Source organism: Bos indicus x Bos taurus, chromosome 23 (genome assembly GCF_003369695.1).
Source record: "Bos indicus x Bos taurus breed Angus x Brahman F1 hybrid chromosome 23, Bos_hybrid_MaternalHap_v2.0, whole genome shotgun sequence".
NCBI classification, from domain to species: Eukaryota; Metazoa; Chordata; class Mammalia; order Artiodactyla; family Bovidae; genus Bos; species Bos indicus x Bos taurus.
The window spans coordinates 10,801,275-10,918,712 of NC_040098.1; the positions used below are offsets into that span (position 1 = coordinate 10,801,275).

Consider the following 117,438-nt stretch of genomic DNA (forward strand, 5'->3'; position numbering starts at 1 on the left):
AAACAGCAATGACTTGCTACTATGTATAAAATAGATAACCAAGGAGGACCTACTGTATAACACAAGGAACTCTACTCAATGCTCTGTGGTGACCTCAATAGGAAGGAAATCCAAAAAAGAGGGGATATATATATATACACACACATACATATAGCTGATTCACTTTGCTGCATAGTAGAAACTAACACAAATTGTAAAGCAATTATTCTCCAATAAAAATTTAAAAACAAAAAAAGCAGTAGTGACTGCCTAATTTTATTTTATATGTGGACCATATCTGCCTAACTGTTTCCCTATGAGTAGACAATAAGATCATTTCCAAGTCCAAACCATCTGTGGTCTGTAGGACACAACTTCATGGCTGCAAAAGCAAAATCCTGTTCTAATGATGGCTTCAGCAAGCTGGATGCTTTGTCTCTCACCTGGTGGTTGGGGGGAGGCTGGCTGAGGCTCTGCTGGGAGAGGTCATGCATGCCCCCACTTCCTTCCACCTTCTTGCTCAGTCATCTGCTGCTCTGTTTCCTTCCATTTTTCCCCTTAATTTTTTACAACACAGCACACATAGCAACATCATATTGATATAGCACCTTGGCATAAGAGTAGAAGGGTCTCGGGGCCCTAAAGAGGCTCTCCTGAGGGCAGAAGGCATCCATATCTCTAGACACACTAGTTGGGAAGCTCTGCCTCAGATTGTTTCTTTCCTTCTATAGTCAGAGATAGTGCACCACCTTACCTGCTGGGTCCACCTTCCAGTTAGATGAAAGGGGGTAGAGGGGCAGCAGGCAGCTCACCCTTCCTAAAAGGGCAGCAGGAATTACTTTCACTTACACCCCACTAGGCAAAAGTTGGTGAGCCACTAGTCAGATGGTAAAGAATCTGCCTGCAGTGTGGCAGACCTGGGTTCAATCTCTGGGTGAGGAAGATGCCCTGGAGAAGGAAATGGCAATCCACTCCAGTATTCTTGCCTGGAAAATTCCATGGCCAGAGGAGCCTGGCTGACTACCGTCCATGGAGTCACAAAGAGTCAGACAAGACTGAGAGACTAACATGTTCACTTTCAGGCAAAAGTTAGTCACGTGGCTGCAGCTAGCTGCAAGGGAGGCTGGGAAATGTAGTTTTCATCTGGACATCCATGTGCCCAGCTAAAGCTTGGGGAGTTCTGTTATTAAAGGACAAAAGGACAAAATGTGGGAGCAATTTGCTGTCACAAAACCCTTTATTATTTTTTTAATAAGCCAGGAGAGCTTGGCTCCCAGGACCCAGAGCTAATGACTGTTGCTGCTGCTACTGCTGCTGCCAAGTCGCTTCAGTCGTGTCCGACTCTGTGCAACCCCATAGATGGCAGCCCACCAGGCTCCCCCATCCCTGGGATTCTCCAGGCAAGAACACTGGAGTAGGTTGCCATTTCCTTCTCCAATGCATGAAAGTGAAAAGTGAAAGTGAAGTCACTCAGTCGTGTCCGACTCTAGTGACCTCATGGACTGCAGCCTACCAGACTCCTCTGTCCATGGGATTTTCCAGGCAAAAGTACTGGAGTGGGGTGCCATTTCCTTCTCCAATGCATGAAAGTGAAAAGTGAAAGGGAAGTCGCTCAGTTGTGTCCGCCTCCTAGCGACCCCATGGACTGCAGCCCACCAGGCTCCTCCGTCCATGGGATTTGCCAGGCAAGAGTACTAGAGTGGGGTGCCATTGCCTTAGGCAGCTCTAATCAGGTTGTTTTGTTCTTGATTTGTAGTTCTTCATATATTTTGGATAGTCACGCCTTATTGGACATATCATTTGCAAATATCTTCTCCCATTTTCAGTACGTTGTCTTTTCATTTTTTTCCTGAAGATTTCCTTTGCTGTGCATAAGTAAGTTTTTATCTGCTATAGTCCCATTTGTTTATTTTTGCTTTTGTTTCCCTTGCCTGAAGAGTCACAACTATTAATAGAAAGATACTGCAAAGACCAGTGCAAACACTTGTCTATGTTTTCTTCTAGAATTTTATGATTTCAGGTAGGGAGACTTCTTTGGGGGAGGGGCATGCTGCATGGCTTGCAGGATCTTAGTTCCCTGATCAGGAAAGGAACTCATGCCCCTTACAGGGGAGACATGGAGCCCTAACTGATAGATGGCTAGGGAAGTCCCAAGGAAGACTCCATTTTTGATTGGGCAATGATATCTTCTGAGCCTTCACACCCCTTTTGCCCCACATCTAGGCCAGCCAATAATAGCCCCCCTCCCTCCCTTGGTGCTGGTGGGAGAAGCAAACTACACAAACCCCAGCCTGCTTGGGAGAACCGTCACCCTGGCCCCATCTCCTAGCTGCAGTAAAAGTCAAAGCCGCCCACCCCTTCATCCTTACCACTCAGACCCCCTTGCGCCTGCCCTGCTGTCTCTGGAAAGGTCCATTATTTGAGTAGTAAACCTTTTCATACTGTTTTGATATATGTGACATCATCCATTCCAACATCCAAACCAGTTCTGGGTGGGGGTTGATTTCGTCCTCCAAGAGGCACCCAGAAAACGTGGATTGCTCAATTGATTTTCAGAAACTATGACTTCAGTTTCTCCAGTTCTCGTTCCCTGCCATGGCTGGGTGACCAAGGGAAGCTCTGTGGCTGGGAGAGGCCTGAATGGCTCAGTCACCACATGGTGGATGGTGGCCCTGGAGAATGTCCTGATTCACAGCCGACTTTGCACAAGCAAGACACCCACTTGTGTTGTGTTAAGCCTCTGTGCCTCCTGGGTGGTCTGTTTCCGCAGCGTTTCCTTTCCTGCCATGATTATTGTATGTTAGAGCTGACTTTGCACAAGCAAGACACCCACTTGTGTTGTGTTAAGCCTCTGTGCCTCCTGGGTGGTCTGTTTCCGCAGTGTTTCCTTTCCTGCCATGATTACTGTATGTTAGAATGTCTTGCCCCTCTACCCACAGCATTACCACCTGTTTCCATTCTCAAGACTCAGGCACTTTGTTCTGATTATCTGCCGCCAGACCCACTCCCAGTTTGTGTGTTCTGAGCTTGTAATCCTCGTGCTCACCGAGAAGGCCCACAGAAATGTGTTCAGGTGACCGCACTTTCACAGGAGGGGGAGTTACTGAAATTCTCATTGAAGGTCTCCGGAGGTAGGGAGTGGAAAGGTAAAAACCAGAGTCTAATCTTCTGTTGTTTGATAGCTTGGTGACTTTGGGAGGTTTGGCGACTTCTCTGGGCCTTAGTCACCTCATCTGTGAAACAAATATTCACAATGCTATTTGTTAACAGTAATATACAATCAGATAGGATGAGAGAGTCTTTTGAGATCGTTCTGAGACCTTCTAACTGTATAGATAATGACAACAGCCTCTATTGATTGGGTGCCTACTCATAGTAAAATACCTGTTATTTAAGCATTGCGTCACTCCTATGATATACTGTTATTATGTCCTATTTTGCAGATGGGGAAACTAGGTTCAAAGAGGTTTAGAAGTCCGCCAAAAGCACACAGCCAGTAGATAGCAGAGCTATCTGAATCCAGATCTATCTTGCTGGTGCCAGAGCCCAAGCACATGGACTGGCTACTCTGCCAGCAGCAAGACAAGCACAGTGGACGGTCCAGGAAGCAGCTTGGGGAACATCTGCTTCATCCCCATTGCTTGGTCCTCTGTCCCTTTGGTCTGGGAGCTGGCACTGTTGGCCTCTCCCTCTCAAGCCCAGGACTGGGCATTCATACCTCATTACCTACCCACCAGGCCTCAGTCACGTGGAAGATGCAGGGTTTTTAGCTGGAACATAGAGGCGGCTGCTCCTGGTCCTCCACTTCCTCCTCTCCTTTTTCTTCCTCCTCACTGGGGAGGAAATCAAAAGTTTGGGAGGGAACCTAGAGGGTACACTATCTACCACTATCCTAAGACTCTGTTTGGGAAGGGTGGGTGGACCCAGAGGCTTCTGTGGGTGAAAGCCGGAAGTTGGGGGGCAGCAGGGAGTGCTGGGTGTTTGGGGGGACAAAGAAAGCTCATCTGGATCATGGGAGCCCTGCTGGGGCACCGCTGATGGTCTTGCAGAGGTGAACGCAACAGAGCACTCCTTTCCAAGGAGTGCTATCGCTCACGTCTGGTAAGAGTCATAGACGTTCGTCTCCCCTCACGTTTTATTGAGCACTTAGTACATATAAAGGATTTTGCTAGGTGCTAGCGATAGGTCTGTGAACAAGACACAAAAATCCTTGCCCTGGGAGAGCTGACGTTCTACTGTAGGGGGTAAATAAGTAAAATATTAATATATGCCAGGTGATCAACATCTGAGGACAAAAAAAAAAAAAATAAGAAAGGGGCTTCAGGAGTTGTGGTGTGAGGAGAGGGTATTCAGGGAAGACATTACTAACAATGCGAAATTTAAGCAAAGATCTAAAGGGAGTGAATGAGGATTAGTCAGTCAGTCGTGTCCTACTCTCTACGACTCCATCAACTGCAGCCTGCCAGGCTCCTTTCTCCGTGGGATTCTCCAGGCAAGAATACTGAAGTGGGTCGCCATTTCCTTCTCCAGGGGAATCTTCCCAACCCAGGGATCAAACCCACACTGCAGGCAAATTCTTTACCATCTGAACCACCAGGCCTTTCCTAAAGGGAGCCAGGCAGGCAGGAGAAGGAGTTGCCCAGGTGGAGGAACAGCCAGGGCAAAAGTCTAGGGAGGGACCTTGCCTGGCATATTCAGAAACAGCAAAGAGGAGTGAGAGAGAATGGAAATGTTAGAAGAGGTTAGAGAGGTCAAAGGAACATTACAGTATTCTTTATTCAGCAGTTCTGCTCTCAGCACCTACTGTGTGTGAGAAATAGAACTGTGATCATGAGTGCAAAAATCACTGCCTTCCTGGAGTTGAGGGGGATAGAAAAATTTAAAAACAGGATAAAGAAGATAAATTCAGAGTCATATACGATGTGAACACGGCAAACCCAGGTGATGGGCCTGCTCCAGCTGGGTGTCCGAGAGGGCTGCAGCCTGGGGCAGGAGAGGGAAGCAGCCAGACAGGGCTCCCGGGGCGGGACACGCGGAGCAGGGCAGGCAGTTGTTGGTTTTGTTTCAGCTGGAGCCCCAGGGCCTGCACACAGTAGGCGCTCAGTATTTGCTCCTTGAAAGACTACTGACATTGTCGGACAGAGGGCTGATGGATGGCAGTGATAATGTCATAAGCCCCAGCCCTGGGGACCGTTGACGTGTGAGCGTGTGCACGTCTGGGGGGTGCAGATGACAATTCTGTGGGGCAGGCAGGTGGGTCTGGCCCACTCTCCTGTGCACCAGGGGAGAAGCTACCTATCTGGGGGACACTGTGGGCAAATCTTCCAAAACTGCTTAGTCCCCTCTAGGCACAAGTCAGGTCCCACGGACACCTTGTGTCCCCCGAACCCCAGCCACACAGACGCCCCTGGGGCCTGAGAGACTGCCCAGCCTGGCAGGTGGAGGGGGCGGTGTGGGAGAAGGAGGCAGGCCAGGCTGTCTCCCCGCAGGACACGGGGGAGATTTGCTTCCAGAAGAAGGGGTGCAAGAGTGGGTGCTGCCCCCGGTCTGCTGAGAACTGCGAGTTGTACTGCACCGTAAGGGGGTCCAAGGGCAGGACGTGTACCCAGGGGTGGGTGTCGGGGCCTCGGGGGAGCTGAGGGGGAGAGACCCACAGAAGGCGGAACTGGAGCGCACCCAGGGGCCAGGGGAAGGAGGGAGGGGTAGGTGGGCGGAAACAACTGGGGAATTCTCTGCTGGGGGAGACTTCGGACAGACCCAAGGTGGGTTCCTCCCCCCAGGGGCGTGGAATCCTGGATGGTGGGGCAGGGATGGGGTCCGGCGATGCTTCTTTTTCTAACATGGGTTCCCGTTCTCCGGGGGTCTTCTCAGCAGACCCTGAAGAAGCACGGTCAATGGCACAGTTTAGGTCTGGCCCTAATCCTGGGTCTTCCTCTGCCTTAACCACCCTCATCCCAAGCCCCAGGAGTTCTGCTGTGGCTTCCTGGGAGGAAGTGGACTGAGAGAGGAACTGAGTGTGCTGGAGAGGGGAGCTGATTGACCCATGAGAGGATTTAAGGAGAGGAGATGGGGCCCCCTCTCAGTGTTCATCCACTTAGGACTGGTAGGTGGGATAACAGGGGAAAGCCAATGCCAGGGGCGGAGTGAGGAGGGCACTGTGCAACCCTAGAGGTCAGCCTGGAGGAGGTGACCAGAGGCACAGACTCAGAGCAGCTGGGCGAGAAGGTCCTTTATGCCCAGGCTCCTCTGCTGTGCACAAGTCGAGGGCCCCCGAGCTGGGTTGTGCTGAAGGTGGGGGCTGCCCCCAGAGCAGCCCTCAAGGCTGAGGTCAAAGTGCCGCCTTTCCCTGGCATTCCTCGGCCTGGATAACAGGTATCCCTGCCAGCTGGACCTGACTTGTATATTTCCAAAGAATCAGAAATAGTTTAAAATCATCTATAGCCATTGTAAGAAAATTGAAAAAAAGAAGCCAGCTGAGAAAGCTTTCTTTTAATGATCGCTCTTCGTTGCCTCCTCCCACTTCTCCACCTACTCCTGTGCCACCCAGACTGTGTGTTCCTTTGCCCAGTTCCCAGAGCCTCCCCCAAGGGGGAGGGGCTAGGAGGGAGAGATGATGCACTATCACTGAGATAAAAAGCTTGCAATGTTGCTGGCAGCCATTGCCCCCCTTCCTTGCAAAACCCCAGAATTGTTTGGGCAGGCCACATTCCCAGCCCTGGAGCAGGATTGTAATTAGCCTAAGCCAGTTGTGGCAATCCCATTCTCTTTGCCCAATACTTGCTTTTCCAGCCTCCCTTGCAACTAGCGGTGGTCAGGTGACCCAGCTGTAGCTGTGCAGATATGGAGACGTCAGCCTAGAAATATTAGGGGAAGATAAGGAGGTACCCCGGGAGAGGCACTCTGTCCTTGCCCCCATCCCCAACCCAGCCTCTGTCCCCAGGCTTTCTAACTTAGCAGATGGTGAGAGGATCTGATGTTAGGAGCCCCTGTGAAGGCATTGGCTGAGAGGAGCTGGCACCCAAACACATGCCAACACTTTCATCTCCAGACTTCTTCATGCCTGAGAAATATATGCCCCTTTTGTTTGTGCCATAATTACTTGGGTTTTCCTTATTCACAGCTGAATCCAGACTTATCACATAAACCTAATGGTTACTCTTGAGGATTCATTATCCCAGAACTACAGAATCCCGGGGCGGGCAGAGCACCTGTTTCATTCAGCTCACCCTCCCCCATTTATGTGAATCTCCTCTCCAGCATCGCCACCGAGGGTCACTGAACTTCCACTTGCACATCTGAGTGCCCAGCATCCCAAGACTCTCTAAGGAAGCCCAGGTTTGATGGCTCCAGTGGGTATAAGGTTTTTATATTAAGTCAAAACTAAATTCCTTTTGAAAGTGAAAGTGATAGTCGCTCAGTTGTTCTTTGCGACCCCATGGACTGTGGCCCACCAGGCTCCTCTGTCCATGGGATTCTCCAGGCAAGAACACTGGAGTAGGTTGCCATTCCCTTCTTCAGGGGATCTTCCTGACCAAGGGATCAAACCCCAGTCTCCTGCATTTGCAGGCAGATTCTTTGCTGTCTGAGCCACCAGGGAAGCCCTTTCCTTTTAATTCCACCCATTTGTCTTAGTGTGAGTAACTGGGAAAGAACAGGAAATTGTATAAAGGGTTGGGGGTGGAGTTGGGTGGATTTAGTGCCAACTTTTTCTAATTACATAACATTGAGCAAGTTACTTAACAACTCTGAACCTTAGTTTCTTTTATCTATAAAGGGGAGACAATGAGTTCTCCTTCCCAAGGCTGTTGTGAGAATTTGCTGGCCACAGAGTAAGGCTGCAGCGATTGTTCGTGATCTCTTTAACACAGACTGTGTCAGCTAGCTGTCATCTCTGAGTTTGGCCCAGGAAAGGGGTGAGAGACCAGGAGAAGGGACTGGTAAGTTTTGATGCAGGGCAAAGAATATGGGCCATTATAACTCCCCACCAGAGATGTGTGTGTGTGCATGTGTGTGTGTGTGTGTGTGCATGCGTGTCTGCCTGCCTGCCTGAGAACTTGGGGAGCAAGGAGGGCCTCCCAGGGAGCTGCAATGCTCCTTAGAAACGGAGAGGTTCCTAGCCTGACTGGTCTTGTTTCACAACCTTGTCTCCAGCCTGTCAGCCTTGTTCTGTCTGGCCCCCTGGACCTGTTCCTCCTTTTCAGATGACTCCTGCCTGATGTGCAAGAAGCTTGATGTAACAGCAAGGAAGACGCTGACTCAGCAAGAGTATCCAGGTGACTGGGGAAGGTTTGCAAGAGGGGCTTTAATTGCCAAGAACCCAGTTAGAAGGCAGAGATGCTGGTCGAGGCGGTGGCCAGCCAGGAGCGGGTCCTGGTGGAGGAGTGTCCTGGGGTGTGCCGGCCCTGGGTGAGCTTGCTTACTCTGTGGCACGTCCGAGATCAAGGCAGACGCCAAAGTTGGTGTTGGTGATGGAGCCCACGATGGTTTTGTCGACGTTGCAGGTCAGGCCCCGCTCACAGGGACACTTGTAGTAAATCCCATAGAGCGTCTGCAGAGACAGGGTGGTCACAGACTGTGCGGGCCAGCTGCCCCAGATGGCGCTTCTCCTTCGTGCCTCCTCGGGGGGGTGCGGGGGGTGCTGTGGGCCTGGAGGACCTGGGTTCTGCTGTCCACTGTGTGGCTCTTACTAACTTGGTCTCTCTGAGGAGCGTCTGTTTACCCACCCATGAAATAGGATGGGTAACACCTCGCTGCCCCGCCCACATCACCGGTCGGTTGTGAGGCTCGAGAGCGGATGGGATGGGAAAGGGCTTTGAAGTGTGCTGCCCTCCCTTCACCTCCAGCATTCGGTGTCCAGACTGACCCTCTTCCCTGAGCCCACCCCCAAGCCTCGAGGGCCCTCCCCACGCTGAGCTGTACCTCCCCAGCTGTCTCTGCCACCCCCCAACACCCTGCCCGCCGGCACTCACAAAGGCGGAGCACTCGCTGTTCTCGCTGGCCTTGGGTGCGCAGCGGGCCAGGCTCAGGCCGTCTTCCCGGTGGCAGCACTTGCTGGTGCACTGGGCGCTGTTCAGGCAGAGCTCACCCTCATCCTGCCAGGGGGCAGCCAGTCAGCCCGGCCTCCTCCCTTTGGTCCCCTGTCCATGCAGACCCCCAACTCACCACCCGCTACTGACGACAGGGCCTCACACCATGGTGGGCTGGTATGAAGAAATCCAACCCCCGGGGCTGGAGGCCTCTGCCCACCCCGACCCCTTGACCCACCCGCATGAGACACAAGCAGTGTGGCATTGTGAAAGTAGCCCTGGGTGGGGACAGGACACCCAACTCCTCGGACTGGCTGTGCTACCAGCTCCTTGGGTGACCCTGGGCCAGTCTCTGTCCCCTTCTATGCCTCAGTGTTCCCATCTGGAATGGTCACCTGTGGCCCCCCAAAGGGGGTCTCCAAACCTCCCTGGGTCCCCCAGTCCTTCAAGGAGCCTGTGAAAGTTGAGAACCATCTCCTGGGAAACTCCTCCCTCCACAGACTCTTACAGGTAATCGCAGGGCCATCCCGGCCCCTCTGAACCCACGCCTGGCCCTGAGTTAAGAACCTGCAAACTGGGTTCCTAATCCAAAGGGCTCTTGCAGTGCCCTCTTGTGGAAAGGCCATGTGGACAGTGGGGAGAGCCTGGCTCTGGAGCGGGCCAGTTGGTCGCCAGTCCCTGATCAAGGCTTTCCAGCTGTGCGACCTCAGGCAGGAGACTTAACCTTCCTCTAAGTCAGCTTTCCATGTGAAGACGGGATTGATTATGATAGTACCTATCTCACATGGCTCGTGTGTGTGTGTGTGTGTGTGTCCACGCGCATGTGTGCATATGCACACGCGGTGTCACTTCCGTCGTGTTTGACTCTTTGCAACCCCTCTGGACTGTAGCCCACCAGGCTCCTGTGTCCCTGGGATTCTCCAGGCAAGGATACTGGAGTGGGTTGCCATGCCCTCCTCCAGGGGATCTTCCCGACCCAGGGATCGAACCTGCGTCTCATACATCTGCACTGGCAGGTGGGTTCTTAACCACCAGCATCACCTCGGAAGCCCCATGTGGTTCTTACAAGGACTAAATAAGTAAGCAATCCTGAGGCATTTAGAGATGGACTGGTCAGTGTAGGTCAGAAGCCAGAATCACTGGGGAAGCTTTTTAAACTACTGGATCTTCTGAGTCAGGGTTTCCGGGACGAGAGCCCAACACTCTGGATTTTTCTTTTTTCTTGCCTTGTTTCACGGCTTGTGGGATCTTAGGTCCCCAACCAGAGATTGAACCTGTGCCCCCGGGAGTGAAAGTGTGGAGTCCTAACCACTGGACCTCCAGGGAGCTCCGCTCTGGATTTTTATCAAGTTCCCTCAACCGGGTTGAACCATGCTCTGAGCATGCTCCACACGTGATCGGCCTTCTCTGGGGCCCTGGGGAAGGGGCAAGGGAGACAGGAGGTGGGCAGTCAAGGAAGAGATGTTTTACCTCCCAGCTCTTGGGCAGCTGATCCACCAGGGTTCAAAAAGCCAAGCTTAAAAAATATCCCACATGGGGGCCCAGATGCCTCCTGCCTGGAAGACCCTCTTACCAGGTTGATTATGATTCCCCGGGGGTCGGGAACCGCATAGGCTACTGCGAGGGTGACGAGCAGAAGGACAAGGACCTTCTCCATAATGAGCAGGCACAGCTGGTGTAGGTCGCAGCCGGCAGGTCAGGTCAGGTGGCAAAAGACGGAGCCAGAGCGGGTGGTGGGGCTATAAAAGAGGCCTTGTGCACATGTGACCCACCTTCCCAGTCCCACAGGGCCTGCCATGGGCAGAGGCCCAGCTGTGGCCAGCCTGCTGGGGTGGGGTCCTGATAAGCTACTGGGTGCCACCTGGCACCCGTACCTTTTGTGTGTGTGTGTGTGTGTGTGTGTGTGTTGGGGGTTGTGTGACATGGTGGCCTGGCTAAGAGAGGGGACTCAGGAGCACCTTTGCCTGTAGGAGGTATTAGCTGGGCAAGTTACCAGTTCTGTTTCAGTCTCCTTACCTGTCAACTGATAAGAGTTGTGAGCATTAACACGAAATTATGTTATGTTATGTTATACACAAAATACCTATAGCCTGGAACAGGGCTTTGCATATGAGCAGTACATGTTAGCTGCAGTACCTGCTCACTGCTGTTATTCACCTCTGGTGCCTTGAGCTCCCTGGCAGGGCTGGGACTTGGGTGAGGCAACAGAGACACCTAGAGTGTGAGCACCTCCTTTAACTTTCCCTCCTAGACCCCTCTCTTGCCTCACCCGAGTCTGGGTCCTGCTTTTGACCCCACCCAAACCCAGGTATGTGGCAGTATCAGGCTCAGGGGAGGAGGGGTCCCAGGCCCCCTTGGGCTTTTCCGGCAGGCCCAGGCGCCTGGGGCTGACCGGCTCTGTGGTCGCTGGCAGGTGGGTACCGCCTTGCTCTGGGCGTCCTGCTCTGGGTGTCCCGCCCTCCCAACCTCCCCCCGGGGGACGCCTGTAGGAGTGATTCTGGGACTCTCAGGAGGTCCTTCTCCAACAACTCTCTCCCGCTTCCTTTCCACTTCACTTAATATCTGCAGCCAGCATCAAAGACTCGCCCCTTTCGATAAAGCTTCCACTGTCTCCTCACCCTGTCCCCTACCCAAGGCCACGTGTGTGCCTGAGCAGTTGTTAGTCCTGGCTGAGGATGAAAAGGTCCCTTTGGCCTCTGCTGGCCCAGGGTGAAGGCTGGGAAGGGCACAGCTGCCTGAGTGTGCTCAGGTGTGGGATGGAGCGGCTTTCCCTGGAGGGCTGGCCATTGTAGCAGAGCACCCCTTCCCCACCCCAGGAAGTGGAAGACGGCCAACTTGGGGAGGTTCCCAGACTGGGTTGCCTTTATCCAGACAGACCTGACTTCAAAACTTACCATAATTAGCTGCACGCACTTGGACAGGTTATTTAAATTTGTAATCTCCATGAACCTGTTTTCTTATCGAGGCAAAGAGGTCAGTGGCTCTTAGGAAGGTCAGGATTGAATAAGACAGTGTATGTGAAACCCCACGGAAGTGCCTGACACATGGGGGGTGTTCAGGCAACATAGCGACCCTTCACCCTTATAGCACTGAGGGTGGCCTAGAGAAGAGCAGCTGAAGAAACCAACAAGGACGTCCTCAAAATGAGAGAAGCCCACCCAATTCCAGACACCTGGAAATGCCATTGATGAAAGAAACAGTCTTCTCTCATTTTTTTTTATGGGGCTCAGTGTTTTCAACCACTTTTCCCCATGAGCTTGTCCTGGCCCTTCCACCACACTGTTCCTTCTCCCAAGTCAAGATGAGGAGGCTGGGGAAGGAACTGGAACCCAAGAGCTCTTTCTATCAAAATGCATCAGTCCTAGTATAGCCAGCAGGTCATGGCCACCTTTCCAGAGGTGAAAGAATGCAGATTTTTCCATTCCAAACAAAGAATATAGCAAAAAGAACTTTGATAATGTTTGTGCTTCCAAAATACAAGCAAGAAGTAGTTAAGGACTTTTTTGTATCCAAACCTCATATGGTCTAACCACCCCTTCCCCAATCTAAAGAGTGTTTTGCTTTGGCTTTTTCCCCCTCAAAAAAGAATCGATTTCTGATTCCCACGTGCGATCATAGGCATTTCTCTCACATACATAATGCTGAATGAGGGACTTCCCTGGTGGTCCAGTGGGTAAGACTCTGCACTCCCAATGCAGGGGGCCCGTGTTCGATCCCTGCTCAGGGAACTAGATGCCACATCCCACAGCTAAAAGATTCCACATGCTGCAACTAAGACCCAGCACAGCCAAATAAATAAAACAGTTTAAAAAAAGAAACCCATATGAATATTGAATGAGAAAACCCGTGGACTAAAGAACACAGACGGTTTGATTCCATCTACATGAGATGGCTGTCTCACAGGAACCTCAGAAAGCAGGAGAGCCTTCTCTGAAAGGCAGGGGAAGTTCTGCTGATCAGGCTAAACAAAAGGTGTCTGCTAGTCCCGAAGAGCCTGGCCCCAGGCCTTTTCTGAAGGGGGGAACATACAGCCTCCACTCTGGAGAAGCTCCCAGCCCAATGGTGGAGATACAGGTCATGCCTTGTTGAACTTTCAATCTGATGGCGAGGACTGATCACAAAACTGAAGAAATTTAAGAGGAAACACAGGTTAACAGCACAATATGCTTAAGGCAGGGTTCTTTTTAATAGTGAAAAATGGGAAACTGTTGAAATACCCCCAAGAAGGGGGATAATTAAACAATTACATAAAGATTAAAGATCACGTTTTTGAAAAACTAGTAATGTGAGAAAACACTGATGGTGAAATGCTAAGTGAAAATAATTGGATACTAAATGTAAACTGGAGAAGGAAACGGCAACCCACTCCAGTATTCTTGTCTGGAAAATCCCATGAACAGAGGAACCTCACAGGCTATATAGTTCATGGGGTCGCAAAAAGTTGAACACGACTGAGCACAAATGTATATACATTATTATACAACTGTATAAAGCAATATGTCCAGAAGGAGGGGAATACACCAAAATGTTAACAGAGATAATAATAATAATAAACATTTTTGAGCATTTTTATATGTGAGGCCCTGGGTTAAACATTTTCCATATGTTATTTTACCTAACCCATATGTAATAGATACTATTATCATACTCATCTTATAGATGAATAAACTGAGGCTTAGGAAGCTAAACCCTCAGTTAACAAGTTCAAGTTCTGTTCAGTCACTCAGTTGTGTCTCTTTGCGACCCCATGGACTGCAGAATGCCAGGCTTCCTTGTCCATCACCAACTCCTGGAGTTCACTCAAACTCATGTCCATTGAGTTGGTGATCCATTGAGTTGGTGATGCCATCTAGCCATCTCATCCTCTGTTGTCCCCTTCTCCTCCAGCCTTCAATCTTTCCCAGCATCAGGGTCTTTGCCAATGAGTCAGCTCTTTGCATCATGCAGCTAAAGTATTGGAGTTTCAGCTTCAGCATCACTCCTTCCAATGAATATTCAGGCCTGATATCCTTTAGGACTGACTGGTTTGATTTCCTTACAGTCCAAGGGACTGTCAAGAATCTTTTCCAGTACCACAGTTCAAAAGCATCAATTCTTCACCACTCAGCTTTCTTTGTAGTCAAACTCTCATATCCATACATGACTACTGGAAAAACCATAGCATTGACTAGACGGACCTTTGTCAGCAAAGTAATGTCTTTGCTTTCTAATATGCTGTCTAGGTTGGTCATTGCTTTTCTTCCAAGGAGCAAGTGTCTTTTAATTTCATGGCTGCAATTACTATGTGCAGTGATCTTGGAGCCCAAAAAAATAAAGTCTGTCACTGTTTCCATTGTTTCCCCATCTATTTGCATTGAAGTGATGGGTCTGATACCATGATCTTCGTTTTCTGAATGTTGAGTTTTAAGCCTGATGTTTCGCTCTCCTCTTTCACCTGCATCAAAGAGCCTCTTCAGTTCTTCTTTGATTTCTGCCATAAGGGTGGTATCATCTGCATATCTGAGGTTATTGCTATTTCTCCCAGCAATCTTGATTCCAGCTTGTGCTTCATGCAGCCTGGCATTTCACTTGATGTACTCTGCGTATAAGTTAAATAAGCAGGGTGACAATATACAGCCTTGATGTACTCCTTTCCCAATTTGGAACCAGTCTGTTGTTCCATGTCCAGTTCTAACTGATGCTCCTCACCTGCATATAGGTTTCTCAGGAGGCAGGTAAGGTGGTCTGGTATTCCCATCTCTTGAAGAATTTCCCACAGTTTGTTGTGATCCACATAGTCAAAGGCTTTGGTGTAGTTAATAAAGCAGAAATAGATGTTTTTCTGGAACTTTCTTGCTTTTTTGACGACCAGTGGATGTTGGCAATTTGGTCTCTGGTTCCTCTGCCTTTTCTAAATCCAGCTTGTACATCTGAAAGTTCACATACTGTTGAAGCCTGGCTTGGAGAATTTTGAGAATTACTTTACTGGCATATGAGATGAGTACAATTGTGTGGTAGTTTGAACATTCTTTGGCATTGCCTTTCTTTGGGATTAGAATGAAATTAGATTAGAAATTAGAACAATTAGAATGGAATTAGAACAATTAGAATGAAAATTGACCTTTTCCAGTCCTCTGGTCATTGCTGAGTTTTCCAAATTTGTTGGCATATTGAGTGCAACACTTTCACAGCATCATCTTTCAGGATTTGAAATAGCTCAACTGGAATTCCATCACCTCCAAAGCTGATGGAATTCCATCAGCTTTGTTCATAGTGATGCTTCCTAAGGCCCACTTGACTTTGCATTCCAGGATGTCTGTCTCTAGGTGAGTGATCACATCATGGTGGTTATCTGGGTCATGAAGAAGTATAGTTCTTTTGTGTATTCTTGTCATCTCTTCTTAATATCTTCTGCTTTTGTTAGGTCCATACCATTTCTGTCCTTTATTGTGCCCATCTTTGCATGAAATGCTCCCTTGGTATCTCTGATTTTCTTGAAGAGATCTCTAGTTCTTTCCCATTCTATTGTTTTCCTCTATTTCTTTGCATTGATCACTGAGAAAGGCTTTCCTATCTCTCCTTGCTACTCTTTGGAACTTTGCATTCAAACAGGTATATCTTTTGGAGAAGGAAATGGCAACCCACTCCAGCGTTCTTGCCTGGAGAATCCCAGGGACAGGGGAGCCTGGTGGGCTGCCGTCTATGGGGTTGCACAGAGTCGGACACACTGAAGTGACTTAGCAGCAGCAGGTATATCTTTCCTTTTCTCCTTTGCCTTTAGCTTCTTTTCTTTTCTCAGCTATTTGTAAGGCCTCCTTAGACAACCATTTTGTCTTTTTGCATTTCTTTTTCATGGGTATGGTCTTGATCACTGCCTCCTGTACAATGTCACGAACTTCTGTCCATAGTTCTTCGGGCACTCTATCAGGTCTAATCCCTTGAATCTATTTGTCACTTCCATTTGAATCTATTTGTATAATTGTAAGGGATTTGATGTAGGTCATACCTGAATGGTCTAGTGGTTTTCCCTACTCTCTTCAATTTAAGTCTGAATTTTGAAATAAGGAGTTCATGATCTGAGCCATAGTCAGCTCCTGGTTTTGTTTTTGCTGAGTATATAGAGCTTCTCCATTTTGGCTGCAAAGAATATAATCAATCTGATTTCAAAATTGACCATCTAACTTGAGTCAGCTAACAAGTGCTGACTCAAATTCAGATCTATCTAAAGCTGAAGTGAATGTTGTGAAATGATTTTGTTTTTCCTTAGCTCCCATTTTGGGTTATGAGTGATTTTTATTCTTTTATGTAACTTTCTTGAATTTTCCTATGTATGTATATTAATCATGAATTTGCCTATACATTTAGGAAAAATACAGGTATTTTGAAAAAGAGGAGGGGAAAGGAATAAGCAAGGGTGTGGAGGAGGAGGGATGGACTGGGAATTTGGAGTTACTAGAGGCAAACTATTTCTACAGAATGGATAAACAAGAAGGTCCTACCGTACAGAACAGGAAACTACATTCAATATCCTGGGATAGGGACTTCCCTGCTGGTCCAGTGGCTAAGACTTCCATTCTCTGAACGCAGGGGCCTGGGTTGGATCCCCGCTCCCGCATGCCAAAACAAAGAGTTTGAATGGTGCAACTAAAGATTCTGTGTGCCACACCGAAAAGATCCCACGTGTCTCAACTAAGACCCAGTACAGCCAAATAAGTAAATTAAAAAAAAAAAAATATATATATATATATATACAGACATATATACAGATATATATACAGATATAAACCATAATGGAAAAGACTATAAAAAAGAATGTACATATGTACCTTGAGTGACAGCAGAAATTAACACAACATTGTAAATCAACTATACTTATAAAAGTAAATAAAAAAAGAAATATGCAACAAAAACATACACAAGAAGTGAAAGACATTGTGTTGAACAAAAAGCATATGTTAAAGTCTGAGAAGGCTCGTAAGGACCGTTCTTTGTGTAGTGGGTTCTATTATCACACTATCAGTCTGCATTTCAAATATATATTTACATATATGTAAATACCTCACTGTCCTTGAGAGCAGGGGCCCCGTCCTTTTTAGTATATGGTTCTTGCCTCCAACACAGGGCTCAGTACGCAGAAGGCTCTTAGTAATTGTGCCCTGAATGATATAGGGAGGAGAAACCAGTGACCCGGAAGACTTTGCCGGCCTCCGAGGGATTGGAGGTTCCAGGAGGACATATAGGGAACCAGGGAAGTATGCGCTGGGCTGGGGACTGCGCTCCAGAAGTGGTTTGGCGGCAGGACACCGAGCGAGAGGAAGGTGACAACCACAGCCCCGCCCTTTCGGTCCTTGTCAGCCCGGCTCCGGAGGGTGAAGAGAGTTCCCAGGCGCCGGCTTGTAGAGTGGGTGGGGCGGCCGCTCGGCAAGCGCCTCTGCCGCGGGGCCCGAGGCGCTGGCCACGGTGCTGAAGCTGCGCGCGCGGTGGAGGGAGCGGGGCGGAGCCGGGACGAGCGAAGGGGGCGGAGTTCCCTGGGGCTCTCCGCTGGAAGGGGGCGGGGCAGGGCGACGCCCGCAGGCCCGGGACCCCGGCGGGTTTAAAGGGAGGCAGGAGACCCGAGGCAGGCCGGCTCGAGCAGAGCGGACACAGCCCCTGGACAAGCTTCCCCAGGAGAAGCCAAGGTCATCCTCCCTGACCTCAGCCTCCTCCCCACACCCGGCTGAGGGGGTGACCCACTTCTGGGCTTCCATCCATTCGCAAAGCCACTTCCAGCCCCCAAGTCCCCACCCCAGGACCCAGCGCCCTCACGATGGTGAAGTTGCTGCCTGCCCAGGAGGCAGCCAAGATCTACCACACCAACTACGTGCGTAACTCGAGGGCCGTGGGCGTGATGTGGGGCACGCTCACCATCTGCTTCTCTGTGCTGGTCATGGCGCTCTTCATCCAGCCCTACTGGATCGGTGACAGCGTCAACACGCCCCAGGCGGGCTACTTTGGCCTTTTCTCCTACTGCGTGGGCAACGTGCTGTCTTCTGAGCTTATCTGCAAGGGTGGCCCGCTGGACTTCTCCTCTATCCCTTCTAGAGCTTTCAAGACTGCTATGTTCTTTGTGGCCTTGGCCATGTTCCTCATCATTGGCTCCATCATCTGCTTCAGCCTGTTCTTCGTCTGTAACACGGCCACCGTCTACAAGATCTGTGCGTGGATGCAGCTGGCTGCGGGTGAGCAGGGATAGTGGGAGGGCAGGGAGCCCCTCGCCCCGCCCCAAGGCCACAGGAGCAGGTGCAGCATCCCACCTTCCCTGGAGTTGCTGAGTCTCCAACTCAGCTGTTGTGCTGTATAGCCCAGCCATGCTGTGTGCTCTTCAGATGCTTCTGAAGAGTAACAAGTCTCAGGATGGCTGAGATCAAAACAACTTTAAATATCAAATGGTTCAACTCTCTCATCTTATAGATCAGGAACTGAGGTCCAGAGTGGGGAAGTGACTTGCCCAGGAGCAAATCACTCATGGTAGAGTGAAGGTCTTTGTACCCTAATTCTAGGATTCCATCCTTGATACAGCAAGTGTAAGCACTTGAGGCAGTGAATGGAGGTGATATTTTGTGGTGGGGGAGGGAAGTAGGGTCTTTTAGAACTATGTGAGATGGGCGGCTACTTGTGGTGCTCAGACGCAAGGCCTTATCTGCCCCTCTTTTCCTGCTTCTGGCTACAGACAGGCATCTGGGTCCTGGGGGTCAGCTGGTCCTGCTATCCTCTAGAGCCTAGGAAGGGATGCCTACCGAAGACTTTGTCCTGCAGCCCTTGGTCCCTCCTCAATCCAAGCACCACACACAGACTGTCCATGTGAGGGAGATGTCCAGGAGCCTTGTTGGGGACTGCAGACTAGAGTGAAATCATCTTGACATCATTGATTAGAATGAGAAGCAGCGTTATCCTTAGCAGGGGGAATGGAACAGGGAACTGAATCCCAGACAACCAAACCATAAACTCAGGACAGTCAGAGCTGGAGGGGGCTCTAGAGAGCTAGAGCGTCCTCCCCCCAACTATAAATGAGGGATCTGGGGCTGAGAGAAGACAAGACTTAGCCAAGACTGTAATAGATCACCTGGAAACCAAGGAAATAGAATTATGGCAGTGAGTCCCAAGAACTAGATGAGGAGCCTCATCATGACCCAGTGAGGTGGGTTTTCCTCCCATCTGATAGATGAGGCTCCTAGCGGGTAACTTGTATTTTAGCACACAGGTCGTGAGAGACAGAACCTTCAAACTCTGAATCTTGTACTCAGGCTACTGACCTGGTTCCACAGCTGCCTTCCCAATCCCCCTGCCACCTCCCTTTCTCTGTAGTCTCTCTAAACGGTGAGGGAGAGGCTGGGGCACAGATGAGGCAAGTCTTGATGGGCTTGAGTGGGCAGTGGGGAGAGAGAAGGGAGGATTTAGCAGTTTTGTGACAAAGAGGAGCAGAATGGACCCTGGCATGCTTGCCAGCTGGTCCTCCAGAACAATGGGATGCTGGAAACACCACCCTCCCTCCCTCATTCTCTGCACTGTCCCATTCCCCCAACCTCCTGCAACAGGTGCCATTTGCTGAACTGGCAGTGCTGGGAGAGCCTGGGTGGGAGAGGGATCACCAGGCCATTTGAGTCAGATCCTTTTCTGGGTCATGGAGCTGAAGACACTGATAGCAGAGGTGGCCGGGTGCCATCCCATGAAACATTTATGTTGGGGGAGAACAAAGATGGTGCTGTGTTCCATTCTTTGGTGCTGGGGAAAGGAGGGGGGCGGCAAAGGGAGAGATGAGGAGGAGGTGTGTCCCACAGCCAGTCATTGACAGCTTCCTCCATCAGAGGAGCCCTAAACCAGTTAGCTTAATTTGGACAAGATTAAGGACCAGAGAAGGGCACAGGAGAAGGGAAAGAGGACTGATGAGTGGGGCAGTGAGGAGCTGCCGCTTAAAGTTAAATGAGCTTCTGGATGCCAGGTGCAGGCCGAGGGTGATCCCAGCTCCTAAAAACATAAGTAGAGCACGTTACACATCTCTCTGAGTTCTGGTAACTTCATCTGTTGAAGACGGCAGAAATACAGGGCTCTTGCAGGAATGGGATGTTATAATGCATCTTGCACAAGGCCTGACATGTGGTAGGTGCTCGGTAAACGTGAAAAACCCAAAACAGCTTTTTCAGTCAGGGATGGATGGGATGATGCCACAGTAACAATTCCCAAATCTTCGTGGGTTAGGACAAAGGTTTATTTCTTGATCACGGTACACACTTGTTGAGGATCAGTGAAGGGTTTTGCTCTCACTGTTCTCTTCCAGAGCCCAGTCTGATGGAGCATCAGCTGTCATCTGGCTGTGATCATTGCAAAGAGAAAGAGAGCTCTGGAAAGTCTCCAACAGCAGTTGAATGCTCTGGCCTGGAAAAGCACACAGCATCTCTGCTCACTTATTGGCTGAAGGAATCTTTATGACCCAGCCTAACTTCAAGGGGGACTTCCTAGGTTGCTCAGTAGTTAAGAATCTGCTTACCAATGCAGGAGATGCAGGAGACACGAGTGTGATTCCTGGGTCAGGAATATCCTCTGGAGCAGGAAAAATGGCAACCTGCACCAGTATTCTTGCCTGGAAAATTCCTTGGACGGAGGAGCCTGGTAGGCTATACTCCATGGGGTCACCAAGAGTTGGATTGAGCAACTGAGAATGCACGCATGCATGCACACGACTTCAAGGGAGGGAGGCAAGGAAGTATAATCCTGTTATGTACCTTGAATATTCGTGAACAGCTCTGATGACAGAGACATCCATTGAGGGTGCTTCCATCTGACTTTAGTGCCAATAATAGTAGCAACAACTAACATTAACTGGCCATTTAGCATATACCAGACACTGCTGCTGCTGCTGCTGCTGCTGCTGCTAAGTTGCTTCAGTCATGTCCGACTCTGTGCAACCCCATAGACGGCAGCCCACCAGGCTCCCCCGTCCCTGGGATTCTCCAAGAACACTGGAGTGGGTTGCCATTTCCTTCTCCAATGCGTGAAAGTGAAACGTGAAAATGAAGTCACTCGGTCATGACCAGACACTGCAGTAAACACTTAATCACATTTAATCCTCATAACCCTGCTCTGAGTCAGGTATTATTATTCTTATTTTTCCAGCAAGAGACTGGAAGTCAGAAATGGTAAGTAAACTTGCTTGAGCATACCACGCTGGCCTCTGCTTAGAGCCCTGAGACACCACAGTGGGGTGGATCTCCCTACTAGGTGGGTGGGTGGGGCGCTCATACAGAACTGTGGCGCCCATAGAAACAACCTGTTTCCAAGCCAGAGACCCTGGACTCTTTTCTGAAACCGCTATAGGGAGGTGCTATAGGAGAAGAGGGCCACGCCAGGTACCAGAGGACTCATCACACACCAAGTGGGGGAGGCCACAGGTTTTACCAAAGGATTCAGGGAGGGTAGCCCCTAGGGTAACCACCCTAAGTATCTTCCTGTTTGTCACTGAGTCTGAAATGTCACTGCTAAATACATTCAGCTCTTTGGAGAGATGTTTGTCTGGAAGTCTGGGGCAATCAACTTTGAAGCCAAGAAAGTCGGGAGTTGTGGGTGCAGGTCTTGGCTTTGCCATAGCTGAAGGACTGGGTAACTCACTTGGTTTCTCTGGGACCTCAGTTTTCTAGTCTGTAAAATGGGATATTAACACATGGCCTACTTCACAAAACTGTTGTAAGGATTGACAGAAAAATGGTATATGAAGTATTTTGTGATCTGTAAGAGAAGTCTGTATTAATAAATCAGCTCCTCCTAGAAAAAAAACAAAGGAGGCGTTCATTTAGGTGGGAAGGTGGGATTTGGTACATTGATCTTTATACTTTGTTGTGCTTTTGTTTGATCTGCTGACCTTCCTTGCAAGAACAAGCTGAGCCCCAGACGGTGACTTGGTGTCCTGTGAGGTGCTTCTCCATGAGGCTCCTGGGTAGGGCACAGCTTTGGGGCTGAAGAGCCTCGGGTCCTGTGAAAGGAGGGCCAGGGTTGGGACTGCGGCACAGATAAGGGGAGGTGCCCCGTGTCTGCCTAATGGTGGGCCCGGAGGTTGCCCCAGTCACCTCCCAGGAATATGTACCTTCCTGGGTGGCTAAGGTGGGGTGGAAGTTTGGTGGGGAAAATGGAGGAAGGTGGGGAAGAAGAAACGTTTGGCTGTCAATACTGAATCAATGAAAGCAGTGTGGCATACGAGCTGCCACTCGGGAAATGCCAACTGTGTGTCAGGCGCTCTTCTGAGCACTTCTCCAGTATTAGCTGATTTGAGCCTCACTGCAATCCAGACAGGCAGATACTATTATCCTCATTTCACAGATGAAAAAACCAAGGCACAAAAGCTTATGTACCTAGCTTGAAGTCACACAGCCAGTTAGCAAAGAGCTGGGCTTGAGATCCAGGCAGTTTACCCTAGTGTTCCCCAGCTTTTCCTGTTGAGAGAGTCACCCAGAAGAGTGCTTTTAAAGAAGGGATTCCTGAGCCCAACCCTGACCTAGGAATCAACATTTTAAACACATTCAGGGAGGTGTGGACAACTGTCCTGTGCTGTAGTGGGTAAAGGTGTGGAGATCCTATTTGCTTAGATGGAAGGTTCATGAAGGAAGCAGCCAGAGATGGGGCTGGAAAACTTCCTGTACTCAATCTAAAATATCTGAGTTGTAGGAGACATAATTATTTGATGTGGTGTAAAAGGAAAAAAAGCTTCTAATCAAGTTATAGCTTAAAGTTTTGTTATTACACTTATTCCAGAGATGCTGAGGTCTGAACAAAAGTACATCTTAGGAGTGATGAGTTCTCTGGGCTGGAATTGGATTTTGGGAGGACTTTGAAGCCGGTGCCTCATCAAGTTCAAAGTGAGGGGCATAGCTGAGGGCCTGGCAGGGCTACCTGGTGCCCTGGCAGAACCTTCCGGGCTGAGAAGTCCTGCTCTGAGCCTTCACCCCTGACCAGTGGCTCCCGGGGCACATGGCTTTAGCTCTTGGAGCCTCAGTTTTCTCCTCTTTGTTCTGCAAGAAGAGTGGCAGCAGCTTGCTTCTTGTGCCTCTCAAGGCTGTTAACACAGGAAGGGAGGTGGCACGGTGACAGCAGTGCACAGTGGGAGGGAGCAGACCGAGCTTCCCCAGCCTGACGCCATCTGCACCTCCCCTGCCCCTTCAGCCACAGGCCTGATGATCGGCTGCCTGGTCTACCCAGACGGCTGGGACTCAAGTGAGGTACGGCGCATGTGTGGAGAGCAGACAGGCAAATACACGCTGGGTCACTGCACCATCCGCTGGGCCTTCATGCTTGCCATCCTCAGCATTGGAGACGCTCTCATCCTCTCCTTCTTGGCCTTTGTGCTGGGCTACCGCCAGGACAAGCTGCTCCCTGATGACTATAAGGCTGATGGAAAAGGTAATTCTCTCCAGCCCAGGGAGCTGAGGCTTCCTCTCTGCCAGTTGCCTGAGGTGTGTCCCCTGGCCAAGGGTGGGGACACCAAGACCAATCAAACACAGCTCTTGTTCCAGAACCCAAGGGTCAGTGGAGGGTTGCAGGCTGGCACGTAGTGAGGCAGGGACAGACCTACGTGGCAGAGGCTGCCTGTGATAGAAGGGTGTCCTCGTCCCCCTGCACTCTCAGGGTCTCCGGGGAGAGAGCCCTGGTCCAGCCTGGGGAGCTAGGTGTGGCCTTCCCGTGGAAGGCAGCACTGAGGCTGTGTCTTGCAATAACAGGGGAGTCTGCTGGTGGAGAGAGGAGCAATGGGGAGCAGAGGGATGAGTTGCTCTGGAAGGAGGAGAGGCAGGTGAGGGCGCAGATGTGATGGCTCCTGGACTCCAGGTGATGGGAGCCTAGCTCCCTCAGATTAGAGTCACCTTGGGATTCTCCATATATCCATTTTCTGATCTGAGCTTCATTTCCCCTCATTAGGGGGTAGGAGGCAGATTTTTCTTCATTTGTAAAAAATACCTACTTTACAAGATAGAACTCAGGAACAAGATAAGGCTGTCTGCTCTTCTACTGAAGATTGTACCAGAGATTATAGCCAGGGAAACTGGACAAGAAAAAGAAATGAAATCTAGTTTGGAGAGGAAGTAAAACCATCTCTGTTAGCAGATGACATGATTTTGTATATGGAAAATCCTAAATAATCCACTAAAAAACTATTAAAGCTAATAATACACAACTTCAGCAAGGTTGCAGAATATAAGAACAATATACAAAAATATACTCTGTTTGTATACACTAACAATGAACAATGTGAAAATGACATTAAAAAACAATTTCATTTATGATAGCAACAAAAAGAACACTTAGGAATAAATTTAATAAAAAAGTAAAACTTGTATGTGCAAATCAAAAAAACATGTTTAAAGGCCTAAATAAATGGGAATATCCATGTTCATGGATCAGAGGACTTAATGTTGTTGAGATGGCAATACTCTACAAACTGGTCTACAGACTTACTGCAGTTTTTATCAGAATCCCAGCTGGCTTGATTTTAGGATCAGCTTGTCATTTGGAAATGTGAGACACCCAGAAGAGCCAAAATAATCTTGAAGAAAAACAGAGTTGGAGGGCACACATGCCCTGATTTCAAAACTTACTGGAAAGTTACAATGGCCATGTCAGTGTGGTGCTGGCATAGGGTAGACAGTGGAATGAAACAGAGAGTCCAGAAATAAAATCAAGCATCTACGACTGATCGATTTTCAAGGTGGGTGCCAAGAACATTTAATGGGGAAAAGAATACTCTTCTCAATAAATGATGCTGGGATAACCAGATATTTATATGCAAAAGAATAAAGTTGGGCCACCTACCACACATCATATACAGAAATTAACTCAAAATGGATCAAAGACCTAAATGTAAGACATAAAATTATAAAACTCCTAGAGAAGACCTTGGATTAGGCAATGATTTCTTATATTTGACATCTAATGCACAAGTACCAAAAGGAAAAATAAATAAGTAAACTGGATTTCCTCAAAATTGAAAACTCTGTGCTTCAAAGGATACCATAATGAAAGTGACAAGGCAACCCATGGATAGGGAGAAAATATTTGTAAGTCATAATCATAATTCTAGTATCCAGAATATATTAAGAACCCTTGTAACTCAACAATAACAATAAAAATAATCCAATTTTTTAAATAGGCAAAGGATTTGAATAGACTTTTCATTGAATAAGATATACAAATGGCTAAAAAGCATATGAAAAAATAGTTAACATCATTAACCATTAGGAAAATGCAAGTCAAAACAACAATGAGATATCACTTTATACCCATTAGGATGTCTGCCACAGAAAAGGTGAAAATATCGAGTACTGATGAGCATGTGAGGAAGTTGGAATCCTCACACACTGCTAGAGAAAATGTAGAATGGTGTGGTTGCTGTGGAGAGCAGAATGACAGCTCTTCAAATGATTAAGCAGAGTTGCCATGTGACACAGCAATTCCACTCCTAGGCAAATAGTCAAGGAAATTGAAAACATATGTGCCCCCCAAACCTTGTGTGCAAATGTTCATAGTAGTTTTCAGAGTCATGTATCTACTGAGGACTGAATGACAAAATGTGTGTATCCATACACGGAGTTATTCTTCAGCCGTAAAAGGAAATGAAGCACTGGTGACTGCTGCAATGTGGAAGAAAACACTGCTAAGTGAGAGAAGCCAGATGAAAAAAGACTAGATATTGTATGATCCGATTTATATAAAATGTTCGAAATAGGCAAATCAAAAAGAGACAGAAAGCAAATTTTAGTAATTCCCTGGGGCTGGGAAGAGAGGGGAATTGGGAGTTATCATTAAAAGTCACAGGATTTTTTTGGGGGGTGATGAAAATTTCTAGAATCAGAGGTGATAGTTGCATCATGTGGTGAATACACCAAAACCCACCGTTTTGTACCTTTAAATGAGTAAATTTTATGTTAGTAAATCATATCTCAATAAAAAAAATAAAAGGGCTTCCCTGGTGGCCTAGTGGTTAAGAAGCCACCTGCCAATGGAGAAGACACGGGTTCGATCCCTGATCCAGGAAGATCCCACATGCTGTGGAGCAACTAACTCAGCCCCTGCGCCACAGTTACTGAGCCCACACTCTAAGGCCCGAGAGCCGCCACTACTGAAGCCCGTGCGCCTACAGCCCATGCTCTGAAACCACCTCTGTGAGAGGCCCGCATCCTGTAGGGAAGAGTAGCCCCCACTCACCACAACCAGAGAAAGCCCATGTGCAGTTAGGAAGACACAACACAGCCAAAAATAAAATAGATCTTAAAAAAAAATTGTGCTCAGGATAGTGTGTACAAAGCACCAGCAGTGCCTGCATATTGTAGGTGAAGGCTAAATGTTAGTTCTCCCCACGTTCTGTCTTTCTAGTACCTCCACTCGTTATCTCATCCATCTGCGCCGCCATCTCCCCCAACACCTTCTGGCCCAGAGGTCCAGCGAGGGAGGAAGTCTACATTTGGACCTCAAGTCCAGTAGGGGAGACGATCACGCAGGATGGAAGCACAAGCTGATAAACATTATGAACAAAAAGGGCAAGCTTTCCTGATAGTGAATAAAAGAGGCAATAGTGTGCAGGCAATGAGCCTGGAAACAAGGCTGGATTGTAAACACATCCTGTTTGTTCTCTTTCCTTGCAGAGGAAGTCTGAAGCAGCTGGAGCATTGGTGAGTAATTGCACTGGAGGGTGGTCTGTGTGTCTTTGCAAGTGCTATAGCCTCGCAGAATGACTCATGAGGCTGGGCTGTAGGACCTAGGGAAAGAGGGGCAGGGGGATGAGTGTGGAGTGTTGGGTGGGAGGGGGCATGGGCTAGCTGGCAAAGGAGACCGTCACTGAGGGGCAAACAAGAATCCTCTAGTTTTACTTGTGTCTTGAGAAGCAGGAAAAACAAAGGGAGAGAAGAAATAATTTAAAACAGGCAGGTGGTTTCATAAACTCTTCTTTTTGTGGAGCCTGGCCAATAAGAACAGACTGTTTTTAGAAGTCATTATTGTAATTTGGACCCTTATTTTCAGAAGATTTATAAGAGACATGGTGGAAAACCTAATGAAACATAAAATAAAAGACATAGAAAGGAAAACAAATATTACAGAAATCTGGGCTAAAAGCATTAGTGTACTAGGTATTAAATTTAGTTCCCTGCTTCCTGATAGCTGAAGCAAAAAGCAAAACATGACTTAATCAATTTTAATATCTGGTTGAAAAGGAAACATAACATGTTAATTCCCTTATTGTCTTTTAGGTTTCTAAGATGTGAATTAACGAGAACATGAAGGAACACCTTTTAAAAACAAAGAAAGGGGAGGGGAAGGAAGGAGGGAGAGAGGAAGGAAGGGAAGGAACAGCCCACAGTGGCATCATATTCCTGACAGCTGTCACTTACTGAGGACTCAGAGCTGCTCAGGCACTGTGTGTGGGTAGGACAGATATCTCCAGTTTAACTATTTTAATTTTTTCCAATAACTTTCCAATCCCCGACCACATAAACATACTTATCTGAAAAACAGTAAATCAGTACTGACCCCCACCCCCACAAATTTACCAGATGATGTAACCTGCAACGGGGACAGGGGCTCCGGCTGCAGCAGACCTGCGAGGCGTGGTGTGTGGCAGAAGTCCTCTTGGAGGAGGTCACCGTTAGCCCCACAATAGAGCCGCCGCAGACGACCCACAAACTGGAGCACAATTATACCAGAGAAGTTCTTGCACCGTTGCAGACGTTCTAGGGCCTACTACAGATTTCCAAACCTGGGGATCAAGCAAAGGGAGAACCCCCAGGGAATCTGACTTTGAAGACCAATGGGATTTGATTATAGAACTTCCCCGAACTGCGGAAACAGACTCTTGGAGGACACACCACCACCTTGTGTGCATCAGGACCCAGGAAAAAGGAGCAGTGACCCCAGAAGAGAGTGAGCCAGACTTGCCTGTGAGTGTCCGGGAGTCTCTGGCAGAGGCGTGAGTCTACAGTAGCCTGCTGCAGGGTCAGGGGCACTGAATACAACAGTCCTGGGAGCCGTGGTATGCTGACATAAGTCCTTTTGAGGGAGGTCACCATTACTGCCATTATCCCTACCATAGTTTGACCTCAGGCCAAACTATAGGGAGGGAACACAGCCCCACCCATCAGCAGAAAATTGGATTAAAGACTTACTGAGCAGGGCATTGCCCATCAGGGTAAGACCCAGTTTTCCCCACAACCAGTCCCTTGCATCAGAAAGTCTCCATGAGCCTGTAGTCATTCCTCAAGGGTGGAAAGAATGAAAACCACAATCACAGGAAACTAACCAGATTGATCACATGGATCACAGCCTCATCTAACTCAATGAAACCATGAGCCATTACATGTAGGGCCACCCAAGACAGACAGGTCATGGTGGAGAGTTCTGACAAAACGTGGTCACTGAAGAAGGGAATGGCAAACCACTTCAGTCTTCTTGCCTTGAGAACCCCATGAACAGTATAAAAAGGCAAAAAGATATGACACTGAAAGATGAACTCCCCAGGTTGGTAGTGCCCAATATGCTACTGGAGAAGAGCAGAGAAATAGCTCCAGAAGGAATCAAGAGGCTGAGCCAAAAGGGAAACAATGCCCCATTGTGGATGTCTCTGGTGGTGAAAGTCAAGTCTGATGCTGTAAAGAACATTGCATAGGAACCTGGAATGTTAGGTCCCTGAATCAAGGTAAATTGGAAGTGGTCAAACAGGAGATGGCAAGAGTGAACATCAACATTTTAGGAATCAGTGAATAAAATGGACCGGAATGGGCGAATTTAATTCAGATAACCATTATATCTACTCCTGTGGGCAAAAATCCCTTAGAAGAAATGGAGTAGCCCTCATAGTCAACATAGTCAAGACCATCCCCAAGAAAAAGAAATGCAAAAGGGTTATCTGAGGAGGCCTTACAAATAGCTGAGAAAAGAAGATAAGTGACACGTAAAGGAGAAAAGGAAAGATATGTCCATCTCAACACAGAGTTCCAGAGAATAGCAAGGAGAGACGAGAAAGCCTTCCTCAGTGAACAACGCAAAGAAACAGAGGAAAACAAGAGAACGGGAAAGACTAGAGATCTCTTCAAGAAAATTAGAGATACCAAGGGAACATTTCATGCAAAGATGGACACAATAAAAGACAGAAATGGTATGGATCTAGCAGAAGCAGAAGATATTAAAAAGAGGTGGCAAGGATACACAAGATCTATACAAAAATACACAAGAACTATATCAAAAAAGATCTTAATGACCCAGGTAACCATGATGGTGTGATCACTCACCTAGAGACAGGCATCTTGGAGTGTGAAGTCAAGTGGGCCTTAGGAAGCATCACTATGAACAAAGCTAGTGGAGGTGATGGAATTCCAGCTGAGCTATTTCAAATCCTAAAAGATGAAGCTGTGAAAGTGTTGCAGCAGTGGCCACAAGACTGGAAAAGGTCAATTTTCATTCCAATCCCAAGGAAGGGCAATGCCAAAGAATGTTCAAACTACTACACAATGCACTCATTTCACATGCTAGCAAAGCAATGCTCAAAATTCCCCAAGCTTGGTTTCAACAGTATGTGAACTGTGAACTTCCAGATGTTCAAGCTGGATTTAGAAAAGGCAGAGGAACCAGAGATCAAATTGCCAACATCCGTTGGATCACAGAAAAATGAAGAGAATTCCAGAAAAACATCCACTTCTGCTTCTTTGACTATGCTAAAGCCTTTGACTGTGTGGATCACAACAAACTGTGGAAAAGTCTTAAAGAGATGGGAATACCAGACCACCTTACCTGCCTCCTGAGAAACCTGTATGCAGGTCAAGAAGCAACAGTTAGTACTGTACATGAAACAACAGACTAGTTCAAAATTGGGAAAGGAGCATGTCAAAGTTGTGTACTGTCACCCTACTTTTAAAACTTATACACACAGAGTACCTCATGGGAAGTGCTGGGCTGGATGAAGCACAAGCTGGAATCAAGATTGCCAGGAGAAACATCAATAACCTCAGATATGCAGATGACACCACCCTCATGGCAGAAAGCGAAGAGGAACTAAAGGTGAAAGAGAGGAGTGATAAGGCTGGCTTAAAACTCAACATTCAAAAAACTGAGATCACAGCATCTGGTCCCATCACTTCAAGGCAAATAGGTGGGGAAACAATGGGAACAGTGAGAGGGTCTATTTTCTTGGGCTCCAGAATCACTGCAGACAGGACTGCAGCCATGAAATTAAAAGACTTGCTCTTTGGAAGAAAAGCTACGACAAACCTAGACAGACTATTAAAAAGCAGACATTACTTTGCCGACAAAGGTCCATGTAGTCAAAGCTATGGTTTTTCCAGTAGTCATATATGGATGTGAGAGTTGGACCATAAAGGAGGCTGAGTGCCAAAGAATTGATGCTTTTGAACTGTGGTGTTGGAGAAGACTCCTGAGAGTCCCTTGGACAGCAAAGAAATAAAATCAGTCCATCCTAAAGGAAATCAACCCTGAATATTCATTGAAAGGACTGATGCTGAACTTGAAGCTCCAATACTTTGGCCACGTGATGTGAAGAGCTGACTCATTGGAAAAGACCCTGGTACTGGGAAAAATCGTGGGCAGCAGGAGAAGGGGACGACAGAGGATGAGATGGTTGGATGGCATCACCGACTCAATGGACATGAGTTTGAGCAAGCTCTAGCAGATTGTGAAGGACAGGGAAGCCTGGCATGCTTGCAGTCCATGGGGTCTCAAAGAGTCAGACACGACTGAACAACTGAACAACAAATTTTAATATGCATAAATTACCTCAGGAACCTTGTTAAAATTCAGACTAATTTAGCTGAAGTTCAGAAATCCAAGCACTGTGTTTCTAAGCAGCCCCCCAGTGATAAGCTGCTGGTTAGGGGTTACACTTTGAGTAGCAAACTGTTAAGAGTATAAATATTTTCTCATGTCTTTGCAATGTTCCTTATCAATTTTTTTAAAAGCCCAGAACTCCACAGCACTGTTGTACCATTTCACTGCTAAACCAGACCTTAGTTAGCTATTTAGGACTGCTATCACAGAAAACTTTTTTGCTTCTGTTGATAAATTCTGGGGTGGCATTACTGAATCAAAGCTAAACTAGCTGTCTTTTTTCTTGCCCTATTTATTTTTTTACATCTTAAAAGACATTTATGAATTTTAACTTGAGGGACACTGATATTATATACTAATGAGGAAGTTTGCTGTCTGGAGTAGAACTGAATTAAAATGTGAGTATTGCGTTTTTATTTGCTTAACAATGTCAAAGTCTATAATCTTGCTTTTTTTTTTTTTTAATATGACAGATCATCTATTTCCCTGACAATGGAAAAATGAGCAAATCAAATTCTTCAGAAAACTTGTTCCATGCTTCCCTGTGTCTGCTAGTCTAGGCCTGAAGTCCTGAAGCCTTTCATTATAGGGTTAGAAACTGACAAGATTTTCAAGACCACTTACTACATTCGGAAAACTCCAGTGAGGCAGAAATGCAGTGACCACATCCAAGACGTTCAGAGTAATGGTTTAACTCTCCTGACTAGGAACCCACCTTCTCTTCCTATCCCTTTACCCCAGCAAGTCGCTTTACCATCTCGAGGCCTCTCTGTAAAATGACAGCAGAATGACTGTGTCTAGGGTGAGTCCCCGACAGTCTAATTCACTGAGGATACTTGTTTCAAAGCACCCAGAAACTGCCATCCAGCTCTTAGAGGGCAATTAAAAAGAGGTGGCTGTCACCATGCTGGACCGTTTCAGGTTGAGGTTTAGGGAGTCCTTTGCTTTTTTCCTCAGGTTTTTTTTTTTCAATTGATGCACAGAGGAAATGACTAGAGGGGTTACGGGAACCTGAATCCATCAGGAAGTCTCATAAAGACTGGGTAACTTTAGGATGTAAAAACTTTCAAGACTAAATTGACTTTTTCCCTTTGGGAACCAAAAATCTTATTTTTTCAGTGCCTATACTGACCCAAAGAGAATGGGCTAACAGTTTCAGAAAGTTACTAGTAGCCAAGTAATTTGTTACAGTATAGATGACCCTCTCGTTAAAAAAAAGAAAACAAACTTTAGGTTTGGTAGTTAATTGGTGAATCTTACCAGTCCCCAGAGGGGAACAGAATTTAGGTAATACCTCATTGTAGCAGATGCCAAGACAAAGACAGGCTCTTTAGGCTGTTCCCTGTCCTCAGGATGGTATGTTAAAGCAGGGTTCTGCTGATTATCTGCAGCGAGTGATCCAGGAAGAACAAGTGTTTTTTCTGACCTTGGTACATTTCCTCAGTAACGTATGCGTGCTGTTCTCTCACAGGTAAAGGGGGTAAATGCTGAACAAAACTGTAATGGATCTTGATCAACCAGCAGTAACAAGGAAAACAGGCTTCTTATTCTGGGCTGCAGGGTGTGCTTTTTAACCAATGTACTCGGACACCTGCCCAGTCAGTACAGTTTCTCCTCTAGCTGATAGGCTAAGTATGAGTATCTCAGCATCGTCCCAGTTGTTGATGATGGGAACCATTGGGATGGGACTTATGAGTGATCACATTCATGTTTTCTTGTGCTGATAAAATTATTTCATTGTCAGGCATCTACTTTATGCAAGCTTTTTTTTTTTTTTTGGCCACACAGCCTGTGGGATCTTAGTTCCCCAACCAGGGATCAAACCCTGGCCCACAGCAATGAAAGCAATCTTAACCACTGGACCACCCACGAGTGACAGAATTTGGCCAATTCTGCAGTTTAGTGATGTTTTTAGCTAGGTTTGTTATTTCTTGTAACTTTTTATAAAAGGTAAAAGAAAAATTTCTAAGGCTTCCTTGTCTTTAAAAGATTTCTCACTAGAATGGCAACTATGAAGGTACAGAGAAGCTTCTGGGGGGCTTCAGGTACATCTGCCAAAAGCCTTCACCTTGCCCTCAAAAACAGTTGAGTTTCACCAGAGGAGGACTGGATGTTTACCAACCTGGAGAAGATCTGCAAATCTGAGTCACATGAGTCAGCATTTCACCTTTTGCTTTATCTTCAAGAAAACTCAGAATTCAACCTCTCCAATAAAGTGATGATTTTCGTTGACAGTAACGCATCATCAGCCTTTCTCAAGTGGTCTGATCTTTAAATTCAGATTTCATCTTTGAAAGTATATAGAAAAATCAATAAAACTAGCACTCCTCTAACCAAGCTTACTATACTCCTTCCTCTGCCTTTGGCTGGGACCCAGGAATGGTTGTGATCACCAAGCTTGAACAGTGACTAGCACTGAGCAGGTCAACAGAGGAAGGCCTTATGATTTATATCTGGAATGTGAACAAGAACGGTGTCCTTCCTAGATGCTTTCACTATCTTACATCTCTCTATTAGCTACCTGTTGCTGAATAACAAATTAGCCCAGGACTCAGTGGCTTAAAACATTTTAGTTTCTGCAGGTTGAAAGTTGCTGTTGTGTCCAACTCTGCACTCTCCAGGCCAGAATACCGGCGTGGGTAGCCTTTCTCTTCTCCAGGGGATCTTCCCAACCCAGGGGTCGAACCCAGATCTACCCGCATTGCAGGTGGATTCTTTACCAGTTGAGTCACCAGGCAAGCCCAAGAATATTAGAGTGGGTAACCTATCTTTTCTCCAGGGGATCTTCCGGACCCAGCAATCAAACTGGGATCTCCTGCAGTGCAGGTGGATTCTTTTAACTGAGCTATCAGGGAAGCCCTTCGTCAGGTTAAGAATTGGCAAGGATTAGCCAAGTGACTTTGCACCAAGGTTTCTCACAGGGTTGCAACTAAGGTGTTGGATCTGCTTCCAAGCTCAGGGGTGTAGGACTCAGCTTCTACAGGTAGTTGGGCCAAGGGCCCAAGTTCCTTGCTAGCTGAAGGCCTCTCCAAAGGCTTATTCACCTGGCAACTTGCTTCCCCAGAGCAAGGGTTCCTACACAGAGAGCACAGACAGAAGCCACCACCCCTTTGTAACCAAAAAGTGACACCTTGTTACTTTTGAACAGTCACAAAGTCCAGCCCACGTTAAAGGTGAGGGAATTGTGTAAGTGCTTGAATACCAGGTAAGAATCATTGGGGTCCTTTAAAAAGTCCTCTAATTTCCAACACTGACCATACTTTCCTCTGTATTTAATAAATCCAAAGCAACCAGTGAAATGTCTTAAGGGCACAGCTCAAATTGCAGGCAGCTGATACTTTCATAACATGGTCCAGTTCTGCCAAATGGGAAGCAAGGCTTGTTATTGTTACAGTATTAAAATGGGCAATAACTAGATGTGAATTAAGGACAAAAGATTATGATAAAAGAGTGAACTTGGTAGGATATAAACCCAGATAATCTATGTATGGAAAACCCTCAAGTCAGTAACAGAAGTAGGTACTAATGTAAACTTGCTTAGTTAAAGCTTCTAAACACACGATCTCAATTTTTCTGGTTTTTTAAACTGAGATGTTTCTGATATCCTAAGGAGGTGGTGTGGGTTAATATCTGTGCAACGACTTAAAGGATAAATACATATCATCTAAGTAGTTTTTGAATTTCACCTCTGGAACAGCTTAATGGTTTCCCTGTGTATACTCAGGGTTGTAACTCAACTCAGTTTGATGGTTCCTTTGAGATAGCTTAACACAAGACCTAGAGGGACTGCCTAGAATTGTCAGTCTGATGAACATGCTGGCTTGAAGAATTCCAATTTAATTTTTGGTTGTTTTTTAAACAGGTTACATTCTGGTCAATACTACAATACGAACACACTGTGTATTATACCTTAAAGCACAGTTCAATTAAAACAAAATAATTAAGCAGTTTACATAGAGTTCAGGGCTAGAGAAGGGCTTTATGAATAAACATTGTCACAAAAATGAAAGGCAACTTAAAAAAACTGGAAAATGTGACAGAAACATGGCAAAAATGTTACCAAATCATCAAACAGGGAAGCATGCCAAAAGAAAAGTTGGGTAACGTAGGCAAATGACCAAAAAAAGGCCAATAAAACCTATGAAACAAGATTCTGACCATACTAGTCATTAAATTAAATTAATTAAATTAAATTAAATCAAATTAAAACAAGATACTCCCCTTTTGGGGCAATCAAACTGGCTATTAGGAACAAAATGAGAGAGATTACAACAGGCTCATTCAAACACTGTTGGTCACCACAAACCAGTCCAACTGTTCTCCACTTAAGTTAGGCAACATTTACTAAATGCCTTTAAAATGTGCTTACTCTCTGCCCCAGCCAATCCCATTTCTAAGAATTTATACTGAGGGGTGAACGAGACAAATACATGAAAGACTGTGTATTCCAGTGCCTTGAGGTTCACAAAATTTTGATATTTTGCACTTTGTGATATTTAGAGAAAAAAAAAAAAAAGACAACCCACAAATATTCAGGAAAAATGGTGCTGAGTTATAGGAATAACAATTTTCTTAGAATTTTCCAAAATGTACTTTGTTAATCCCACTTCACCTCCTTAAAGATAGAAACAAAGCTACCAACCACACAAAATGATATGTGTTTAAATTATACAGTTTCACGGTATATTAAGTCCAAAAAGCAACTCAACCAATCCATTCCTCCATTCTGAAGCTAGGTCAGATTAACTTGGGCAACAAACAGAAATCTTCTGGAAACATGTAGGTTATTAAATAATTTTATTGTACTGCATTTACAAAGAAAACAGACAATGCACCCAGTAGAAAGAATAAAAATGTGTTTGGGGTTTTATTTTTTACTGAGAGCAAATAGAAATCCTTTAGTGAGATCCTGGCAATTTGACAGTAAGTTCAATAAAGGTACATGGGAAAACTTGGAAGATCAAATTCTGCAGCTGCCTCTTTCTACGGCTTTGAATTCATCTGGCTCTTTAAGAGATGGGGGGAAAGCCCTTATTTGGTGGGAAAACATTTCCAAAATGAAGTTACAGGTTCTCTCATTACATTTCTCTTCATGTTAGTTGTTAAAACAGGGCCTTCTATTTGTGTATGTTTTGCTTAGTTCACTTTAATGTCATCACCAGAATTCCTATCATTCCACAATTGTGATTTTACAGTGTAGGAAAGAATTCAGTTCTAGTCTGGTATTGCTTTACATGTATATATCGCTGAAAACCAAAAGTGGATTAGAACTGCTGAAGGATTTTCCCTGCCGTTGTTTGATACAATCTATTTTCTTTATTCTTGATAGGTGCATAGACAGCCTCATTTAAAATTCTTTCTACAGGAACATGTCTGATTTCAGGATTACCATCAAGGATCCGATGAAACGGCTGGCCAGTTATTCAGGGTAATATGTTTGTGAGTTAAATGGATTGCATAATTGCACCACTTTTTCCTTTGCCTTTGTTGGTAAATGACAGAATCTAGATTCCAATTTTCTGTACAGAAAGTTGGCCACCCAGCAGTCTCATCGCTGCTTTGTTAGCGGAGCCTCAAGTTGCACCTCCTTGGCGTTCTGTAAATCAGTCCCGTAGCCACTTCTGGAGAATGCTGAATCCCCAAGGCCCACTTGGTCCGTGCAGAACAAGCAGCTGTGACCCCAATCCTGCCCCTTTTGCTTTTCAATATGACCCGAGGAATATATGTAATGTCTAGGGCAAGTCTAGGAGAGGCTCATCCTAAAATAAGATTCACAAATTCCTTTTCCCATTAAAAAAAAAAAAGCCTCAAGTACATTTCAATCATCTCAAAATTTAAAACTTACATTATACAAGGAAATAGCAGCAGAGAATGGCTAATCTTAAACCAATTGAGAAAGAAAAGTAATAAAAACAAACACAACCCTCAAAATAAACAACAATGAAAAAAGTACCATCCCACCCCCTCCCCTTGGTTCTTGTATCCTGGGATTTCGTTTAAGACCTGAAGCCTCTGAGAAAATGAGAAGGGCAAAGCCATAAGGGGAAACTGCTTCATGGCTGAATTCTGGACGAGGTAAAGCAAAGGCCCTAAATAAAAATTGGGGACTGTTTGTAAAAAAAAAAAACAAACCCAAGAACTCTAGGATAGTTTCTTCTTAGATGGGAAAATCTCTGAAACTTAGTTCTCTTTCCCAGAGTCATCCTCAATTCTTTAATTATAGGGCAATAAACTCAAGTGCAATGAGTAAAGTGCCAGCCAGGGATTAAAAAACAAAAAATAAACAGCCAATCAAAGTAATTCTGCTATTAGGGTACAGAAAAGACACAGGAAAGGACTGTTTGCAGAACATATGTGGTTCTGAAGAAATTACTAGTCAATGGTTCCAGTTCTGTTTCCATCAAAAATCAGACTGAAGATTCGAGGACCTTAGGGTTATTAAAGGATGAAAGGAATTTGACAGTGCTTTGAACAGTGATAAATGTTACCTAAATTTGGTGTTTATACAGCTCATTTAAAAACACAGTAGCTTAAAAGTCGCAGAAAAAAACATGAAGAAAAGAGAACAACAGAAACAATCCAGGAAGATGATGCAGCCTGGATACAGCAAGTTTAATGTCTCTGCTGTACATAGAAGTAACACCCTTTCCCCTTCTCATCCTCATGCTGGCAACAGGATATGCACTAGAATATTTGACTCTTAGAGTCAGTGAATAAAAGGATGAGCTCATACATCTTCATAGCTCTTTTTAAAAGGATGCTTATAATTTAAAGGATGTCCTGATGGAAAGACAAGGGTACAGGGTGTGAGGCTGTTTCACATTTTAGTCCATTAGTCTTTGGCAGAGCCCAATCAAGGCCAAATTCACCTAGGATGCCCAATGGCTGTGGGAGGATCTCCACAGGGTCAAGTAAGCAAACCCAAATGAACATGTTGGATTAAATAAAAGACACAAACACCCTAGAAACCCTTGAAGGCAGAGCTTCACCCTGAAAAGGGAAGGGGGAAATGCTTGGAGGGGAGGGGTGGAGGGCCAGCCCGTGATCTCTGCTGCAGTGCTGGACTGGGCTTAAGAGTTGAGCCAAGGGTGCCGGAGACAATCGGCGGCAGTGGCCCTCTTCTCGGGGATCAGCTCCAACATGGGCAGTAAGAAATCTGTGAAGCCGGCTGCCTCTTCCTGAGGCCACTCATACTTCTCCACTAGAACCTCAAAAAGGCCCCAGGGTTTCAGCTTCGTGATGTGTTTCAGGTCACCTACGGTAAAGACAGTACAAAGCAACTGACCAACATTGCTAAGTGACATTGTTCTGCGGAAATCCAGGAACTAATCCAGGCAGTCTATCAAGAAATCAAACTGCCACCAGAATCTAATCCTTCTCTATTCATAAAGCACCTCTCTTATCTAATGCCTTCCTTGGAAAGAAGTGTCTCCATTTTTCACGAGGCCTAAAAATTTAAAACAATATTTTGATCCACCATTCTAGGATTTTTCGTCCTGAGCAAGTTGGGTAGGCCTGTCAGGAACGAGGTATTCACTAAACTGAAAATTAAAAGCCGATATACTCAGCATGGTCTTATGGTATTCAGAGGCAATTTATTACCACATACGAAGAATAATTTGCTTGTACTCGATTTTTGGCTCAATAATCTAGTAAATGTTGCTTCAAAATAAGGCAGTAATTAAAAAATAATGAGCTAAAAACCACGTCCAACATGTCTAAAAATAAAACTAAAAAAACACAAATTTTCAGATACAGCTGAATCACACTGTACCATTTTGGAACATCAATCTCCTTTTGCCTCCTCGAAACAATTTTTTTTTTTTAAAGACAGTCAATTATCAGTGACTTGTTAAGGTTAATGCTGCTTTAAATTTTTTTTTCTTATATAACACTTATTTGAAGTCTCTTCTGTGGGCAGTGAGTGCCTGATTACCTACTTGGTACATGCATGCCATTAACCTGACTTTGCACAAAAGGAAGAACTCTCAGGAAGCACTTCACCATCTTCTTGCCCCAAATAGAAACATTAAGAAATGCTTGCTTGCTCTCAAGTGCTGACAAAAAAAGATTTTTCTTAGCACAAGTATAGAGATTTTGAGGAAAAAGGGAACCATGACAAAAAGGGAAAAAAGGTTGGACAGTTTTCTAGCCCCTTGTAGGATCAGGTTTTCACATTTCAGTATTTGGAATGCTTAAGAAATACATATTTAAATATGTCAACATAATATTATCCAGTAAAAAATTTAAGGTGAATTTTATCTTTGTTTTCCTTACTAATAAATGATAACATAAACTTATGAAATTCAAAGTATAAAAATTAATTTTACTTGTCTTTTGATAGAACTGCCTCAGCAAAATCTGCCCATTTTTCAGAAGTGCTATAGTAGGAATAATCAACGAACTATGTGCCCACTACTAATTTAATATGAAGTAATCCCCATTTAGAAATCAGGAGACTGAGTTTGGGTCAAAGATCGTATCAGTAGTACAGCAGTTGGAATCTGAACCCAGATGGTCTGGCTCCAGTCTCTGCTAAGTCACAGCTCTGCATTCAAGGAAGAAGCATCCTTCTTGAGGTGTTGAGGACACTGTACCCAGCAGTACTTACCTCTTCATTGTCAAACACTTTTGTCCCCTCAATGTCTGGGAACAAACACACTTCTTTTACCTTTTTTGGTGAAAAATTCCTTGGAATATTTTCCTGCCACAATGAGCTTGCGAGGCACCTTCCCCAGAAGTTCTATGATCAATGCAATGTGATCTGTATGTTTCAAACATTTCAAGAGGGGGGAAAAAGACATACATAATAGGAATAACGAACATAATTCTAAACACTGGCAGAAAGAGTAGCATGCACACCTCTTTGTAAAGCATTTCAGCTTGCTTTCTGTCCTAAATGAGAAGAGGACTCTATCCAACTAATGGAGAATCCAGAAAACCATTACAAATCAGATAACCACTCCAGTGGGACTTGAGTGGTAACTAAAAACCATCTTGGTGTGAATGCTCTGCTTCCTGAAGCTGCATCCCTGGGACCTAGATGAAAACTCATGTTAACAATACTACCTCTGCGATTGAAGAAGTCCTGTGAATATTTCCCACTGAGGGCAAAGCGTCTTGGAATTCTGCCTATCAGCTCTATAATGTGCGCAATGTGGTCTAAAATAGAAGGGTAAGAAGAACAGGATCAAGGACAAGCTGTAAAAGAGGTTTTTCTATGAATAGCTTTTTCAAAAACTAGCTACTTAAAAGGAACTACAAATAAAACCCAGCATACTCAAGGGAAGACTGGGAAGGCCAAGAATTATTTCAGGTGATTGATCACCTGTAGTTGGCAAGTCCCATTCTAAAGTTTGGAGGCTTATCTATTTTATTTCTATTTTGTCTATATGTTTAGGTTCAGGTGGGTTTTACAAGTAAGGTAAAAAGTGTACCAATATGCTTCAGACATTCTAGGATAGATACTGATAACAGATATTTATAACAGTGTTCAATAGGGCTCTGTGGGAAATAATATCACTTTATTTAAGAATGTTCATGACAAAGCACTCACATATGATTAAGTTTTCACAATCACCTTGTAGAACAGGCCAAAAATTAAATACCCCATTTTAAAGGTGAGAAAATAAAACCTCAAGGTGAATGGACTACTTGAGTTACACAGCTAATAAGAGCTAGAGCTCAGATAACAGCCCCTATCTCATCATGTCTTGTCCAGAGGGTTTTTTGTAATTTAATAAATCATAGTTTTAAAGAAAAAATTAGCAACAACATTTAAAGCACAGCTATTATACTTGACCACATTTGGCTCTAAAGTGTTTAAGTCATGCAGTGCCTTGTAACTGTCCCAGCAGGACTATGGACTGTGAGCGCTGCTAGGAGACGTGCAGTTCGTCTCCAGGTGAGCTTGGACTAGCCTGCATCCACACCTACAGACAGCCCTACTACCTTTCCCTGCAGGTGGCAGAAAGGAAATACGAAGAGATTTAAAAAGCAATGGCTCCTAGCCACAAAACAGTTTTAAAAATGACTTTAATTCTGCAGTTATAGAATCAAGGTCAAAAGGAATCACTGAAACCTTCTAATAATGTATCTCAGAGGGGAATAATATGCTAGGGACATTCACATATCTGGGAATTTGGGAAGGTTTCAGGTGCTTCCTATTTTTCATGTAAAGGACTCACTGGTGTCATTTAAAAGCAGCTTTTTATTCATGAACTCACTATAACCTTTGGGCGGTCTGACTGAATTTATGATCTGGTAACAAGTATTTCACTGATACGAAATTTTTGCCAATTTTAGGCAGGATCTGCAAATAAGTATCTTTTTATACATTAATTATAAATGAGACTATAATTTGTCTTACTGTAAACTTCCAAGTAAAATACTGGTTCTTTTATTATTTTTCTTATGCTAAGGAATTATTTTCCCCTTGAAATCGTAACATTACTTTTAGTTGCAGCAACCTACCTCTCGTTTATCAATTAATCATAGGATTAATATACCTGACAGGCAAAATTATTAAGTATTATTCTAAGGTTTAGGGCTGTGGAATGTCTCTAATAGCAGAAGACATGCTACTTAGGCCCCAGTCCTACCATGACTCCTAACCCTATGCCTACACTAGCGAGGGCTAAGCGTTTACTTTTTCCTGCTCCTATAGTACTGAGGTTTTATCTCAGGACTATTAGTATTGACTGGAATGGAAGGGAGTAAGTTATGATCTAAATATCTAGGGTAACTGGTTCTCTCGCGTCTCTTGAGACTTTCATTTACATTTCACTTTTCAGGTTTGATAGCATAATACCCCATATAATATAATTCTAGCCACTATATGAGTTTTGTACCACAGACTATTTATAGGGAATCTAGGGAAAGAAAAAAAATTAATTACCCTTACAAAACAGATATAGTAGGGCTTTCTTTTTTTTGCTGTGCTGTGCAGTGCAACATGTGGGATCTTAATACCTTGACCAGGGATTGAACCTGGGCCCCCTGCATTGGGAGCATGAAATCTTAACCACTGGACTACCAGGGAAGTCCCTAGTAGTGCATTTCTAAAACAGTGTTAAGTCTATGCCCCCAAACTTATAATCCAGAAAAGAAGCAAGCAGATAATAGGGAAAATCAAGTGTGTACAGAGGTAGTAATTATAGTATATTCTTAAAAGGGGCTTATGTATTGAAATTATGTCCAAATTGTACCCATTAAAATAGGTATATGGCTATGGAGATTAGTTAGCAGAGCATTTTCCAAACAATACTTAGTAGGAGGTTTTACTAACACTGCCTACTGACACCCCAGTTTGAGAAAAGAGCACTGTCAGTTCCATACAGCACAGAACCTGTTTTCTTAAAGGATCAAGGAAAGCACAGAAAGTAAAAGACCTATTTTCCACCCTGGGTGGGTACAGTGGCAGTACTCTCTCAAAGTAATCCCCAGTGATTCTGAAAACAAAAGCGCCAAAATCATATAATAAAGAAGGTAAAACATTCCTTTAATAAAGTTCTTAAATTCATGCTATCATCTAGTTACTTGAACGCCACCATGATTAAAAAAAAATAATCACACATTTAATTGTCTGGTTTCACAGCCTCTCAGATAGAGCAACTGACAGCTTAGGCTTTTCCTACTGGTATTGTAAAATATAAACCTGTAATATTTTCTTTTAAAATGGAATTCTAAATGTTAGTATCATTTAAAAAGAAAAAATATATAGCTTTCATTTTCAGAAAGGAAAAAAAAAAGAACGCTAAATGCTGTATAATTTATATAGACAAAGAGGATATATTCTCTGCATTCAAGGAGTGTATGTATGTTGAAATTGACTTCCGGATAAAGTTGGAAGCATAACTAGGCAACAAATCGATGAACAGGTAGATCCAAACTGGGTAAAGAATGAATCACTGATTTACTAATATACAGGAAGGAAGACAACTAGATGCTTTAGAAGAAATCTGGCAAATACAAGTTTCAGTTCAACCAACTGTGGCCTTTTCTCTAATCTTTACATAGAATTCTTTAGTATCTATCATAAAATATCTACTATATCTAATACTTAATATAAAATATATTTCTTTTCTGGGATTTATATATACTTAGCACACTAAGAAGACTAAGGCTCTTTAGTACTAACAGATGACAGCCACCACGCACAGACAGCCTCAGGTGAGAGGACCTACCTTCATCTCGAGTGTACTCCTCCCCCGAATGAGGTTCAAATAAATAGTCGCCTGTGGCCAGTTCAAAGGCCTAAGAAAAAGAGGAAAAGCTTATGAAAGCCTTAAAAAAAAAAAGACCTCTGGGAAGTTTACTGCTATTTGGCTCAATTTTAGTAATTTTTTTTCTTGGAAAAACCTGCAAATGATCATTTAAAACATTGTCTAAAATTATTCTTAAAGAACTTTCCTTTCACACCTGCACCTTAATAAAATGGAGCAAGAAAACTGCAAAAGCTCAGTTAATATCAATATATGGATTATTCCAAGCCCCCTGCGTCCCAATCTCTTAATCATTAATTCAACTCTCTTAAGTTTCTCTTTTTGCTCAGAGAGGGACATATCTAAGGTGATTCTAAGTTATTAAATTATTCATGAGGTGAGTATTTTTTAATAAATTCACACATCTAGAAATTAAGATTTTGTACTTAAAACCAAAAAAATTCAGAAATTTTTCTACTTAGGACTCTTTAGAGTTTGGTAGAAAGCACTTTTAAAGTAAGTTTTGCTTTGGAAAGCACTTCTTAAACTGTCCCAGATAGAGAGTTCCCAATTCCTTGGTCTATAGAGAATCAGAAAAAGATGAAGTATAAACGGAGTCAGAAGCCACTAATACTGATCAGCAGGTATGCATTCAACAATCAGAAAAAGAGAGGCATGTCTCCTATAACAAGAAAATTTGTAAACAGTTTAAGAGGGTCTGAAAAAGCGATTTCCTTAGGAGTAAGTGTCAGTACAGAGGACAGCATCAGAGTGATGGGGCTGTATTAATTTTTCAATGATTAACAAGAGAGCAAGTAATTTAACAGCAGTTTTAAAAAGGACCTTATTGATATAAAAAGTACAGTTATCAGTCAAGTGCTAGTAACCACGGGTTAATTTTGACTGACTCAATGGTGCCAAGTATCCCAGACAATCTCAGGAATGTGGGGTGAATTTAGTTGGGGCACATTCTCAATTTAGATCCAGGTCTAGGTCTTGGTGGTCTGCCATTGTCACAAAAGCAGAGTCTTTCTCAAAAATGTATCACCTGGGCTGTACTACTGCCCAGAACAAGACCACAAAACCAGAAGTTTCAGGATTGTCTCTAAAATGTCAGCAATGCTGTGTGGCTCCTTGCTCAGCATAGCTTGTTTTACATGCTAGCAGTTCGTTACTGAACTACACTGATAAAGCAGATACTTGTTACACCCTCAAAGCAGAACAGAAACAAACGGATTCTTGTTCATCAAAATTTGTCAATCTCTCCTAAAACCAGTACTTTAATTTTTCCTCATGTTGAGATTCAGTGAAAATATTACAAGTTAAAAAAGAAGATAGTTTTCTAAAAATTTAAAATACTCTAGGCACGTTCCTGGAAGTCCAGTGGTTAAGTCTCTACTCTTCCAATGCAGGAGGCATAGGTTCAATTCCTGGTTGGGGAACTAAAGTTCCTTCCACATGCCATGTGGTGTGGCAAAACAAAAACAGATCAAAAACACTAAAACTTTCCACCTAGATACTTAAAGTTCTCTAAAAGAACTTTATTTTTGGAACATAAGGTAGCTGCTTATTAGTTACAATTTTATAATTAACAGTACAAAAAACCCAACCCAAACCAAAAGATCACAACAGAACTAAAAACCCCTAGAAACTTGCTTACAAAACACCTAGTTGAACATCTTTCCTTTACAGATGAGCAACCTGACCAGAACGGAAAGGCCAAGTCCATCCCAGATCCAGGGCTCTGGTGCTACACTCCTGTCCTTGTCTCATGCTGACCAAAGGGCCTATTCTATGCCAGTCAGGGTCATGCTAACAGCCACAGGCAAAACCAGTTACTAAATCCAGTGTGCTGATACCTCCAGATAATGGAATATTATTCAGTGCTAAAAAGGAATGAACTATCAAGTCATGAAAAGACACGGAGGAACCATAAATGAGTATTACAAAGTTAAAAAAAAAGCTAACAAATCATGCTGTTTAATTTCAACTGTATGATATTCTGGAAAGATAAAACTGTGGACACAGTATCTATTCTTTATTCATTCTTAATGCTCTTCACAGAACATTCCCTTCTTATAATTGCTTCTAACTTTGTAGTATCAATCACTAAAGTGGTAGGCAATCTCACAACTTGCCTTTTTACTTCTCAGAAAGGGTCCCAATCTTTCTATCAATTGATTGCACAGGATGAAGGAGGATCCATGTCTCCAGGACACTTATGATATTCTAAGATTTATTTTTATTCTCTGAGTATGGTGATATTTAAAGCAATATTTCTATGTCTATTAGCAAATGAGAGAAATCTGGGGTAATAAATGGGGCTCAAGTTTTCATGATACTGTCTCAAGTCAGTTAAGTACCTTCCCTTACTCAACAAAATTCCTGTATGTGAGCTGGTCCAAAGAGGGGCCTACGTTAACCAACCCCTCCTTTCATCTTTTTTGCCTTACTTCTTAAGCCTGACATTGTCAGTACTATTTTCAACAGCAAGCAGGACTTACTGCCCTCAACTAAACTATTAAAAACCACATCATAGTAAATCAAAGGCCACCTACACACTAGCTATATTTTGTATGGGGGCATCTGTATCAGTTATTTCCTCTACCACATCAAATCCCTCAATACAAAGCTTTAAAGTACGGCAAGAAAGAAGTTTTTTTCCCAATGTTTTTCATCTTGTGCACCAATACCAAACCACCTTCATTTCGGGTAGCCCCCTGCTTAAAAGACCACTGATGTGTCAAAACAAAATAACAGCTGAAATTATAGTTTGTTTCTGGTTTAGTTCAGTCATTTGATGGTCCACAAATATTTATTAAGTATTATTGTATACTAATGAATTTGTTTGATCTTGTTCTTGTTTCCTGGGAGGGCGCCTCTAAACTCTTGGGATTTCCAAGTCATAAAAGTGACTCTTATTCATGGTGGGCCCCTTAGGACCGCTCTTCAGTTTATACTAATAAGGTGACTCATAGTGGGTCCCTAGACACAGTTTCAAGAGCAGGGATGAACATGCCCCCAGTGTGGGTAAGACCAATTGTACAATCAGGAAGTTGAGGTGTTGAACTGAATGTTGTCATGCCTGACCTCCTAATCTCGCGGAAGGATAAGGAGGCTAGAGACTGTAATGAAATCTCAATAAAAACTCTGGGCACTCAAAGCTTGGGTGAACTTCCCTGGTTGGTGATACACATTGATTTGTCAGGAAAGTCAGGTATGCTAAGGACACAGAAGTTTCTTCATCTCTGGTACCCTCTCAGGCCTCAATATATGCATGTTTTCATTTGGGTGGTCCTGATTTATATCCTTTATATCAGAACTGTAATATTTTAGCTCTTTCTTGAGTTCTGTGAATGATTCTAGCAAATTACTAAATCTGAAAGGATAGTGGAAATCCCCAATTTGTAGCCAGATGGTCAGGAGTGTAGGTGGCCTGTGGACCCCCGAGCTTGCAGCTGGTGTCTGAAGTGAGAATAGTCTTGTGGAAAACTATGCCTTTAATCTGTGAAGTCTGTGATGACTCTGGGTAGTGAGCATTAGAAATGCACTGTAAGCACCCCCTCAAAAAGTCTCAGGCCCTGAACCAGACACTTAGCTATACATAATAATAGACATGGCTCCTGCCCGTACGGCACTTACAACAAGTAGGAGAGAAAAAAGTAAAACACACAATCACAAATCAGAATACCTCCATTTCAGGAAACAATTTAATATGCTCCAACATGAAGCTATTTGTGGGAAGTCATTTAATAGCAACTAAATCTGATCACTTGAGTAGTTGCTTGACAAGGAGAAAGCAGCAACTTAAGAATCCATGGATGACTGAGCTTCATGTCTGAAGAACTGCTGAATGTATAGAACTGTATGCTGCTAAGTCACGTCAGTCATGTCTGACTCTGTGCGACCCCATAGACAGCAGCCCACTAGGCTCCTCTGTCCCTGGGATTCTCCAGGCAAGAACACTTGAGTGGGTTGCCATTTCCTTCTCCAATAGAACTGTATAGAATGAATCAATTTCCAGGGTTTTTCCTATCTGATAATAGAGCTGAAAGGGCAAGGGGTACCTGTAACCTGCAAAAGCAATACCACTTCTGAGCAGTTGTTTTTAACACCCACCCCCAGCCCCATCTGTAATAAGAAACATTTGGTTCCTTCACCTAACAGGAATTGGGCAGGAACTGAAAGGAATGCCAGATGTTTATACCTAAGGTTTTGAATTCAGACCTCTCCAGACATGGGATTTAGAGTGCCAGTAGTAAGTCAGAAAAAAATTTCTTTACTATTTTTTTAAATTGCTGGTCTACTGAAATTAGCAAATTACCACATAACAAGTTAAAGTCAACAGGAAAAACATTACCATGCATGCTGTGCTCCAAATGTCAGCAGGGGTATTATAGCCAGATCCTATCAAAACTTCCAAGGAGCGATACTGCCTTGTTTGAATATCTTCGGTGAAATGTTTGTGCTGAGTAAATGAAGGAAACAGTATTTTAAAATTCATTTATTCTAAAAAGTAACAAGTCATAATTGCTTAATAACGGAGATTAAGATAAATTCACCAAAGTTTTCCCTAAACCAAAGTTCTCGTGTGGCTCATTTCTTAAGTATCATTTTTATGCTATTGGCTTTAAATAGCACTTTTCTTTACATGCCATCTGCTCTAAATTATTTCTGCAAACATGAGCCTGAACTTACATATGGATAACACAGGTTAGGCAATAACAAATTGTTTTTTAAGAAATGGAAAACTATCACCCCAAACAAAAGTTGTTTGTTTGTCTAAAATACTTTGCATTTCAACATATAAATGTTCCCAATTTAGGTTCCATTCAAACTTTTCCTTGCTGTGTTCTCATCATGAGAAAATAAAAGATGTAGGTTTCAAGTTTTAAGAGCCTTACAAACACCACCCAAAGACTTCTTGCCTTCAGTCTCGTTTTGCTACCTCACCCCTCCAAAAATACAAAACATTTATCTTGGGGACCATGTTAACCACTATGGAGATGCAATGATCAAAACAACCAGTTTCTTTAACACATGTATGGGGAAAAGGGAAAACATCTAAAAATAAAGAAAACAGCAATTTGTGAAGCGCAGAATTTAGGCAGAGTAAGCTTCAGGCAGAAAACCAACACTGAGAGGAGCTCCAAAGGGAACAAGTTTGACCAGAAGTACTTCAGGTAGAGGGGACATCACAAAGGCATGGAAAGACATTTGCAAAAGCCAAACACAGCTAACTGCTAGGTTGAAGAGTTCAGATTTCATCTGGCGACAAAAGAACACCACAGCATGTTAGGAAACAGGAGAGCGTCCTGTAAGAATACTGACAGGACCTCTGAGAACACCATTCCGGTAATCTTCTTTTGGTTTATGGCCAGATTTAGGCTTAGTAATGAACATCTGAACAATGGCTGTGAAAACAGGAGAGAGAAGAGTTAAAACCAAGGACATTCACAGGAAGAATAAGCACAATTTAAAAATTCAATGGCTAGAAGTGGGAGACAGGAAGAAGAGTCAAAAGGAACTCTGTGGTAGAAGTTGTCAACAAAAAATGGGTGGAAAGCCTTAGAGAGGGATGTGGTTTTACAGGAAAACAATGGGTTCAGATACTGAGTTTGAAGTGGAAATGTACTACAGGTGATACACTTAGAAAAACGGACATGCTGTTTTCAAGGGAGCTGTCTCTACTCATGGTGCCTTACTACTGCCTTACAAAGACTCTGTAAAGGATAAATGAGGCCAAGAGTCATCAAAATAAGTTGAACTGGAAACACACACATCCACTTATTCCTGAAACTCCACTTCTGTAGAGAATCCAGTGTTCAATTTTTAAAGAATAAACTTGACAGGGACTTCCCTGTAGGTTGCAGTTAAGACATGTGCTCCCAATGCACGGGGCCTGGTCAGGGAACTAGATCCCACATGCTGCAACTAAGACTCGGCACATTCAAATAAATAAATACATTTTAAAAAACAAATAAAGAATAAACTGACAAAGACCGAGAATGGCAAAGAAGTCACAGCAATACAGTTTAGGAGCTGGAAAGCAGAGAGATCATTATTAAATGTCTTAATGGATCCAAGGAAGCTGAATAATAAGCCACTAGTGAAAGCTGAGAAGCACAGTGATAAACACCACAGTATTCCTCCTCCCAAGGATTTCGAGGTATCAGGTTATTTCTGGAAGTAGGCGGGTAAGTGGGATTGAACAAATGAACACTGCTTTAGAACACCTTTTAAAGAAACAGAGCTCAGAACACAGGCATGATGCAGTGTAACAGCCCTTGCCTGACCCAACACAGAGGTTTTGTCTGAAGCAGGTAAAACAGCTCCTGGAGGATGCTCGGCATGGTTGAGGGGAGAGTACTATTCTGAATACAGGGCAATTAAGTGACTATATGTAATTGTATGCTGAACCCCCAGTTTTCTAGCTTAACTCAGTTTTCAAAACACTAGCAGTCAGGCATTTACTCTCTGGTTAAGAGATTTGAGGAAGACTTAAATTTTCTGTGGGAAACACGACCAATCTAAGACCTTGACATCTGAGGATGAAACGAAACAGCTCAGACAGATCATTTTATAGTGAGTAATTCAACAAGATCCACCAGGCACAAAGCTTCTAAACAGCTTTCTGGCACTCCATTCAAATGGTCAGTCAGTCTTTTGTTTAATGACCCTAAACAAAGAAAGCAAGGAAGACACCATATAAAGAAGAAAATGGAAAAATAGTATCCTCTCAGAGATAATCATGGAACCAAGGAACTCTTAAAAAGTAAGAATATAATAAGAGAAATAAGAAAATATAAGGCTTAAAAGCACAAGCTGAGAAATCTCCTGGAAAAGGAAGTGTTAGAAAATAGAAGAGATATGTAAGAAAATTAGAGAACCTGAATAAAATCTAACATTTGAATAATGAGGTACCAGAGCTAGAAAAGAAGAGAATCAAAGAAAAAAAAAATAAAAAAATCAAGAAACAAAACCAAAGAACCAGCGTTTCAATACTGACAGCAACACACTGGGTTCTTAGCTAATGGATGAAAATAGATGGCATGAGGCACATGGCTGTTAAATGATCCCACAGACTTCCTCAGGGGAAAAGATTTCATACAAAGGTCCAAAAATCAGAATGACTCTAGACTTTCAGCAGCAATGACAAGAAACTAGAAAAACATGAAGCAATGACAAACATTCTGAGGGAAAATGATTTTCATCCTAGAATTTTACATGCGGTCAACTGAGTATAAAAACAGAATGAAGACATTATTAGCTATGCAAGGATGCTCACTCCTTTAGGAAGCCACTAAAAGCTGTATATATTTCAAACAAAAACCATGATGGAGTAAACCAGGAAAGAAGATCAGAGAGACACAAAATGTATATATAGAGAGAATTAACAATAATCTCAAGGATGACTATGAAAGGAAATCTCAAATGGCAGTGACGCAGCAGATGAACCAAAGAGATGAACACAGATTAGAAGACAAGTTCCAGGATAGAGCTCTTTAGGAAGAAAAAGTTGACCAATACCCAAGGTATCCATGTGTATTAAAGTGTATGTATTCAAAGCAATGGGTCAAAGTATGGGGTGGAATTAAATGATAAAAGTTAAAAACAACAACAACAAAACGCGTAAATAAATGAAGCAACAGTGTTAGGCAAAAAGAGAAAAGGAATCATAACACAATATATACTTAGTTTAGCTGAAGATAGCATCAGAGTCCTAATAATAGAAACATGAAATTATTTAGCCCAAAGTCATATTAAATTGACAAGATAGGGGATAGATATAATGGCAGGTAAGTCCTATTGGAAAGGAAGAAATAGCTAAAACTGAAAAGAATTGGAAGCAACATACCTAAGTTATTTATTAACAATAATGAAGGTAAATACCATTATGCAGGGAGTGAAAAACTGGCAAAGGAAGGGCACAGATTTTTGAACTAAAATCTATGTAAGTGACCCTAAGCTATATATGTATGTGCGTAAGTGATGAGCGAAAAGTATAATATTTTAAAAAACCAAGCTCTTTGAAAATAATATAAAATTCCATTAGAGAATGCCAGATGCTGCTGTGCTTAAGAGACCGGCAAGATGTGGGGTCCGACCAGGACCTGGCAGGACAGGCGCCACGTGCAGTCACCACCGTGCTAGTGCCCAGGTCAAGCCTGCGCCCACACAGTCACTTTAGCATAGAGACTCATTAAAGAAAAGAAATGTATGCGAGAACTAAAGAAAATAGATTAATTCTGTGTAGAAAAATGACAGGAAAGACAACCCAAATAAGGCAAAGTATGCCAAATGCACAAGACAGGCGTGACGGAAGGCGTTCCAAACACAAAGGCAAAGGAACTTGAAATGACGTAAGCAGAAAACTGACAGACGTTTGACGTTTATACCACATGATTTTTGTTAGAGTCAATGTTTTCCTCTATAATTGCATTAAATACTTAATAAGCAGCTCCTATGTACCAGGTACTGTTCTAAGCACTATAGATACAGCAATGAATGAAAAAAAATCTCTGCTGTGATGGGACATACATGATAGCAAAAGGGATATTAAACAAATATGTAGAATCAGATTGGGTTAAGTGCCGTGGAGAAAGAAAACTTAGGGGAGAGGGTGAGAGGAAAAAAAAGGAAATACGTGAGTGAATATAAAAGGTGTGTGGGTGTAAAGACTAGTGGTTTATGTTAGGCAGGTGTTCAGGCAAAGATCCCCCTGGTAAGATGCCATCTGAACAGGAACTTGAAGAAAATCTACTCTTTTTGAAACTAAGTTTTTTGCTTCATGTGGTGGTATGTGGGCCACAGTAAGGATCTTCTATTCATTCTAAAGGAAGCCACCACAAAGTTTTGAGAATATCTGACATGCATTTAAAAGGATCACTCTGATAGTTGTGTTGAGAACAGTAAGAGGAAAGGACAACGAAGAGAAGTGAGGAGCCACTGTAGTCATGCAGGTAAAAATATGGTGGCCTGGTGAGATAATTCCAATTACCTAAAAAGCTTTTCCATATTCCTATCAGTTAGTGCTAAGTACTGACTTGATGTTTACTAAAATGTTACCACAATATTCTGGAATCAATACTGAAATTGAGATCCTACTTGGTTATGAACCATTAGATATAGAATGTCATGTGGAATAGGGAATGTGAAATATAAAAATGAACAGGATCTATTAAAGTGGATTTCACCTCAATAGTCTCCAGCATCCCTGTTTATAAAGCATATGGCTCTTTGAATAGTACTGTTTATTGTGCAACTCTTTGTAGATTTTTAAAAAGATATTCATTAAAAATAACACAAAAGCACTAACTTGGTAAACAACAGTATTAATAAGATACTATATATCAAAACCCCCCTTTAAAAAAAGCACTCAACTTCTGACTTAGCAATGTCATGTCTGGGCATGTTCTAGGTCAACTACAGAAGACTCATGAGCAAAGACTGTTCATCACAAAGAACTGTCAAGAATACGTGAAGGTTGTAGTATATTAGCAAGTATCACATAAAACTGAATTTGATATAAATTTGTGGTTGACAAAGGCTCCAAAATACATTAAATGAATTAAAAGGTTACAATTAATAAGTTGGTTAGATGCTGATTTAAAAAACAGAAGGGAAAGTCTGAACGTGGGCATTTGGACTATGAATGTCAATGAGGATACAGATAAAACCAGCCAAGAGTGGATATCACTGAATGTCGGTGACAGGTACCTTGTGCAGGGGCAGGAGGGGACTGTTTCAGCATACCATTCTCTCTACTCATGCAAAGGTTAAGAGAAAGTTAAAATGGTCACTGGCAATCTAGGTTGAGAACTGCAGATGTTTTCTTCTTTTCGCACGACGAAGTCCAAATTCTTATTTATCCCCAGTCTCTTCAAAACACTGAGACAAGCTTAACTTACCACCCAACAGGCATTTCCAAGATCAGCGATCTTCACTTGGAGCTTTTCTGCATTTTTTGGCTCAAGGGGGTTAACAAGAAAATTTCCAGCAGTGGATTTTCCTATAGACAACAGGTATCATCAATAAGACTGTTCAATGAACAGAGAAATATCCAAAGGTTAACAAAACTCTGTGAGGTAACACACCCAGGCCCCCAACTGGCCACCTATTAATACATTTTCTAAGACTGAAAACAAGTAAAAGCAACACCTCAAGTTTCCAGAAATAAAACCTCTGCCTTCAAAGCGACAAGTAAAAACGCTGTGTGTTCACTATATGACCAATAAAGATCAAACTGAACTACACATCTATACACTGAAGGTAACTCGGATACCTGCTGTAAAGCTGTATTTATGACAACAAAGGTATACTTTTATTTTAGAAACTCATGAAAAATTTTTTTCTATGTGGTAATTAAAAAAAAATTGTATAGTTGATTTACAACATATTAGTTTCAGTATACAACACAGCAACTCAGCATTTTTATAGATTACATTCCATTTAAAGTCACCACAAATAATGCTGTATTTCCCTGGACTGTAAAATATATCCCTTAGCCTGTCTATTTTATTATACATAGTAGCTTGTTCTTCTCAGTCCCCACCTCCATCTTTCCTTCCCCTTCTCTCTCTTCTCATTTGTATGTATACCTGCAAGTCAATTTCTGTTTTGCTCATTTATTTTTTGGGTTCCACATGTAAGTGATAACATACATTATTTGTCTTTGTCTGATGTATTAGAAATTCATGAATATCTTATGGAGGAAAGGAGTAATGGGAAACTACCTTTGTTGTCTAGTGGTCCATTATGTTCTTGCTCTTGTTCATCTTCACAGGGTATCTCTGCCCGAATGCTTTCTTGAAGTTGGCTGATGTCCTGTTCACTGAATGATTGGTCTACGTTTGATGAAGACTGGCACATCATGGTATCGGACACCTCAGAGGTTACAGGTGTACAAGAGTCTGTTTCTTGAGATGTGCTGCTGTCTCCATTTTGGGAACTTAGTAAACTAGGTTCCTGCTTCAAATTTTGGATATCACAGTCATTAGCATTACGTAGATCCTCTTTAAGCCTCAATGTTTCTTTATTACTGTTCTCAGTAAAATTAATGATTTCAATTACTCCATTGCAATTAATTTCTGCTGCACCACCCTCTATACCACGTCCTGTAAGTGTCTGATCCTGGTGAATGGTACTTGACTCTTCTAAGGAACAAACAGACAAAAAGGATGCACATGTATGCGTATGCATGAAAGCAAAAAAAAAAAATCTCTCCATAAGATTAGAACATTTTCCAGAACTTATACAGAGTGACATAAAAACATGATTGCACATCGAAAGCCTACTCATGGAAGGACAAAGATCTTCTAATTCTTACCCAATTGCTAAAAAAGGTCTATGTTGCATTTCCTGAGAAAACTTAGAAATTACATTTGAATATTACCTCCCTAACATTTATGACAAGTTCTATATTCTTACTGTGTAAGGACACCCCCAGAGATGCTGTGTACGCATGAAACCACTACATTATATAACAATGATAAATTAAAGTTTGCTATAAAGTAATTTGTGATGCTCTATTTATACCAAGTTTTTCTTGGGTCATTTTATTAGGTGGGTTCTCTTTCAAAGGTCTTTCAACAGGCCTCTCTGATTCTTCTTGCTGGTTTGGTCTTTTTTGCCCGGGGCCCGACTCTTTCTCCATTTCCTCAATCTCCTGCATTCGCTTCTCTAGTAATTCTGCCTGGCGCTTCTGCTTCTTCTTCAATTTCTTCTTCTTATTCTTTGACATTTTGTCAGCCTGGGCGGAGATTACAAACAGATAAAGCCTTCAGGTGGCTAATCCATTACCCCTAGTTGGAGATAACTATTAATTTTAATTACTTCCTGATTAAATTCCACTATTTCCCTAACACAACACTTAAGTTTTTCATTAACCAAAAAAATGCAGATACTCTTATGAAACCAAATTAAAACAAAATACACAACAAATCTTGGTCCTCAGAACAGTCTGTGGGGCTGGTTCACACTCAAACATGCTCAAATTTATGGAGGCCTCACCAGTACAAACTTGCTGAAGACACACAGGAATTTACTGGAGAAAATTACAGAAGCGCAGGAACATTTTTTCTTTGTTTTCTAAACTCTAAATAAACTGTGATCCATAAGAGAAGAACCCCTGCCCATTGCCCATAGATCAGAATTAAATGTAGAAACACCTTATACTTACTGGTTTAGGTTGGGGTGCGGTACTGACTGAAAAGAAAAGAAAACCAAGTCAGAATCTTGGCATTCAGCAGGCAATATAAACTAAGACACCCTATCAGAATGAAGTCTTTTTTGTACAGTGTGTTAAGCAACTGTGAGAAACAACATTAAAAAAAATAATAACATTTAAAGAACAATGCATAGAAAAGGTGACCCATTAAAATAAATTTAAATAAACTCTTCTCCAAATAGCATCAGTACATGCAAAGAACCAAGTGCCCGTTTCTGATTTATACTATTGTTTAGTCACTGTCGTGTTTGACTCTTTTGTGACCCCATGGACTGCAGCCCACCAGGCTCCTGTCTATGGGATTTCCCAGGCAAAAATATTGGGGTGGGTTGCCATTTCCTTCTCTGGTGGATCTTCCCGACCCAGAGAATGAACCTGCCTCTCCTTCACTGGCAAGCGGATTCTTCACCACTGATCCACAGGATCAGTGTGAATCCCAATTCACACTATTAATGTTGCTAAAATCCCCTTCCCATGTAGCGCTTAGAATGGAATATGATAGGCAACAACCATCTCATCTCTTACCTAAGGCTAGTTCCTCTTGGCACTTGTCAGTTTTAAAAGGAAAGTGGTATCAACAGTTACGGTAATTTATTACATAGTATGTTATAGATATTAATTTAGTTTAGCTGGAAGGTAGACTCTTCAGTCCTCCTTAAAAAAAAATTTTTTTTTAATTGTGGTAAAATAAACTCATAAATATGGAAAACTCAGCAGTGGCCACAGGAGTGGAAAAGGTCAGTTTTCATTCCAATCCCAAAGAAAGGCAATGCCAAAGAATGCTCAAACTACCACACAATTGCACTCATCTCACATGCTAGTAAAGTAATGATCAAGATTCTCCAAGCCAGGCTTTAGCAATACGTGAACTGCGAACTTCCAGATGTTCAAGCTGGTTTTAGAAAAGGCAGAGGAACCAGAGATCAAATTGCCAACATCCAATGGATCATGGAAAAAGCAAGAGAGTTCCAGAAAAATATCTATTTCTGCTTTATTAACTATGCCAAAGCCTTTGACTGTGTGGATCACAATAAACTGTGGAAAATTTTGAAAGAGATGGGAATACCAGACCATCTGACCTGCCTCTTGAGAAACCTATATGCAGGTCAGGAAGCAACAGTTAGAACTGGACATGGAACAACAGACTGGTTCCGAACAGGAAAAGGAGTACGTCAAGGCTATATATTGTCACCCTGCTTATTTAACTTCTATGCAGAGTACATCATGAGAAACGCTGGGCTGGAAGAAGCACAAACTGGAATCAAGATTGCAGGGAGAAATATCAATAACCTCAGATATGCAGATGACACCACCCTTACGGCAGAAAGTAAAGAAAACTAAAAAGCTTCTTGATGAAAGTGAAAGAGCAGAGTGAAAAAGTTGGCTTAAAGCTCAACATTCAGAAAACGAAGATCATGGCATCCCGTCCCATCACTTCATGGGAAATAGATGGGAAACAGTGGAAACAGTGTCAGACTTTATTTTTTTGGGCTCCAAAATCACTGCAGATGGTGACTGCAGCCATGAAATTAAAAGACGCTAACTCCTTGGAAGGAAAGTTATGACCAACCTAGATAGCATATTCAAAAGCAGAGACATTACTTTGCCAACAAAGGTCCGTCTAGTCAAGGCTATGGTTTTTCCAGTGGTCATGTATGGATGTGAGAGTTGGACTGTGAAGAAGGCTGAGTGCCGAAGAATTGATGCTTTTGAACTGTGGTGTTGGAGAAGACTCTTGAGTCCCCTGGACTGCAAGGAGATCCAACCAGTCCATCCTAAAGGAGATCAGTCCTGGGTATTCACTGGAGGGACTGATGCTGAAGCTGAAACTCCAATACTTTGGCCACCTCATGTGAAGACCTGACTCATTGGAAAAGACCCTGATGCTGGGAGGGATGGGGGGCAGGAGGACAAGGGGACGACAGAGGATGAGATGGCTGGATGGCATTACCGACTCGATGCACATGAGTTCGAGTAAACTCCGGGAGTTGGTGATGGACAGGGAGGCCTGGTGTGCTGTGATTCATGGGGTTGCAAAGAGTCGGACATGACTGAGCGACTGAACTGAATTGAAATTCAAAAAATTTCCCTTTTAACCATTGTAATGCATACAGTTCAGCAGTGTTCATTTCACATAGTTGCACAACATTTCTAGAACTTTTTCATTTTGTAAAAATGAAAACTCTATGCCCACTGAACAGCTGCCCCTTGCCCCTGTGGAGGTATTCTTTTTTTTAAGGGATGTGTACAGACAATTGATACTTCACCTTGAGGATCAAGAGAGTTCCTCAAATATAATTAAATTATTAAAATTAAAATCTGTACCACGAACAGAAAAAAAATATCAATCGTAATCATAGTAGCCACCATTTATTTTATACATAATACTGTGTGGCATACTACTAATTGCTTCATGTGAAATTTAATCCCAATAAGTTATGCATGAGGAAAAATGCAGTCAAATCCCTTGCCCAAGGTCATTAACCAATGAAGCAAGGATTCGAAACAGGTATGTCCACTCCAGTGCTCAAACCCATACTTTTAACAGCAATGCTATCATGTCCCTGCACAAGGATCACTGATTCACATAGGTCAGCATATATGAACATCAAAAAAAAAGAACATCAAATCACAAGAGAAAACATTTTAACATGAATCAGCTTTTATAATACACAACATATTTGAACCTAAAAGGCATAGTATTCTTCCCCTATGGAAATAATACTCAGCATAAAAAAGTCTTTTGAAGGCTGGAACTATTTTTTACTTAAGTACTTACTGTACCTTACTCTTAAGTGAATTAGTGGTGCTTTACTTAACTGCCAGGTAATAGAATAAAAACAGGAACTTTTAACTTCTAATGAAAACCAAGTCCCCAAAGAAAATACACCTGCAGATCCGGAAGGTGGAGGAGCTCCAGAGCGCTGCCATTCTGTTGCTTCTGCAGCCAGCCTCCGGATGTATTGTTCATTCACTGACAACAGGATGTTTTCTGGTTTAATGTCAGTGTGGATGATACGGCACTTGGTGTGTAAATAATCCAGACCCTGTAACACCTGAATGGGAACAGAACAGTAGACTTACAAACACTGAATACAAGTCTTCCTGGAGAAGAAAAAAGCTACAATACAACACTGTGAAAAATAAAGATATAAAAATGATATGGTAGTTTCCTACAGAGAAGAAAGCTTTTTCTTTTTTTTAAAGAACTTCCCCAGAAAGATTAATTTTAAACTATAAACAAAGGAAAGAGTTTATTTGCAATGAAATGTTCTTTCAAGTTTTACAGAGTTAATTCTATTTGAAGATATTGTTTAAGTACATTATAGAGACTGAGAATAAATGGTTGACATGTCCTTTAACTACTGAAATGTAGGTGACGATGAAAGAGATTTAAGTATGTTTAAATTTAAATTTCCTTATTGAAGAACTGAGGTCTTGTGCTTCCCAGTTTGGCGCTCTGTCCAACAAAACACATTAATTAAACAAACTGTTTGCCACTGAAGTATTACTACTTTCCTGATGATAAAACTCCTTTACTGTATATTGAAAGCTGTTTATGAGAAAATGCTCATGAATAATGTAAAGAGCGGGACGTAATTTGACAAAGTATTCTTTATCAATATACAATCCGTTTTTGCAACCAGAACTTCTAGATAACGGTCCAAAATTCTAAAATCAGGCATTAAACACAGCTCTCCATCTAATAATTAATACGGAAGATGAACCTGGGGGAAATGGTTGTGCTAAAACATTTAAAAACAAACGCAATAAACCAATAAACCCTAGAGGCTGAATAAACAATTTCAGCAATTTAAGAAACTTAAGTTTTAGAAGTAAAAATTCTATTGGAAATAGGAAACTCCAGACACTTTAAGAAACTAAAAAAATTACCACATGCAAACTATTATGTATAAAATAAATAAGCCACAAGGATATATTTTACAACACAGGGAATATAGCAAATATTTTATAACTATAAATGGAGTACAACCTTGAAAAAATAGAAAATAGTAGGATACATACTTGCTGAATAATTTTTTTGACACAAGGCAGAGGAAGCCCTTGATAATTGGACTTGATGATCCACTTGAGTAGATGATGCCCCAGAACTTCAAATACCATGCAGATATCTAGGAGTTTGTTAAGGAGGAAAACGGAGACAGAAGAAAAGGGCAAGACAAGCTGTGCTCCACCCCAAGGAAATTATTATTGTATTCTTTCAGTATAAAAAGTTACAGCGCTTTACCTGAAAAAAAAACTAGCTGTCAATATTATGAAATTTCAAAGGTTAATATTTTGTCACCAAAAATACCCAAAATATGGAAAACTTGGGGGGGGAGCTGGTTTATCAGTAAAACTATGCATCTAAACAGTGATTAAAATAACAGTGAAATATGTACATAAAGCTAGTGAGAGCACTAGGCTTAAGGTGTTCATCAGCTTCTTCCCTAAAGTCAGAACTAATGTCCAGGGTAACAACTCCAACTCTCCTAGTATCAGAGCAAGGAAAAATAAATTCTGCTTTAGCTACAGAAAACAATATACCAGAACAACCTAAAAAATGTAAATGTCAGCATTCTTAAAGAACAAGAAGCTGACTTGCTTTATCCTCTGCAGTGCACAAACCTGACCTTGGTGCCACCGCCACGTGTGCTGTGTGAGCACCCAGAATCCCACTGCATGACAGGAATACTCTGCGGACCTGTAGTGCTAGGGCCAGGGCACTGCGGGGATTTTAGTAGGAAGATGTTGTATTTTCGACAGAAGTTTCTATATAAGTTGGAAAGTCAAGACATTTGTATGTAATAATGATCCAGTGTTTTAAAATAGACTTCTATTTTAAATAAGATTCTCCACTAAAGGAAAACCTGGACTCCTTAAAAAGGCCCAATCCAGGGCCTTTTGGCAACCTGGAATACCTTGCTGTGCCTACAGTAAGGGAACACATCAAGAGAAAATAAAAACCAGCTTGAAGAAACCACGGGCCGAAGTTGAGAACATTTTGCAGAGTGAAGTTATGAATTTGCTTAAACTAAAAACAAAATGAATCCAAACAAGATACTAAAATAAGGGTGTGTTCAAAATGTCTTCTTTAGAGAAAAAGTCAATTAATAAATATATAAAGTATGACAGAAATAAAAGTTGCCATTTTACAATCACTACAGTAATAACTGAACTGTTTCAGGTAAGAATCAATGAATACTAAAACTATTGATAAAGTCTGCTGGGAGAAAGAATTCTCATGGAGTTACCCTATGACCCCACAGACTGCTTATTAATTATAAAAGGAAAAAGGTACTTTTAAACAGGGAAATCCAGAAGACTCTGCCTTAACCAAGTGATCAAACATATTATCACCAATGATAAACACAAATTCACATCATGTACCCTCTGATGTAATACAATGAGAAAGAATGTAGTATCAGATCAGATCAGATCAGATCAGTTGCTCAGTCGTGTCCAACTCTTTGAGACCCCATGAATCGCAGCACACCAGGCCTCCCTGTCCATCACCAACTCCCGGAGTTCACTCAGACTCAAGTCCATCCAGTCAGTGATGCCATCCAGCCATCTCATCCTCTGTCATCCCCTTCTTCTCCTGCCCCCAATCCCTCCCAGCATCAGAGTCTTTTCCAATGAGTCAACTCTTCACATGAGGTGGCCAAAGTACTGGAGTTTCAGCTTTAGCATCTTTCCTTCCAAAGAAATCCCAGGGCTGATCACCTTCAGAATGGACTGGTTGGATCTTCTTGCAGTCCAAGGGACTCTCAAGAGTCTTCTCCAACACCACAGTTTAAAAGCATCAATTCTTCGGCGCTCAGCCTTCTTCACAGTCCAACTCTCACAACCATACATGAACACAGGAAAAACCATAGCCTTGACTAGATGGACCTTTGTTGGCAAAGTAATGTCTCTGCTTTTGAATATGCTATCTAGGTTGGTTATAACTTGCCTGCCAAGGAGTAAGCATCTTTTAATTTCATGGCTGCAGTCACCATCTGTAGTGATTTAGCCCAAAAAAATAAAGTCTGACACTGTTTCCACTGTTTCCCCATCTATTTCCCATGAAGTGATGGGACGGGATGCCATGATCTTAGTTTTCTGAATGTTGAGCTTTAAGCCAACTTTTTCACTCTCCACTTTCATCAAGAGGCTTTTGAGTTCCTCTTCACTTTCTGCCATAAGGGTGGTGTCATCTGTATATCTGAGGTTACTGATATTTCTCCCTGCAATCTTGATTCCAGCTTGTGCTTCTTCCAGCCCAGCATTTCTCATGATGTACTCTGCATAGAAGTTAAATAAGCAGGGTGACAATATACAGCCTTGACGGACTCCTTTTCCTATTTGGAACCAGTCTGTTGTTCCATGTCCAGTTCTAACTGTTGCTTCCTGACCTGCATACAGATTTCTCAAGAGGCAGGTCAGGTGATCTGGTATTCCCATCTCTTTCAGGATTTTCCACAGTTTATTGTGATCCACACAGTCAAAGGCTTTGGCATAGTCAATAAAGCAGAAATAGATGCTTTTCTGGAACTCTCTTGCTTTTTCCATCATCCAGTGGATGTTGGCAATTTGATCTCTGGTTCCTCTGCCTTTTCTAAAACCAGCTTGAACATCTGGAAGTTCACGGTTCATGTATTGCTGAAGCTTGGCTTGGAGAATTTTGAGCATTATTACTAGCGTGTGAGATGAGTGCAATGGTGCGGTAGTTTGAGCATTCTTTGGCATTGCCTTTCTTTGGAATTGGAATGAAAACTGACCTTTTCCACTCCTGTGGCCACTGCTGAGTTTTCCAAATTTGCTGGCATATTGAGTGCAGCACTTTCACAGCATCAGCTTTCAGAATTTGGAATAGCTCAACTGGAATTCCGTCACCTCCACTAGCTTTGTTCGTAGTGATGCTTTCTAAGGCCCACTTGACTTCACATTCCAGGATATACCTGACAAAAATGATTAATGAATTTAATCATGAGCAAACAATCAGGCAAATCCAAATTAAGGAACAATACAACTGGCCTGGCTTCTTTGAGGTCAGTAGGGGGTGGTGGTGGTGAATGCATGAAAGAAACTGTTCTCAATTAAAGATTTAAAAATGGACATGTTCAGTTCAGTTTAGTTGCTCAGTTGTGTCTGACTCTTTGCGACCCCATGATCCGCGAACACCAGGCCTCCCTGTCCATCATCAACTCCCAGAGTTTACCCAAACTTGTGTCTTTTGACTACCTTAGAAAATACAATCAAAATTATAGTGAGATATCATTTCAAACTCACCAGAATGACTAAATTAAAAAGATTAGGGTTTCTCTGGTGGCTCAGTGGTAAAGAATGTGCCTGCCAATGCAGGAGACATGAGCTCAGTCCCTGGTCGAGGAAGATCCCACATGCTGTGGAGCAACTGAGCCCGAGCGTCACAACTATTTAGCCTGTACTCTGCAGCCTGGGAACCACAACTGCTGAAGCCTGCATGCCCCAGAACCTGTTCTCTGCAATAAGAGGCCACTGCAGTGAGAAGCCTGGACACTGCAACAAAGAGGAGCCCCTGCTTGCCACCAGCTACACAAACACCTGTGTAGCAAAGAATATCCAGCAGAGTGAAAAACACGATTAAATGTAGAGGAGGATATGGAGCAACTGGAGTTCCCATGCTGCACTAACAAAAGTGTAAAATGGTACAACTGCTTTGGAAAACTGGTCAGTAATTTCTTAAGAGTTAAACATGTGTCTAGGAAGTTCTTTAGTCAAGATAGAGTAACAGGGACTGGGTTTACCCTCTTGCTTTAAGCAACAACAACAAAATCAAGCAAAATACATAAAACAACAGATTTAACGACCTTGGATATCAGGCAAAGAAGACAGTGATGTCTGACAGATTACTGTCTTCTTACTGTCTTGAGACTTTTCAGGCAAACCCCTTGAGTTAAACAGATGGAACTAGTCTTGGGAGATCAAGGCAGCAGCTATGGTTCACAGAACAAGGTACTAGAGAGGAGAGAGCTGTAGAGAAAGAGAGCCCTGAAGATCTGCAATGCGGTCCGCCTCACACATTCAGCAGAGCGGTAATCAGCACAGGCATATGAGGAAACTACTGGGGGGGAGCCATCTGAAAGGACTCGAAGGAACAGTGCCCAGCATCCCCACAGGGCTCCAGCCAGGAGGACTAGGCAACTTCAGTTACAGGCGAGAAATAAACCCACACATATGTGATCAATTAACTTACAACAAAGGAGCCAAGAATATACAATGGGGACAGTAACTTCAATAAGTCATGCTGGGAAAACTGAACAGCCACCTGAAAAAGGATGAAACTAGATCATTATCTTATACTATATCCCAAAATCAACTCAAAATGTATTAAAGACCTGAACATAAGACCTGAAACAATAAAACTGTTAAAAGAATACACAGGTGGTAAGCTCCTTGACATTGGTCTTGGCGATGATATTTTGGATCTGACACCAAAAACAAAGTCAACAAAAGCAAAAATGAACAAGAACTATTTCAAACTAAAAATCTTCTGCAGAAAAAAAGGAAACAAAATGAAAATGAATAGGCCACCTATGGAATGGGAAAAAATACTTAAAATCAAAGATCTGACAAGGAGTAAATAAAAAATATAAAAAAACTCCTATGACTCAACAGGGGGAAAAGATCTCAGTCTGATTAAAACAAGAATCTGAACACATTTTTCCAGAGAAGACATACAGATGGCCAACAGGTACATGAAAAAGAGTTTGATATCACTAATCACCAGGGAAATGCAAAATAAATAGCAAGACACAGAAGCAACCTAAGTGTCCACTGATGGATGAATATAAAGAAAATGTGGTCTACATAGACAATGGAATATTATTCAGCCATAAGATGGAAACCCTGCCATTTGTGACAACATGGATGGACCCTGAGGTTGTTATGCCAAATGAAATAAGACAACTGTATGATCTCACTTATATGTGGAATCTAAAACCAAAATAAGACAAACGCAGACACAGTAAACAGACCAGTGGTTGCCAAAGGTGGGAGGTGGGGGAAATGGGTCATGGTGGTCAGAAGGTACAAACTTCTGGTTCTAAGATGAGTAAGTACTGAGTATGTAAGGTATAGGATGGTGACTGTACTTAATAATATTGTATATTTGAGAATTGCTAAGAGTTCTCAACACAAGAAAAACATGTAACTGTGTGGTGATGGCTGTTAACTTACTATGGTAATCATTTTGCAATGTATACATCTATTAAATCATTATGCTGTATACCAAAAACTAATACAATGTTGTATATCAATTATGAACAGAAAGTGAAAGTCACTCAGTCTTGTCAGCTCCAAAACCCCATGGACCATAGCCCACGAGGTTCCTCTGTCCATGGGATTTTCCAGGCAAGAAACTGGAGTGGGTAGCCATTCCCTTCTCCCGACCCAAGGATCGAATCCAGGTCTCCTACATCGCGGGCAGATTCTTTACCATATAAGCCACCAGGAAAATCAATTAAAAAAAAAAAAAAAACCTGGAAAAATTCATAGTTATGGGGCATTTGGCAGAATATTTAGGAAAACCTTGCCTCAGTGGAAGGAATGATTAGTCCTCAGTTCAGTTCAGTTGCTCAGTCGTGTCCGACTCTCTGCGACCCCGTGAATCACAGCATGCCAGGCCTCCCTGACCATCACCAACTCCCGGAGTTCACTCAAACTCATGTCCATCAAGTCGGTGACACCATCCAGCCATCTCATCCTCTGTCGTCCCCTCTTCCTCCTGCCCCCAATCCCTCCCAGCATCAGAGTCTTTTCCAATGAGTCAACTCTGCATGAGGTGGCCAAAGTACTGGAGTTTCAGCTTTAGCATCAAAGGATGATTAGTCCTAGCCATCTAACAAATCATAAAGGTAAAATCTGAAAAGGATCAAACTGTTTCCTGGCAATAATTGCATTGCAGAACAAAGCTCAAGATTTAAAGGAACACAAAATATCCAACAGCCAACAAGGTAAAAATCACAATGTCTCAATGAAAGGCTACCAGGCAACAAAGATGCAGGAAATTGTATCTGAAAATTAGAATTATCAATAATTTAAAACTGACCCAGAACTGGCCCACTTGTTAGAATTAGCAGACAAGGAAATTAACATTCATAGTCATTCCATATGTTGAAGAGATACAAAAGATTTAAAAAAAGAGAGAGACCCAGAGAAGAGGTGGTGTATACATATTAATATAAAAACAATGAAACCTTGCCATCTGTGAAATAGATGAACCTAAAGGGTATGCTTCTAAGTGAAATAAGTGAGACAGACAAACACTGTACAATTTCACTTAATAATGTGGAATATCAAAGACAAAAACAAATAAACAAACACCAGAAAACAGAGTTATAGATACAGAGAACAAACAGGTGGTTGCCAGAGGGAGGATGGTTGGAGGAGGGAAAAAAAAAAAGGTGAGACTGATTAGGAACACACTTTCAGTTGCAAAATAAGTGAGTCATGGGTGTGAAATGTACATTGTGGAGAACATAGTCAACTTTTAACATCTCTATGATAATATAACCTTAGTAGACTTATCACAATGTGATAATTATCAAATTATATTTCAATAAAACTGGAAGAAAAAGAGAGACCCAAACTGAACTTCTGAGATGAAAAGCAGCAAGTGAGAGATGAAAAATACCGTGGATGGGATAAATGGCAGATCAGGCACTGCAGAATGAGATTAGTAAACTCAAAAGTACAGCAACAGAAACTATCCAAAATGAAACACATAAAGAAAAAGTAATTCAAACAAACCCACAGACCCACAAGAGTAAGCTGTAAAGGCAACTTCCAAGTGACACAAAAAAAGGGAGGGGAGGAAGAGAATGAAGGTACTTGCTCTTTGCAGAGGATTGACAAATCATACAAGTGACGGCCGTAACCAACCCAGTAGCAAACTGTGTGCTGTGCTTCAATTCTGTCCATTTCCCACTAAAAGGAATTAGGGCTTTGCAGATAAATGGCTGACCCCAGGTCTGGGATAGTAAATATACAAAATGAGACTGCAACATTTTGATGTGCCAAATAATAAAGGAACTGTTAAAAACTTTATGTGACTCTTGACTGAAGTTAAGAATTAAAAAAAGAGCCCTTGTCCCGCCCTTGGCGGGCGGCTACGGCCAGGGCCGCCTGGGGTCCGGCCCGGCAGGTGGCGGAGCGCAGGGACGGGATGGCGGCGGCCGAGCCCATGAGCTGCGCACCGCCCGGGGCCGGCAGTAGCCGGCACAAGAAGAGCCTGGGGCTGCTCACCGCCAAGTTCGTGTCGCTGCTGCAGGAGGCCAAGGACGGCGTTCTGGACCTCAAGGCGGCTGCAGATACTTTGGCTGGGAGGCAAAAAAGAAGAATTTATGATATCACCAATGTCTTGGAAGGAATTGACTTAATTGAAAAAAAGTCAAAAAACAGTATACAATGGAAAGGTGTAGGTGCTGGCTGTAATACTAAAGAAGTCATAGATAGATTAAAATATCTCAAAGCTGAAATTGAAGATCTAGAACTGAAGGAAAGAGAACTTGATCAGCAGAAGTTGTGGCTACAGCAAAGCATCAAAAATGTGATGGACGACTCCATTAATAATAGATTTTCCTATGTAACTCATGAAGACATCTGTAATTGTTTTAATGGTGATACACTTTTGGCCATTCAAGCACCTTCTGGTACACAACTGGAGGTACCTATTCCAGAAATGGGTCAGAATGGACAAAAGAAATACCAGATCAATCTAAAGAGTCATTCAGGACCTATCCACGTGCTGCTTATAAATAAAGAGTCCAGCTCATCTAAGCCCGTGGTTTTCCCGGTGCCCCCCTCAGACAACCTCGCGCAGCCTCCCTCTCAGCCTCCTACCCCAGTGCCTCCACACAAGCCCAGCTCGGCCGTCCAGAGCCTGCCTGAGCCACCTGTCTCTGAACGAAGCCAGCCTCTCCAGCACACGCTAGCCACAGACTTGTCTTCAGCAGGATCTATTAGTGGAGATATCATTGATGAGTTAATGTCTTCTGATGTGTTTCCGCTCTTACGGCTTTCTCCGACCCCAGCAGATGACTACAACTTTAATTTAGATGATAATGAAGGCGTTTGTGATCTGTTTGATGTTCAGATACTAAATTATTAGATTCCATGGAAACTTGGGACTGTTATCTACCTCTAACTGTGTAACATTTTAGACTTCTTAATAACCTAAGTATTTAAAATAATGAATGTAACACCTTTTTAGTTCACTGATTCTGAAATGTTCTTCCCTAATACTTTATTTTTGCTTCACAAAACTTCAACCATAAAAACAAAGGATTCTGACTGTTTCAGGAGAAAAAATGATTTCATATCCACCAACCCTCCACACCCTCAAGTAATTACTTTCTGAAATTTCAACTTTTCTTCCCATTCTGAACCCTTCTGTTTTCTTCCCCTTATATGAGAAGAAAGTTAAAGTAGACTTCAGGTCATGCGAAACAAGAAAGTTGGCCAAGGGCTCATCACTTGTTCTGTCTTCCACTTGTACTGCCACAAGACTGTCCATGTTCCTTTGTGTCCTCCAATCCAGACATTCACTGCCACTTATAACATGAAGGGTGTAAACTAGGATATATTAACTGTTTCAGTGAACAGAGTTTGTGAAGTGCCTTCTGTTTTAGCACTTTAAGTTTATCACATTTTGTTGACTTCTGACATTCCACTTTCCTAGGTTATAGGAAAGATCTGTTTATGTAGTTTGTTTTTAAAATGTGCCAATGCCTGTACATTAACAAGATTTTTTAAATAAAATTGTATAAAAGATTAAAAAAAAAAATTAAAAAAAGAAAAAGAGACATCTAGAGACACTGAAACACTGACTACATAAAGGGACTAAGAAACTGGTCCCCAATTTTTTTAGGAAAAATAACTATGTTGGGGTTATATTTTAAGAGTCTCTGTCTTTTGGAAATACTTTCTAAAATAATTATGGATGAAATAACATATTTAAGACTGGTCACAAAATTATCAGGAGATACAGACAAAACAATATTGGTTATGAGTTGATAAATTTGAGAATGGGTAATGGATCTCTGAGGATTCAAACTATTCTATTTCTGTATATACGGAATATACCAAAATAAGATATTTTAGAATGCAGATTGCTTAAACAAACAAACCAGAAAAGAGAATTTTAAGTTCCTAGCTTTATTATCGGAGAAGGCAATGGCACCCCACTCCAGTACTCCTGCCAGGAAAATCCCATGGATGGAGGAGCCTGGAAGGCTGCAGTCCATGGGGTCGCTGAGGGTCGGACACGACTGAGCGACTTCACTTTCACTTTTCACTATGATGCATTGGAGAAGGAAATGGCAAGCCACTCCAGTGTTCTTGCCTGGAGAATCCCAGGGACGGGGGAGCCTGGTGGGCTGCTGTCTATGGGGTCGCACAGAGTCGGACACGATGAGGTGACTTAGCAGCAGCAGCTTTATTATTAACTTTCCTTTGAGAGAAGCATTACAATTTAACAACAGTGTTGTTTTAATTTGCAAATAGTGATATAAAAATGATCAAACATTTAATAGCTTAAAAACAAAAGAACTGGGTGAAACAGCAAAAGGATATGTGAAAAAAAAATTTTGTGGGAGATGGTGTAAAGAAAAAAGGCTGAAAATTAATTAAGAGCCACACTTAGAGTGTCTTATGAACAAGAAGAGCTAGCAAAAGAGGTAAAATACACACCAGAAAAAAAAAGTACCCTAAAACATAGTAGGTCACATAGGTGGCCAAAAAATGACACTGACCCATGTTAATATTATGTAAAGATCAGCTGTTACTTCTTAATCACTCTTCTCCCCTCACCACCCATGGAAGTAGAACGAACGCATTTATACTGAAGTCTATGACTAACTTCTAGTTCAGAGTCCTTGTGATACTTCAAAATGAGAAAGGACAGTGCTCCAGAGAAAAAGCAGTATACCCAGATACAAAGAAAATCACAGATATGTGGCTCCATACAGTTATACCTATGTTGTGAAAAGAGATGAGAGGCAGGAGAATGACATAATTCATTAAACCTTAACTCAGTGCTCTGCGTTTTATCCTTTTCAACCTCTAGACGCAGCAAATAATGCCTTAACTGAGACAGTTGGGAGACAAGTAGGAGGAAGGGCAGAGAGAAATGGCTAAGGATAAAGGGAGAAATTAGTAAAATAGGAACTCAGTGGACAGAAACTACAGAGAAACCATACGGTGATGTTTAGAAAACATCTTAGAACTTGAAATTCAAAATCTATTAAGATATTTCAATAATTTAAAAAAAAAAAAAAAAACTCTTCTTGCTTAGGGTCAAAAAAAGGTACTCTGCATTACTAAGGAGATTATACAGACTATTTCTACAGTTTTACTATAATGTTCCCAAATTAAGAGAGAAATTTGGCACAATGACAAACATTACAAGGTCAAGTAATAGGGAAACAGAATCCAACAGCCATCACAATATCCTATATGGTTTATTTCTTGGTTTGCCTCCCTAATTCTTTGAAAAAATGTGTGCGCACACACACACACACAGTAAGTCACCTATGAAATGACCACAAGACATAAACTGATGATTCATATGGCATGATTCTTGTATCTGTATTCCTTAGAGATGGAAGGCAGAGGGCTATGATTTATACTTCTCCAAGGAAATAACTGAAAACTAACTTCAGAATGACAGATAAAATCCTCATGGTATCACTTGTTCTCTCTCCTTTCTTATGCTTTCTCCATGTGTTTTAGTTCAAATCTCTTAAACCACAGTCCACATGATACTACAGAGCCCTACGTAGCCCATTTCCTTTAACAAATCACTGGCTACAGTGTGTGTTAAGAGAAGCTAGACATGCAGGGAAAGTAGAATGATTCATGAAATCTTTCCTTACACATTTTTAAACACTTTTAAAAACAGTTTTAGACTCTCCAATCCAAGTGAAATTCATCTTTTATTCTGAAAAATTTGCTAGGCCTTTACAACCATAGCTGTTGCAACAATCTTTCAATCAGCTCTTTGCATGTCACACTGATATTAACTTATGGGGGCAGGGGGGGGAACAGCTAACATTTCTTCCAACTTTAAAATTCTAAAATTTCAGGTCAAAACATAAAACTAGTAGTTTTTTCATTACGACAGAATATGAACAATTACATTTAGATTTTAAGCATAATCTACATATACAGCCTCTTAAATACTGAGATAATAAAGTGCACTGAATTCTTATTTAACCTACTATTTCTCAATAATTCATTAAAATCTGTGTTAATTGATAAAATAGAAACTTTACTTAGTATTAGTACTACAAGTCTTTCTTTTTAAAGTTTCTTTTGACTTCAGTTTTAATTTGCCTGAAAAAAGGAAAAAGTGTAAAGCAATAGCTTTAAAAAACACACCATACAAAAGATAGACATGATTCACAATGTGTTCAAAAGTTTACAATAAAATAAAAACATTTTGATTATAGTTTGAGAAAAGAGACCAATGCAAATCTCATTCCTTTCTTTGAAATAAAGTTATTTCATGATTTGTTTTCAAAATAGGTTCTAAAAAGGATACGTGTTCCATTAACTCCTGATATTTTAAAGTCATCTAGTAGTTGAACAACCATTTCTCTATTTGGATCATTAGGATCTGAATTACGAACCTGTAATAGGGAAGACAATATTTAAACAAAGGGAAAGCACAGAAATAAACCAAATGGTGAGGGAGGGGATACCAGCAGCATATGTAACAATGGATTACTTCAGAAAAGAGCTTATACAAATCTGTAAGACAAACATAAAATTTTAATAGCTCAAAGAACTTAATAAAAACAGTTCACAAAAGAAAATACAATCAACAAAGATTGTATTATATAGTTACTGTTCTAATTATAACATTTTGCTACTTACTCCCAAATTAACTGCTAGTTACCAGGCCAGGAAGAATTCAGGAGCTTTTGCATGATGCAAATCAACCATAGCACTAACCATACTGCTTATTCAGCCTTCATTTTTTTCACAGAAAAACCTCTCAGGGAAGGAAGCAGTACCCTGATTTACTTTGGGGCATGAGCTTATCTTGTTACAGACTAGCACATTGAAAGTACTTTCCTGACGCTCTCTTGGTCTAGCATCCTTGCTTTTCTGAATGAAAAATCTAAGGCTCAGAGGAAATAAAAAGACGAGTTGAGGATATATTCAGATAGAGCCAGTCCTAAAAACTCATGTCTTCTCACTTGGGATTCAAGCTTCTTCTACCTCACTGACATTTCCGAATTTTTAAGAAAACTGAAAATAAGTTCTTGAAAATATTTACCTAAGTTTCCAAGTAACATAAGGGACTACTTAATAACTACAGTGCTTATTTTTATATTAAATATTTTTAAAGACTTTAAAACAAAACAGAAGTTATATATTTATTCACACTTCTTTTATTTTAACCATGACAGGAAAGAAAACCTGGCACATAAAACATGCTCAATAAACATTTTTATTTGCAAGGTTTTTTTTCAGTGTGCATGTACAGGGAGAGTTGCCATCACAGCATATTCTACCAGTTCCCTACCAAATACACAGAATGTGTAAATACTGTCTTCTTCTACCTCTGTAAGGATACTGGAACTTTACAGTAAAACTTAGCCATATCAAAAAGTATGTATTTGGTATGTCTTAACTTGAATAAAACTTTATTTATAACGTAGCTCACACATACAATCTAATACTTACTGATTTCAGCAACCGGATTTCATCAAGTGCAGTTTCAGTATAATGTTCAGCACTTTTAACTACTTTCATTGCCACGAACTTCTTTCCCCTAAGAAACAAATACAGGCAATTAAGACTAAATGTCTTACCTTTCAGTTTCGCTAAGATTTAACCATAACTGGGAGACAGTGATAGAATGTATATTGATTTCATGTTTCCCTGGTATTCAAACACAAAGAACTATTTCTGTGGGATCATCTGCACCTGTTAATAGCACTAACTGGCCATATTGAACTTATAAGAAGAAGAAAATCTGTTCCTAGATAATGTCAATCATCAAAACATTTTCTCTGAGTTAAAATCCACTTTCTGAATGCTCCATGAACCCATGTAAAACCATGAAATGGAGATAAGTAAGGGGGGAAACTTCACCAAATCAGAAGTATTCTGTATACTTATATAGTAAAACCTAAAAGGTTAAAAGCTATAATATTATACTTTCCTCTAAGAAGCCAGAAGAAATACTTGGGTGAAAAACTGATAAAAATAGTGCATAGATAGCAATTGCTGTCTCATCAAAGATAGAAGATACACTTTAAGGTAAACATCCAATGTTAACTGCCTGTGATTTTTATGTAGAGGTTTTAGACATATGGCTGTATGGCTGAGCAAATCTGTTATAGAAACAAAACACAAGAAAATAATTTCACACAGGTTGGTCTAGGATACCATCTAAAAATTTAGCTCTATTCCAGTGGGAAAAACTATGAACTAATACACTATACTTTCTTTGAGTATCTGTAATGTTTTGAATTTGGGAGTTTCAAGAGCTTTACTGATAATAATTCAATCTTGTGTCTCCTCTAAGGTGCTGCTTCACCAGAGGAAAGTCATTTGCCCAAGAATATAAAGATTATCAACTATAAGATTTTTATTAAGAAATCAGTCTAGAGCTAGACTAAAAGTGGAAAATTAAACACAAACATTTAGGAACCACCTAATCCTCTTGTACTAAAACTTACTGAATATCCCATGATAGCCACACAGTTGAAAAGTGTCCCCAGCCCAACTTTCGGATCACATGATATCTCCCATTGAACAGATCTCCAATTTTCACAAGATGGTAACCTCCTGGAAGAAACAACAGAGGGAAAGAATCACTTACTTAGGAAAAAAAAAATCTCACATTTTCCAACATTTATACATCTTCAGCAAATAAAAATGGTTTCTTTTAATACAATCAATTCAACAAAAGAAAATTTTAAATCAAGTCAGCAACACAGTATTATTGAGCTCATGTTAACTTGAAAAAAAAAATTACTTTTCCAAAACACAGCACAACGAAACAAACCAGAAGACCAGAAAAGGCTGGTAACAGTGGCAGGAATCAAAGGATTTAAACACCTATCTCTGCCTGCTGAGAAGAACCAAGTTCTCCTCAATGGTAAGATACATTCTGTTACAAGATCCAATCCTACCCAAGAATCCTGGAATGTTTTGTAAAAGAAACAAAATACATCAGGCAATCTTATGCCATGGTTTTTAAGTATCCGTAATTCTAATACAATGTAGCTGAGCAATCATCACTTTAAGAAAAGAGTAGAGAAAATGTGTTTTTCAAAAGTCTACATACCAAATCTTATCACTGTTCACTTCTGGATGATAGCATTATAGATAACTTTTGTTTTCTTTTTGTTTAATATATTTCTGAAATTTTCTAAGGAAAATATGCACTATCATTTTTTAAGGAAAAAGACAGTAGATACATTTAACTTAAACTAAGCTTTAATTAAGTCAAACTAAAAGGAAATACTAATTCCTATACTTAGAGAAAAGGATGCAATAAGCAGAAAGCATTAACACCATTTATGCTGATAGATCAAATATTCAAATGAAAGAGTGTACACATGAATTATATCTTACTTGATATCTCCTCACAGAAAACCTTACCTTTGCAGTAATCATTGGGATCTTCCTGCTCATCATCATCAGATCCCAGGATCTCCTCTTCTTGCTCGGGCGGGTCACTTTCAGAGTGCGGAGCAGAGCCTCGGGGCTGAGTTTCAGATCTAAGAAATAATACAAACATGTTCATTCCATTTGAGCAGAAGAAAACAGGACCCATGAACAGATAACACAAACAGAATGTTACGCAGTGGCAGCCTAGGAAAACATTACCTATCACTTTACCTCGTGTTAGGAAAAGCCTAGTTTTAAAAAGTCAGTACATGATTAAATAAAATCTGGAAAATATATAAAAGTACAACGGGGAAAAATTACTTGAATCTCAATACTCAAAACTGCTGGTAAAACTAGACCTTCCTCCAGTAATTTGCTGTTATTTTTATTAAAAAACATACTTTATAAACAAATTTGTATCCTGCTTTTCCTATTATATTGTTAACGTTCCCCCTCATTCCTATACAATCTCTTAAATCTACTTCCTTTAGTGGTATCACTATCTACTCTGGTACATTCTGTCAGTACTAAAAATTAAAGCTGTTGAGTATTTTTAGACAATTTTTATTCTGCATTTAGAATTATTCCCCTAAACTACCAGATAAAGATAGAAACATTTTCCCTGTTTATAAAAATAACACGTTAAATATAGGAAATTTGAAAAATAATTATTTTGTTCTAAAACATCTCTATTTTGAACATATTAACACTTTGGATTATTTCTTCCCAATCTGTGCCCACAAATGTTTTTTATATAGTATGACTTTTCTGAAAGAGCTGTAATGAATTACATCTCCAGACACACATGGGCTCCGAGTATTCAAGTATTACTAAATTTCAAAAACTTGGTTTATTTGACAGGTTAAAATGTTATCTTATAATGTACTAAACACTTAAAACTGATTCCTTTCTCTACATGCCATCAATTACTTATATTAAAACTTTTAAGCACTGAGTAAGTAGTTCAGGAGGCAGAAAGACTTGGATTTGCATTCAGGCTCTGACACTTAAAAGCTGCCTGCTTCATGAAGCTTTGAGCAAAAGAAGTAGTGTCCACATCACTCTTTTCAGCAGTTGCAGGAAAAGGAATTTTAATTCCCATTTCCCAGTATTTTATTTGCATTTTCAAACCTTTTTCATCAGATTGTTTTTTTTTCCAAAAGATTCAACAGAAAAAAATTGAATAGCAAAATTAATGGGCTGCTGAGACATAACTACATTGGCAAGCATGACTAGATTTGAATTTTCAGTGGCCATTCCAACCTGCCTCACTCTTGGTACTTTCTGTCCCTCAGAGGATACACAAGTAGTTACAAAACTGCATGATTCAATTCTTAGTGAAAGCATGTCTTTGGGAAACTTACCTGGCCTACTTTCCTAAGTGGGAATGAGTCTGAATGAACATTTCCAAATTTATTAAGACAGGTTTCTAAAACAAATTCTCTGATTTCAAACTTGTTGTCTTACAATTTTTATTTTAAGAACTGTAATTGAAAAAATTTTGAAAAGCAGTGAAATATTGAGTTGTGAAAAACGGACATGCAATTCCCACTTTTTTCTCTTGAATGTTCCTTTTCTACAGACTCTTGTATTGTTTCAATGATGTACTGCCTTCTTTCATCTTTAGGATAGGATTTATAGTCTCTAAGTTTCCTTTAGATCCTTGTATTATCTTGGCTTTCTCAAACCACCCATGTTTTACTAAGCCATGCTTTTACACACGATGTCAATCAATGAACATCAGACAACTCAATAAAAGCCTCTGCCAGAAAAAGACAAAAACCCAAAAAAGAAAGAAAATTTGAGAAAACAGAGACAGTTACTATTAGACAGTGAGGAAAAGATGATAACATGATTAAAGAGTTCAATATCACTGTAACTTTGATTGATGGTTGTTATAATAGTATAAAATTTCTGAAGAAATATTACAGAAAGAATTTCAGCTTATTAACACTTGAAACTAAAAACCAGTCTTCCTAGAACAAAAAGGGAGAGTTCTAAAATAGTTTCAGTCTGTGCTTTAAAACTTTTCATACCTATCAATATTTCATGTCACAAGTATATGCTATTTATATTTAGAAGAAAAACCATTGTTATCAGTAGTTTAAAGCTCTCAAAGCATACAAAATTTAACCCAGTACATCTACAAAATCTCCAATATAAACTGAAATGAACAACAGATCAAAATTTAATAGCAGTATGCTTCCAAAGAAGTCAAATAATCTATAACCCAATTAAAACACCAGTAATATTAGAAATAGGAATATACTTGGCTGTGGTATAGAACAGAATCAAGGCAAAAATTTGGGAAGAAAGCTGAAAGCAGTGGAAAAGCTTGACAGTTTTGCTCTCCTTATACTTCCAAGCTTGTTCTGACACAAAGTCTGGAGTGTGAATCAAGAGGTAAATAAAAGCCAAGTTAGAATGTTTTCTCTGATTTCGAAGGATCCTTTCAACTCAAGATTCCATTGGTATAATCATCACCAATCACTCAATAGCAAAACCAAAGCACTAAATAAGAATTTACTGAGTCTTTTGTAGTCAAATACTATATATTCATAATCATCATAAAGAATATGCTATTTATGAATGTTCACTTACACATTTCATGAATTCATATATTCAAATTAGCCACACAAACTCCACACTTCTACATTTTCTAAAGAATAAATGATGAAGAAATTCCTGTAGTTTAAAACAAAAAGTAAAACCAAAGAAACTGTTAAGTCCATTCTGACTCACTAAATTGGTCTATAACCTACTAGTGGGTTGCATTTGAAAACACTTTCCTGGAAGTTACTTTAACTTCTTTGTGTGTGTGTTAGTAGCTCAGTTGTGTCCGACTCTTTGTGACCCCATGGATTGTAGCCCACCAGGCTCCTTCGTCCACAGGATTCTCCAGGCAAGAGTACTGGAGTGGGTTGCCATTTCCTTCTCCAGGGGATCTTCCCAACCCAGGGATCGAACCTGGGTCTCCCACAATGCAGGCAAATTCTTTACCATCTGAGCTACCAAAGATACAATTCACATGTCATAAGTTCACCAATCTAAAGTGTACACTTCACTAGTTAAAGTATATTCAGAGTTGTGTAATCTCATTACAATTTAAATTTAGGACATTTTTATCCCCCTCCCTCCAAAAAAAGCCCCAACCCATCAACAGCTACTCACTATTACACTCTTCCCCCAGACTCTGGAAAACACTGGTCTACTTTATGTGTCTATGAATTTGCCTATTCTGTGTATTTCAGATATAGAAAACCACATACTATGTGGCCTTTGTGACTATTTTCACTTAACATGTTTTCAAGGTTTATCCACGCCATAGGGTGTTATCAGTACTTCATTACTTTTTATGGCTGAATAATATTCCATTATATAGATAGGCCAGACTGTAATTTACCCATTAATCAGTTGATGGACATCTCTACTGTTTCTATTATTTAGCTATTATGAATCTTGCTGCTATGAATGCTCCAGAAGAAGCATATGCAATTGTGTTCACAGCAGCACTGTCTGAAATAAGGAAAAGCAGAAAACAACTAAATGTCCATCAAGAGGAGAGACAGGTAAGTTATAGTATTTTGATAAAATATATCCAACAGTAAAAACGAAGATCATGGCATCCGGTCCCATCACTTCATGGGAAATAATGGGGAAACAGTGGAAACAGTGTCAGACTTTATTTCTTGGGGCTCCAAAATCACTGCAGATGGTGACTGCAGCCATGAAATTAAAAGACGTTTACTCCTTGGAAGGAAAGTTATGACCAACTTTAGATAGCATATTCAAAAGCAGAGACATTACTTTGCCCACAAAGGTCCGTCTAGTCAAGGCTACAGTTTTTCCTGGGGTCATGTATGGATGTGAGAGTTGGACTGTGAAGAAGGCTGAGTGCCGAAGAATTGATGCTTTTGAACTGTGGTGTTGGAGAAGACTCTTGAGAGTCCCTTGGACTGCAAGGAGATCCAACCAGTCCATTCTGAAGGTGATCAGCCCTGGGATTTCTTTGGAAGGAAAGATGCTGAAACTCCAGTACTTTGGCCACCTCATGTGAAGTGTTGACTCATTGGAAAAGACTCTGATGCTGGGAGGGATTGGGGGCAGGAGGAGAAGGGGACGACAGAGGATGAGATGGCTGGATGGCATCACTAGCTCGATGGACGTGGGTCTGAGTGAACTCCGGGAGTTGGTGATGGACAGGGAGACCTGGTGTACTGCAATTCATGGGGTCGCAAAGAGTTGGACACTACTGAGCGACTGAACTGAACTGAGCTGAAAAATGAAGAAGTTACATCCATCAGTATGAATGAATTGCACAAACGTAAGATGGAATGCAAATAGCAAGCTGTAGAATATATACAACGTATCCCACCTTCAGAGTTTAAAAACATACAAAACAGCCAATGTGTAGTTAAAATATAAATAATTGCACAACTGCAACTAGTCAGTAAATAATTGTTGGAGCTCTGACACACAGTATGGTCATTATAGACAATAAAACTATATTACAAACATCAAAATTTCTAAGAGGCTAGATCTTAACTGCTCCTACCACTGGAAGAAATAATAAGATATAACAGACGTTAGTTAACACTACAATGTCAATCACAATGTGATATAAATTCATCAAATATGTTATACGCATTAAACGTACACAGTATTATATGCCAATCATATCTCAGTTTTTAAAAAGCTGAGTAAAAAGAAAGAATAAAGTAACAACACAAAAGAAATACAAGACAAATTCAGGATAGCTATATTCCACAAGTGAACTACTAATATAGAGATATGATCAAGGAGGAGTACACATGGCATCATATACAACAATGAGATTTTCTTAGGCTGAGTAGGAGCTACTATTATTTATTTGTTATTTTATTGTTTATACTTCAAATGTTTTATTTTAAAAAAATTGGCTCTGATTGCTTTTAAGTATGACTCCAACACATGGCTGGCTTAATGCCATTTGGCTAAATCATTATCATACATTTGGAAATCTTATTGACCTTACCCATAAACTACCCCCAAAAGTGCCTTTACACTGCCTGAGGTTGCTGCTGCTGCTGCTAAATCACCTCATCGTGTCCGACTCTGTGCGACCCCATAGACGGCAGCCCACCAGGCTCCGCCGTCCCTGGGATTCTCCAGGCAACAACACTAGAGTGGGTCGCCATTTCCTTCTCCAATGCGTGAAAGTGAAGTCGCTCAGTCGTGTCCGACTCTTCTCGACCCCATGGACTGCAGCCTACCAGGCTCCTCCATCCATGGCATTTTCCAGGCAAGAGTACTGGAGTGGGTTGCCATTGCCTTCTCCGGCCTGAGGTTAATCATGTTTTTATCACAAAATACAAATGGAGGCAATGGGGAGAGATTCAATTGCATGCCTAATTCATGGGGGAGAAAAAAGTACTTGCAAAAAATTTTTCTATAGTTTTTGTTTTTTATGCTCAGTTTTACTGAACAAAAAAAAAAAAAACAAAACACCTACATGGATATAACAATCATGTAGATTAAAAAACTGAAGAACCACTCCTAAAAAGCAACAAGTCCAGATAGTAAGGTCAAGTGCTACTACATTTTCAATGAAGAGTTAATTGAGTAATTCTTTTTTAAAAATTCTTTTAAAATAAAGTGTACCAGTGTATCTCTAAGAGCTAGAAAAGCTCTCCAGTTAATTTGACAGCACTAGCATAAACTGACATTCAAAGCAGAAACCCTGACATCCAAAGCAGTCGAAAGCAACTCATCTACAGAATGAGGATACTAGCTGCTGTGAGAACCTGACATTTAACATAATAATTAGCATAATCTTATTATGTATGTGTGTGTGCTCAGTCGTATCTAACTCTTTGTGATCCTATGGACTGTAGCTCACCAGGCTCATCCATCTATGGGATTTTTCAGGCAAGAATACTGGAGCGGGTTGTCCTTTTCTCCTCCAGGGGATCTTCAAGAATCAGGGATCAAACCCATGTCTCCTGCATTGGCAGGTGGATTCTTGACCACTGAGTCACCTTGTACATAGGTAGTGATTAATATATATTACTTATTATTAATGCGTTTTAAAGTACAGGTACATATTTTAAAATAACTATGTTGACAAGAGTATGGAGAAACTGGAAACTTTGTGCTTTGCTGCTGAGAATGTAAAAATGCTGCAGGTGCTATGAAAAGCAGTATGTGGGTCCTCCCCCTCTGCCCCCAGATTAAAAACAGAATCACTATATAATTCAACAATTCTACTCTGGGCATATACCTAAAGAGTTGAAAGCAAAGACTCAAAATGTTTAATGGATATATAGAGTTTCGGTTCTATGAGATGAGAAGTGTTATGGGGATGGATGGTGGTGATAGTTGTACAACAGTGTGAATGTACTTAACATGACTGAGCTGTACAGTTAAAATGGTTAAGGTGGTAGATTTTGTTATGTGTATTTTACCACAATTTGGGGATAAAAAAAATCAACATAGGAAAAAAGCAATCCCAAAACATTATGAGAGAACTTGTAACAGTGCCTTAGCATGATGCTGTGATGTCACAACAATATCTAGACTCCTAGATCTTTTAACTAAGCAGGAAATAAAGACTAAAGCAAAAAAAGTCATCACTTTATTGTTAGTTTAAAAAAAATGAATATAATTTGTAATCAATATTAACAATTAAGTAATTTACAGCACATTCAAGTAACTGGAGAGGTACTATTTAAGGAAAGTTAAGACACACCATTATGATGAAAAAAGCAAGTAACTGGATAATATATATGTGTGTGTGTGTGTGCTTTAATTTTTTTAAAAATGTATACAGGTACATATATTAGTAAACAAACTAAGAATTGCAAGGATACAGACAATTGTTAACAGGTTGGTTCCCCTCTTGGAAAAGAGTGAATAAAAAATTTTGTCTTATATAGTACAATTCTGAATTGTTGGCATCTTTTCCTATGAGAATTACTCAGGAAACAGCCACATCATTTCAAAATAGGCAAAACTAAAAAAAAAAAAAATTCAACTTACTGTTAGGTTGGGAAGAGTGCAGGGAGAATGGACTTCTCTCATGCTCAGCTGCTGCTTCTGTCTGGTATCATTTACTTTTAGGAAATAACCCTCCACAACTTGGCAAGGCTGCCAATCACCTAGCCTAACTACCCTTCCTTCCCATAGGTAAACACCTCCCTTGCATGATCCAAGCAAGATCTAGAAATCTTTAGGGAAGGAAAGAATTGATGTTGAAAGTTCTACTTCTGAAATTTTAAGCAATAAGAACCAAGCAATTGTCAGAGGGGAGTACTACCACCAAATAGGAGGCAAATGTCTGAAAATGATGTTAAAATACAGAAAAACTAAGCTAAGCCATTTACTGGCTAGGAGTGGAGAAAACAGGCAGATCCATGGAGATATACTCAGAGTCCAGCCTCACAGATTAACCGCTCTTTGTTGTTTAGTTGTTAAGTTGTGTCTGACTCTTTTGCGACCCCATGGACCGTAGCCCACCAGGCTGCTCTGTCCGTGGAATTTTTCAGGCAAGAATACTGGAGTAGGTTGCCATTTCCTTCCCCAGGGAATCTTCCCAACCCAGGGATCGAACCCATGTCTTCTGCATTGCAGGTGGATTCTTTACCACTGAGTCATCAGGGAAGCCCCATTAACCCCTCTAGATACAGCCTGGGAAGTGAGTTTGAATTTGGTTACTTACAACAAGAAGCATTTTAAATAGGTCATTTGCATAATTAGGTAATAGTCACAATAATTTTGAATGATTTCACTTATATTTATCCTAAAAATTAAGATAAGCACACACACCACACACACTTTATACCAAGGTCAATTTCTTACATATTGTTAAGAAGCAACCACTGGGGAAAACTGGACAAAGCCTCCCTGGGACCTCCCTGTCCTATCTTTGCAACTTCCTGTGAATCTGTTTTATTATAGAAAAATTAACACATACACAAAGATTTAGATATAACAATAGCTATCACAGCATTTATTAAAGCAAAAAGCTAGAAACAGAAACTATAATAGACTGCACAATTACATTTATATCATCTGTTCACTCAAAGCCAATAAAACTAAAATAAAATGATAAATCTACTACAATGTAGAGACAGGGAGAGAGAGAAATGCTCTGGCAATCTAGGGGAAAAGAAAAGTGTAAGGTGACCTAAAGTGGAGAAGGGGGACAGGAACGCAGGTTGAGAAGAGGGATGGTAAAGAGGGAGGTTAACTGAAAGTCTGTATAATAAAGTTGACACTCCACACAGCAGACATCCAGATCCAGGAATCCCAGAAGGTTCCAAAGAAGACAGACCCAAAGAGATGCACACCAAAACATTCTAGCTGAAATCTCAAAAGTTAAGGACAAGGAGAAAATACTAAAAGCAGCAAGAAGAAAACAACTTGTTATGTGGCAAGGGAACCCCCATAAGATTATCAGTAGATTCTTCAACAAAAACTTTGCAGGTTAGAAGGAAATGGCCAATATGTCAAACTGCTAAAAGAAAAAACAAAAGGACAAAACCTTTTAACCAAGAATACTCTACCTAGGAAAGTGATTCAGAATTCAAGGAGATAAGAGTCTTTCAGACAAACAAAATCTAAAATTGTTCACCACTACCAAACTGGCCTTAACAAGAAATGTTACAGGGATTTCTTTAAGCTGGAAAGAAAGAATGCTAATTGGTAATAAGAAAATACATGAAAGAAGAAATCTCACTGGAAAAGTAAAAATAAAACGGACTAATCACTATTATAGCTATTAACAGTATGAGGGTTAAAAGACAAAAGTTGTGAAAATAATTATGGTAACAATAATTAAGGGATACACAAGTAAAATGTGAGATCAAAAACATAAAATGAGGGAAGGAAAGGAAAGAATAAAAATGCTGAGCTTCAAACAGGATCAAACTTAGTTGCTAACTTTATAAAATAGACTGTTAAATATGTAAGCCTCACAGTAACCACAAAGCAAAACCCAGAAAATTAAAAAAGATAAAGAGAAAAAAATGTAAATAACCCACTAAAAGAAGTCATCAAACCACAAAGGAAGAGCACAAGAAAAGAAATTAAGAGAGGAACTACAAAAACAGACAGTAAACAATTAACAAAATGGCAATAAGCACATACTTACCAATAATTACTTTAAATGTAAACAGATTAAATGTTCCAATCAAAAGTCAACAGAACGGCTGAGTAAATTTAAAAATAAAAAAAAGAAAAAAACAAGACCCATCTCAAGCAACTAGACTCACTTCAGATGAAACAATGCAGACAGATTGAAAGTAAAGGGATAGAAAGATATTCCATCCAAATGAAAACCAAAATAAAGCTGGAGTAGCTATAACTGTATCAGACAAAAGAGGCTTTAAACCTCAGACTGTATTAAACAGACAAATATGGGTATTACATAAGGAGAAAGAAGACAATCCAATATGAAATATAATATTTATAAGTATTTATGCACCCAACAGGCTTCCTCGATGGCTAAGTGGGTAAAGAATCTGCCTGAAATAAAGGAGACAGAGGAGACATGCATTCAATCCCTGGATTAGGAAGATCCTTTAGAAAAGGAAATGGCAACCCATTACAGTATTCTTGCCTGAACAATTCCATGGACAGAGGAGCCTGGCAGGCTGTAGTTCAAAGGGTCATAAAGAGTCAGAATGACTGAGCAACTAAACATGCAGCATGCACGCATGTACCCAACAAAGGAACACCTGAATATATAAAGCAAACGTATTATCAAAGAAAAAGACAGCAATACAGTAACAGTAGGGGATTTTAGTAACCTACTAAAGTCAATGGAGACACCATCCAGACAATCAATTAGGAAAAATAAGCACTACAAGATACATTAGACCAGATGGACTTCCAAACCAACAGAAAGCACATTCTTCTAAAGTATACATGGAAGATTTTCCAAGACAGATCATATGATAGGCCACAAAATAAGCCTTAATAAATTTAAGAGGACTGAAATTATATCAGGCATCTTTTCTGATCATATGATATGAAACTAAAAATTAAGTACATGGAGAAAACTGAAAATTTTCACAAGTATGTGGACATAAAATAACATGCTGGACTTTGCTGGTGGTACAGAGGATAAAAATCCACCTGCCAACGCAGGGGACACGGGTTCAATTCCTGGTCCAGGAAGATTCCACATAACAAGGAGCAACTAGGCCTGCGAGCCACAACGCCTGAGTCCACACGCTGCAGCTACTGAAGCCCGTGTGCCTAGAGCCTGTGCTCCACAACGACAAGCCACAGAAATGAGGAGCCCATGCACTACAATGAAGACCCAGTGAACCAAAAATAAATTAAAAACAAAAATCAATATGCTACTGAACAACAAATGGGCTGTTTCTTTAGAAAAAAAATCAAAAGGAAAACAAATACCTTGAGACAAATGAAAATGGAAGAGTAACATACCAAAATTTGTGGGATGAAGTAAAAGCAATTCCAAGAGGGAACTGGAGAGTGATAAATGCCTACCTGAAGAAGTAAGTCCCAAGTAAACATCCTACCTTTCCACCTCAAAGAACGAGAAAAAGAACAAACAAAGCCCGAAATTACTAGAAGAAAGGAAATAATGATGAGAGCAGAAACAAATGAAATAGATTGAAAAGACAAGGGAGAAGATCAATGGAACTAAGAGCTAGTTCTTTGAAAAGGTAAACAAAACTGACAAGCCTTTAGCTAGACTCACCAAAAAGAGAAGACTCAAAATCAGAAATGAAAGAGATGTTACAGCTGATGCAAGAGAAATACAAAGGATCGTAACTGATATTATGAACAATTACATGCCAACAAATTTGACAACCTATAAGAAATGGATAAATTTCTAAAACATACAATTTATCAATACTGAATCATGGTGAAATACAAAATCTGAACACAGGCTGATTACTAGTAAGGAGATTAAATCAGCAGTCAAAAACCTCTTAACAACCAGGATCAGTCAGTTTCACTGGTGAATTCTAATAAATATTCAAATAAGAATTAATACCAATCCTTCACAACTCTTTCAAAAAACAGTAGAGAAGAGAACTCTTTCAAATTCATTTTGAGGATAAATACTCCAATTCCAAAACTAGACAAGTATGCCACAAGAAAAGAAAATTACAGGCCAGTATCACTGATGAACATACATGCAAAAATCCTCAACAAAACATTAGTAAACCGAATTAAATAATACATTGAAAAGATCATATATCATGATCCGCCACCGCCACCGCCAAGTCGCTTCAGTCGTGTCCGACTCTGTGCGACCCCACAGACTGCAGCCTACCAGGCTTCTCTGTCCATGGGATTTTCCAGGCAAGAACACTGGAGTGGGTTGCCATTTCCTTCTCCAATGCATGAAAGTGGAAAGTGAAAGTGAAGTCACTCAGTCGTGTCTGACTCTTAGGGACCCCATGGACTGCAGCCTACCAGGCTCCTCTGTCCATGGGATTTGCCAGGCAAGAGTACTGGAGTGGGGTGCCATTGCCTTCTCCTATATCATGATCAAGTTAGGTTTACTCCAAGGATGAAGAATGGTTCAACATCTGCAAATCAGTCAACATGATATACCACATTAAAAAATGAAGGATAAAAATCACATGATCTTCTCAACAGATGCAGAAAAAGCATTTGACAAAATTCAGCATCCATTTATGATTAAAGACTCTCAACAAAGCAGCTATAGGGGAAATATATCTCAGTATCATTAAGGCCAGATGTGACAAGCCCACAATGACCATCGTGCTCAATGGTGAAAAGCTGGAAGCTTTTCCTCTAAGATCAGGAACAAGACAGGGATGCCCACTCTCACCACTTGTATTCAATATAGGACTGAAGTCCCAGCCAGCACAATTAGGCAAGAAAGAGAAATAAAAGGCATCCAAATTAGAAAGGAAAAAGTGTAACTGTTATTATTTGCAGAAGACATGACACTACATCTAGAAATCCTAAAAAATCCATCAAAAACCCACTAGGACTAATAAATAAAAGGAGTCCAAATTGGAAAGGAAGAAGTGAAACTGTCATTGTCTCCAGATAACATGATACTATTCATAGAAAATCCTAGAGATAACACCCAAATACTACTGGATGTCATCAGTGAATAGGTAAAATTGCAGGATACAAAATTAATACACAAAACTTTGTTGCATTTCTATATACTAATAAACTATCAGAAAGAGAAATTTAAAAACAACCCAAATTACCATCACATCTAAAAGAATAAAATACTTAGGAATAAATCTAACTAAAGAAAAAGATCTGTACTCAGAAAACTATAATACACAGATGAAAGAAACTGAAGACAACACAGATTGAAAAATTAGCTGTGTTCACAAAGTGGAAGAATACTGTTAAAATGACCATGCTACTCAAGGTAATCTATAGATTCAATGCAGTTCCTGTTAAAAATACCAATAGCATTTTCCATAGAACTAGTAATTCTAAAGTCTGTATGAGAACACAAAAGATTCTGAAGAGCCAAAATAATCTTGAGAAAGAATAAAAGAGCTGGAGGTATCAGGTGCCCTGATTTTAAATTATACTACAAACCTACAATTATCAAAACAGTATGGTAATGGAACAAAAATGGCAACATAGATAAATGGAACAGAACTGAGAGCCCAGAAATAAACTCATGCACTTATGTAACTAACCTATGACAAAGGAGGCAAGAATATACAATGGGGAAAAGACAGTATCTTCAATAAGTGGTGCTGGGGCTACCCTGGTGGTTCAGTGGTACAGAATCTGCCTGCCAACACAGGAAATGTGGGTTTGATCCCTGATCTTGGAAGATCCCAGATGCTGCAGAGCAACTAAGCCCATTTGCCACAACTACTGAGCTGGTGCTCTACAGCCTGGGAGCCACAACTACTGAGCCCACATGCCAAAACTACTGAAGCCCATGTGCCTTGGAGCCCCCGCTCTGCAACAAGAAAAGCCTCCACGTCGAGAGCCTGCACACTACAACTACAGAGTAGCCCCCACTCACCACAACTAGAGAAAAGCCCACCCAGCAACAAAGACCCAGCACAGCCAAAAATAAATATACAAATAAAATTGTATATATAAAAATAAGAGAAATAATAGCCTTTGTGTATGCTAGGGGACATGGGTCAATTAAAAAAAAGTGGTGCTGGAAAAACAGGACAGCTACATGTAAAAAAATCAAATTAGAACATTTTCTCACACCATATAACAAAAAAGCCTCAAAATGGAGTATACTTTTCTGGAAATTTTTTAGATTATTATGCTCATATTTTACATAAAGTTTGGAATTGACTTTACAGATTATTACAGGGATAGGAAATTTACATGTCTTCATGCATTCAGTACTTTACTTAGTTACACAGTGTACAGTGGTATTATTTCAAAATGGAAATATGGAGCTTCAATTACAACATTACAACATTAATTATCATTGCCTTACACTAAAGTAGGTTACTGGAGCAATGTCAAAGAATGGGCCCAAGAGTTATTACAGCTTCTACCACCTAGGTTTTTCATCAGAAATAAAGAACTGTGATATCACAGAAACCTACTATTCCAACATATTGTGATACAGAAGTATTAAAATCATACTTTAAAAGTTTAGTTAAAAACATACCCAAATCTTGGCTTCTGAACACCAGTCCTCACTAAAAGGAACCAGGGCTCCTCAAAGAAATGACTGATTCCAGGGTTGGGGCAGAAAAAGCACAAGATAAACATAGAATTATCTTGTACCAGAAAGTAGAGAAGTGCTCAAAGAATAAAGGAGACCTGTCAAAGAAACAAAAGCCAGTGTGAAGGGGTCCCAATGGCCAAATATGAAAGAATATGAGCATCATAATAATGAGTGCAATTGATTAAACTCTACTGAATGAAAGAGACCCCATAAATTTATGTTAATGTTGATGGCCAGAATGATAAACAAATGAATGGAGTAAAGGGAAAGTTTTCTAGTAACACAATGCTGACCAATTAACTACATAGAAGGAAATCGTAGAATTAGGTAATTACCATTTTGTAACCATCATATCAATAACTGCTTTAGGTGGGAATCAATAATGAATGCTGAAACAGTGAAATTTTGATAAGGAAAAAGTTACACATACAGGTCAAAATATCTCCCCAGAAATAATTTATGAATTGCAAAGAGGAAAAAATTTTAATTTTATGGTAAAGAAACGTGGTAGTCACTACGTTAACTCAGCAAAGATAATATCACCAATACTGAGACAGGTATCAATTGTCTCCTGATGTGATGCCCCAAGGAAGATACATTTCACTTAGGTAGTGCCAACACATATAAGCCAAATCACATGGAAACAGAAAAAAGCAAACTGAGAGAAATTTCAGAAACAAATGGCCTATATTCTTAAAAAGCACCAATGTCGGGAAACACAAAGGCAGGCAAGGAACTGCTGTAGATTTAGGAGACACAAAAACTAAATACAGTGCATGATCCTGGGTTAGATACACCAGAAAAAAAACCCTTTTTCTACAAAAGACATTGAGACAATTGACAAAAATTCAAAAATTAAATAAGATCTAAATTACTGTTATTAACACTTTATTTCCTATTTTGATAATTAAATTGTGAATATACAAATGAATGTCTTTGTTCAAAGGGACTATATAAAGTGTTTGAGGGTAGAGGTACACAACAGTTCATATATAAAGGTTTTTTTTTCCCCCCTCAGGCATCCACATTTTGCACTGATACACCTAAGATGGTAACACAAACTTCTGTGCTGCTGCTGCTAAGCTACTTCAGTCGTGTCTGACTCCGTGCGACCCCATAGACGGCAGCCCACCAGGCTCCCCCGTCCCTGGGATTCTCCAGGCAAGAACACTGGAGTGGGTTGCCATTTCCTTCTACAATGCATGAAAGTGAAAAGTGAATGAAGGTGAAGTCGCTCAGTCATGTCCAACTCTTGGCGACCCCATGGACTGCAGCCTACCAGGCTCCTCCGCCCACGGGATTTTCCAGGCAAGAGTACTGGAGTGGGGGTGCCATTGCCTTCTCCACAAACTTCTGTAGAGCCTGCTTATTTTCTGGAAGGTTTACCCACATTTATGATTACACAGCCACTAGATGGCAATCTGTGATCTCTTAATCTCAGCAGCCTAGGCTTCTACAGGGAGCATTTTGGACTTATTATACCTAAAAAACAAAACCAAAAAACAATGGGCAATCTTTAATAAAGCACTAATATGTAATAATATATAATAACATATTACGTATTAGGTAACCACTACACTTAGCGCGGCCAAGAGGAGCTACCCCACGTCAGGGGCAGAAGCCGCAAGGACCCCATGCCTGAAGGGAGGCAGCCGAGAGTGCTAGGCTGTGATGGCACAGGAACGGCCAATGTCAGGAGCGGCGGCCGGGAGGACCTACCCGCCGCCCGAGGCCAGGGGTGGCGGCCGGGAGAAGCAACCCCACCTCCAAGGAGCCGTGGCTGCCCGGGCACAGGAGGGCCTAGAGGAGGGGGCGGGCAGTGAGGAGATACCCCTCGTCCAAGGTAAGGAGCAGCGGCTGCGCTTTGCTGGAACAGCCGTGAAGAGATACCCCACGTCCAAGATAAGAGAAACCCAAGTAAGACGGTAGGTGTTGCAAGAGGGCATCAGAGGGCAGACACACTGAAACCATACTCACAGGAAACTAGTCAATCTAATCACACTAGGACCACAGCCTTGTCTAACTCAGTGAAACTAAGCCATGCCCATGGGCCACCCAAGACGGGCGGGTCACGTGGAGAGGTCTGACAGAATGGTCCACTGGAGAAGGGAATGGCAAAGCACTTCAGTATTCTTGCCTTGAGAACCCCATGAACAGTATGAAAAGGCAAAATGATAGGATACTGAAAGAGGAACTCCCCAGGTCAGTAGGTGCCCAATATGCTACTGGAGATCAGTGGAGAAATAACTCCAGAAAGAATGAAGGGATGGAGCCAAAGCAAAAAGAATACCCAGCTGTGGATGTGACTGGTGACAGAAGCAAGGTCCAATGCTGTAAAGAGCAATATAGCATAGGAACCTGGAATGTCAGGTCCACGAATCAAGGCAAATTGCAAGTGGTCAAACAAGAGATGGCAAGAGTGAATGTCGACATTCTAGGAATCAGCGAACTCAAATGGACTGGAATGGGTGAATTTAACTCAGATGGCCATTATATCTACTACTGCGGGCAGGAATCCCTCAGAAGAAATGGAGTAGCCATCATGGTCAACAAAAGACTTTGAAATGCAGTACTTGGATGCAATCTCAAAAACGACAGAATGATCTCTGTTCGTTTCCAAGGCAAACCATTCAATATCACAGTAATCCAAGTCTATGCCCCAACCAGGAACGCTGAAGAAGCTGAAGTTGAACAGTTCTATGAAGACCTACAAGACCTTTTAGAACTAACACCCAAAAAAGATGTCCTTTTCATTATAGAGACTGGAATGCAAAAGTAGGAAGTCAAGAAACACCTGGAGTAACAGGCAAATTTGGCCTTGGAATATGGAATGAAGCAGGGCAAAGACTAATAGAGTTTTGCCAAGAAAATGCACTGGTCATAACAAACACCCTCTTCCAACAACACAAGAGAAGACTCTACACATGGACATCACCAGATGGTCAACACTGAAATCAGATTGATTATATTCTTTGCAGCCAAAGATGGAGAAGCTCTATACAGTCAGCAAAAACAAGACCAGGAGTGGACTGTGGCTCACATCATGAACTCCTTATTGCCAAATTCAGACTTAAATTGAAGAAAGTAGGGAAAACCACTAGACCATTCAGGTATGACCTAAATCAAATCCCTTATGATTATACAGTGGGAGTGAGAAATAGATTTAAGGGTCTAGATCTGATAGATAGAGTGCCTGAAGAACTATGGACGGAGGTTCGTGACATTGTACAGGAGACAGGGATCAAGACCATCCCCATGGAAAAGAAATGCAAAAAAACAAAATGGCTGTCTGGGGAGGCCTTACAAATAGCTGTGAAAAGAAGAGAAGCGAAAAGCAAAGGAAAAAAGGAAAAATATAAGCATCTGAATGCAGAGTTCCAAAGAATAGCAAGAAGAGATAAGAAAGCCTTCCTCAGCTTCAATGCAAAGAAATAGAGGAAAACAACAGAATGGGAAAGACTAGAGATCTCTTCAAGAAAATTAGAGATACCAAGGGAACATTTCATGCAAAGATGGGCTCGATAAAGGACAGAAATGGTATGGACCTAACAGAAGCAGAAGATATTAAGAAGAGGTGGCAAGAATACACAGAAGAACTGTACAAAAAAGAGCTTCACGACCCAGATAATCACGATGGTGTAATCAATCACCTAGAGCCAGACATCCTGAATGTGAAGTCAAGTGGGCCTTAGAAAGCATCACTAAGAACAAAGCTAGTGGAGGTGATGGAATTCCAGTCGAGCTATTTCAAATCCTGAAAGACGACGCTGTAAAAGTGCTGCACTCGATATGCCAGCAAATTTGGAAAACTCAGCAGTGGCCACAGGACTGGAAAAGGTCCATTTTCATTCCAATCCTAAAGAAAAGCAATGCCAAAGAATGCTCAAACTACTGCACAATTGCACCCATCTCACACGCTAGTAAAGTAATGCTCAAAATTCTCCAAGCCAGGCTTCAGCAATCCGTGAATCATGAACTTCCAGATGTTCAAGCTGGTTTTAGAAAAGGCAGAGGAACCAGAGATCAAATTGCCAACATCCGCTGGATCATGGAAAAAGCAAGAGAGTTCCAGAAAAACATCTATTTCTGCTTTACTGACTATGTCAAAGCCTTTGACTGTGCGGATCACAATAAACTGTGGAAAATCCTGAAAGAGATGGGAATACCAGACCACCTGACCTGCCTCTTGAGAGATTTGTATGCAGGTCAGGAAACAACAGTTAGAACTGGACATGGAACAACAGACTGGTTCCAAATAGGAAAAGGAATATGTCAAGGCTGTATATTGTCACCCTGCTTATTTAACTTATATGCAGAGTACATCATGAGAAACGCTGGGCTGGAAGAAGCACAAGCTGGAATTAAGATGGCCAGGAGAAATATCAGTAACCTCAGATATGCAGATGACACCACACCCTTATGGCAGAAAGTGAAGAGGAACTAAGCAGCCTCTTGACGAAAGTGAAAGAGGAGAGTGAAAAAGTTGGCTTAAAGCTCAACATTCAGAAAACGAAGATCATGGCATCCGGTCCCATCACTTCATGGGAAATAGATGGGGAAACAGTGTCAGACTTTATTTTTCTGGGCTCCAAAATCACTGCAGATGGTGACTGCAGCAATGAAATTAAAAGACGCTTACCCCTTGGAAGGAAAGTTATGACCAACCTAGATAGCATATTCAAAAGCAGAGACATTACTTTGCCCACAAAGGTTCGTCTAGTCAAGGCTATGGTTTTTCCAGTGGTCATGTATGGATGTGAGAGTTGAACTGTGAAGAAGACTGAGCGCCAAAGAATTGATGCTTTTCAACTGTGGTGTTGGAGAAGACTCTTGAGAGTCCCTTGGACTGCAAGGAGATCCAACCAGTCCATTCTGAAGGTGATCAGCCCTGGGATTTCTTTGGAAGGAATGACGCTAAAGCTGAAACTCCAGTACTTTGGCCACCTCATATGAAGAGTTGACTCACTGGAAAAGACTCTGATGCTGGGAGGGATTGGGGGCAGGAGGACAAGGGGAAGACAGAGGATGAGATGGCTGGATGGCATCACTGACTCGATGGACGTGAGTCTGGGTGAACTCCGGGAGTTGGTGATGGACAGGGAGGCCTGGTGTGCTGCAATTCATGGGGTCGCAAGAGTCGGACACGACTGAGGGACTGAACTGAACTGAACACTCAAAATAGATGTTTTCATAATGGCTTATATAAGGCCTTACATAATCTTTTCGCTGTCCAGCTCTGCCCCTGCAAACCCACCTTACTGACCATGTATCTCTTTAGATCCATGTTAACGGGTTGCCGTTTCAGAAAACCTCCTCGACACTCCTACATAAAACAGTAGTTAGGGGCACACCCTCCCCTGCCCTTTTACCCCACTTCATTTTTCTTCAGTGATTGATGTTTTTTCCTACACACTCCCAGTTTCATGAGTTTCATGAGGACAGACTTTATTTTGCTCATTGCCTGTAAAATGGGATATAAATACCTGCTGCTGCTGCTAAGTCACTTCAGTCGTGTCCAACTCTGTGCGACCCCATAGACGGCAGCCCACCAGGCTCCCCCGTCCCTGGGATTCTCCAGGCAAGAACACTGGAGTGGGTTGCCATTTCCTCCTCCAATGCATGAAAGTGAAAAGTGAAAGTGAAGTCGCTCAGTCATGTCTGACTCTTCGCAACCAAATGGACTGCAGCCCACCAGGCCTCTCCGTCCATGGGATTTTCCAGGCAAGAGTACTGGAGTGGGGTGCCATTGCCTTCTCTGATATAAATACCTAGAAAAGGTATATATACAAGGCAAGTATCTTCTCTTCCTTTTTCAGCTGTTATTCATCACTCAACTGAAAACCATTACACCCCACCCCAACCCCAGCAATCACCTAATGAAATCAGACTGTGAAGTTATTAAATGTCAAATATTGAAGTGTTTTATGTGGAAGGAAATCAAGAAACTTAAGCAGCAGAAGCGGTGCTTTAGAAAAATTCTTCTGACAAGAAGATGGTAAAAGTGTATGAGGGCTGGAGACCAAAGATGCAGGAGACACAGTCAAGGTCTCCGGTGTTAGGAGACTTAGGTTTGATCCTGGTTCTACAGTCTGCTAGAGCCCCACGACTTTGAATGCACTGCTAATTCAAGAAGCTCTCTGTGCTTCAGTCGCCCAGTACCTACAATGAAGGCAGAAAAATACCTACCTCCTGAGGAACACAGTGGTTCTTTTTATCCTATATCAGTGGCTGATCCATAAATTTTAGCATTACATATATGAAATAAGGGAACAGAAGTAAGCAAACATGTGTTCATTTAACTCACTCTTACTGAGTGCCAACAGGTAGGTCAGGTACCTTCCTAGGCACTGGAAACGCAGCTGTGAGGAAAGAAGCGTTCTGGGTCTTCGTTATGTTTACACGCTAGCACAAGGAGACAAAAAGAGCCCCAATTTATCTCAACTGTCTGGTTTTTGAGTTTCAGCTGGTGAACTGCTAAACTTGGGAGGACAGAAGTCCCATCAAAGTCTTCTCTCTTAATGTCTCTCATGGAGATACATGTTCTATTATGTCAGGCTATGAGAAGGGCTATAAAGAAAACTTAAGTAGGGTAAGGAGACAAGAGTATGCTGACATTATTTTAAATAAGGTTGTGACATTTGAGTAAAGAGGTGAGAGATGCTAGAGTTTCACCTGGAAAGATTCAAAAAAAAAACAAAAGTCAGGAGAAAGAACTGATTTGAAGATGATGTATTTGGGGTCTTAGAAATTATTTAGCTCTGGCTTCAAAAGACAAACCGAAAGCTGACTGGAAAAAGCACCTTAGAAACTAGTTTACTTACATGCAAACTTTAGTCTTCTATTTCTTTCTGCCTTGGAAATTGAATAATTGCAGGAGCTCCTGTGGTGAAGAACTATCAAGGAACCACGTTATGGGTTCAACTGTATGTATCCCCCTCAAAAAAGGGTTTGGCAACAATGAAACAAAAATCTGAGTGCCTAAGTTTATCAGATAATACGTACACAAAATTAAACAAACCATCCCTGATCTTTTGGAGAAGGCAATGGCACCCCACTCCAGTACTCTTGCCTGGAAAATCCCATGGATGGAGGAGCCTGGTGGGCTGCAGTCCATTTGGTCGCTAGCAGTCGGATACAACTGAGCAACTTCACTTTGACTTTTCACTTTCATGCATTGGAGGAGGAAACGGCAACCCACTCCAGTGTTCTTGCCTGGAGAATCCCAGGGACAGAGGAGCCTGGTGGGCTGCCGTCTATGGGGCTGCACAGAGTCGGACACGACTGAAGGGACTTAGCAGCAGCAGCAGCATCCCTGATCTTTGGCAATTCTACTCCAATCTAGACTTGATTCATACATGTACATGTGAGAAATACCAACAGATGAGTTAAAAGCATTAGCTCAACACATGAACAGTAGTAAGAAATGTTACATAACAGTCAAAGGTAAACCCATTTAAGGTAAGGAAGAAAACATGAACATGGGAGTAGTCCCCAAAGCACTTTACTCCAGCTGAGTGCTGAGCAAGGCATGCACGTACAATTTCATCATCAGAATCTCACCATCAGCTGATAAGGCAACTCAGACTCAAGGAAGTCAAATGATATTGTCCAAGTTCACCCAACAACCACGTTAGAGGCAAGTTGGAACCTAGGACTATGGGATTCGAAAGTACAAGCTCTTTTTGGTAAACAGTACCTGAACATGAGTTTCTCAAATGGTACAGTGGTAAAGAATTCATCTGCCATTGCAGGGGATGTAAGAGACGTGGGTTCAATCCCTGGGTCAGGAAGATCCCCTGGAGCAGGAAATGGCAACCCACTCCTGCATACTTGCCTGGAAATTTCCATGGACAGAGGAGCCTAGCGGGCTATAATCCACGGGGTCGCAAAGAGTCAGACACAACTCAGCGTGCGTGCACGCGCACAGGAGAGCATATACCTCTACTATCTTTCTACCTACAACACAAGCATGCTGCTGCTGCTTAGTTGCTTCAGTCGTGTCCGACTCTGTACAACTCCATGGACCGCAGCCCACCAGGCTCCTCTGTCCATAGGATTCTCAGGGCAAGAATACTGGAGTGGGTTGCCATGCCCTCCTCCAGGGGATCTCCCAACAAAGGGACTGAAACGGGGCCTCCTGCACTGCAGGCAAGATTCTTTACAACTGAGCCACCAGGGAAGGGAAGCAACACAAGCATAAGTTACCTAATTTATGTCATTATATTCTTAACACTAGCAAAGAAATATGCAACATACAATTCTCGCAAAATCTATTCTCAAAAGCAAAGGTAGTCATGGAAGAGAAGAAGAGTATCAAGGGATCTTGCCACTAAGCTCTGTATAGAAAGGACCCGACATCTGTGGTTAAACAACTTGGTTGAAAAGACATTCAAGATCCTTCACATGACGAAGGGCAGCACCACAATCAAGAGCAAAGTGAATGAGAAGATACAGTTGCCCCAAAATTATCTTTATTATTAGTTACAAAATAAGACTACTTTAGTATTTTGGGTTCTCCATAAGTCTACCCCCAAAAGGACAGGTAGCATTGTTCAAAATGCCTAGTCACTCAAAACAAAGAATTTAGAATCTGAGTAAATTAAACAATATATAAAGGTCATCAACATGACTCACGATACCACCACCAAACTTCATGTCACTGATGACTGTTCACCACTACTGGTGACAATTCTTACATCCTAGTTAAAATATATATCAAATGTTCTCAAACTCTTTGATAGGCAATCTTTAAATATCTACTGTACGAAGCATTTAAGCCACCAATAAATTACCCAATAGCAATGAATTACATCTGACCTTAACCTTCATCTATAAAACCACAGGCTCATCATTGTACAAATGAGTATGATTTTTATCTGTCTACCTCCTTCCAGCTAACTTCTCTGTCCAGTGCTACTATACTTTTCTGAAAATGAAGTATATTTCACTTATTTTGTGTGTATTTTGTGTATAAACCACTTATTTTGTGGTTTCTGACAACTTTCTGAAACTAATCATTTAGGGAGTTGAAAAAACTAGATACTGTGGTCTTCATAGCTAATCTCATGGATCTTTTTCAAATTCCAAGTTAATCTTCTAGTAAGAGGCACAAAGAACCACAGGGCTTTTCCACGACTGTGCTTACTATAACTTTAGGGAGAAGCACTAAAGACGGTATTAGGCCTAATGATTAGGCCAATTAATGACTAACTCTCACCCTGAAGACTCTACGGCAGAGATTACAAACTGGAAAATTCTGAAAGAGATGGGAATACCACACCACCTGACCTGCCTCTTGAGAAACCTGTATGCAGATTAGGAAGCAACAGTTAGAACTGGACATGGAACAACACACTGGCTCCAAATAGGAAAAGGAGTACGTCAAGGCTGTATATTGTCACCCTGCTTAGTTACCTTATATGCAGAGTACATTATGAGAAATGCTGGGCTGGATGAAGCACAAGCTGGAATCAAGATTGCCAGGGGAAATATCAATAACCTCAGATATGCAGATGACACCACCCTTATGGCAGAAAGTGAAGAAGAACTAAAGAGCCTCTTGATGAAAGTCAAAGAGAAGAGTGAAGAAAATGCTGGCCTAAAGCTCAACATTCAGAAAACTAAGATCACGGCATCTGGTCCCATCACTTCATGGCAAATAGATGGGGAAACAGTGGCTGACTTTTTTTCTGGGCTCCAAAACCACTTCAGATGGTGATTGCAGCCATGAAATTAAAAGATGAATACTCCTTGGAAGGAAAGTTATGACCAATCTAGAAGTGAAGTGAAGTGAAGTGAAGTCTTTCAGTCGTGTCTGACTCTTTGTGACCCCATGGACTCTAGCCTACCAGGCTCCTCCATCCATGGGATTCTCCAGGCAAGAATACTGGAGTGGGTTGCCATTTCCTTCTCCAAGGATCGAACCCAGGTCTCCCGCATTGCAGGCAGGCGCTTTAACCTCTGAGCCACCAGGAAAGCCCATGACCAATCTAGATAGCATATTAAAAAGCAGAGACATTAGTTTGTCAACAAAGGTCCATCTACTCAAGGCTGTGGTTTTTCCAGTGGTCATGTATGGATGTGAGAGTTGGACTATAAAGAAAGCTGAGTGCCGAAAAATTGATGCTTTTGAACTGTGGTGTTGGAGAAGACTCTTGAGAGTCCCTTGGGCTGCAAGGAGATCCAACCAGTCCATCCTAAAGGAGATCAGTCCTGGGTGTTCATTGGAAGGACTGATGTTGAAGCTGAAACTCCAGTACTTTGGCCACCTGATGCGAAGAGCTGACTCATCTGAAAAGACCCTGATGCTGGGAAAGATTGAGGGCAAGAGGAGAAGGGGACAACAGAGGATGAGATGGTTGGATGGCATCATCGACTCAATGGACATGAGTTTGGGTGGATTCCGGAGTTGGTGATGGACAGGGAGGCCTGGCATGTTGCGGTTCATGGGGTCGCAAAGAGTCGGACACAACTGAGCGACTGAACTGAACAAACTGCAGGCTGTAAAATCCTGCCTCTAACTTTTATAATAGTTTTTTAAAAATTAAAAGTCACATTAAAACAAAAATTTCCAGGGTCTCTCCAAAAATTTGAAGACCTGGTAACATGACTCATCTTCTCACAGAACAAATGAGAAAGCCCACCCCATATTCTGATAATCACCATTCCCTTTGTGCTTATTAATCATATGCTTCAGAAACCATGTTCTAAAAATAAATCAACACAATCACAAATGATTGTACATACAATATTCATTCTAAACTAAGAACACAGATGACCCAAACTCTACAAGAAGATTTTTAAAAAGCCAAAGATGATGTAAAATGAAGCAAAAATTAAACAAATGAATCTGTGTACCAGGTGGTAACATAATCACACAGCAAGAACTAGCTCACATAACTTTAAAACTCGGGAATTTGACTCTACACCCTTAGTGAAAAACTATGCCCTAAGAACAACAATCTGAAGAAGTCATCAGCTTTCTTCAGTAATCATATTACTGCTGGTAGTATTGACATTGTCATTCTCAGACTATTTTGTATTCATGCTGTGAGGAAAGAAAACGAATAATCATGTTGCTGCTGTTGAGAACTGGGGTTTTCAATTTGAGAGAAAGGAGATAGAGATGTAAGATCTAAGGAAAATCCCTGGGTCATTCAATTTGATTTTTAAGTATAACATAAACTCATTATTTTTTAAGAGAAAAAACACAACTTATTTCCTAACCACAGACAAATCCTAGAAACAGTGACTAAATTTAGTACAAATAAGTGCACTGATTGTGATTTCTAAACGTCATTTCTCACTAAAAGAGTATTCTTAGAGAAAGGGCTACTTCCTAGTCTGGGGCAGAAAATGCAGAAGTCTGAACAAACTGTCACACCAGACATCAAAAACTATAAAAAATGCCTCAGGTTGAGTCAAAACTACTCAGAAGCCATCATGAAGGGACTCCAATTGGCCAAAAATAGGACAATCAACAGAAATAACAACTATACACGCTACAAAATGCATGAACATTAAAAACATGCTAAATGAAAGAAGTCATCACAAAAGACCCACATATAGTTGATTCTATTTATACACAATGTCCAGCCTAGGCAAATCTATGGAGAAAGAAAGTAAATTAGAGGTTGCCGACGGCTGGAGGTCAGATAGATTGGGAGGTAATGAGGAGTGGCTGTAAATGGGTACAGCATTTCTTTTTGAGGTGATGGAAATATTTCAAACTTACCAGATAGTGGTGATGCTTGCAAGACTGTGAACATACTGAAAACCACTGAACTATACATTTTACACAGGTGAATTTTATGGTATATAAACTATACCTCCATAAAGCTGCACAAAACAGGGACTTCCCTAGTGGTCCAGTGGCTAAGCCTCTGCTCTTCCCACACAGGGAGCCAAGGTTTTATTCCTGGTTGGTAAGCTAGATCCCCCATGCCACGACTTCCAAGCCACAACTAACAGGCTGGTGCAAAAGTAACTGCAGTTTTTGCACTGTTGAAATTTGCCATTTGATGTTGGAATACATTCTTAAATAAATGTGGTTATGTCATAGATCATTTCAGTGTGCATTTCTCACTTTATGGGTTTTTTTTGCTAATGATTTATTATTTGCTGTTAATGACATTATTTGTTTTATATTTATTTTGGATTATTGAAATGATGTTAGACAAAAAGCAAATCTGAATAATTTTCTTATCTTTCTATACTTCTATTTATTATTTTTGGTTGCCCTGGGTCTTCACTGCTACTCACAGGCTTTTCTCAGTTGCAGTGAGCGGGGGCTTCTCTTTGCTGTGGAGCATAGGCTCTACGAGTATGGGCTTAGCAGTTGCGGCTCACAGGCTCTAGAGCCTCGGCTCAGTAGTTGTTATGCAGGGACTTAGTTGCTCCAAGGCGTGTGGAATCCTCCTAGACCAGGGACTGAACCCACGTTCCCAGCATTGGCAAGCGTATTCTTATCCACTGTTATCACCAGGGGAGTCCCTCAAGCGATTCTGAGTTCAAAATGAGTCATAAAGCAGCAGAAACAACTCACAACATCAACAAGGCATTTGGCTCAGGAACTGCTAACAGTGTGGGGCTGCCTCAAGAGGTTTTGCAAAGGAGATTAAGAGTCTGCACGATGAGGAGCATAGTGGCTGGCCAGCAGAAGTTACAATGACTAATTGAGAGAGATCATTGAAGCTGATCTTCCTACAACTACACAAGAAGTTGCTGAAGAACTCTGGGTCAACCATTCTACAACTGTTTGGCATTTCAAGCAAATTGGAAAGATGAAAAAACTCAGTAAGCTGAGCTGACTGAAAATAAAAAAAATCATTATTTTGAAGTGTCGTCTTCTCTTACTCTATACAACAATGAAGCATTCCTCAATCAGATCATGATGTGTGACCAAAAGTGGATTTTATATGACAAATGGCAATGACCAGCTCAACAGCTGGACCAAGAAGCAGCTCCAAAGCACAGGTCATGGTCACTGTTTGGTGGTCGGCTGCCCACCTGATCCACTACAGCTTTCTGAATCCTGGTGAAACCATTACATGTGAGAAGTATGCTCAACAAATTGATGAGAGGCACCGAAAACTGCAATGCCTGCAGCCGGCACTGATCAACAGAAAGGGCCCAATGCTTTTCCACCACAACACCTGACCGCTTCAAAGGTTGAACAAATTGGGCTACGAAGTTTTACCTCATCTGCCATATCCACCTGACCTTCCCCCTAACCGACTACCACTTCTTCAAGCATCTAGAAAACTTCCACAACCAGAAGGCAGAAAATGCTTTCCAAGAGTTCGTCAAACCCCAAAGCATGGATTTTTACACTACAGGAATAAACAAACTTAATTCTTGTTGGCAAAAATAGGTTGATTACAGTGGTTCCTATTTTGAGTAATAAAGATGTTTGAGCCTAATTATAATGACTTAAAATCCACAGTCTGAAATGGCCATTACACATTTGCACCAACCTAATAAAAGAGCCCATGTGTGACAAAAAATTTTAGGTGTGATAATAGTACTGTAGTTATGCATTTAAAAAGGAAGAGTCCAGGATTTCCCTGGCAGTTCAGTAGTTAAGACTCCTGTGGTCCCAGCACAGGGGGTATATGTTCAATCCCTGATCAGGGAACTAAGATACCTCATGCCACATGATGTGGCCTAAAAAAAAAAAGAAGAGTCCCAATCTTACCAAATGATATGTCTGGGGTTTGCTTTCAACTAAGATGGAAGGAAGTAGAAGATATAGATGAAATAACATCAGCCATAGTTGATAACTGTTGAAGTTGAGGTGAATTTTGCCATTTTCTCTTGACAATCAAGCTGTCAATTCTGCACAACCTCGGAATTACTGCATTTCACAAATTCAAACATGAAAATGTTTCCCACCAATTCACATCTCTGAAATAAAGACACATCTTATATTGAATGGTGCTATCAGGTTAATTGGAAGTATTTAATAAAATGGTGAATTAAAAACTAATAGCATCTAAAATTCAAAGAAAAACTGTATAAAATATATTTAGATACCTATATCTCTTTAGCTAAATCATTAAAACTACTAGCTACCTGAACTTTTTTATATGCTTGGATTACTTCAGATACAGTGAGAGAAGCATAAAAGTACTTTAGTCAATATAAAAATGAACTTAGTCCCCAAACCAGCATTGGTGGTAGACAGGATTTGGGAAACACTGGGCAAAAGTCTATATAAGGTGGGAGGAAAAATATGTTTGCTATCGTTATTCTACCAGGTCTAAAAAATATGGTAAAAATGAATTTTTGTTGACCAGCCTGTCTTTTCTTCATTTTTAACAAAGGAGTTCCTAAGCAACAGTCACTTTTAGCATTTCAACAAGTTGCTGGTTTCAAGCAATCTAAAGGAACAGGGTAAAGCCTCTGGGTCTTGCTATAGAAGAAACACTAACAAATAAAATTTAGTAACATATATAAACTTACTGAGAAAGAAGACAAGAAAACATTTCTGATAACAGCAATTCTAAAAGTGAAATTTTAGTAGTATATAATTTTCCAAGTACATATTTTAATGGAATCACACAAAATTAAAAATGCCACTGTTTTTTAAACATCGGACAGTTGACAATTACCTTTGAAAATGTCAAAAAGCAAAGAAAAAGATTAGCCACATTTAAAAAAGTTAATTTATGTCAAAAACACACTATAAATGCAATTTGAAAGGCTATGAAGTTGAGAGAAATACAAACCTGCCACTTAACAAAAGCTATATTCTTATCAAGTAGCTCTTAAGATTAAGAAAAGAATCAACATCCAACATAAAAATGGGCAAAAGATAGTAGCTGGCCAATAATATCCTCCAAATGGTCAACTTTGTTAGTAATAAAAGAAATTAAGGTATCTCGTAGATTACCATTTTTGAGAAGCTTTTTCAAGTAATACTGCCCAGTCCTGGAGGCTAAGCAGGAGCTGGAAGAACATTCCTATTCCTCACACTCTGCCTGCAGCCATCCTCCTTCAAGTGTCACCTTAGTAATGTGGCTTCCTTCACCCTATTTAAAACTGCACCCCCATCCCAGCTTCTCAATCCCTCTTATCTTCCTCTATTTTCCACCTTATCACTTAACATACTACATAATTTACTTACGATGTCTGTTGTTTATTCTTTGTATCCTCTCATTAAAATAAACTGCTTCTAGAGAAGCGAAAAGCAAAGGAGAAAAGGAAAGATATAAGCATCTGAATGCAAAGCTCCAAAGAATAGCAAGGAGAGATAAAGCCTTCCTCAGCTTCAATGCAAAGAAATAGAGGAAAACAACAGAATGGGAAAGATCTCTTGAAGAAAATTAGAGATACCAAGGGAACATTTCATGCAAAGATGGGCTCAATAAAGGACAGAAATGGTATTGACCGAACAGAAGCAGAAGATATTAAGAAGAGGTGGCAAGAATACACAGAACTATACAAAAAAGATCTTCATGACCCAGATAATCACGATGGTGTGGATCACTCACCTAGAGCCAGACATCCTGGAATGTGAAGTCAAGTGGCCCTTAGGAAGCATCACTATGAACAAAGCTAGTGGAGGTGATGGAATCCCAGTTGAGCTATTTCAAATCCTGAAAGATGATGCTGTGAAAGTGCTGCACTCAATATGCCAGCAAATTTGGAAAACTCAGCAGTGGCCACAGGACTGGCAAAAGTCAGTTTTCATTCCAATCCTAAAGAAAGGCAATGTCAAAGAATGCTCAAACTACCGCACAATTGCACTCATCTCACATGCTAGTAAAGTAATGCTCAAAATTCTTCAAGCCAGGCTTCAGCAATGAACCGTGAACTTCCAGATGTTCAAGCTGGTTTTAGACAAGGCAGAGGAACCAGAGACCAAATTGCCAACATCCGCTGGATCATGGAAAAAGCAAAAGAGTTCCAGAAAAACATCTATTTCTGCTTTATTGACTATGCCAAAGCCTTTGACTGTGTAGATCACAATCAACTGTGGAAAATCCTGAAAGAGATGGGAATACCAGACCACCTGACCTGCCTCTTGAGAAATTTGTATGCAGGTCAGGAAGCAACAGTTAGAACTGGACATGGAACAACAGACTGGTTCCAAATAGGAAAAGGAGTTCGTCAAGGCTGTATATTGTCACCCTGCTTATTTAACTTATATGCAGAGTACATCATGAGAAACGCTGGACTGGAAGAAACACAAGCTGGAATCAAGATTGCCGGGAGAAATATCAATAACCTCAGATATGCAGATGACACCACCCTTATGGCAGAAAGTGAAGAGGAACTAAACAGACTCTTGATGAAAGTGAAAGAAGAGAGTGAAAAAGTTGGCCTAAAGCTCAACATTCAGAAAACTAAGATCATGGCATCTGGTCCCATTACTTCATGGGAAACAGATGGGGAAACAGTGGAAACAGTGTCAGACTTTATTTTTTGGGGCTCCAAAATCACTGCAGATGGTGACTGCAGCCATGAAATTAAAAGATGCTTACTCCTTGGAAGAAAAGTTATGACCAACCTAGATAGCATATTCAAAAGCAGAGACATTACTTTGCCAACAAAGGTCCATCTAGTCAAGGCTATGGTTTTTACAGTGGTCATGTATGGATGTGTGAGTTGGACTGTGAAGAAGGCTGAGCACTGAAGAATTGATGTTTTTGAACTGTGGTGTTGGAGAAGACTCTTGAGAGTCCCTTGGACTGCAAGGAGATCCAACCAGTCCATCCTAAAGGAGATCAGTCCTGGGTGTTCATTGGCGGTACTGATGCTAAAGCTGAAACTCCAATACTTTGGCCACCTCATGTGAAGAGTTGACTCATTGGAAAAGACTCTGATGCTGGGAGAGATTGTGGGCAGGCGGACAAGGGGACGACAGAGGATGAGATGGCGGGATGGCATCACTGACTCGATGGACATGAGTTTAAGTAAACTCCGGGAGTCGGTGATGGACAGGGAGGCCTGGCGTGTTACGGTTCATGGGGTCGCAAAGAGTCGGACACGACTGAGTAACTGAACTGAACTGAAGTATTTAATGAATAGGAGCTGGTTAACTTTTTCTGGAGAAAACTTTGACAATATGAACTTAAAATTTTTTAAATGTACACACTAGTAATATCACTTCTAAGAATTTATCCTAAAGAAATAATCACTGATGGGAGCAATAGTAATCCAAAAGACTATTCATCTTAGCTGTGAAGTAACAGCATATAGTGGAATGTTTAAAATGACGTGAAATACTTAAGTTGTAAAAAATGTTCCTGGTAATGTCTACTACTGAAAAATATATTCAATAATTCTATTTTTGTCTTAAAAAGTATATGCATGTTTATTAATAGGAACTAAAATAAATTATGGTCCATCCATTTGATGGAATGCTAAATGAAGCTACTGTCTAGTGTCTTGATATGGAACCATTCCTAAGATGATGAAAAAGGCAGACCTTTAAAAAAATGGTAATCCTGCACTATATGGAACTGGGGCAGAACCAATTTTCAAGGTATGTTGTTAAACATAAAACACATCTAATACCATTTAATTAAAAATTATTTCAAGTTTATGTACTTTACCCTTTACTGAATAAAAATGTTGAAATTTTTTTTCAAAGTATTGTCCCTTCTGAGTTTTCAATTACATTGCAAAATTAAGAAATAAAACCTCCTCCCCTCTGATTTCATATATGAGTGCTAAAATGAGCAAAAGCACTTCTCCAGCTCAAAAAATTTTACTACAAAATTTATACTAACTTCATAAAGTTCTTTAACTGCAAATACAGTGTAAATTACTGTCCAAACTAACTTCCTAGGCTACGTAATAATCAGTTATGAAATCTATTCTGGAATTATATGATTCTGTGGAATAGAAACACATATATTTCTATATAATATATATGTACATCTATATATGTTTCTATTTCATACAATTTCAAATGCAGATGTAAATTGCACTGAATTATAAAATTACAATAAACAAATAAAGGCACACAGCTTTTGATATACACATTGAAAACTGAACACTCAAAGGGAGATAGAACACTATCCTTTAGAAACAGACATATCCAGGGGGCGATGAATGTATACCTCAACACCAAGGCATCCTGAGGTCCCTTATTCAGAAGCCTCTGTTCACTAGGCTTCTACCATAACTGTCCTTAGATACACCAAAAGGAATTGTCACTGGGAGATATACCAGGACTTTGGGGCGTGTAAGATCTGGGTTAGAATCCTAGCTTCAAATTTTCTAGGTGGGTAATCTGGTGAATCTCAATTTCCTTATCTGTAAATAAAATAGAGACTGTCACCAACTAGTTAACATTAGTAAATGAGAGTACAGTGTGTGAAAAAGTGAAATGGAGAAGGAATTCCCCAAGTAAGACAACTAAAGATCCCCAGGTCAGATCTTTCAGCAGAGTTAAAAGAACAGAAAGGAAACAAATCCTAAAGAGCACTGAACTGGAAAATAGGAACACTGGATTCCAGTGTGACACTGCTACAAACAGGTGCAGCTCCCCGGGCATATTCTCTAAAGTGTGTCGATTCCAGTATTAAGATCCACAAAATAGAGACTAAAAATCCTTTCTACCTGTACCACCCCAGGACTAAATTACTAGGATGTCATTTACTGTTTTACATGAAAATTTTCTAAAGTTATTAATTTAAATGCTTTTTTTAAAACAAGTCCTGATCAGTTTTCATTATGACTGAGCTACCAGTGGTAACATATAAGACTGTTTCCCTAACTAAGTAATCCAAGGTCCAAAGACTAAACTATGACATGCTTTTTCTCAGACTTTCTCCTTGACTAATCTGGTAACTAGCAGCCTGCTTTTGCAAAATGACTGGAAACCAGGAGGGCAGTCAGAAGTTATGGAATAGTCAGGTTACCTGAGTCAAATGGGCTTGAACTTCTGACACGGTTCTGTAACCAAGCTAATTAATTAGACTTCTCAGGTACTTAAAAGGAGGCTGGAGAAACCTGTCCCCCCAAATCAAAATATTAATTAAAATTAAAAAAAAAAAGCACCTCTGAAACTACAAGTAAATGAAGGTGGTTCAAAGAATCAAGGTTGTACAGTAACTGCTAATTATATGTAATATTCACTTGTTTTTGTGCAAGTAACTCTAAGTTACCCACGGCAGTGAATGGAGTAACAGATAATCCAAAATACATACATTCAGCTTTACAAATAAAACATATGGTCTAAATAGATAATCCAAAGTAATGAATATCTGGTTAAAAATAAAGTATATGATCACCCCTACTATATTTACTTCCCAAATTATATATAGGCTGATTCAGGCTAATATCAAGGTTAATTTCCTTATGGAGAGAACAAAAACAGAAGAATTAGAATTAGAATTATTTAGAAGAATTCTAAATAATACAGTGAGTAATAAAATCACCACCTCCTTACATCAGCAGAAAACATATTGGTTTATAACACATTCATATCAGCTCCAGAGAGAGTAACAACACACACACACACACACACACACACACACACACACAGGAGAACCACAGAGAACACACACACAAACATTTAAATTCCCACTGCACAGGAGAACCAGGTTAGCTCCCTGTTGCTTCTATTAAACCTATCTGAGTAAAAACTGGTTTTTGAATCATCCATATATGGATAATCAAGGGGCAAACCAAATACGTACAATTTAAATACACTGGTTACCAAGCACTTCACAAAATAAAAAATTTCATAAAACAGTTGACTGAAACGAAGCAAGAGTTGAGTTCGTCTACTTTAGCTCTCTTGATACAAGTCATTATTTGCTCTCCTGAAACATTAGGTAGCCGCCAAAAACAATACACATACGTACACTCACGCACACATACCCGGATCTTGTATTATCACTCAGAAAGGAAACCTAGGGAAGCCTCAGAAATGAGTTTCATCAGCTCAGAAAGACGTAGATGGTGTACAACTCCAGGTAGACCCAAGTAAATGGAAAAGTGTTCAGAAAATGCATTTTTTTCCCAAGGCCCTCTGCAATTAAACGTGAGTATAAGATAAAAGTTCTTCAGACTAAGACTCACTTGCGAAGCCCTCTACTGGGCGTTTTTATGAAGCTCTGACCAACTTTTGTGCTTCCCACAATAGCGCTAAACCACGATTATGCATCCTGCTGATAAAAACGGGCCTGTGGCACTGAACAAACCATGCCAGAATCCAACGGCGTCGTTGGCTAAACAACTTCCCCGCCACTGCTGCGATGCCCACTCCAGAAGGCCTCTGCATTCAGCGCAAGACAAGCAGCAACCGAAACCGGCTCCAGACCAGGGGGCTGCCTGCACACCGCGAGGAAGGAGAGACGCCTGCATACTCAGGAAGTTGCCTAACCCAGGGGGGAAGCTCCTGCCCTCCTCTATAAAAGGGAGCGTGTAGGCTGGCAGACCGAAAGACGGAAAATTCATTCAAGAATTCCCTGGCTGCCTACCCTGCACACGTAGGAGGCAAGTTAAGACGCTGAGACGCAGGTATGGAAAGAGAACAGTTCACAAACTGATCATGATCCAACAGCTCGGTGCGAAGGCCCAAACTCGGGGAGCCGGTGCCTCATCCTGTAGCTGGGAAGGTAATGGCCCGGGCTGCTCCGGTCCTCCACCAATAGCCCTTTTCCAGCAGGCGCCGGGCTGCTCAGAACCAGACCTTCAGCAACCGAAGCTCCCTCCCACATGGTTCCAGGGGCGCAACCCTCCACGGCCGCCCCGAGGCCATGTGGCCGGGGCCGCCCGGGTGCCCCAGACCCCGTGAACGTTCCAGGCGTGAAACCGGAGGAGAGGAAGTGCGGGGATAGACCCAGAGAACGGAATGTTGGGGTGCGAAACTCACTTCCTCTGGGCTTTGTCCTTCTTGGCCTTGGTCCTTTTCTTTCGGGCCTGGAGCGCAAGCACTGCAGGAGAGAGGGATGGATGAAGGGCGAATGGGGAGAAAAGGAGGCGACCAAGGTGAGGGTGGAGACCCAGCAGGGGTGCGAGGCCCTGGCGCCGGGCCTGCCTGAGGGGCGGCTCCGGGCTGAGGGCCGCGGCGTTTGCTGGGCGGCCGCTCGGGGGGCTGGCGGCCCACGGGGCGCAAAGCAGCGCCCAGGCGGGGCGCGCCGGAGGGGGCTCGGGCCGGGTCAGGGAGCTGGCGAGCAGTGGTCGGCCTCGCCGGGCGAGGGCCGGGCCCTGGAGCGGCCCCAAGTCGCGGGCGGGCCTGGCGGGGAACAAGGGGCGATGACTGCCGGCGCGGAAGGACGCCCGAGCTGAGGGGCGCGGACCCGCAGCCCAGAAGCGGGGGGTGAGGGGCGGCGCCACCTCAGTGGAGGGGTGCCGCACGCCCGGGGACCGGACGGCGGCGGTTAGGCGAAGCTCCCGGCGGTGACCCGGGCCTCGCCCCCGGCGGCCGTTGCCCCTCGTGGCGGGAGGCCGCTCCACCGCTCACCTTTCCGCTCCATGGCGAGACCGGTAACCGCCAGGCGCCTGCGCACTCGAGTGGCGCTGACTCCCGCTCCCGCCGCGGCCCCAAACCCAGCCCGCGCACGCCCCGCCCACCGGCGCCTGCCCCGCCCCGCCCACGACGGCGCGCGCCTGCGCGCTGAGCGCGGAGCCTACCACCTGCTCGCGAGGAGGGGAGGGCGAGAAGAACGGGAGAGGAGGGAGGGGAAGAACGCCGAGCGTGAGCGCGCGCGCGGTGTTTGAGAAGCGAGCCTGGAAGCCTCGCAGTACGAGGTTTATTCCGTTCGCCGGGCGGTCGCCCCCTGAGGAATGGCGAACAGAGTGGCATAGAGGGTTCCCTGCGTGCTGAGTCAGAGCTCCGTAGCCGACTGTAGCCTGCCTTGGTTTCCTGGTCTGTAAAAGGGAGTGATCAGGTGTGTCCCAGTCCCTCCGCGGCGCTATTGTGAGGGCCAGTTGAGAAACTCTGTGAGGAAAATTGAGGGAGAAATTACAAGTAAGAAAAAGGAGTAGGAGCAACACAAGGACCGGAAGGAAGGAACCTGTGATTTTATCGTTACTGAAAAGCAAAGACTTTAAAAGTGAGTTTTCTCGTATAATTTCAAAGTCAAATGAAGACTGTTAAAGGAAGGAAGCGGGAGAATAAAACTTAATGTTTTCTTATTTTACCACTTTATCAACTTTTCAGTACAGATACACGCAGTTGTCTTTATAGAATAGTTAGTTTTATACTTTTCTAAGTGCTCTGTCTCATTTGATGTTCATGACAGCCTAAAGGCAAGATAATTATTACTTCCACTACACAAATAAGCTAACTCGGAGGGGATATGTACTCAGAACCTTGGTGTCCTGACACAGTGATCAGTCATCAAATACTTGTATAGCAGGGTTAGAAAAGTTTTTCTGTAAAGGGCCATGTAGTAAACTTAAAAGGCTTGGGGATCATAAGATCTGTTAACTATTCAGCTCTGCCACTAGAGCTCAAAAGCTTCTCAGTGCTCAAAACAAGCCTTATTTATGGTCCCTGAAACTTGAATTTCATGTAATTTTCCAGTATCATGAAATACTATTTTTCTGTTGATCTTTTCCCATGATTTCAACCATTCTTGGTTCAGGCCTTTGTTTGTCAACCCCTTTGTAAAGTACTACGGCAGGACAGGTGGAAGCCTGCAGATCCTTGCTCTTCTAGAAGTTACTGTAGTGGGGAAGACCGAGAAGTAATTAATTAACCGAGACGGGAAGATGAAAGTACAATAATGCTGCACAGGTCAAGCCTGGGGGCTTGGGCAGGATTTTATTGAGCAAAGTAGGTCACTAAGTCCAGCCAGGGAGGAGACAGCATTTGTGCTGGGTCTTGGGAAATGTGTAGGATTTCCAGAGGTGGAGGAGATGTCACGCATTCCTGAATGAGAAAATCAATTGAGCAAAAAGACACAGGCTTGGACACCTACAGGCAGGGACTGAGGCTGGTAATGACTGAAAAGATGAAGTAGAATGTGAGGCTGGAAATGTAGGTTTGCCAAATTTGAAATTTAGATAATTAATATCTGTTGCAGGGAACCTGAATGGTAGCATTTCTAGGCAGATTGCAAAAGAGGACAGCGCCTGTTGTCCAGGAAAACTACAACCCAGTTTCCTCTGAGTTCTGTCCTTGAAAACAAAAGGAGATTTGGGGCAGACATTGAAACCCTGGAGTCAGGATTCTGCCTGCTCAGGATTTAGAAAAGACAGGAGAGTGCTGGTGGTTCAGGAGAGTCCCAGAATGGGGAAATTACTTCCCACAGAAAGTAAACTCCATGGGAATTGGAGTGCTGCTTGGGTTTTCCTTGGTGTGTCCTCACTAACAAGCACTTATTAGGGTGTCTGACACTTACTAGGTGCTCAAATATTTGTCTAATCAAAGAATAAATGATGTGGGAATTCCCTGGTTGTCCAGCGGATAAGACCCCAAGCTCTCTCTGCCAAGGACCCAGGTTCGATCCCAGGTCAGAGAACTAAAAAATCCCAGACACCACAGGGTGTGGCTAAAAAAACAAATGACGTGCAGTTTATGAGAAAGGTCTGGATGAGGGAGAGAAAACACTGACAGGGACAATTGGAGAGCTGTGCTAAAACTCAAATAGGTTAGTGCCAATCCATCAAAAAGGAATGTGTAGCTTGGCATGAATCAGTCGCACCTATTCTGACCCTGGGTGACTGTTGCTTCTCTATCTCAAGAGCTTATCAGTCCTCTGTTTAATAACTCATTTGAGAATTTTTCCAGAGTCACTGTCAAGTTTATTGGACTGAGTTCCCAGAATTGACCATTTCTTCTTTTTCTTTCTTCTGTTTTCCCCCATTCTCCCAGCATGCTTCAGTTCTTCACACTTTTTCTACAGTTTCTATAATTGTTCACATAAGCTAGCTTGCTTGGGTTTCCCCCTATTCTAAAGCCTATATCATTTTTTATGCTTCTTGCTTTAAATGTAACCTTAAAAATCACCCCCCCCCCCATTTCACAAGGCTTAATCTATTTTGGATTTTACCCTTCCAGAAGTTATTCTTAAAAGTGGTGGCATTCTTTGGTATTCTCAATTACATGCATACTCCTCTCCCACAACTGTTTTTCTGCAAGTTCTTTTAAAAGTAGAATTCAGAGAACATAAATCGTTGTGGTTTTGCTGCTTATGGGCAGTGAGAATTTAATTTCTGCAAAGATCCCATTCCTTATGAGCTAATTTATTTACTAAGACCCTCCTGGATCTTCCCTAATGCTTCTTTGGAATTTTGAAATATGAGCACCTAAGTGTACCATACTTATTTCATCACACCCAACATTCCCTGGCTTGATTACCACAAACTCTCAAAGTTTTGATCTGAATTAAATCCAAAGTATCGCTTCCCCTTATGGATTTCCCTGTGTCCTGGGGAAGTAGACAAGAGAAGAAGAAAGTGAGAATAAAACAGATGCTTTATTTGAATAATATTCCCAGTAGACATCTGCATGATTGGAGAACCCCCACAGAACTTTGTCTTGCCTTTGTGATAATTTTGTGAAGTATATTGGGAAAATATAATTACATTGTAGGCTTGAATATCAGGAAACATGGCACAGTCAATAGAATAATTGGAGTGAACTGAAGAAAGGGATTGAGGGGCTTAAGGGAAACCAGCTAGGGATGGCGAGGCATCCAGGGACTAGCAACAGTGGGAGTGTTTACCACCCCAGGCCTGAAGAAACAAGGGTGGAAGTGTTACCAGAACCCAGTGAGGGCTTGTATTAGTTTGCTAGGGTTACCTTAACGAAGTACCATAGAGACTTCCCTGCTGATCCAGTGGTTAAGACTCTGCACTTCCTATGCAGGGGGCACAGGTTCGATCTCTAGTAGGGGAACTAAGACCCATATGCCATGAGGCCATAAAAAAGGTATCACAGACCAGGTGGCTTCAACAACAGATATGTATTGTCTCACAACTCTAGAGCCTAGAAGTCTGAAATCAAGGTGTCAGCAAGGTTGGTTACTTCTGAAAATTATGAGGGAAGGATTTGTCCTCTTTCCTTGGCTTGTGGGTGGCTTCCTGTTCCATGTCTCTTCAGATCATCTTCTCTTTATGTGTGTCTTGATTTATGTCCAGAGTTCCCCTTTTCATAAGGGCATCAGCCATATTGGATTAGGACCCATTCTCGAGCTCATTTTAATCCTCTGTAAAGACCCTATCTCCAAAAGGTCACCTTCTGAAGTCCTGGGGGATAGGATACCAATCCGTCTTTGAGGAGGGGGTACAATTCAACCCATAACAGAGCTGTAGTGGTAAGAAAGCACTACCTGAATACAGCTGTGCCCTTTGATAAAGGGATAAAACCATCACTTGTGTGTGTGCTAAGTCACTTCAGTCGTGTCTGACTGTGTGACCCTATAGATTGTAGCCCACCAGGCTCCTCTGTCCATGGGATTCTCCAGGGAAGAATACTGGAGTAGGTTGCCATGCCCTCCTCCAGGGGATCTTCCCAACCCAGGGATTGAACATGCGTCTCTTATGTCTCCTGCATTGACAGGCAGATGCTTGTATATTGGGGCCACCAGGGAAGCTCCAGCTGTCACCTAGCACGGAAATTAATACCCAGCTTCTTTATCTAATCATCCTCTCTGGGTACTGCCTCCCATTCACAAAACCCAACTGGAAGTTAGAAGACAGGGGTGCCTGGGTGATACAGTCCAGCCAGCCTCCCAAGGCACAGAGCAGGGTGGAGACGGCGGAGGGTGAGTCTGGAGGGGCAAACAGAATATCCAGCACAGCCTGTCTGGGCAGTCAGCAGGCTCCACCCAAAGCAGACCTCAGTTTCCAAGCGAGTAAGTCAGCCTCTTGGGCTCCCTGGTCCCTGGAGAGGCTTGAGAAATGAAGTTGCTTGGAGATATAAACCCCTTTCTGGCTTTGTTCTATAAAAGCTTCCCTGGTGGCTCAGCTGGTAAAGAGTCTGTCCACAATGCAGGAGACCTGGGCTCGATCCCTGGGTTGGGAAGATCCCCCAGAGAAGGGAAAGGCTACCCACCCCAGTATTCTGGCCTGGAGAATTCCATGGACTGTATAGCCCTTGGGGTTGCAAAGAGTTGGACAGGACCAAGCAACTTTCCCTTTTGAGACTTCCCTGGCAGTCCAGTGGTTAAGACTGTGCTGCCAATGCAAGCAACACAGGTTTGATCCCTGCTTGGGTAACTAAGAGGCTTGTGTGGTACAACCAAAAAATTAAAAAAAAAAAAAAAAAAACTTCACAAGGAAATTGTGCTGGACTGAAGAGTTGAGGGGAGTAGGTAGAAGAGATATAAGAATAAAAGCCTTGGCTCGGTGGGGTGGGAAACTCTTGCCTCCTCTTAGATGGCCTCCTCTGGCCACAGCATGAAGGTTGGGGGTGCGGGTTCTCTAGCAATGAAGAGGTTGCAGAGACTGGCGGTTCTGGAGGCAGGTGGAGCCCCTTCTCTGCTCCCTGGAGGTGTGCTGGCGAGGCAGTAGGGTGTTACAAACTGACCTAAGCTGATCGGGTCTAACTCTAAGTTCTTTATCCTTGGTAATGAACTTCTACCAGACAAGTCTGAGTGATGAGGACTTGTCTGCCCCACATCCTCACTCCTGGGATATAAAGGAAGCAAGTTTTGACTAAAATCTGCCACACACATTTGTTAACCTTCACTGGCAGGCAGGCACAGAACAGCTCTTATGACCTGTGTATGTTCTTTGAGGTCTCTGCCCTTTTGGAGGCTCTGACTGCAGGTTTAATTTCTAAAGTTTGGCAATCTCGAGGCCAAAATAAAGACAGTTTGAGAAACACATAAAAATGGGCAACATGGTTTAGACATTTGAGTTCTGATTTCTACCTGCTATGCAGTATCAGATCTGTTTTTCTTTTCCTTCTTTCAAATCCTTTCCACCAGGTCCACCCTCAGGACAAGGATTTATCAAGTACCTGCTGCAGCCCAGGCATGAGACTAAGGGCTTCAAGAAGCAGAGAAGAAAAAAACATAGACCTTGCCCAGTAGGACTTAATTATTAAAAAAAAAAAAAAATTGGTGGGGGGGATATAGTTGACTTACAATGCTGTGTTAGTTTCAGGTGTACAGCCAAGTGAGCCGTTTATACATATACAGATATCTGCTAATCCTTATATAGTAATGATTGTTTCCTGGACACTGTTGTCCCTCATCCCTCAAACAACTCTATGCGGTCAACACTATTATTATCATCTGTGTTTGACAGATGAGGAAGCTGAGGTACAACCAAAGTCACACAAACTATATAGTAAGAGGTAAGAGTTTTGAATCAGAGCAGCCAGGCTCTCAAATTCCTACTCTTCACCACACACCATATTATAAACATAATAGATGCATGAAGTACCACAGGAGCACAAAAAAAAAAGAGGCCCTCTCAGCTCAGGATTTGAGGAGGGGTAAGGAGAGAGACGTCTCCTGAATGAGATGACACTGTGCAGCATTGGAGAGCATCGAAAAAATGTCAGCTGGGAACAGAAGGCAGGGATGAAGCCCCATGTGGTATGTGGGGGAACCATAAACAGCTTAGCATCGCTGGAGTATAAAGTGCAAGGGGGAAGGTGGGAGGTAGTTTGCTCCACAAATGCTGATCGGGCCCTTTCTTTATGCAGGCACTTTGTTTGGTGCTGGGGGGTATAGCAGGGAGGTTAGAGCTTCTAAGGAACTTGAACTTGAGCTTTCCTTCCTTGGACTTCCCTGGTGACTCAGTGATAAAGAATGCACTTACCAATGCAGGGGACTCATGTTCCATCCCTGGTCCAGAAAGATTCCACATACCTCAGAGAAACTAAGCTTGTGCCACAGCTACTGACCCCACGAGCCCTAGAGCCCATGCTTCACAATGAGAGAAGCCCCTGCAATGAGAAGCCCCGCAACTGGAGAGGAGCCTCTGCTCGCCGCAACTAGAGTAAGCCTGTGCATAGCATCGAAGACCCAGCACAGCCCAAAACACAAAAACACTTTGTCTCCTTCCTCACTAAAATAACTTTTTGAAATTATCCCTGTGCAACGCACTCAACAAACTAGGAATAGAACTTCCTCAACCTGATAAAGGCTGAGGAAAAAACCCACAGCTATCAGCATATTTAATGATGAAAGACTGAAAGCTTTCTCCCTAAGATCAGGAACAAGAAAAGGATGTCCACTCTCAGCATTGGTATTCAGTCACGTGCTGAAGGCTTTAGCTAGGGTCACTAGACAAGAAAATTACATAAAAGGCATACAAACTGGAAAGGAAATTGACAATTTAAAATAGTGTTACATCACAGTTTTGAATGCCATTCTGTGGAATTTAAATACAATAGCAATTTGATATCCATTGTCATATACTTTCGGAGAAGGCAATGGCACCCCACTCCAGTACTCTTGCCTGGAAAATCCCATGGATGGAGGAGCCTGGTTGGCTGCAGTCCATGGGGTCGCTAAGAGTTGGACATGACTGAGTGACTTCACTTTCACTTTTCAGTCTCATGCATTGGAGGAGGAAATGGCCACCCACTCCAGTGTTCTTGCATGGAGAATCCCAGGGACGGGGGAGCCTGATGGGCTGCCGTCTATGGAGTCACACAGAGTGACTACTGCTGAAGTGACTTAGCAGCAGCAGTAGTCATACACTTTTATATGTAAAAAAATAAAATCATTGTTAATTATAAGAAATTTTACATTACCTCCTTTTCTCCTTGAACTTGTATTTCTATTTCATTTTAGTCTCACAGAAGTTCATCCTCAGGTAATACAATTTTATGCTTAAAAGCCTTGTTTTGGGACTTCCCTGGTGGTCCTGTGGCTAAGACTCCACGTTCCCAATGCAGGGCCCTGAGTTCAATCCCTGGTAAAGAAACTAGATCCCACATGCTGCAACTAAAACTTTAAATGCCACAACCAAAAAGAGAAAAAGATCCTGGATGCCACAACAAAGATTAAAATGCCACAACTAAGACCTGGCAAAGTCAAATAAATTTTAAGAAAAAGTCTTGCTCATCCTGTCATCCCTCACCACATAAATGTGCATTAACATTGTAATTTAGTTTCCAAAGACATTTCTTAAGATCATGGTCCTCTAAAAACTCTTACCTATCATGAATATCACAGCATGATAAATCAAAATAACGTACAGGATCATTTTGTGATAGATGAAATTTTGTTGCAAATATACATCAGTGCAAAGGTAGGTGATGTTTCTTAATGAGGCCTGCATTATTCTATTCATTTTTTTGGTAATGGGTGAGAAAACTTGGTCACATAAAATAAAAATTTTTTATATATGGGAATAGAAAGGGTTTGGCACAGCAATATAATTTAAAACATTTCCTTCCAAATGTGCCAAAAATAACATGGTAATCATCAAAATTTATATTCATGGCCATCAACAGACAATTCCAAGAGGTCCTTATTCATTTTGTTGAAAGCAGGTAATTGGAAACCATCTGACTTGCAAAAAGATGTGTTATCCAGTCATTAAAGTTATTTACTGTCTCAATCCAAACGGCAGTATTTCAACGTATTCCTTCGTTTGGACCCTTGAGAGGTTTATACACCCTCAGCCAGTGTACCTGAGCATTTTTTGGTGGAGGGAGAGGACTTTTTGTTTGATTGCCTCACTGCTCCTTGGAAGGACAGTGAATTTTGTTCACTGCTGTATCTCCAGGGCCTAAAAGAAAAGTGTCAGATACGTAGTAGGTTCTCAGTAAATTATCTTCAGGAATGTTATGAAAAAAATATCTTTTCATACGGTTCATGGGCTTCTCACGGAAAGAGTACTGGAGCGGTTTGCCATTCCCTCCTCTAGTGATCATGTATGGATGTGAGAATTGGACCCTAAAGAAAGTTGAGCGCCGAAGAGTTGGTGTTTTTGAATTGTGGTGTTGGAGAAGACTCTTGAGAGTCC

At 41.7% G+C, this 117,438-nt stretch overlaps 4 protein-coding genes and 1 pseudogene across 8 annotated transcripts; 2 read left to right on the forward strand and 3 right to left on the reverse strand.

The window, feature by feature from the left end:
- Nucleotides 1–8,247: 8,247 nt before the first annotated feature.
- On the reverse strand, nt 8,248–10,736 carry CLPS (colipase). 3 transcript variants are annotated; one of them, XM_027524460.1, is made up of 3 exons: nt 10,579–10,736; nt 8,949–9,071; nt 8,248–8,527 (listed from the first exon to the last, which is right to left on the reverse strand). In XM_027524460.1, the coding sequence occupies exons 1-3, from the start codon at nt 10,660–10,662 to the stop codon at nt 8,396–8,398; spliced, it is 339 nt and encodes a 112-aa protein (XP_027380261.1). In that variant the 5' UTR covers nt 10,663–10,736; the 3' UTR covers nt 8,248–8,395. The 3 variants fall into 3 exon arrangements, with proteins under 3 accessions (XP_027380261.1, XP_027380260.1, XP_027380262.1); XM_027524459.1 differs by having other exon boundaries at nt 8,266–9,071; nt 10,579–10,722; XM_027524461.1 differs by lacking the exon at nt 8,949–9,071 and having other exon boundaries at nt 8,396–8,527; nt 10,579–10,662.
- Nucleotides 10,737–17,335: 6,599 nt separating this feature from the next.
- On the reverse strand, nt 17,336–17,731 carry LOC113882297 (pectinesterase inhibitor 10-like). The gene has a single exon (XM_027525489.1). The coding sequence runs from the start codon at nt 17,729–17,731 to the stop codon at nt 17,336–17,338; it is 396 nt and encodes a 131-aa protein (XP_027381290.1).
- Nucleotides 17,552–33,160, forward strand: LHFPL5 (LHFPL tetraspan subfamily member 5). 2 transcript variants are annotated; one of them, XR_003508201.1, is made up of 5 exons: nt 17,552–18,202; nt 23,172–23,408; nt 26,642–26,668; nt 31,301–31,629; nt 32,817–33,160. XR_003508201.1 is itself a non-coding variant. In XM_027525026.1 (4 exons), exons 1-3 carry the CDS (start codon nt 17,791–17,793, stop codon nt 26,650–26,652), a joined length of 660 nt encoding a protein of 219 aa, XP_027380827.1. In that variant the 5' UTR covers nt 17,552–17,790; the 3' UTR covers nt 26,653–26,668; nt 31,301–33,160. The 2 variants fall into 2 exon arrangements, 1 of the variants encoding a protein (XP_027380827.1); XM_027525026.1 differs by having other exon boundaries at nt 31,301–33,160.
- A 2,447-nt stretch (nt 33,161–35,607) lies between these two features.
- Nucleotides 35,608–109,031, reverse strand: SRPK1 (SRSF protein kinase 1). Its single transcript, XM_027525322.1, is given in 17 exon segments — nt 35,608–38,082; nt 39,499–39,591; nt 43,013–43,082; nt 47,391–47,498; nt 52,942–53,042; nt 53,767–54,186; nt 54,569–54,782; nt 55,212–55,237; nt 58,150–58,315; nt 59,286–59,392; nt 70,828–70,915; nt 71,979–72,066; nt 72,980–73,088; nt 73,908–74,026; nt 108,428–108,972; nt 108,974–108,997; nt 108,999–109,031. Coding segments are annotated over 17 exon segments (2,496 nt in total). The 3' UTR covers nt 35,608–37,897.
- LOC113882131 lies at nt 66,436–67,501 on the forward strand (annotated as a pseudogene). Its single transcript, XR_003508291.1, has one exon. The product of XR_003508291.1 is annotated as a transcription factor E2F5 pseudogene (transcript).
- Nucleotides 109,032–117,438: the final 8,407 nt, after the last annotated feature.

Coding starts and splice junctions, on each gene's coding strand:
- CLPS (XM_027524459.1), bottom strand. CDS start 10,662: ATGGAGAAGGTCCTTGTCCTTCTGCTCGTCACCCTCGCAGTAGCCTAT. Junction 9,072..10,578: donor GGGGAATCATAATCAACCTG/GTAAGAGGGTCT, acceptor GCCCCCTGGCAG/GATGAGGGTGAGCTCTGCCT.
- LOC113882297 (XM_027525489.1), bottom strand. CDS start 17,731: ATGGAAGCCCAGAAGTGGGTCACCCCCTCAGCCGGGTGTGGGGAGGAG.
- LHFPL5 (XM_027525026.1), top strand. CDS start 17,791: ATGGTGAAGTTGCTGCCTGCCCAGGAGGCAGCCAAGATCTACCACACC. Junction 18,203..23,171: donor GTGGATGCAGCTGGCTGCGG/GTGAGCAGGGAT, acceptor CTGCCCCTTCAG/CCACAGGCCTGATGATCGGC.